Source organism: Leucoraja erinacea, chromosome 14, assembly GCF_028641065.1.
Source record: "Leucoraja erinacea ecotype New England chromosome 14, Leri_hhj_1, whole genome shotgun sequence".
NCBI lineage: Eukaryota > Metazoa > Chordata > Chondrichthyes > Rajiformes > Rajidae > Leucoraja > Leucoraja erinaceus.
In genome coordinates, this window is record NC_073390.1 from 45,987,168 (window position 1) to 46,131,346 (window position 144,179).

The window sequence follows — 144,179 nt, forward strand, 5'->3', positions numbered from 1 at the left end:
CTTATTTTTGTATTTAAGGCCAATTGCTGAAGAACTGATGGTGAATTTATGTTTTATTTCTCTGCAGTTTTTCACTTAGGCAATTCACGTTTCTTCACAGAGGGAGATGGGTGCCTGGAAGACACTGACAGGTGTTGTGGCGGAGGCAGATACAATAGTTCAATGCGCGGTAAAGCCAGTAAAGTCCGATCAAAAATAGTCCAAGGATCACCAATGAGGTAGATAGTAGTTCAGCACTGCTCTCTGGTTGTGGTAGGATGATTCAGTTGCATGATAACAGCTGGGAAGAAACTGTTCCTGAATCTGGAGATGTGCTTTTTCACTCTTCTATACATTTTGCCCGATGGGAGTGGGGAGACGAGGGAGTGGCCAAGGTGCGACTCATCCTTGATTATGCTGCTGGCCTTGCCGAGGCAGCGTGAGGTATAAATGGAGTCAATGGAAGGGAGGTTGGTTTGTGGGATGGTCTGGGCTGGGTCCACTATTCGCTGCAATTTCTTGTGGTCTTGGATGGAGCTGTTCCCAAACCAAGCTGTGATGCATCCCGATAGAATGCTTTCCACAGCGCATCTGTAGATGTTGATGAGAGTTGTTGCGTATATACTGAACCTCTAAAGAAGTAGAGGAGTTGGTGTGCTTTCTTGGCCATTTGCTTCAATATGAGTGATCCAGAAGAAGTTGTTGGTGATATTGACTCCTAGGAATTTCAAATTGAAGTTGAAGTCCTCAAAAATAGAGACTAGTTTGATTCCGGTAACTATAGATACATTTCCATGCAGATTCCCCCAGGGAAAGTCAAACATCTCCTCCCCAAAGGCCAATGACGCCACTTTCAGTTTGAGTGCAGATCCTTCCACTGGGTTACGATGAACCCCGAGAAGCCGGTGAAAACCCATGTGGTCACAGGGGGAACTTATTGAAATTGTTCAATTTCAGAACAAAAAAACTAGGCAGGATCTCGGCCCCGCACTCGCTGCCATTGTGCAGCAAGGAGGCTGTGGCAGCGAAGTGTTAAAGAAGACAGTTCCATCCTGAATTTACTGCCAGGTCTACACACCCTCCCCCTCCTCTCCTCCTCCTCCTCCACACCCCTACCCCCCCCCCCCCCCCCCCCCCCCCCCCCCCCCCCCCCAGTCCCATCCCGACCCCTTGGGAAACTGAAGGGAGCGACAATGAACTGCCGCGGATACAAATAACATCATACACAAGAAAGGGCAGATGCTGTTTGACAAAAAGTGAACACACAGTGCTGGAGTAACACAAAGACGCAGCAGAATTTTGAAAACGTCATCCGTCACCCATTCCTTCTCTCCAGAGATGCTGCCTGTCCCGCTGAGTTAAAGAGTGCCCATGGTTACACTCACGAGTCACTACGGTAAACTCACGGGCCACTTACAACGAGTTTAAATGTTTCAAATTTTAACTTCAAGAGTAAATTTGACTCGTGTAAATCTTTAAACATGTTTAAAGTTTTTCAAGAGTTAACAAGTTTCCCGGGTACCTGCCGTTAGCACCACGAGTCGCTAAGTTGCGTCCATGAGTTCCGATGTTTCCGCTACATTAATTGGACGTGATTACCACGAGTTTAATTTGTTTTAAACTCAGGGTTACTCGTGGGTCGACTCGCACCGTGAGACAGGAGTTTAAGATAGACACAAAAAGCTACAGTAACTCAGTGGTCACCCGTTCCTTCTCTCCAGAGATGCTGCCGGTCCCGCAGAGTTACTCTAGCATTTTGTGACTATCTTCGGTTTAAACCAGTTCCGTCCCAATCCTTAATCGACATCAGTCTTCTACTGCAGCTTTCAAACGCTTTAATTTTATTTAATAATCTTCTATTGCAAACCTTTTGGAAATCCCAGTACACTTCATTCCACTGGTATCATACAGTATCGATACTGCTAGTTAGATGCCAAATAATAGCTTTGCTAAGCCAGAATCACTCCTTACAAATCCATGTTGACTCTACTTGTCCTGATATTAAATTTTGAAATAGAATTTTTATCGCTTCCTTAATCATAGATTACAGGTTTTTTCCCCCTACTGCTGAATATGCACTTTTCTGATACCTCACTTCCTTTTCTTCACAATTGTAATAAAACTCTATTAATCCAGTTTTTTTTTTCTAGTTCAGAACTGAACATGTGCTTGCAGCAGGCTCATCGAGTTTGGTTTCCCGCACACTCTTGAAAGACACTGAGGTCCTGTTCTTAACAATGAATTTATGTCCCTGGCATGGAGTCATGGAGTCATACAGTGTGGAAGCAGGCCTTTAGGCCCAACTTGCTCATGCCTACCAACAGGAGGTGGCTGATCTAGCACTCTGGTGCCAGGAGAACAGCCTCCTCTTGAACATCAAAAAAACAAAGGAGCTGATCATGGACTTTAGGAGGGCACATCATCCGAGGACGTACACTCCATTGAGTATAAATGGGGATCCTGTGGATAGGGTGAACTGTTTTAAATATCTGGGAGTCCACATCTCTGAGGATATGACATGGTCATCACACGCCTCAGCACTGGTGAGTAAGGCAAGGCAGCGCCTTTACCACCTCAGGCAATTGAGGAAATTCAGAGTGTCTCCGAGGATCCTCCAGTGCTTCTACGCAGCGGCGGTGGAAAGCATCTTGTCCGGGAACATCGCCATCTGGTTAGGGAATTGCTCTGCCAAGGACAAGAAGGCTCTGCAGCTAGTAGTGCGTTCGGCCGAACGCGCTATGGGAACTTCACTCACCCCCCTGCAGGAACTATACAACAGGAGGTGCAACTCCAGAGCAAACAAAATCATGAGAGACCTCTTCCACCCCTGCAACGAACTGTTTCAGCCGCTACGGTCAGGCAAACGCCTCCGTTGCCATGCAGTGAGAACGGAGAGGTTGAGAAGGAGTTTCTTCCCAGAGGCAATTCGGACTGTAAACGCCTTTCTCACCAGGGACTAACTGTACAGAACGTTTTTCCTTCTATTATTTATTATGTAAAATAATATGTGTGTTATGATTGTGTTTATAATTTGTTTGGTTGTTTTGTTGTTCCGCGAGCATTGCCACTTTCATTTCACTGCACATCTCGTATGTGTATGTGACAAATAAACTTGACTTGACTTGACTTGACTTGACATGCCCCATCCACACTAGTCCCACCTGCCTGCCTTTGTCCCAATTTCCTCTAAACCTGCCCTATCCATACACCTGTCTAAATGTTTCTTAAATGTTCCAATAGAACCTGCCTCAACTACCTCCTCTGGTAGCTTGTTACATACACCTACCGGCCTAAGTTGCTCCTCAGGTTCCTATTAAAAACCCCCCCCCCCCCCCCCCCCCCCCCCCCCCCCCCCCCCCCCCCCCCCACCTTAAACCTATGCCCTCTGGTTCTCCAATCCCCGACTGGGCAAGAGACTCTACGTTTAACAATTGATCATCAATTTTTAATAATAGCCAGTTCCCGAAAGACACTGCGTCTTTGGTTCCCACACTCACTGAGACACTTCAGGGCCCTGGTTCCTCGGCTCCATGTAAATTCATCCATTCTACTTTCTGCACTCCTGTTATACTTGATAACTTTTACTTCTGGTGATCTCTTTAATGTCACCAGAGCCCTGTTTCTCACGCTCACTTTAAACTCAGCCAGTTTACAAGAATTCTATCATCCTGCTGAGTAACATATGTAAAACATTGAATTAATAGAGTGGATGTGGAGAGGATGTTTCCAGTAGTGGGAGAATACAGGACCAGAGGGCACAGCCTCAGAATAAAAGAACGTGCCTTTAAAATGGAGATAAGGAGGAATTTATTTAGCCATGGTGCGGTGAATCTGTGGAATTCATTGCCATAAGCAATGAAGAGTTGTCAAAAGTGGAAGACAAGTCAATGGATATTTTTTAAAGTGGAAATTGCTAGGGTCTTGATTAGTGGGGGCATCAAAGCTTATGGGGAGTAGACAGGAGAATGGGGTTGAGAGGGAAAGATAGATCAGCTTTGATCGAATGGCAGGACAGACTTGATGGGTGGAATGGCCTAATTCTGCTCCAATGCCTTATGAACTAATGCACATAAATTTGAGAGAATTAATAGGAATAATACCGCAGTTTGGGAAATTTGTCATTCAGGAACCATCAAATTCCCAAGCATGTCAGATTATGGATATTTAACTTAACAAAGACAACGTTATATTTGCTACTTTCTAATAGTCATAGAGTGATACAGGGTGGAAACAGGCCCTTTGGTCCAACTCGCCCTCGCCGACCAACATGTCCCATCTACACTAATCCCACCTGCCCGCGTTTGGCCCATATCCCCATAAACCTGTCCTATCCATGTACCTGTCAAATGTTTCTTAAACATTGCGATATTCTCTGCCTCAACTACCTCCTCTGGCAGCTCGTTCCATATACCCACCACCCTTTGTGTGAAAAAGTTATCCCTGAGATTCCTATTAAATCTTTCCCCCTTCACCTTAATCTGTGGGGATTTTTCAAGAATCTATGAAATTTTAGAACATGACTGATGGTGAGTGGATGGAATGAACTGCTAGAGGCGGTAGTTGAGGCAGGTACTCTAACAGACAATTGAAAGACACCTCGACACGTTCAATTCAGTTCAATTTAGTTTATTGTCACGGGTACCGAGGTACAGTGAAATGCTTTTGTTGCGTTACTCAATCAATTTGAGGAAGGACATCCTTGCTATTGAGGCAGTGCAGCGTATGTTCACGAGGTTAATGCCCGGGATGGCGGGACTGTGATACGAGGAAAGACTGGAAAGAATGGGCTCGTATTCACTGGAATTTAGAAGGATGAGATGGGATCTTATAGAAAAGTATAACATTTTAAAAGGACTGGACAAGCTAGATGCAGGAATAATGTTCCCAATGTTGGTGGAGTCCAGAACCCGGGGCCACAGTCGAAGAACTTTTCCACCCAAAGAGTTGTGAATTTGTGGAATTTTCTGCCACCGAAGGCAGTGGAGGCCGATTCACTAGATGAATTTAAGAGTTAGATAGAGCTCTAGGGGCAAGCGGAATCAAAGGATATGGGGAGAAGGCAGGCACGGGTTACTGATTGTGGATGATCACAATGAATGGTGGTGCCATTAAGGCCTCCTCCTGCACCTATTTTCTATGTTTCTATACTATCCAGACAGCAGAAAGACAAAACATGATTATATTCGATCCACTTACAGTGTGATGTGGCTGATTTTTTGACTTTCAGTTTTTTTCTATTTCTCGTGATCTATTTTTTAAATCATGACAACTTTCAGCTCCTCATTCATTCATAACCTGCATTTTTCATTATTTTATATTATAAAAATTTAATCCCGTTTCCAGACTGTATCTTTCAATCAATCAATATGTAGAAACAAGGAATTGCAGATGATGGGATCCAGTCCAAATAAGGGTCCTGACCCAAAATATCATCTACCCTTTCTCCAGAGATGCTGCCAATCAATCAATCAATCAATCAATCAATGGATCACCCGATCAATCGATCCACTGATCCAACGATCAACCGATCAATCAACCAATCGATCAATTGATCCGCCGATCAACCGATCAATCAATCAATCGATCAATCGATCAATCGGTGCCGACCAGCAATCGCACTGTACACTATCATTATCCTACACACTAGGGATAATGATACAATTTACCAAAGCCAATTAACCTACAAGCCTGTACGTCTTTGGAGTGTGGGAGGAAACCGGAGCACCCAGAGAAAACCCACACGGGTCACGGGGAGAACGTACAAACTCCATACAGACAGCACCTGTAGACATAATTGAACCCGGGTCTCTGGTGCTGTAAGGCAGCAACTCTACCCCTGCGCCACCGTGCCGCCCTTTATTTGTATACGCTTACTTCAATTGTTACTGTAAAATGACACTTAGGAGTACAATGAGAAATTATCTTACTAAGGTGCAGGAGATGAATAGCATCTGGCCTATTATTACAGATTATTTTTTTCTTCGTTTGTTCATCTAGATCTTGGTGACCATTACCTCTATATTCCCATCGCTGTTCGAATTGTGAAAACGTTTATTAATTCATCCAAGAAAACTGTCGATGGCAGAATGTTTCCATCATCCCATGAAGAGCGTTCAAGGAACCACACCACTTAATCAGATCACATGCTTTTTAAATGTTATTTGCTTGTCTGTGTTTGATAGCAGTGTAGCAATTTCAGTTACAACAAGCTTCATTGCTGTTGCAAATGCACAATTCTCTGCTTCTACATTGGCATAGCTATCTGCGGCTAATCAAATAGCAAGGTTAGTTTATCCACACTTGTTTGCTCCGCCATGCCTTTGCATCGATTCTGGAATTAGGAGCTTCAACGAATCAAAAGTCAAATGCAATTTGTGACCTCCCGTATTTGCATAATTCACATAAACCTGTAGATGCAAATTGGTATCCCGTCCAATAACACAATTTTAAAAATTGGACCACGTACAACGAAGCACTCAGTATCAATTTCAATTACATTTTGCTTTGTTAGGTTGCTGCGCTATGGGGCGGCACGGTGGCACAGCGGTAGAGTTGCTGCCTTACAGCGCCAGAGACCCGGGTTCGATCCTGACCACAAGTGCCGTCTGTATAGAGTTTGTACGTTCTCCCCATGACCGCTCTGGGTGCTCTGGTTTTCTCCCACGCTCCAAAGGTGCACAGGTTTGTAGGTTAATTCGTTTTGGTTCAAATAAATGGTAAAGAAATTGTCCCTAGTGTGTGGGATAGTGTTCATAAATTCATTGGTCCAAGGACCAGAATTAGGCCATTCAGCCCATCCAATCTACTCCGCCATACAATCATGGCTGATTTATCTTTCCCTCTCAAGCCCATTCTCCTGCCTTCCCCCCATAACCCCTGACACCCGTACTAATCACGCTTGCTGGTGTTAGTGTATGGGGTGATCGCTGGTCAGCATGGTCTCGGTGGGCTGGAGAGCCCGGTTCCGTGCTGTGTTTCCAAATTGTATAGTCTAAATGTCTACATTGAGGAATAATGACTGCATAGGGCTCTGTGTTATGTAAACCTGAATATTAAAATAAGAGCAATTTTAAAATATTATTAAAATACAACCGGGTAAAGTGATGTCTTTACATTATATGTTTTGTATTCTTAATTCTTCAGCAATAATTGTAAAATTTTGTTGGTTTCTTTATTGTCATGTGCTCCAGGTACAGTGAAATACATTACTTTGCATACAGCTCAGCAAGTCTATCTCCATAGATAAGCACCATCACCCCAGTTAGTACTGTACGCATAGAGCAGCCCACTGAGTCCATAAGCAAGAGGCACCATTCTGTTGCCATATTTCAGTCCCAGCTGCAGATGGCCATAAAGGCCGGTTGCAGCCGTCGTCTCCATTCTGGTCGCCCCGCGACCCAGGTGTCCCTCTCCACGTCATGGCCCTCTCAGCGCTTAACGTGACCAGTTTGGGATCATCACAAAAGACAGGCCCATATTGAAAACAAATAGTGTGCATTACGATACGATACGATACGATAGAACTGTAGAGGTCCACGCGTTGTGTACAAATTAACCAATACAGCCCTGTCGCTCACGTGCGCCTAGACTGTGGAACAGCATACCTCTTCTCATCAGAACCGCCCCTCCATCGACTCTTGTAAGTCTAGACTTAAAACTTATTTCTACTCACAAGCATTTCTTGAGATCCTCTGCGGGAGCGCTGTATGTATGTATTTATGTATATATTGTTCGATCTATGTACCAATCTATGTACCACGTTAGTACCTGCACTGATGTAAAGCACTTTGGTCAACGAGAGTTGTTTTTAAATGTGCTATAGAAATAACATTGACTTGACTTGACTTGACAGCCCTGTCGCTCACGCGCGCATCATGCTAACTATTTATCCGTTACCGTGCCGTCGCTCCTGAGCGCACACACCAGTTAAACTCCAACCACCAAATCCTTTGTTCTGTATTGTCCAAGACGCTCCGCAGTTTGAGCAGCATCATCCTCTCCAGAACCATCTCCAGTAAATCCAACTTCACCCCCAGGACGGAGCCAGTCTTCCCGATGAGCTTGTTGATTCTGTTGGCGTCCGCGGCCTTCGCCCTGCTGCCCCAGCACACGACAGCGACATTAAGCAGTTGGAAAAAATGCAACCGAACTAATGTACAAGGGTCAATTTCTCGACCAATATCCTGCTACAAGTTCCAGGATGTCTGAACTTCTGTCCCTCCACTGATGCTGATGAGTGAGACTTTGTATTGATCAAATCCTACTTTGTATAATTGAAAGGCTATTAAGAGGCAGCAGTGCAAGAAGAACAATAATCACCGTCTTACTGCAGCAGAGCTGAGCTGTAAACACCACCTTCATCAGCATCCATCACATCCCAAACAAGAAACGTTCCCAGACTCTAGTGCTGAACATGACAATAACATACCAACTTGTTGTATTGAAAGACATCAGAAAAAACTGACAATAACAAATTTATGTAGTACAGCTGCTCCTCGACCTACAATGGGGTTATGTTCCGATAAAGCCATCGCAAATCGAAAATATCGTAATTAGAAAACAATAGACAATAGACAATAGGTGCAGGAGTAGGCCATTCAGCCCTTCGAGCCAGTACAGCCATTCAATGTGATCATGGCCAATCATCCACAATCAGTACCCCGCACCTGCCTTCTCTACATATCCCCTGACTCTACAGACACACAGAGAGTTGTGAGTTTGTGGAATTCTCTGCCTCAGAAGGTGGTGGAGGCCGGTTTTCTGGATACTTTCAAGAGAGAGGTAGAAAGGGCTCTTAAAGATAGCGGAGTCAGGGGATATGGGGAGAAGGCAGGAACGGGGTACTGATTGGGGATGATCAGCCATGATCACATTGAATGGCAGTACTGGCTCGAAGGGCCAAATGGCCTACTCCTGCACCTATTGTCTATTGTCTCCCTTATCCCTAACCTGTCTGAAGAAGGGTCTCAACCCGAAACGTCACCCATTCCTTCTCTCCAGAGATGCCGCCTGTCCCGCTGAGTTACTCCAACTTTTTGTGTCTATCTTCGATTTAAACCAGCATCTGCAGTTCCTTACTACACATCTCTAGAAATCTTTCCCGGTTCTGATGAAGAATCTTTGACCTGAAATATTAACTCAGCGTCTCACAACACAGAAACTGTTTGATCCATTTAAAATAATTTCAGGTGAGGGTGTGCACGGTGGCGCAGTGGTAGAGTTGCTGCCTTAGACCCGGGTTTGATCCTGACCACGGGTGCCGTCTCTACGGAGGTTGTTGACGTATTCACTATGACCCGCGTGGGTTTTCCCTGTGATCTCACTCTCTTCCTCTCACTCTCCAAAGACGTACAGGTTGATAAGCTAAATGTCTTGGTATAATTTTCAATTGTCCCCAGTGTGTGTGTAGGATAGTGCTAGTGATGGTGATCGATGGTCAGCATGGACCCGGTGGGAAAAAGGGCCTGAATCATCCTACCACAACCAGAGAGCAGTCCTGAACTACTATCTAACTCATTGGTGACCCTTGGACTATCCTTGATCGGACTCTGCTGGCTTTACCTTGCATTAAACATTATTCCCTTATCATGTCAAGTCAAGTCAAGTCACATTTATTTATATAGCACATTTAAAAAACAACTCTCGTTGGCCAAAGTGCTTTACATTTGTTATAAGAATAGCACAACAAAACAAACTACATACATATATACATGTAGCCCTCACTCAGAGAACGTCAGGAAAGGCTTGGGAGTATAGATAAGTCCTTAGTCTTGACTTAAAAGAGTCGATGCAGGGGGCAGTTCTGATGGGAAATCATGCATCTACACACTGTAAATGGCTCGATTGAAATCATGTATTGTCTTTCCGCTGACTGGATAGTACGCAACAAAATCTTTCCAATGTACACGTGAGAATAAACTAAACTGAACTGTTTCAGCTCCGTATGTCTAGACAAAACAAAACTAAGAAAATATCTAGCATTTCTAGCTTCTCGAATGTCAAAAAGCAGAGACGTTCTGCATAGCCTCCAAACTAATTTCAATTCTGTCTGAATCTATCCCTAGAATACCATCCATTATCCTCATCAGCATCGACTTGTTAACCTCGCTGACAGGGGCACAATAGTGATCGATGTTTGAACTTGAAACAGGAGCCCAATTGAGTAAGAGTGTCATCCACATTAAGGATTAATGATTTATGGCGGAGGCCGAGCTTCATGTTCTATGCGAGAGGCACTGCCAATTCTGCAGAGAGAGCTGAGAATTTCTCCCGCAATGCCGACAACCCTCAAGTTAATGAATAACAGAAATACCCACAGTCTTGTAAAGGTCATGGCACATACAATGTAGGATGCAAGATTATTTCATTCGTGCAAAGGGGTGTATGGAACGAGGTAGTTGAGGCAGGGACTATCGCAACGTTTAAGAAGCAATTACACAGCGACATGGATAGGACAGCTTTAATGCGATACGGGCCAAACGCAGGCAAGTGGGACCAGTGTAGATGGGACATGTTGGTCGGAGTGGGCAAGTTGGGCCAAAGGGCCTGTTTCCACGCTGTATCACTCTATGTCTCTATGACTTGGTTAGCACTCAACAAAAGCTCTTCACTGTATCTCGGAACACGTCACATTAAACTAAACTAAACTAAGTCACTTAAATGCGAAAATACAGATGATTAAACCTTTGCTTTTACTGTATGTCTCCAAAGATCTGTCCTGACAAATACATTTGTTAAGACTTGTTCATTGCTGAAACTATAGTTTTAGCATTTAGCTTTATTCTTTTTAATAATTCTGCGTGTATTTTCTATTGACATTGTAGGAGTTTTTATCACATGTGACATGTTACAGTGAAATTCTTTGTTTTGCAAACCATACACAAGGTATACAAAGAGTCGCCACAGATAGGGCACCGACAGGTTACAAAGCGCTCATTATGGTCTCCAACTGTCCCTCGTTAATGAGGAAATTATAATCTGGATCTAATCTTTAGATCCAGGTTAAACATATATGAGATTAGGTGAGAAATCTGTAATTGAGCAAATGTAGCGATTAACCTTTTATTTTTCAAAATCAAGGTTGATTACAAACAATTTATTGGAAGGCCATTGCCTTTCAATCTTAATAGGTGTACTTTAATATATCAGAGAACAAAATTGCTGGAGGCTGCCACTCTCTCCATTAATCCATTGTGTTTCTTTCTTGAAGTGCCTGTAATTAATTTATAACAATTCCATTCACACAACCTTCGGTGGGGATATTAACATTGAATAAATTGCCGACCAACATTTGTCCTTATGTTCCAGACCGCAGAGCATCTGTAACTTTCATATTATAATGTTTTAGATTTGCCTTAGGCTGACCTCACAGGGTTAAATGTTGTTCAATCCCAAAATGATTTCGAGACTAGTTTGTCAGTGAGCTATTGAGCAGGGACTAGACTAAAGGGCCTGTCTCACGAGCATGCGACTCCATGCGGCAAGCGCGACCTAAAGGGCCAGTCCCACCAGCATGCGATCTGCATGCGGCAAGCGCAACCTAACGTGGTCGCTTGAGCCGTACGGCATGAGGCAGGCGTGACCAAACCAGAAATGGGAACCGTGCAGAGGTCGAGTGAGTGACACGGCATCGAGGCGGCTATGGGCTGGCAGGCCGTTGCCACGTGGAATTTTTAAACACGGTCAGTTTTTCGGAGCCCCGCGCGGTTGGGACCAGCTCCGCACAACTCCATACGGCTTCGGCGATCAAAGTGGGACCGGCCCCGCGAGGCCGTTTGGTTCAAGCGCCCACGTTAGGTTGCGCTTGCCGCATGCAGGTCGCATATTGGTGGGACCGGCCCTTTAGGTCGCGCTTGCCGCATGGAGTCGCATGCTCGTGGGACAGGCCCTTTAGTCTAGTCCCAGCTCAATAGCTCACTGACAAATTAGTCTCCAAATCATTTTGGGATTGAACAACGTTTAACCCTGTGAGGTCAGCCTAAGGCAAATCTAAAACATTATTATATGAAAGTTACAGATGCTCTGCGGTCTGGAACATAAGGACAAATGTTGGTCGGCAATTTATTCAATGTTAATATCCCCACCGAAGGTTGAATGAATGGAATTGTTATAAATTAATTACAGGCACTTCAAGAAAGAAACACAATGGATTAATGGAGAGAGTGGCAGCCTCCAGCAATTTTGTTCTCTGATATATTAAAGTACACCTATTAAGATTGAAAGGCAATAGCCTTCCAATAAACTGTTTGTAATCAACCTTGATTTTGAAAAATAAAAGGTTAAACGCTACATTTGCTCAATTACAGATTTCTCACCTAATCTCATATATGTTTAACCTGGATCTAAAGATTAGATCCAGATTATAATTTCCTCATTAACGAGGGACAGTTGGAGACCATAATGAGCACTTTGTAACCTGTCAGGTGCCCTATCTGTGGCGACTCTTTGTATACCTTGTTTATGGTTTGCAAAACAAAGAATTTCACTGTGACATGTCACATGTGATAATAAAGTATCGATCATAGAGTCGTAGAGTCATAGAGTCAATGTGGAAACAGGCCCTACGGCCCAACTTCCCCACATCAACCAACATGTCCCACCTGCCCGCGTTTGGTCCATATCCCTCCAAACCCATCCTATCCATGTACCTGTCAAACTGTTTCTTAAATGTTGGCATAGTCCCTGCCTCAACTACCTCCTCTGGAAGCTTGTTACATACACCCACCACCCTTTGTTTAAAAAAGTTATCCCTTATATTCCTATTAAATCTTTTCCCCTTCACCTTAAACCTGTGTCCTCTGGTCCTCGATTCACCTACTCTGGACAAGAGACTCTGTGCATCTCTGTGCATCTAACCGATCTATTCCTCTCATCATTTTATACACCACAATAAGGTCACACTCCACCCCCACCCCCTCCCTTAATCCTCCTGCGCTCCAAGGAATAGAGACCCAGCCTACTCAACCTCTCCCTGTAGCTCAGAGCCGCCAGTCCTGGCAACATCCTCGTAAATCAATCAATCAATCAATCAATCAATCAATAACTTAAAATGAGATGTGGAACAATCTATAACATTATAAATAAAAGCAAAACTTTAAGCAATAATGGTTCATCTTCTGATGGTGTAAATGGGAAACGGAATAGTTCACAGAGCTATTGGAGGGTGGCACGGTGGCGCAGCGGTAGAGTTGCTGCCTTAGAGCGCATATAGTACCAGAGATCCGGCTTCGATCCCGACTATGGGTGCTGTCTGTACGGAGTTTGTACGTTCTCCCTGTGACCTGCACGGGGTTTCTACAAGATCTTCGGTTTCCTCCCACACTCTAAAGACATACAGGTTTGTGGGTTAATTGGCTTGGTATAAATGTAACACAAATTGTCCCTAGTGTGTGCGGGATTGCGCTAATGTGCGGAGATTGTGGTCGGTGCGGACTCGTTGGGTCGAAGGGCCTGTTTCCGGACTGCAGTAGTAGTAGGCCCCCCTCGGTCATGACTGACCATGGGTGATGCATCCTAGTTGTTGGCTGCTTGCTCCAAACCTCGGCTAGAGCAGCGTCGCTTGTGGCTGACGAGACCAATGCGGGAGTGACAGTCTCTGTCAAAGGTCACATTTGTGTGTGTGGCCTCTGGTTTGTTGAAGTTGCTGCGCTCCTCTCTGCGTGCCCGCTTGTCTGCCGCTGCGTTCAACAGTTTCTCTTCCCCCGGTTTGAGATGTTGGTTCAGGGTACCTCTCCACCTCGTGCGTTCAGCTGCAAGACTCTCCCAGGACTCCACATCGATGTCATATCTCTCTTGCAGACGTCCTTGTAACGTAGCTGGGGGCGGCCGATGGTTCTCCTCCCAGATGTCAACACTCCATAGACGATGTCTTTTGGAATCCGGCCATCCTCCATGCGGTGGACATGGCCCAGCCACCGCTGTCTGCGCTTCCGGACTGTATCTCTAAATATACTAAAAAAAAACTAAATCCCACGTGTGTTTGGAACTTAAACTTAGACCTCCTTTTAGTTTGTAGATACAATATGCCATTTGCTTTGTCATGAATAGCTGTTTCACTGCAGAGTATTAGGGATGTAACAAGGGTTTATATTTGTTGTGGAGCAGAATAGATTCATATAAACTGTAACTACAGTACATTGTAGACTCTAACTAACATTGCCCATTCTGATTGTTTTCTTTGATCTTTAGCCTTTTATAACAATGGGTTAGTTGTAATAGAACGTGGTTCACTGGTTCACAGCGAGCAAGGTAGAAAATAACAGGGAAATCATGAAATAAAAAATCATGTACAGAGTACAATATAAATATATTTATTTGTTTTACTAGTTACTAGACCAAGTGCAGACCCGTTGGGTCTGTTTTCCCAACGCCGTTTGTGGGGGGTGGGGGAGGGGGGCTGCGGCATTACACTCACACTAACCACCCCCCAAACACACAGGTGGGTGGAGGGGGGGAGAGGGAGACGGGGTGATTTGGGAGGGAAAGTAGAGTGGGGTAGGGGTACTACCTTCTGTGGCAGAGAATTCCACAGATTCACCACTCTCTGTGTGAAAAATGTTTTTCTCATCTCGGTCCTAAAAGATTTCCCCCTTTATCCTTAAACTGTGACCCCTTGTTCTGGACTTCCCCAACATCTGGAACAATCTTCCTGCATCTAGCCTGACCAACCCCTTAAGAATTTTGTAAGTTTCTATAAAATCCCCCCTCAATCTTCTAAAATCTAGCGAGTACAAACCGAGTCTATCCAGTCTTTCTTTATATGAAAGTCCTGACATCCCAGGAATCAGTCTGGTGAACCTTTTCTGTACTCCCTCTATGGCAAGAATGTCTTTGAGCATTGGGCATTGTGACATCACACAATGGAAAGTTCACCAGGGGCTGGGGCTCCTGCAAAGGCATATGTAAATTAATCCATTCCGATTGGACATATGTGAGCATTGGGCATTGTGACATCACACGATGGAACGAATCAAAAGGAAGAAAGGCAGGCAGCCGGACGGATGCCGGACAGACGCCGGATAGCGGCAGGCACAGAGTTTTATATAATAACTAGACCAAGTACAGACTTGGTCTAGTTATTATAGTTCCCCAACGGCGCTTGCGGGGGGGGGGGCTGTGGCATCACACTCACATTAACCACCCCCCAAACACACAGGTGGGGGGACGCGGGGGTGAGAAGAGGGGAGGGAAGAGGAGGAGGAGGAAACGGGACAGATTTGGGAGGGAAAGGAGAGCGGGGTGGGGGGAGAGGGGGCAGGGGAGAGAGATGTGGGGGAGGGGGGGTGGGGGGAGGGGGGGAGGGAGGGAGGGAGGGAGGGGGGAGAGGGGGAGGGGAGGGGGGGGGGGGGAGAGAGGGGTTTGGGGGGGGGGAGGGGAGGGGGAAGGGGGGGGGGGGAAGGGGGGGGGATGGGTAGGGGGAGTGGTGGAAGAGGGACAGAGGGATAGGGGGAAGGGGGGGGGAGAGAGAGGGAAGGGGGTGGGGTAGAGAGTGAAGGGGGAGAAAGGGATGGGTGGGAGAGGGAGAGGGGTGAGGAGAGGGAAACATAGAAACATAAGATTCTATAAGATCCCCCCTCAATCTTGTAAATTCTAACGAGTACAAACCGAGTCTATCCAGTCTTTCTTCATATGAAAGTCCTGACATCCCAGGAATCAGTCTGGTTAACCTTCTCTGTATTCCCTCTATGGCAAGAATGTCTTTGGGCATTGGGCATTGTGACATCACACGATGGAACGTTCACCAGGGGCTGGGGCTGGTGCAAAGGCATATGTAAATGATCCATTCCAATTGGACATCTGCGAGCATTGGGCATTGTGACATCACAAGATGGAACGAATCGAAAGGCAGAAAGGCAGCCGGACGGACGGCGGACGGCATGCGGCAGCCACAGAGTTTTAAATATAGACTAAATGGTAATAATAGATAGATAATGTCACTGGCTTTAAGCAACAAGATTTGGTGTATTTAAATTCTAGCTGCACTTCCTTTGTATTGATTGTAATCACACACACACACACACACACACACACACACACACACACACATATATATATACATGCACATATACACACATCACACACACAGAAACACATACATATACAATAGGTGCAGGAGGAGGCCATTTGGCCCTTCGTGCCAGCACGACCATTCATTTGTGATCATGGCTGATCATCCACAATCAATAGCCCGTGTGTGACTTCTCCCCTTTCCCATGATTCCGCTAGCCCCCAGAGCTCTATCTAACTATGTTTTAAATTCATGCAGTGAATTGGCCTCTACTGCCTTGTGGCAGAGAATTCCACAAATTCACAACTCTCCGGGTGAATACACACACACACATACATATATATACACACACACACACACACACACACATACATATACACACACACACACATATACACACACACACACACACACACACACACCACACACACACACACACACACACACATATACACACACACACAAAAACACACACACACACACAAACATACACACACACGTACATACATATACCCACATACATTCACACATTTATACACACATACATACACAAACATATACACACATAGCCACAGACACGCGCACCAACACACACACACACACACACACACACACACACATGCATAGCCATACAGCCACACACATACAGGATTGACATAGACACTCCCACACTGCCACACATGCACGCTGACACACTCAGCCACAGGTGGGGAGAGATAGAGAGAGAGACACACTCACGCACACACACACACACACACTCTCACGCACACATGCACACACACCTTATATATGAGTGATGGGTGAATGTGCGTGGGGGGGGGGTGAAATCATGGTGTTCTGCCTTTTAACCTGTTGAAATGCGGAGGAGGTGTGCAGTGTGCAAGTGAACAGCTGTTTGTGCAGACCTTACATTGCGGCAATTCAATCCAAAAGCTCATTTAGTGCATCCCAGTGAGCTGCGAGCTTGCCAATGTCAATGTAGCAGTGACGGTAACCAGCTGCAAACCTGCTTCACTGCCAGAGACGTGGGACACAGCAGAGTACTGACATCTGAAAATAGCTTGCTGAATAAAATTACATTTAACCCCGACACTTACTTTTATTCCCTCCCACTCTTTCGGTATTTTTTCTCATTGATTACATTATTAAAAGTGTATAATTTTTTTGTATATTCTGAAGATAGACACAAAAAGCTGGAGTAACTCAGCGGGACAGGCAGCAACTCTGGGGAGAAGGAATGGGTGATGTTTCAGGTCGAGACCCTTCTTCATACTTTTAACGACTTTCCGAGCTCCCCCACCCCCAATTGTTTACTACCACAGGCCATAATCTCACAGACTATTTCTGATTTTATAGTTTCTGCCTTCCACAGCCTCCAACTTTATTGTTCCCCAGCCCCGCACGGCCCTGCTTTACCTTCTCCCCAAAATCCATAACACAACTGCCCTGGCAGACCCCATTGTTTCTACCCGCTTCTGTCCCACGGAAATGATTTCCACGTACGTCAACTCCACCCTATCCCCCCTGGTCTCTTCACATCTCTCCCGACCTATGTTCAAGAAACCTCACATGCCCTTCATCTCTTTAATGACTTCCGCTCTCCGCGCACCCGCCCCCTTACCTTTACTATGCTCCCTGAATCCACATTGATGCAGTTCCACCACCAGCAACTGCTGGTCCAGACCCTGCTTTAATCCAGACAGAATTCCGGGAATGCACTTTAAATCCCCCCCCCCCCCCCCCCCGGGAAGTTGCCCTGAGTAGGAGGTGCCAGGAACATGATGCCAGGGGTGCATGTGGAGGCAGTACAAGATCGGCGAGTGAAAGTGCAACCTATGGAAGGATGTGGATCACATGCAGGCAGAGGAGATAGGTTTAAATTAGCATCATGTTCGGCATGGACAATGAGGACCCGAAACATCACCCGTTCCTTCTCTCCAGAGATGTTGCCTGTCCCTCTGAATCACCCCAGAATGGTGTGTCTAACCGCATCTGTCAAAACCCCTTTTAGAAACCCACACTTTAAATTGTGCCTAAAGGAACAAAAAGAGGTTGAAACTGGTTTGATAAGTTCAAGAGCGGTTTTAGTTGCTAGCCACGGGTTTTAAAATGTAGTTGCGATAGGCTACAGACCTCTCGTCGTTATTATTATGGCATTTGGTTTGTGCATTGAGAATTTCCCTAATGTGAAGAGAGGCCATTATCTAAAAAGGCTATAAAAAGCAACTTTAATTCTACTCTCTGCGGACCACCCGTTGATAGCAAGCAATCAAATTCACTAATGGCCAAAGCAAATGAGAGATTCACATCAACCCATTATTAAGGTTATCTAGAATAAAATAGAACACAGTACAGGAACAGGCCCTTCGGCCCTCAATGACGGTGCTGAACATGATGTTTCGTTAAACTGATCTCCTCATAACCCAACCTCCCTTGTATTGACTTTGTTTATACAGGTGCACAACCTTTTATCCGACGATCCAAATAACGAAAACATCCGAATAGCGGCCATTTTTTTTCGGTCCTTGAAGAAAGGTCCTTGAAAACGTTCACCGAGGGCGGCCCGCAGAGGTGACAGCGGAACCTCCGGTCGGTCCTCGAAGAAAGGGGAACTAAATCCCCATTCATAAAAGAGAAGGTGAGGGTATATTGCGCGGGAGGGTTAATAATTGACAATATGCTGCTGCCTGCCCGCTGAGTTAAAAAATTCCCACGGTAGACACGATACACAGTGTATCGTGAGTCTTGCGTGGAAACCTTTTAACTCAGCGTGCAGGCAGCAGCAGATTGTCGCTCCCTTCAGTTTCACCCCACCTACACCCCTCTGCTCCCCGGCCATGTGTGTGACCCCATCCCTCCCCTCTCCAACCGCCCATTGCACCGGCGCGGGGGCTTTGTACTGTCTTCACGTCGGCGAAGGCAGCCAGCACGCAGTGCAGTCACCGGAGACGTCAGGACCAATTGGACGTCGACCACCAGGCCCACCGCAAGCACGGAGAACCCAGAGACCCACAGCCAACAGCAGCCCAGCCCAGCCCCGCTCCAACTACAGGGGAACCTGGGTTGCGGATGACGGGGCGCAGCTCGGGGCGTCGTAGGGGCCCATCGGGGAGCGGGTTCCTGTTGGTCCTGACGTCTCCGGCCACCTGCTATCCTCCGGGAACTGTACCGCCCTTGCAGGAGAGTGGGGTTGTTTGCAGTTGCAGAGGGAGGGGGCAAGGGCGGTACAGTTCCCAGTCTCAGCTCCAGTCCAGCGGGGTGGCCGGAGACGTCAGGACCTGCGGGACAGCGACCCCCAGACGCACTGCAAGCACGGAGATCCCAGAGACCCACAGCCAGCAGCAACTCCAGCCCAGCCCCGCTCCAACTCCAGAGGAACACGTAGGGGCAGAAGCTGATGGTGTGCAAGGTGTTCTTGGGGTGGCGCAGCTCGGGCTGTGGGCGAACTGCCACTTGTCGCCGTAGCGGCCCATCGGGGAGAGGATTCCTCTGGAGTTGGAGGGGAAGGGGGGTATTGTGCTGTTTGATCACCCCCTGCTATCCCAGGGACAGGGAGACACAGCGGCTTTTTAGACTGGTGGGCAATCACTTCCAAAGTTCTGCCCACACAGTCAGTACACCTCTCCTACACTGCATTTCATACAGACATTTATTCTGCAAGAAAAAACGGCATTGAAGACTCAAACTCGCGACCGAGGAACTGCCGGGATCAAGGCGCAAATTCGCGACCTTGTGGATATGAGCCGAGCACTCTACCACTGAGCCAGCCATTAAAATCTACGCAAAAATAAATCCATTCCGAAGACCGACAAATTCTGAATTACGAAAAGTGTCTGGTCCCAAGGCTGTCGGATAAAAGGTTGTGCACCTGTACCTCACGCTGCCTCGGCAAGGCCAGCAGCATAATCAAAGACCAGTCACACCCTGGCCACCTCCAGATTCAGGTTCAGTTTTTTACCAGTTGTTAACAGGCAGCAGAATCATCCTCCCACAACCGGAGAGCATCTACCTCATTGGTGACCCTCGGACTGTTTTTGATTGGACTTTTACTGCCTTTACCTCGCATTAAACCATATTCCCCTATTATGTATCTACACACTGTAAATGGCTCGATTGTAATCAGGTATTGACTTTCCGCTGACTGGTGAGCACACATCAAAAGCTGTTTACTGTACCTCGGTACACGTGACAATAAACTAAACTGATACCCCTCCATTCCCTGCATGTCCATGTGCCTATCCACATGTCTCTTATTTGTCACTATTGTATCTGCCTCCACCACCACTCGTGTCAGTGTGTTCCACGCACCCACCACCCTCTGTGAAGAAACGTGAATTGTCTATGTAAATAATGCAGAGAAATAAAGCATAAATTCACCATCAGTTCTTTGGCAATTAGCCTTAAAAACAAAAATAAGATCTTAAGTTCATAAGTTAACTGTACACTCTGAATGGCTCGAACGTAATCACGCATTGTCTTTCCGCTGACTGGTTAGATTCACAGTGAGTCATAGAGTGATACAGTATGGAAACAGGCACTTCGTCCCAACTTGCCCATATCGGCCACATGCCGCAGCTACACTAGTCCCACCTGCCCTCACGTAACAAAAGTTTTTCATTGTACCTCGGTACGTGTGACAATAAACTAAACTCAAACGCAAACTCAAACTCAGGAGTGGAATTACGCTATTCAGCTCATCAAGTCTACTCTGCCTTTCAAGCAAGTCTGGTGTATATCTCTCCGTCCTAACCGCATTCCCCTACCTTCTCCCCATAACCTCTGACAGCCGCACTAATCAAGAATCTGTCAATTTCCGCCTTAAAAATATCCATTGACTTGGCCTCCACAGCCTTCTGTGGCAATGAATTCCATAATATCATAATACAGAAGGTACATATAACTCACTTTTTAAAAAGGGGGAATATAATCTTCACAAATGTAATGTTATGTGATACTGTCCTTAATAGAAGTTGTAAGCTTTTCAGGATTTATGTCAAGAGTCAAGAGTGTGTTATTATCATATGTCCCAGATCGGACAATGAAATTCTTGCTTGCTGCAGCACAACAGAATATGTAAACATAGTACGGGAGAAGAAAAAAAAGTTCAGGGTGTGTATATACACATGCACACATTCTCAATAAATAACAGATATAGTGCAATAATAGTGATAGTCTGTTGCAGTTCAGAACTTATTTGTTGTTGTGATTAATAGCCTGATGGTTGTAAGGAAGAAGCTGTTCCTGAACCTGGACATTACAGTTTTCAGGATCCTGTACCTTCTTCCCGGTGGCAATTGTGAAAAGAGTGTGTGGCCAGGATGGTGTGGGTCTTTGATGATGTTGGCAGCCCTTTCGACGCAGCGACTTCCATAGATCCCTTCGATGGTGGTGCGGTCAATGCCGGTGATGGACTGGGCAGTGGTCACAACTTTTTGCAGTCTTTTCCGCTCCTGGACGTTCAAGTTGCCGAACCAGGCCACGATGCAACCAGTCAGTAGGCTCTCTACTGTGCACCTGTAGAGGTTCAGGAGAATCCTCTTTGACATACCGACTCTCCGTAATCTTCTCAGGAAGTAGAGTCGCTGATGAGCCTTCGTTATAATTGCATCGGTGTGCTGGCTCCAGGAAAGTTCCTCGGAAATATGCACGCCCAGGAATTTGAAGTTTTTCACCCTCTCCACCATCATCCCATTGATGTAAAGAGGATTGTGGGGTCCTCATCCTTCCCCTACCAAAGTCCACAATCAGTTCCTTGGTTTGACTGATTTTGAGAGCCAGGTTGTTGTGTTGGCACATTTGGTCATTCCTGATTACACACCATAAATGGCCTGTCCCACCAGCATGTGATTGCATGCATCTAGCGCGCCTAAACGTGGTGGCTTGAGCCATACGGCCTCGCGGGGCCGGTCCCGCTTCCAACCGCGGAGCCGTCTGGAGTTGTGCGGGGCTGGTCCCGACATCATACTCACCAATCAGTTGGGCAGGAGGCGGGCCGACTGAATTTAGACGTCGCACGGCGTCGGGCGGTTACGTCATCGCGCAACGGCACGCCGGGCGATGACATCATCGCACAATGCCACGCGCTAGGCGTACGCTGTCAAGACGCTGCATACGGCGTCAAGACGGTGCGTACTGCGTCGAGGTGACTGCGGGCCGATAGGCCGTTGCCGCGTGGAATTTTTGGACCGTGGCAGTTTTTCGGAGCCCCGCGCGATGTCGGGACCAGCCCCGCACAACTCCATACGGCTCCGGCGATCGAAGTGGGACCGGCCCCGCGAGGCCGTACGGCTCAAGCGACCACGTTAGGTCGCGCTAGCCGCATGCAGTCGCATGCTGGTGGGACAGGCCCTTAACTAATTGGCACTTTAACTCCTCCCCGTAGAGACCTTTGCCAACATATTTAAACAACTGCATCCAATGTCCGACACAACTAATAAATGGACAGAGTGAGTTTGCTGAATTAATGACACGGTAAATGCCACAACCACTCAGCTTATTGGTGAATGGTGCAGGAGACCGCTAAATTAGGAAACAATCAGCGGCTGCCTGGTAGCCATCTTGTATTGGTTCGTTTCAGCAAAGATTAAACCTCCATTCAGTAACAAAGTAAAACATTTTGGCAGCCACACAGAATAATATTTCCATGTATCTCGTCGGTCCAGCTCTGAAACTAAACGTCAATGGTTTTGTTGAACGCCTTTGGCCTACGTGATATCTTGGTTGGCCAAACATTTTAACTCTACTTACCATTCACACACTGACCTTTCTGTCCCCAGGACTCCTCCACTGTCAGTGTGAGGCCCAGCACAAATTGAAGGAACAGTACCTCATATTTTGTTTAAGAAGCTTGCAAGCCAGCGGTGTAAATGTTGATTTCTCTAACTTCAACCTCTCTAACTTTTCTTACTCTAACTACTTTTTTTTGCCCCCCGCCCCTCTTTCTGCCCACCCACCCCCACCTGAGTTGTCCTGCTAGTTGCACTGTTCATATCCTTGCGTTCCTGTTGTTAGCACATTTCCGCCAGCCATCAATGGGCCATTATAGACTTCACCATACCTGAGGTCATCTGTTGCCGGCCCTGCTTTGTTCTGACCAGAAACATCACAACATAGAAACATAGAAACATAGAAATTAGGTGCAGGAGTAGGCCATTCGGCCCTTCGAGCCTGCACCGCCATTCAATATGATCATGGCTGATCATCCAACTCAGTATCCCGTACCTGCCTTCTCTCCATACCCCCTGATCCCCTTAGCCACAATGACCACATCTAACTCCCTCTTAAATATAGCCAATGAACTGTGGCCTCAACTACCCTCTGTGGCAGAGAATTCCAGAGATTCACCACTCTCTGTGTGAAAAAAGTTCTTCTCATCTCGGTTTTAAAGGATTTCCCCTTTATCCTTAAGCTGTGACCCCTGGTCCTGGACTTCCCCAACATCGGGAACAATCTTCCTGCATCTAGCCTGTCCAACCTCTTAAGAATTTTGTAAGTTTCTATAAGATCCCCTCTCAATCTTCTAAATTCTAGAGAGTATAAACCAAGTCTATCCAGTCTTTCTTCATAAGACAGTCCTGACATCCCAGGAATCAGTCTGGTGAACCGTCTCTGCACTCCCTCTATGGCAATAATGTCACCCATCCCTTCTCTCCAGAGATGCTGCCTAAGTTACTCCAGCATTTTGTGTGTACCTTCAGTTTAAAACAGCATCTGCAGTTCCTTCCTAGACACCTTCTTAACGCCTCTCTCTACATATCCAATGTATTCCCTGTGGCGTGCATGCAAAATGAATTGACATAAGAAGCATTTGATTTCCACAACTAAGAAGGACAAAGATGCAGATGATATGGAACATCACCACCTGCTGGGAACCCTCCATGTCATGTACAAGCCTTGCTTGGGAATATATCATCAGAACCTCAATACAGTCTTGTGCAAATCCTGGCACTGTTTCCCTGCAGCTCTCAGAGAAAACCTTTCCTTTAATTTACTTTTGAGCTTACTTTAGACTTTGGTGATAGTGCAGAAACAAGCCCTTCGGCCCACCGAGTCCGTGCCAACCAGCGATCACCCCATACACTGGCACTATCCTACACACTAGGGAAAATGTACAATTTTACCAAAGCCATTTAACCTATAAACCTGCATGTCTTTGAAGTGTGGGAGGAAACCGGAGCACCCGGAGGTCCCAAATGAAAATGTCCACCAACGCACATTTATTCCAGCTATCTACACCCCCACACCCCTCCTCTACTACAATTGGGCTAAAGAAGGGTCTCTTTCCAAATCATTGCCTATCGATTCTGAAGACAGGTCTAGTGGGAACGCACAGTGAAGCAGCGGTAGAGTTGCTGCCTTACAGCGCAAGAGACCTAGGTTCGATCCTGACGACGGCTGCTGTCTGTATGGTGTTTGCACATTCTCCCCGTTACTGCGTGGGATTTCTCCGGGTGCTCCGGTTTCCTCCCACATTCCAAAGGCATGCAGGTTTGTGGGCTAATTGGCTTCTGTCAATTATCCCCGATCTGTGGGATAGAACTAATGTGCGGGGTGATCGCCGATCGGCATGAACTCGTTGGGCCGAAGGGCCTGTTTCCGCGCTGTATCTCTAAACCAAGTCCAAAATGTCTCCTATCCATTCCTTCCACGGATGCTGCCTGACCAGCAGCTTGTGTTTTAATGCCAGAAATGTTAGATCTCTGATTCCAAAATATATAGGCTCATTGACTTAGAAAACCCAAGGGAAATGTCGCAATTGTGGCGTCACCTGATGGTCAGACCATTTACTGTCGAACCCTCATCAGTGGCTTCGAGGACTGTCTCGTGAGGTCATGGGTTAAGGGGAGTGTCCTGCTACATCAGCAGATCTTACCTAGAGATCACCAGTCAACAGGTAGCGGAGCTCGAGTCAACACCCTGACTAAGCAGCAGCAGCAGCAATGACTCAATATGTTAGAAAGTCCCAAACGCACATGGATGTCAAACTTACCTCACCGAATAAATTAATCGTTTGAGCACAAAGTTTGGACTCGCTACACAATCGATGAAGTGCATTACGTGCCACCTTCTGGATTTGGGAAAACGGTTCAAATTTCAGCACCTTCAGCAGTTAACTGCCCCTGACCTTGTGATCACTGCCACTGCCACTGTGATCGCCCTGAGTCAGCTGTAATATAGTGTCACATGAACGCTCAAAGATGCTCCTAGCTTCACAGTTAACGTCGATACAGCAGCTTTCAAGGAAACATGACTGAAGGTTAGCAAGAAACGGCTGGTGATTTTAGTAAACATACTAGACTGAGTTTATACTAGTCTCGGCACTGCCGCCTTATAGGAGCACGATAGTTTGCCCTTACTCTGCAACTTCTCTATCTGGTTATTTCCTCCTTCCCACTCCCATACAATAGCAGTGACATTTTGTGTCAAGACTGCCAACTGGAAAGCAGGCTTTGCTGATTCACTTTCATTACAGTAATCGTATTTTCTGCAGTACAGGTATTAACCAAAGTGCATCGTTACCAGTCTGAAGAAGGGTCTCGACCCGAAACGTCACCCACTCCTTCTCTCCAGAGATGCTGCCTGTCCCGCTGAGTTACTCCAGCATGTTGTGTCCAGCATCTGGGGAATAAATGGACAGATCACACTTCAGGTCGAGAACTGAATTTGATGCATTTTGATTCATCCTGCAGAAAAATGATTATTGTAATAAATGAGAATCAGAAAGGACTGGTACACAAAACAATGAATCAGGGGCATTTACTGGCAAATTGGCCTGGGACCAGCAGCTTCACAGTGCAATAAGAAACTCACAATTTGCTACTTGCCAACTGTTGTCCTCACGTCTGTAACGATAAAGTAAACTTTTGGAATCTCCTCAAACGACTGCAATTAACAGATACTCACAAAAGGTAACTAACTCTATTTGGGAAATGGCCAGATTTGTGAGCTAGCTTCCCTACTTGAATAACGTTTTCTTAAAACTGTTGCAAATGATCAAAGACATCCAATTTATGCTGAACTAATTTCCTGCTTAAAATTCTTTGTTTTCTTTTTACTGCATTTAAGGTTTAGTTGACTTTAGTTTTGTGTAGTTTAGAGATACAGCATGGAAACAGGTCCTTAGACCAGCGATCCTTGTACACTAGCTCTCTACGCACCAGGGGCAATTTACAGAAGCCAATTAACCTACAAACCTGCGTGTCTTTGGGAAGCGGGAGGAATCCGGAGCAGCCGGAGAAAACCCACACGGTCCCAGGGAGAACGTACATACTCCATAAAGGCAGCACCCTTGGTCAGGATCGAACCTGGATCTCTGGCGCTGTGAGACTAATCTCTACTGCTGTGTCACTCTGCTGCCTGCAGTCGTCGCTTTATAAAGAGAAAGGTTGAAACAAGACATTGAATCCAGTTTCATCATGACCGACTAACTAATGTGTTTTAGCAATAACTTGGCAGATTAAATATTCTCCTTTTATTTATTTCTTGTGAGTTTCCCATCAGAAATGGAATACCAGATATCACACTAAAACAAGCAGCAGTACCAATGGGTTACAGTATAGTACATAGCGTTCATGTATTGACAAGTGTTTAAGTATGCAGCCTGCCAGGGAAGCAAAGGAATTTAAGTTCAGTTAATAATTTAGAATTATTTTGAACATCCTGTCAGTGGTGAAGAGAACACAACATTACCGTATTGCCTTCAAAATCCCATCAAGTGCATTAATGTCCTTCAGAGTAAATAATCTTCTCCCGTTCCTGTTCTAGACCCTTTGTTTAGTTTTAGGTCATAAGTGATAGGAGCAGAATTAAGCCATTCAGCCCATCAAGTCTACTCCGCCATTCAATCATGGCTGATTGAATCAACTCTCCCTCCTAACTCCATTCTCCTGCCTTCTTCCCATAGGTTCACCGAACACCACAGCCCTATCTAGCTCAGACCTGCCCCGCAAAGAGTGGCTCGCCCTGAACCGGCTCCGTGCAGGGGTCGGCCGGTTCAACGCCAACATGCATCGCTGGGGCTGCGTCCATCAGCGGCCTGCGTGTGTGGAGCAGGCCAGCAAACAGCACAGCACGCCATTTTCGACTGCGCTGTCCTCCGCCCCCCCCTGGTGGAGGGGTAGATCTCACTGCCCTCAACAACAGCACGTTGAACTGGCTACAGTGCCTGGTGGGAGTGACATAACCTCTGCTGCCTCAAACGCAAGAAGAAGATGGTTTAAGGTTTATTATTGTCATGTGCAGTGAAAAGCTTTGTTTTGCATGCTAACCAAACAGTTCAGATAATACTGTACATAAATATAATCAAGTCAAACTCAATGTCAATAGATAGAGGAAAGATGAAGATACAGGGTGCAGAATATAGCTCTCAGCGTTGTAGCACATCAGTTCGATAGACAGAGTCCAATGCCCACATGTGGTCATATGTCACAAGTGATAGGCTTAGAATTAGGCCATTCGGTCCATCAAGTCTACGCCATTCTATCATGGCTGATCTATCTCTCCCTCCCAACTCCATTCTCCTGCCTTTTCCCCATAACCTCTGACACCTGTATTAATCAAGAATCAATATATCTCTGCCTTAAAAATATCCACTGATGGCCTCCACTGCCTTCTGGGGCAAAGAATTCCACAGATTCACCACCCTCTGACTAAAGACATTTCACCTCATCTCCTTCCTAAAAGAACATCCTTAAATTCGGAGGCTATGACCTCTAGTCCTAGACTCTCCCACAAGTGGAAACATCCTCTCTACATCCACTCTATCCAAGCCTTTCACTATTCTGTATGTTTCAATGAGCCCCCCCCCCCTCATTCTAAACTCCAGAGAGTACAAGCCCAGTACTGACAAAAGTTCATCATAGGTTAACCTACTCATTCCTGTGGTGGAAGTGAATCGGACATTCACAGATTTTCAAGTGATCGTTAAAGGTCTAATAACAGAGGGTGAGAAGGTGGTTGTCTTTGAAATGGCAGAGCATGCAATCAGATCAAGGACGACCAGAAATGAGCTGTAAATGCTGGACGTTGATAATGCCCAAATTCAGAAAAATCGATAGTTTAGTTCAGTTTAGAGATATTGAATGGAAACAGACCTCACCAACCAGCGATCACCCCTTACCCTAGTTCTATCCTACACACTAGGGACAATTTACAGAAGCTAATTAACCTACAAACCTGTGTACGAAAGAACTGCAGATGCTGGTTTAAATCAAAGGTAGACACAAAATGCTGGAGTAACTCAACGGGATTGGCAGCATCTCTGGAGAGAAGGAATGGGTGATGTTTTCGGGTCGAGACCCCCCATTTCTTCAGACCTACAAACCTGTACGTCTTTGGAATGTGGGAGGGAACCAGAGCACGCAGAGAAAACCCATGTGGTCATGGGGTGAATGTACAAACTCTGTACAGACAGCAAGTGTGGTCAGGCTCGAACCTGGGTCTCTGGCGCTGTAAGGCAGCAACTCTACCGCTGTGCCACCGTGCCGCCTTTGAGTTATAACGCCCTTTCATTAAAAGCAAAATTGTACTATCCATTGGTCAATATGGTCTTGACCATCGGCATGTCAGTTACTGTGTATTAATTTTAGTAGCATTTTGGTAAATGATACAATTAACTTGAATTTCAGGCAGTTGCTTTTGTGTCGTCACGTCCTCAGGAAGTTGGGTTTTATTCTACGCTCAGTAGAGACCTTGCTCAGTTCTTTGCTTCTTCCACCTAGTGATGTTCAGGCTGATTATAGCAGCATGCCAGAACACCTGCTTTTCACTAAAAATATAACTGTAGGAAATTGTTTCAGCGGTAGCTCATGAGTGCAACACGTTTGTGTAAAAATACATTAACATCAATAGGTTGTGGGTTTGCTTGTATCATCGTGAACACAGGAGGTTCTTCATCTCCGCTGGGCCACAGTAGGAGGTGTAAGGTGTAAGGAAGCTAAAAATGTCACAGGAAAGGCAGTTCTCATAAGATAACTGACAAACCATTTACTCTGCCCCATTTCGAAACACAATATGGACGCTCCAGCATGTCTGCTGTCTCAGATGGGAAAATCTAGAAAGGGATAGAATTACTACTTGAGAAAAAATGAAGTTTTGTAACCTCAGGGTCATCATGCTGTAGATAAATTGATCGCCATGCTTTATGGCCTCTAAAGTACCCCCGCAAATATTCAATAGAGTCATCGAGTCATACAGCTTGGACAATAGACGATATGTGCAGGAGTAGGCCGTTTGGCCCTTCGAGTCTAACTTGATTCGATGTGATCATGGAAACAGGCCCTTCAGTCTAACCTGCCCACGCCAACCAACATGCCCCATCTACACTAGTCATCGAGTCATACAGCGTGGAAATAGGCCTTTCAGCCCAACATGCCCCATCCACACAAGTCCCACTTGGCCCTTAACCTATCCTCTCCATGCACCAGTCCAAATATCTATTGAATATTATGAGAGTACCTGCCTCAACAACCACTTCTGGCAGCACGCTCCATGCACCTATCGCCCTTTGTGTAAAAAGGTTGAACATTTTAACACTAATGTGGTGTAGTGCATTTCTACAATCAAATCATGTCGTCTTTGACTTGTGTTTATTGAATCCCCCAATGAAGTCATGATCCAGAATGAATGGAGTCATTGAAATAACTACTGCAGGAACTGAAAGCTGTCACATTGAACCCGGGTCTCTGGCGCTGTGAGGCAGCAGCTCTACCACGGTACTCTACAATAAAGTACCATTGAACCATTGACCATTGAAGACAGCATCATGCAGAGGGGAACACGGTTCAGGCTAATGTGCCAGCGTCAGAACTGGTAATAGAGATAGAAATGGTGTTATGGTGCGGAGAAAATGGTGATAGGTAGGTGTGGTTTGTTGGAGGGAGGGAGAGAGAGAAGGAAATATGTCAGCTGGGAGTGAAAGGGAGAAGAGATCAAGTGAAGTGCCAATACATGCTAAGAAATCTCTTGAGAAAGTATGGGCAGCACAGTGGCTTAGCGGTAGAGTTGCTGCTTTACAGCACCAGAGACCTGGGTTCGATCCTGACCTCGGGTGCTGTCTACAAGGAGTTTGTACGTTCTCCACATGACCGCGTGAGTTTTCTCTGAGATCTTCGGTTTTCTCCCACACTCCAAAGATGTACAGATTTGTACATTAATAGGCTTGGTGTATGTGTAAATTGTCCCTAGTGTGTTTAGGATAGTCTTAATGTGCGGTGATCGCTAGTCAGTACGGACTCAATGGGCCGAAGGGCCTGCTATCGTGCTGTAACTAAAAAAACGTAAACCTAAAATCTCCTTATAGCCAATACCCTCTAATCGAGCATTGGTGGGAACCTCTTCTGCACCCAATCTGCACACAATACACAAATGTGGCCTAACTAAAGTGTTATAAAGCTGCAACATGACGTTGTGACTTTTATACTCATTGCCTCAACTAATGAAGGCAAGCAGACCATTCTGTCTACTTGTGTCACCACTTTAAGGGAGCTACGGTTATATTCGGCTTCAGTAGAGATCTCCATAATGTGAGTTTATCACCGAACAATGTTTCACATCTCCTCGTACCTTCTAATATCAGATTTCTAACATTCACTTTTAATTCCCTTTGAAATCTTAAAAAAATATTATCCATGTGTGCCTTTAGACTTTAGACTTTACTTTACACTTTAGAGGTGCAGCGTGGAAACAGCCCCATCGAGTCCATGCTAGCCAGCGATCACCCCGTCCGTACACTAGAGTGTATTAATGGCCCGTACACTGAGGCAACTCGTTAGGCGAGCCAGGGACTAATTTTAATGGAATTCATCTATGACAACTGGCGATAACCTACAACAGGACCTACGACAACCTACAACAGTAAAAATTGTTGCTACTGTCACCGAACATGTTGAAAATAGGGACAATTTACAACTTTTCTACCAAAGACAATTAACCTACAAACCTGCACGTCTTTGAAGTGTGGGAGGAAACTGGAGCACCTGGAGAAAACACACACGGTCACAGGGAGAACGTACAAACTCCGTATAGACAGCACCCCTAGTTGGGATCGAACCCGGGTCTCCGGTGCTGCAAGTGCTGTCAGGCAACAATTCTACTGCTGCGCCACCGTGCCGTGCTCGAGTCACTCAGCGGGACAGCATCTCTGGAGAGAAGGAATGGGTAACGTTTCGGGTCTGAAGAAGAGTCACTAGTGGTTGGTGGGGGTTCTGCGATACGGCTGCCCTGCCAGCAGCGTGTTTGTTATTTCGACTTTTTTTGTTTTTTTAGTGCGTCCAAATGTTTGTTTTAGTGTCTCTTGGTATGTCTTATGTGGGGGGTGGTGGGGAGGGGAGAGGGCGAAACCGTTTTTGGCCGCCTCCTCGACAGAGAGGCGACTTTTTACATGTCGCCTCCCTTGGGGCCTAACAGCATGGATTGGAGCGGCCTTTCCCGGAGTCGAGCCCAGAGCTTCAGCAGCGGGTGCAGCGTGGACTTTCCATCGCGGAGCGGGTGAGCCCTCGCCGGGAGTCGCCAGAGTGGAGTGCTCCGATCGCTGGCCCCGCGGACTGTTACATCCTGCGGAGTTTCTAGCCACAGGCGCGGCGTGGCTTTACCATCCGGAGCCTGGGATCCCTCGCCGGGGATCCCTGGAGAAGAGCTCCGACCGCCGGCCTGTGGCCTATTACATCCTGAAGCCGCGGTCTCCGGTAAGATAGTGCCAATTCGGGCATTCCAAGCTGCGGAGTGTGTTCGACCGTCCTGACGAGAGGGCCTGTACATCGGGCTGTCCGTAGCAGCGACTACGGAGGGTTCATGGCCCCGACCACGGGTGAACAAGGAGGAGGCCTGACTGAACTTTGTTGCCTTCCACCACAGTGAAGAATGCTGTGGTGGATGTTTGTGTTAAATCTTATTGTGTATTGTGTGTTCTTTTTAAGTGTATCGCTGCTGGCAAATTCATTTCACTGCACCTTCGGGTGTATGTGGAATAGAATTGACTGACTTTGACTTCTTCAGACTGAGAGTCAGGGGAGAGGGAGACGTAGAGTTATGGAAGGGTAAAGTGTGAAAACGCGAGATCAAAGGTGATGAATATAAGGAGAGGTTGGGCAAACTTTTATCGCAATGTCTGCAGCGTCAGAGGTTGAGAGGAGAGGTCTATCGGAAGTTTATAAAATTACGAGAGGCATAGATACGGTAGACGGTCGTAATCTTTCTCCCACGGTAGAAATGTCAAATACTGGAAGAAATAGTTTTAATGAGAGAGGAGCAAAGATTAAAATAAATGGGCGGGGTGTGTTTATTTGAATAGGGGGAGGTGGGTGCCTGGAAACCACTGCCAGTAGTGATGGTGGAAAAGCAGATACTATAATGGTGTTTGAGAGGCTTTTAGATGAGCACATGGATATGCAGAGAATGGAGGAATATGGATCATGTGTGGGTGAAATAAATTTGGCATCAAGTTCGGGACAGGCGTTATGGGCCAATGGACCTGTTCCTTTGCTCTACTGTTTTGCTTTATGCTAACCAAGGCTTCAATAAGCCTAACATAAAAGAAGCAAGCACACAAAAATGCCTCAGGTATTTTGAATTGGATTAATGTGCATAACCCATAATAAGAAATAATAGAGGCTCGAGCATTATCCACAATAGTGCGTTGTCACCTACAGGAATGAAAAATGCATTAGCGACCCCATTAAATATCGATACGTTAATTTGATTGTGAAATAAAGTTTATAGAGTGTGTATTACATAAACAACTGTCATCAAACTAGGGGCTAAAACAGCAAAAGCTATTGCATGACAGATCATCATACACAATTAGTTCAATGCAATTCCTGATGTGATTTGAATTGCTGTAATGGGCAGAAGATCACGGGCTATGAAGGTTTGCACATTATATGACTTGGATTCTTATTTGGGACCAACAGGGGCACTTGGAATTTTTACCACTATCCATTGGTTAGTCTGGAACTTCAGAACTGGTTTGGGAGGGAATCCAGAAATCAGAGGAACAAGGGGACTTGGTGCAGGATTCCCAAAAAGGTTAATCTGTAGTAAGTGAATCGGTGGTAAAGAAAGCAAACTCAATGCTCGCATTTATTTCAAGAGGGCTTGAATACACAAACAGGGATGCAATGCTGAGGCTCTATAAAGCGGTGGTAAGGCCGCATTTTGAATATTGTGACCAATTTTGGGCACCGTATCTGGGGAAGGATGTGCTGGCTCTGGAGAGGGTCCAGAGGGGGTTTTCAAGAATGATCCCTGGAATGAGTAGGTTAACCTCTGATGAGCATTTGTCAGCACTGGGCCTGCACTCGCTGGAGTTTAGAAGAATGAGGGGGGACCTCATTGAAACCTACAGAATAGTGAAAGGCTTGTATAGAGTGGATGTGGAGAGGATGTTTCCGCTAGTGAACGAGAAGTCATAGCATCAGAATTAAAGAACATTATTTTAGGAAGGAGATGAGGAGACATTTCTTTTGTCAGAGGGTGGTGAATCTGTGGAATTCTCTGCCGCAGAAGGCTGCAGAGGCCAAGTCAATGGATATTTTTAAGGCAGAGATAGATAGATTTTTGATTAGTACGGGTCTCAGAGGTTATGGGGAGAAGGCAGGAGAATGAGGTTCAGAGGGAGAGATAGATCTGTCATGATTGGATGGCGGAATAGACTTGATGGGCCAAATGGCCTAATTCTACTCCTATCATTTATGACCTTATGACCTTCAAGGTGTTGTTCTGCTGATTCTAAATCAGAAGGTCAGATGGACGGTTTCTGGTCCTTGGAATCAAGATGCAGTAGATTCCAATCAAGCAACCAGCCGATTGTAGTCAACATAAATGACATGATTATTAACCTCCATGATTTCCCCACCATTTCTTGCTGATTTAACAAGCAGACTGATGAGAGAATGTTATAACCGTAGGAAAAACATACAGAAACAAACTAACACCGTGTTTATTTCAATCACTGCGTGGAAACTGGGCCAGAAGACTTAAAACTCTGGGCTACACGGTGGCGCTGTGGTAGAGTTGCTACCTTACAGCATTTGCAGTGCTGGAAACCCAAGTTCGGTGCTGTCTGTACGGAGTTTGTACGTTCTCCCCGGGACCGCATGGCTTTTCTCCAAGATCTTCGGTTTCCTCCCACACTCCAAAGACGTGCAGGTTTGTAGGTTAGTTGGTTCGGTACAAGTGTAAATTGTCCCTAGTGTGTGGAGGGCAGTGTTAATATTTGAAGCAATCATGTGGTGATATTACTAAATGGTGGCGAGTGACGTACTGTCTGTTGCTGCTGTTATAGATGCCTTGCTTTAACATGCCTTGGGGTTACTGTACTGCATGGAGAATTGGGTGGCACGGTGGCACAGCTGGTAGAGTTGCTGCCTCTCAGAGACCCGGGTTAACTAGTCCTCTGTAAATAGCCACTAGTGTGTAGGGAGTGGACACAAACATGGAACCGAGGGGAATGGGTGATAGGTGGATGGCGTAGACCCGGAGGGCCGAAGTTTCCATGCAGTATCTCTAAACCAAACCATACTAATCAGGCAAAGTCCATTTGAGTTCAAGGGTATATGTGAGGACTTGTTGGGAATTTTTGCACTGTACTTCAGGCAAAAATGGAATCCACCAGGCAAAAGGTATAGAGGTGTGAAAGCGCACAGCTCCTGATTCAGGGACAGTTTCTTTCCAACTGTTATCAGGCAATTGACTCATCCTACATCAACCAGACAACAGTCCTGATTACTATCTACCTCGTCGGTGACCCTCGGACTATCCATGATCGGACTTTGCTGGCTTTACCTTGCACTAAACGTGATTCCCTTATCTTGTATCTATACACTGTAAATGGCTCGATTGTAAACATGTGGTGTCTTTCCACAGACTGTGGACGCACACAACAAAAGCTTTTCACTGTACCTCGGTACGCGTGACAATAAACTAAACTAAACTAAACTTGAATCGGGCGTTATCTTGCTCTAACGTTACTCCCTTAATCTTGGATCCTGTACATCTGTGGTCGGCCTGATTGTAAACATGTACAGTCTTTCCACTGACTGGATAGCACGCAACAAAAACGCCTTTCACTGTAGACTTGGTAGACATGTCGATAAATTAAACTAAAGCTAAACCACAGCTGAACTTTACGATACGTTTATGGGAATGATGTGAAAGTCCAAGGTGCCTCGTCTGTCACAGCTTGTGGAATTCACAGAAGGCAGTGGAGGCCAATTAACTGGATGTTTTTAAGAGAGAGTTGGATACAGCTCTTAGGGCTAAACAAAATCAAGGGATATGGGGAGAAAAGCAGGAATGGGTTACTGATTGTGGATGATCAGCCATGATCGTATTGAATGGCGGTGCTGGCTCGAAGGGCCGAATGGCCTACTCCTGCACCTATTGTCTATGTTTCTATTTTTCTATGTTTCCAACGCTTCTGAACATCTCACGGTGAACGAAACAACATTGAAAAGACAATTGGAACATTAAACAAATGTAACTACTTCATTCTTTCCCACAGACCGACAATCCCTTTACAAAAAGATTAAGTTTACTGATTTTGTACAAATTAGCAGATGCATTCATACACCGGGGCTTCAAATTAGGCTGCTTTAGTTTAGTTTTTGTTTGGTTTGGAGATAAGGCATAGGATCAGGCCCTTCGGCCCACCAAGTCCACGCCGACCACTGATCACCCATCGACACAAGGGTGGTGGGTGTATGGAACAAGCTGCCAGAGGAGGTGGTTGAGGCTGGGACTATCCCATCATTCAAGAAACAGTTAGACAGGTACATGGATAGGACAGGTTTGGAGTGATGTGGACCAAGTGCAGGCAGGTGTAACTAGTGTAACTGGGACATGTTGGCCGGTGTGGGCAAGTTGGACCGAAGGGCCTGTCTCCACATTGTATCACTCTACGACTCTATGAAATGTGTTGGAAGGAACTGCAGATGCCGGTTTAAACCGTAGATAGACACAACATTTATTGCCAACCCGCAGGTCTTTTGGGATGTGGGAGGAAGCAGACGGAGCACTCGGAGGAAAGCCGGGCTGTCACAGGGAGAGAATGCAAACTCCACACAGACAGTACCCGAGGTCAGCTTGGAACCTGGGCCTCTGGCGCTGTGATGTAGCAGCTCTACCCGCCGCACCACTGTGCTGCCTATTGTGAGGCTCCAGCGAGTCTGCAAACTGCGGTCATTCCTCGCCAGGCAAATGAACCCTATTCCATCATGAGCATCTTCACTGACTAATAGGGAGGCACAGTGGTGCTGTGGCAGAGACACAGCACCATTGACCCGAGTTCGATCCTGGCCACGGGTGCTGTCTGTACAGAGTTTATACGTTTTCCACGTGACCGCGTGGATTTATTCCCGATGCTCCGGTTTCCTCCCACACTCCAAAGACGTGCAGGATTGTAGGTTAATTTGGCTTTGCTAAGAATTGTAAATTGTCCCTGGTGCGTAGGATAGTGTCGGCGGACATAATCCCCCAAAGGGCCTGTTTCCGCGCTGTATCTCGAAACTAAAGCTAATTGGAAAGGAATTGTCAGTGCTGTATTTGGCACAGTGGGGTGAATGTAGACTTCCTGCAGGCTCCAGATCCCAACGACATATCTCATCTACTGCTGGGAGATAATACTGCTGAATTCCTGATTGTAATCTTCTGCAGACCAAGCTTGAATTTCGCTCTGCTCATCCTGGAGGCAGTAACAAATGAAGAACAGCGTCCTGGCTGTACATTCACATGACATTTCGAATGAGGGTTCTGTCGGAAACGGTAGAGAGAAGAGAGAGTTTTATGTTCACATTTGTGAGATCTGTCCTGCTGACAACTTACTCAAGTTGCCGAAAATTCAGGCCATATTTTTTGAATTGCATCCCTTCTGATTTTTAGAAACTTACACCGATGAGTTCACGAGGGGAATAGATCGGGCAGACGTATAGAGTTCCTGTCCCAGAGTAGGGGAATCAAGAACCAGAGGGCATAGTTTTAAGGTGAGGGGGAAAAGATTTAACAGGAACCTGAGAAGTAACCTTTTTGTACATAGGGTGGTGGGTGTATGGAATGAGCTGCTGGAGGAGGTAGTTGAGGGGAGGACGAACTGTACACTGCAAGGGCCAGGAAGCGAGCGGGTAAGATCATCTGTGACCTCTCTCACCCTGGCCACAAACTCTTTGAATCACTTCCCTCTGGAAGGCGACTTTGGATTGTCAAAGCTGCCAGAGCCAGACATAAAAACAGCTTTTTTCCACGAGTAGTGTCTCTACTCATTAACCAAAAATCTGTAGCCTCCTTTTGCTCTGGTATTTTATTTCATTCACATGTTTAATCAATAATGTTTTGTTGTTAATGTGTAATGTTTTATGTGTCACTCCTAACTGTCACTGTATATCATGTTGTCACTTGTGGGCGGAGCACCAAGGCAAATTCCTTGTATGTGAACACTTGGCCAATAAACTTATTAATTCATTCATTCATTTATACTATCGCAACGTTTAAGAAACATTTGGGCAGGTACAAGGATAGGACAGTTTTCGAGGGATATGAGCCAAACGCAGGCACGTGGGAATTGTGTAGATGGGACATGTTGGCCAGTGTGGGCCTGTTTTCAAACTGTATGACTCTATGAATCTATAATCATAATTATCTTACCACAGTTAGAAGTACAAATTCCTAATATATTAGTGCCCACAAATGTTGACCTTTTCCTCCTTGCTGTAGAACAAGCTGACAGAGGTGGCAGTTGAGGCACGTGCTATAATAGCATTTAAAAGACACTTTAAGAAGTACATGGAAAGGAAAGGTTTAGAGGGATATGGGGCAAATGCGGCCAACTGGGACTAGCTTTACAAAGGGCATCTTGGTTGACATGGATGAGTTGGGCCGAAGGGCCTATTTCTGTGCTATATGACTTTATCACGCTACAGGACTCTATTTCTCAATTTTGCATAAACAAGAAAGGTACAACATGCTGGAGTAACTCAGCAGGTCAGGCTGAACATGAATAGGTGATGTTTCGGGTCGGGACCCTTCTTCAGACAGACCCAAAACATCACTTATTCATATTCTCCAGGGATGCTGTCTGATTTGCTCAGTTACTCCAGCATTTTGTGTCTTTCCTTGGTAAAGCAGCATCTGCAGTTCCTTGATTCCACATTCCATAAACAGAATAGGAAATTCTTGTTCACAAAACAAGCTACTGTGGCACGGTGGCGCAATGGTAGAGTTGCTGCCTTACAGCGCTTGCAGCGCCGGAGACCCAGGTTCGATCCCGACTACGGGTGCTGTCTGTACAGAATTTGTACGTTGCCCCCGTGACCTGCGTGGGTTTTCCCCAAGATCTTCGGTTTCCTCCCACACTCCAAGGACGTATGTCGGTTAATTGGCTTGGTGTAAGTGTCATGTAAATTGTTCCTGGTGAGTGTAGGATATGTGAGTGTGTGGGGATCGCTGGTCGGCATGGACACGGTGGGTCGAAGGGCCTGTTTCCGCGCTGTATCTCTAAACTAAACTAAACTAAAAACAGGAAACTCTGGAACAAGGACATATGGTACTGCGAATACTGTACATTTTGATAAAGCACAGAGAGAATGGACAGGTGACTTTTTGATTTGGGACCCTTCTTCAAACTTAAGTCATCTTTGCCCGGAGATGCTGCCTGACCTGCTGAGTTATTCCGGTACTTTGTTCACAAGTTCACAAGTTATAAGAGTAGAATTAGGCCTTTCAGCCCATCGAGTCTACTCCGCCATTCACTCATGGCTGATCTCTGCTTCCTAATCCCATTTTCCTGCATTCTCCCCATGACTCTTGACACCCATTCCAATCAAAAATGTGTCTATCTCTGCCTTAAACATATCCACTGACTTGGCCTCCGCAGCCATCTGTGGCAATGGGTTGCACAGATTCACCACCCTCTGACTAAAGAAGTTCCTCTTCACCTCCTTTCTAAAAGAGCGCTCTTTAATTCTGAGGCTATGACCTCTGGTCCTAAATGCTCCCACCAGTGGAAACATCCTTTCCATATCCACTCTATCTATGCCTTTCATTATTCTGAAAAGATGGGTGGAGGTCCCCCCTCAACCTTCTAAACTCCAGCGAGTAGAGGCCCAGTGCTGTCAAATGCTCGTCATATGCCAACCCACATCATATGCTAACAACAGGGTCTTTAGCCCGCCGAGTCCACGCCAACCAGCGATCCCCGCACTTTGTCTTTTGACATAGAAACATAGAAACATAGAAAATAGGTGCAGGAGTAGGCCATTCGGCCCTTCGAGCCTGCACCGCCATTCAATATGATCATGGCTGATCATCCAACTCAGTATCCTGTACCTGCCTTTCTCTCCATACCCCCAGATCCCTTTAGCCACAAGGGCCACATCTAAATATAGCCAATGAACTGGCCTCAACTACCTTCTGTGGCAGAGAATTCCAGAGATTCACCACTCTCTGTGTGAAAAATGTTTTCCTCATCTCAGTCCTAAAAGATTTCCCCCTTATCCTTAAACTGTGACCCCTTGTTCTGGACTTCCCCAACATCGGGAACAATCTTCCTGCATCTAGCCTGTCCAACCCTTTAAGAATTTTGTAAGTTTCTATAAGATCCCCCCTCAATCTTCTAAATTCTTGACGAAGGAAACAGACCATGTTAAGATGGATGTGATGAGCAACAGAGGAAATTACAATTGTCATTACATTTATCTTAAATAAGCACGCCAGCTGTCATAACTGTCAATCTTAAACAACCCAAACTTCATCCTTAACCAAAGAGCTAATCCACTATTGTGAGCTGGGTATAGACAAGGTCTAAAGAAAGATTGGAAAATCAAAGGAACGCTGTTATATGAAGATGCGTTAAGCACTGGCATTTTGGTGCGTTTCGCAATTTATGCTGAATAAACCTCAATTGACATGCATCGTCACACATTAATGGCTTGGAGATTATTTGCAAATGAACTGATTTAAAAAAAAAAAAATTGGCCTATTTTAATTCTACGGCACTCTAGATTAAAAACTACAAATCATTTCAGACTTGTGTTTGTAACTGTTGCAAGCATAAGGTGCCAATTGAAAAGTGCCTGACATGAATACAGTGCCCAGAGTGAGACAAAACGTCCTATTGATTATATTCTGATGCGGTCTAACATTAAAACAGGGGCTGCAGTACTAGCTGGTAACTGTGTATAGAATGTGTAAGAAGGAACTGCAGTTCAGTTTAGTTTATCGTCACATGTATGGTGAAAGGCTTCAATAAAAATAAAGAATAAATGGGACGCAGCTTTGGAAAGAAGATGGGGAAGAATTGTGTTGGAAGGAACTGCAGATGCTGGTTTAAACCGAAGATAGACACAAAAAGCTGGAGTAACTCAGCGGGACAGGCAGCATCACTGGAGAGAAGGAATGGGTGACGTTTCAGGTCGAGGTCCTTCTTCAGACCCTTCTTCGATGGAAGAATTTCTTTAGTCAGAGGTTGGTGCTGAATCTGTGGAATTCATTGCCACAGAAGGCCAAGACATTGGATATTTTTAAGGCGGAGAGTGACAGATTCTGAAAAAGGGTCTCGGCCCGAAACGTCATCCATTCCATCTATCCAGAGAAGCTAGGTTACTCCAGCATTTTGTGTTTATCTTCACCTGTGCATTGGAATGTGGCATCAAGCTGATTATTTGCATCAATCTTCGACCTTTTTTAATTGAAACTTTCAGGCTACGATGGAACGAACAGGAAACCATCAAGTTACTCTATTCCCCGTAGATAGACACAAAAAAGCCTGGAGTGACTCAGCGGGACAGGCAGCATCTCTGGAGAGAAGGTGCGGGTGACGTTTTGGGTCGAGACCCTTCTTCAGACTGATGTAGGAAGAAACTGCAGATGCTGGTTTAAACCAAAGATAGATCTTCTTTCCAGAGATGCTGCCTGTCCCGCTGAGTTACTCCAGCTTTTTGTGTTTATCTTTGGTTTAAACCAGCATCTGCAGTTCCTTCCTACTGTATACCCCGTGGCCTGTTCTGCAACTGCAAGTAAGAATTTAATTGTCTATTGTCGGTATACGTGATAGCCAAGCACTGTTGACTCTTAAATGCTATCAGCCCTTCAGAGTACAATTTTGAGCCAGAAAATCAAGTTATTGTATACACAGTGTCCTCCAAAAACCATAGCCTGCAATTCAAAGTATTAAGCATTTGAAGAAATCAGCTCAGGGTAGGACATATACGGCAAGTGGCAGGTCGCAAAGAAATGATGATGGATAGAGTGATCTTTCAAGTCCACGGTGGAGCAGTGGTAGAGTTGTTGCCTCACAGCTCCATAGGTCCGGGTTCGATCCTGACGACGGATGCTTGTCTGTATGGAGTTTGTACGTTCTCCCCGTGACCTGCGTGGGTTTTCCCCGGGTGCTCCGGCAAATACGTGCAGGTTTTGTAGGTTAATTCGCCGTCAGTAAAAATTGTAAATTGTCCCTAGTGTGTAGTATAGTGATAGTGACTCGGTGGGCCAAAGAGTCTGTTTTCGCCATGTATCTCAAACTAAACTAAACTAAATTCCATAAAAGCTGGGATGAAACTGTCCCTGAATCTGGAGGTGTGCGTTTTCAAACTTGTGTGCCTCTTGCCTGGTGGGAGAGGGGAGAAGAGGGAGTGACCGGGGGTGAGACTCCTCCTTAACTAAGCTGCTGGCATTGTCAAGTCAGCGTGAAATGTCGATGGAGTCAATGGAAAGAAGGTTGGGGTATGTGACGATCTGGGCTGCACCACAATTCTCTTTTGTGAATAAGGATTCCGATATTTTTCGTACCAATGATGTTAAGCTAATTGTTCAATACAGCCTGGAGTTTGTTACAGTATAACACTCCTTTAAAAGTTTGAGATAATATGACTCATCTATTATTCTTCTGACACCACTTCTTTTCACTCATCCGTGCTTCGGCTCTTTTCGTACCTTACTTTTGTTATGCATAGATATAATTCCCCAGACTGAGATTTTATCTACTCTCGATTTAATTAAGCGATGATCCTTCTTTCATTGTTAAGTGTCCCTATATATTTTGTACTCCAGTGTTTCACCTACTTCATTTGATGCCTCTGATGACAGTGTGCATTTTTGGTCTCCAAATTTGAGGAAGGACATTCTTGCTATTGAGGGAATGCAGCGTAGGTTCACCAGGTTAATTCCCGGGATGGCGGGACTGTCGTATGTTGATAGAATGGAGCGGCTGGGCTTGTTTGCTCTGGAATTTAGAAGGATGAGAGGATATCTTATTGAAACATATAATATTATTAAGGGATTGGACATGCTACAGGCAGGAAACATGTTCCTAATGTTGGGGGAGTCCAGAACTAGGGGCCACAGTTTAAGAATAAGGCTATTTAGAACGGAGATAAGGAAAAATGTTTTTACCCAGAGAGTTGTGAATCTGTGGAATTCTCTGCCTCAGAAGGCAATGGAGGCCAATTCTCTGAATGCTTTCAAGAGAGAGTTAGATAGAGCTCTTAAAGATAGTGGAGTCAGGGGATATGGTGAGAAGGCAGGAACGGGGTACTGAATGTGGATGATCAGCCATGATCACAGTGAATGGTGGTGCTGGCTCGAGGGCCAAATGGCCTACTCCTGCACCTATTGTCTATTGTCTATTGACAATATAAAAATGCAGGTGTTGACGATAATGAGTCATAGAAACATAGAAACATAGCAGGAAAATAGGTGCACGAGAAGGCCATTCGGCCATTCGACCCAGCACCGCCAATCAATTTGATCATCCAGAATCAGTATCCCATTCCTGTTTTCTCTCTATATCCTGTGATACCCTTACTCCTAAGAGCTACATCCAATTCTCTCTTGAATACATTCAGTAAATTAGCCTCCACTGCCTTCTGTGGCAGAGAATTCCACAGCTCCACAACTCTCTGGGTGAAAACATTTTTCCTCATCTCAGTTCTGAATGGCCTACCCCTTATTCTTAAACTGTGACCCCTGGTTCTGGACTCCCCCAACATTTTTCCTGCATCTAGCCTGTCCAATCCCTTAATCGTTTTATATGTCTCTGTAAGATATCCTCTCATCCTTCTAAATTCCAGTGAATATAAGCCCAGTCGAGTCGTAGTGTAGAGAAATGTTTTGATCTGCTGGTAAAATTGAGAGAACTAATAATGGATGGAATTAACCCAGCATCGGGAGGACGGCCATGATGGAGGTGGGGGGGGTGGAACAGTGGGGGGGGGGGGGGGGGGGGGGGGGGGGGGGGAGAGAGACAAAATCCATAGAGGAAGTGCAGAGAAGGATTTTCTTGTACTCGCTAGTACTCGCTAGAATTTAGCAGATTGAGGAGGGATCTTATAGAAACATAGAAACATAGAAATTAGGTGCAGGAGTAGGCCATTCAGCCCTTCGAACCTGCACCGCTATTCAATATGATCATGGCTGATCATCCAACTCAGTATCCCGTACCTGCCTTCTCTCCATACCCTCTGATCCCCTTAGCCACAAGGGCAACATCTAACTCCCTCTTAAATATAGCCAATGAACTGGCCTCAACTACCCTCCGTGGCAGAGAGATCCAGAGATTCACCACTCTCTGTGTGAAAAAAGTTCTTCTCATCTCGGTTTTAAAGAATTTCCCCCTTATCCTTAAGCTGTGACCCCCTTGTCCTGGACTTCCCCAACATCGGGAACAATCTTCCTGCATCTAGCCTGTCCAACCCCTGAAGAATTTTGTAAGTTTCTATAAGATCCCCTCTCAATCTTCTAAATTCTAGCGAGTATAAGCCAAGTCTATCCAGTCTTTCTTCATAAGACAGTCCTGACATCCCAGGAGTCAGTCTGGTGAACCTTCTCTGCACACCCTCTATGGCAATAATGTCCTTCCTCAGATTTGGAGACCAAAACTGTACGCAATATTCCAGGTGTGGTCTCACCAAGACCCTGTACAACTGCAGTAGAACCTCCCTGTTCCTATACTCAAATCCTTTTGCTATGAAAGCTAACATACCATTCGCTTTCTTCATGCCTGCTGCACCTGCATGCCTACTTTCAATGACTGGTGTACCATGACACCCAGGTCTCGCTGCATCTCCCCTTTTCCTAATTGGCCACCATTTAGATAATAGTCTGCTTTCCTGTTTTTTCCCACCAAAATGGATAACCTCACATTTATCCTCATTATACAGCATCTGCCAAACATTTGCCCACTCACCTAGCCTATTCAAGTCACCTTGCAGTCTCCTAGCATCCTCCTCACAGCTAACACTGCCCCCCAGCTTAGTGTCATCCGCAAACTTGGAGATATTGCCTTCAATTCCCTCATCCAGATCATTAATATATATTGTAAATAGCTGGGGTCCCAGCACTGAGCCTTGCGGTACCCCACTAGTCACTGCCCGCCATTGTGAAAAGGACCCGTTTACTCCTACTCTTTGCTTCCTGTTTACCAGCCAGTTCTCTATCCACATCAATACTGAACCCCCAATGCCGTGTGCTTTAAGTTACAAAGTACAAAATTCTTAAGGGGTTGGACAGGCTAGATGTAGGAAGATTGTTCCTGATGTTGGGGAAGTCCAGGACAAGGGGTCACAGCTTAAAGATAGAGGGGAAATCCTTTAGGACCGAGATGAGAAAAACATTTTTCACACAGAGAGTGGTGAGAGATCCCTGGAACTCTCTGCCACAGAAGGTAGTTGAGGCCAGTTCATTGTGGCTAAAGGGATCAGAGGCTGGAGAGCTGTTGTCCACATATCCAGGCTCAGGAGTGACCTGACTGGAGGTTTACCAGGTTATGAAGGGAAAAGAAAGGGTGGGTAAGAGCAATGTAGCCAGAGGGCATAGGTTTAAGATAAAGATGAAGAAGTTGATAGGGGATGTAGAGGAAAGGAAGATTTTTTTTACACCAGAGGTTTGGTTGGAATCTGGAACGCACTGCTTGAGAGGCAGTGTCTCCCACAACATTCAGGAAGGGTCTACAAACAATTAAATCTCCAAGGCTTCGTGGACTGCAGACCAAGTCAGTATGACCAGGTTGGACCAAAGGATCTATATCTGTTCTGTAGGACTCTGTGAACTGTGACATCAGTTTCCCCAATAAATACTGTACCTTAACAATACCCCCTACACAGTAAATGGTAGTGCCCTGGAGAGTTGCAGATGAGGCAGCATGGTGGCGCAGCGGTAGAGTTGCGGCCTTGCAGCGCCAGGGACCCGGGTTCGATCCTGACCACGGATGCTGTCTGCACGGAGTTTTACTTTCTTGTGACCGTGTGGGCTTTCTCCGGGTGCTCTGGTTTCCTCACACATTCCAAAGACGTGCAGGTTTGTAGATTAATTGGCTTCTGTAAATTGTCCCTAGTGTGTGGAATAGAACTAGGATATGGGTGATCGTTGGTCGGAGTGGACTTGATGGGCCAAAGGGTCTGTTCCCACGCTGTACCTCTGAGCCAAACTAAAAAACATCATTGCAATTTTTAACTAATCCTATCCTCTGTGCAAACAGCGTAAGATAGTGTTTTTCTTTTGTTTTCAGTTCCAAATCTGATGTTTTAGGATCTTTTTATATTCCATAAAGTTTTTAACGCGGCAGTGAAATCATGTTGATGATACACAGCAGATGTTATAGTCACTTAAATCATTTTGACAGGATCAGTATACAATATTGAAGAGTACATTTTTGGGCAATCCCACATTTAATGAACTGCAGTGAATTTAGGCTTAATGGCCTGAAATGCTCTCCCCGCCTCAATATGTCTGTGTAAATTGTGTTGTGTCTTGGGTCTTTTTTTCTTGTGTGTATGACTGTAGAAACAACAATTCATTTGAGCCTCTATGAGGTTCAAGTGACAAATAAATTGTATTGTATTGTATTGTATTGTATTGTATTGTATATGTATCCATTTCTCCCACGATCCCTCCCGCGCTCCCTCACCCTCCGCTCACCTCTTCCCTTCCACCATGACTTTACATGCTGTTCTTCTTCACCTCTTATCTGAAACCCTTTTATCTCCTTTTCATTTCACGGCCTTGTCACTTACCCGGGTTCGACCCTGACTACGGGTGCCGTCTGTACCGAATTTGTACGTTCTTCCCGTGACCTGCGTGGGTTTTCTCCGGGTGCTCCGGGTTCCCCACACACTCCAAAGATGTACAGGTTGGTAAGTCAATCGGCTTCGGTAAAAATTGTAAATAGTCCCTAGTGTGTGAAGGATAGAGCTCGTGTACGGGGGTCACTGATCGGCGCGGACTCGGTGGGCCGAAGGGCCTGATTCCTGACTGTATCTCGCAGCTAAACTAAACTAAACTAAACTAATCTGCTAACCATCAATTTGCCAATCGAACCCTACTCATCTGTATCCACCTATCACATGCCAGACTTTATCCTGTCCCCACCTCTCTTTTCCAACCTTCTCAGCCCTAAAACAATCAGACGGAAGAAGGGTCCCAACTCGAAAAAACATCGGCTATCAATTCTGAGGAAAGTTGCAAACCCAAAAACATCTCCTTTCCATCCCCTCCCCTCCCCTGACCTGCTGAGTTCCTCCAGCACTTTGTATTTTGCTCAAGATTCCAGGATCTCCAAAGGTATAGAAGTGTGAAGACGCACGCCTCCAGATTCAGGGACAGTTTCTTCCCAGCTGAACCACCTTACCACAACTAGCGAGCAGTCCTGAATTACTATCGATCTCGTTGGAGATCCTCGGACTATCTTTGAACGGACTTCACGAGCTTTATCTTGCACTAAACTTTATCATGTATCTGCACACTGTGGATGGCTTGATTGTGCTAATCATCCATTGTTTTTCCACTGACTAGGTAGCACGCACCCAAAGCTTTTCGCTGTACTTCGGTACGCGTGACAATGTACTAAACTGGAACTGAACTCAACTCAGTTCCTCCAGCACTTTGTGTTTTCCTCAGAATTCCAGCATCTGCAGTTCCTCGTACCCCCATATCCTGGAATGTATTGTTTCACCACTCTACATAACTCAATAAAATAATGTTTAATTGTTGACAACATTGAAAGATGTGGCAGTGGATTTTGTAACGCTTTAGCATGCAAAGAAATGCAAACATTCCAATCTCCTAAATTGATGAAGCATAGGCAGCCCGATGGCGCAGTGGTACAGTTGTTGCCTCACAGTCGGGTTCAATCCTGACTATGGGTGCTGTCTGTACGGAGTTTGTACGTTCTCCCCGTGACCTGCATGGGTTTTCTCCAAAATATTCGGTTTCCTCACACACTCCAAAGATGTACAGGTTGGAGGTTAATTGTCTTGATGTCTATATAATTAAAAGTCTCATCTTGACCACTTCCTGTCTGCTCTGTTTATTAATTTTAGAAAACTCACTCCCATATATCGCTGTGATTTTTGGCCATCTTACTCACTGTCCTCCTCTGCTGAGCAGGCCCTGAGAATCTTTCCCATAGATGTAAAATAACAAAGTTATGAGTGTTTAAAAGAACCTTGAGATCCTCTCGCCTGTCAATCACCACGATTAAGGTAACGCCCCTTCCGGGGGCGTGGGGGGGCAGGACTATCAAACCCCGGATGCCTGGACGTGACTCGGTCACTCCGCAAGATCGCGAGGGAGAGGACATGACTATCATTCTAAGCTGTGAATCAACTGAACTGTGAGTCTGCAATGTACTTACAATAAATGATTTGTTTGCCCTTAATGACAATTCCATGAGTTGTTTGGCCTGCTGCCCTGCCTGTGCTTGAAACTGCAATGCTTTATAAGGTCCGACTGTGTTTGGAAGGATAAAATGTTTTATTAGGTCCGACTGTGTTTGGTTCAAAGGTCCCGCTCATTTTGTGACGTGTGTGTGTGTGTGTGTGTGTGTGTGTGTGTGTGTGTGTGTGTGTGTGTGTGTGTGTGTGTGTGTGTGTGTGTGTGTGTGTGTGTGTGTGTGTGTGTGTGTGACAATGTTAATGTGCGGGGATCACTGGTCGCCACAGACTCGATGGGCCAAAGGGCCTGTTTCCATGTTGTTTCTCTAAACTAAACCAAACTAAACATACATTTGCTTTGTTGTCCGAAAACTTCTTGCCTGGCTAAAGCGAGCAGCAATTCTAATGGACCTGTCCCACTTCAGCAATTTTTTTCAGCGACTGTCACAGTCGTAGCAGGTGCCGAAAAACCAGCAACTGGACCCCCCCACAACAATGTCTACGACAAACTACGACAACCTACCACCTAGTCGTCGTCAAGCTACAGCCTGCTACTGACAACCGGCGACCCATTAGGATGTCCACCTACGACCACACCTACGACAACCTAAGACCACACAGGCGACAACCAAAGTCAACCCACCCTGAGTGACCATGTGGAGACAGGCTAGCCAACGAAAAAATTGCCTGTGGGACAGGGCCTTTAATAATCATTTGTTTTGTGTCAAAAAGGAACTAAAGTCATGTGCTTGATTTAGCAATGAATGACCTTCAAATCAATCCAATGACGCATTAGTGATACAATAAAAAAAAGACAAGTAATAAGCCATCAATTCATAAAGGACTGTAATGCAGTACAATTCACATCATTAGGAATGCTTGAAGATATGGCACAGTGCTGCAACATTTCACCATTTCTGCCTAATTTCCATGAGGTTTTAACTTGCATAATAATCGTCAGTAAATCTGCAGCAGCAATTAAAAATAATAAATTATTAGATATGGTGATTGTGTAAGAATTTGTTTGAACTTTATAGAAACATGTCACAGGCATAATGATAAGGTTCAGGAGAAGAAAAAAATTTGCTTTTTACGGGCACTTTACATGAAGTGAAGAAGAACTAAAGGGATTTATAGACAAATAAAAATGTTTGATGTGCATTAACAGTTGTGTTGCAGGGTACATTACTCTGCATGAATTATGCAATGTTTTCTTGATCTTTCTTTCATCGTTTAGTTATGAATCTCGATGCAGGAACTGCAGATGCTGGTTAATAGAGAAATGGACGCAAAGTGCTGGAGTAACTCCGCGGGCCAGGCGGCATCTCTGGAGAACATGGATCGGTGACATTTCAGGTCACAAGATCTTAAGATCAGAAGATCTTAAGTGATAGTAGCAGAATTAGGCTATTTGGCCCAACGTCTACTCCGCCATTCAATCATGGCTGATCTATCGCTTCCTCTTAACCCCATTCTCCTGCCTTCTCCCCATAACCTCTGCCATTCGCACTGATCAGGAGATGCTTTCTCATCTGCTGAGTGTTTTCAGAATTTCCTGGTTTTATTTCAGAATTCCAGCATTCATAGATACACAGATGCCGCCAGCACCGCCATTCAATGTGATCATGGCTGATCATCCCCAATCAGTACCTCGTTCCTGCCTTCTCCCCATATCCCTTGATTCCGCTAGCCCCAAGAGCTCCATCCAACTCTCTTTTGAATGCATCCAGTGAATCGGCCTCCACTGCCTTCTGCGGCAGAGAATATCACAAATTCACAACTCTCTGTGTGAAAAAGTTTTTCCTCATCTCAGTTCTAAATGGCCGACCCCTTATTCTTAAACTGTGGCCCCTGGTTCTGGACTCCCCCAACATCGGGAACATGTTTCCTGCATCTAGCGTGTCCAATCCCTTAATAATTTTATATTCAATTTTTTTTTTCCCACTCTATTGTAAAACTTTGTTCATAAGGTCATAAGTGATAGGATCAGAATTGGGGCATTCGGTCCATCAAGTCTACTCCACCATTCAAAAGGAACAGACCTGTAAACAGATGCTGGAGAGACACAAAGAACTGCAGATGATGGAATATTGAGTAACACATGAAGTGATGGAGTGACTTAGCACAGGCTAGGCAGAATATCTATAGGGCATGGATGGACATAGATGGTGTCCCCCTGCGAACAGACAGTAACAGTATGTAGACTATGAACAGTATAAAGTCTGAAGGAGGGTCTCGACACAAAACGTCACCCATTCTTTCTCTCCAGAGACGATGCCTGTCCAGTAACAGTATCATTTATTGTCAAGTTGTCACTTGGCACAGTTTCATAAAAGACTATCCTTCATATGTGGCAGGGACTGACAACCGTTCTGCTTTCTTCCCACCAGTTCCACGCTTCCAGTTGAAGTGCACTCTTTAGAGCCTGATATCAATTGTGAGGTCTGGTTCTAGGCTAAACCAATCGGCCTGTAAATCATGTGCAGGAAGGAACTGCAGATGCCGGTTTACATTGAAGCCAGGCACAAAATGCTGGAGTAACTCAGCGGAACAGGCAGCATCTGTGGATAGAAGGGTGTCGAGCCGAAACGTCACCTATTCCTTTCCTCCAGAGATGCTGCTTGACCCGCTGAGTTACCCCAGCATTTTGTGTCTATCTTCAGACTATAAATCATGCTGAGTGTGCCAATGATTTTGTGGAATGGAAATTAAAAATTCCATTACATAAAATCCATTGGTAAATGTAATGGGCAATTCCATGTGAACTTGGCTCATTTCCATTTGTCACAGTGGCAGTTCTTCTGGCCACTGGAAAGGTACAACTGGGCCTATGCAAAGATATCATTAAGATTTAATTCCAAACAAGATTACACTTCCTCCAGTCGAGCCCCGAACCAAGCATTAGTTAAAGACACATTGATGACCTGGCCTTATGCCTGGAAGTGTAGCAATGTAAAAGCAACATAGACTTGAGTGATTTAAATATACAGCATGGAAACAGGCCCTTTGGCCCACCGAGGGGTCGGTCAACTGGTCTTGCATTCACTTGAATTTTGAGGGATGAGAGGGAATCTTATAGAAACATACAAAATTCTTAACCAATTCGACAGGCTAAATGCAGGAAAAATGTTCCCGATGTTGGGGGAGTCCAGAAACAGGGGTCACAGTTTAAGAATAAGGGGTAGGCCAGTTAGGACTGAGATGAGGGAAAACTTTTTCACCCAGAGAGCTGTGAATCTGTGGAATTCTCTGCCACAAAAGGCAGTGGAGGCCAATTCACTGGATGTTTTCAAGAGAGAGTCAGATTTAAATCTTAGGGCAAACGGAATCAAGGGATGTGTGGAAAAAGCAGAAACTGGGTACTGATTTTAGATGACCAGCCATGATCATATTGAATGGTGGTGCTGGCTCGAAGGGCCAAATGGCCTACTCCTGCACCTGTTTTCTATGTTTCTATGTTTCTATGAGATGTGGGAGTAACATTGTTCTTTTTGGATGATTCCAAAGTTCAGATTCAGATTCAATTTTAATGATTCCAAAGTTGTTCTTGTACAAAACTTTAGACTTTGGACTTTACTTTAGTCATTAGAGATGCAGTGTTGAATAGACAACGGACAATAGACAATAGGTGCAGGAGTAGGCCATTCGGCCCTTCGAACCAGCACTGCCATTCAAAATTATCATGGCTGATCATCCACAATCAGTCCCCCATTCCTGCCTTCTCCCCATATCCCCTGACTCCGCTGTCTTTAAGAGCACTATCTAGCTCTCTCTTGAAAGTATCCAGAGAAACGGCCTTCACTGCCCTCTGAAGCAGAGAATTCCATAGACTCACCACTGTGTGAATAAGTGTTTCCTCATCTCCGATCTAAATGGCTTACCCCTTATTCTTAAACTGTATGTCCCTGGTTCTGGACTCCACCAACATCGGGAACATGTTTCCTGCCTCTAGCATGTCCAAACCCTTAATAATCCTATATGTTTCAATATGATCCCCTCCCATCCTTCTAAGTTCCAGAGTGTACAAGCCCAGCCACTCCATTCTCTCAGCATATGACAGTCTCGCCATCCCGGGAATTAATCTTGTGAACCTACGCTGCACTCCCTCAATAGCAAGAGTATTGCCCTTCGGCCCACCGAGACCATGCCGACCAGTGATCACCTTTTACACTAGCACTGTCCTACACACTAGGGACTATTTTACAACTTACAGAAGCCAACTAATCTACAAACCTTTATGTCTATGGAATGTGGGAGGAAACCAGAGCACCCGGGGAAAACCTACGCACTCATGGGAAGAACATACAAAATCCGTATGGACAACACATCCGCAGTTGGGATCGAACCCGGGTCTCTAGAACTGTGAGGCAGCAACTGTACTGCTGCATCACCCTGCCACAAAATCTGCTAAGTATGTACATTAATCCAGTGATCCATTAATGGACAAATGCTTTACCAGATATCATTGAGATATTCATGTCATTATTTAAGAAAGTGACTGAATATTTTTTTCCTGAATAATTTACTTTCTTGGGGAGTAAATTGCAATCTCCGTGATTATTGGTGGCATGGTGGCGCGGGGGTGCAGCTACTGCCTCCCAGTCCCGGGTTCGATCCTGACTATGGGAGCTGTTTGTTCGGAGTTTGTACGTTCTCCCGGTGACCGTGTGGGATTTCTCCAGGTGCTTCGGTTTCCTCCCACACTCCAAAGACGTATGGGTTTGTAGGTTAATTGGCTTCGGTATAATGTTAAATCGTCCCTCGTGTGTGTAGGATAATGTTAGTGTGCGGAGATTGCTGGCTGGGGGCCGAAGAGCCTGTTTCCGCACTGTATCTCTAAACTAAACTAATACAAAAATTCACTGTGAACATACTCAGGCGAGTGTGATTATCCTGAGTAGCTGTTGTAACGCCCCATCACCAATCTAATCACATGCACGCTCCTTCTTTTGGACTGATTGATTGACAATAATTCACTTCTATTTGTTATTCAAACATGCTCGATATTTAAAAATTCATCCATTTCAGGGGCACCCTCATCAACACCAGGCTACCATTGATGATTGAAAATCATGAGAGGTGCCCGTACTTAGTAATCACGGAGAGGAAAAGCGTAATTATTCTGCAGTGACAAAATAGCATCACCACTTTAGTGTGTGGAAATTCTCCAGTGGTTAAACTTCTTCTCAAAGCAAAACAATATTCATCATTCCACAAATCGGGGGTTTGTTAATGAATAAATATATATGGCTCTTCTCATTATTACTGTCAGGGAGGGGGTGCAGAAGCCTGAAGTCCCACACCACCAAGTTCAGGAACAGCTACAGTTTTAGTTGATTGTCACGTGTACCGAGGTACAGTGTACAGCTTTTGTTGCGTGCTATCCAGTCAGCGGAAAGACAACATGTGATTACAATCGAGCCATTTACAGTGCATAGATACACGATAAGGGAATAACGTTTAGTGCGAGGTGAAGCCAGCAAAGTTCGATCAAAGGTAGTCCGAGGGTCACCAATGAGGTAGATGGTAGTTCAGCACTGCTCTCTGGTTGTGGAAGGATGATTCATTTGCCTGATAACAGCTGGGAAGAAACTGTTCCCGAATCTGGAGGTGTGCGTTTTCACACTTCTATACCTTTTGCCCGATGGGAGAGGGGAGAAGAAGGAGTGGCCGGGCCCACTTGCCTACAACCATCAGGTTCTTAAACCAACCAGCACATCCCCTAAACATTTTTCTAATGCGTTTGTGCAGAAATTTTTTTCTTTGGAGATACAGCGGGGACACAGGCCCTTCAGCCCACCACATCCACTCGGACCAGCAATCACCCGGACACTAGTTCTATCCTACACACTAGGGGCAATTTACAGAAGCTAAGTAAATCTACAAACCTGCACGTCTTGGAAATGTGGGAGGAAACCGGAGCACCCGGAGAAAACCCACGCGTTCACAGGGAGAGCGTGCAAACTCCGTACAGACAGCACCCGTAAGGCAGCAACTCTACCGCCGCGCCACCGTGCCGCCCAATCCGCTGCTTCACTGTGCCGCCATAGTTTTTTTTTGCAGTCTTGTTTTTCCTATGACAGTTTTGTAGGATTTGTATGTTTATAGGTATGATTTATGTTTTATGTATGTTTCTCGGGGTCTATGAGCCAGTGATGCTGCTACATTGTACCTGTTCCTCACCAGTACAAATGTGACGACTTGACATCTGACCATATTATTGTTATTTTATTATTATTGCTACCGCCAGCCGTCTTGACTCTGCCTTGCCACTGGATCCGGATAAGCCGGGACTAGAGAGTGAGGCTAATGATTTGCGCAACTCTCCCTCACTTTAATCCAAGTCAAGCGCAAGTCATGTCTTCAGGACCCGTACCGCCCAACTGGGTGAAGCAACAGTTTTACAACCTCCTCTCTAACTGCTCCCCCTCTGTGATTCCCCCTTCCCTTCAACTCTACGACCACATCCTAACCCAGACCCGATACCACAGCCACATTTGCTTCCTCGGGACATGCCTGCACCTCCATCTCGTACCTCATGGCTTGCAGCTCCAGTTCCCTTAATTCGCTCCATAGATGCTGCTGCACCCGCTGAGTTTAGTCAGCACTTTTGTCTACCTGGGCGAAACAAGATCACCACAGGAGCGCATGCAGTTGCGAAGAAGCGCACCGCAGAAGCTCAGGGGAAACGCGCCGTGCGTAAGGCTCGAGCCAACTTCAACTACTTCAGTACCCACCCAGCTGTGTCCCATATGCGGGCGAGCGTTTCGGGCCCGGTTTGGTCTCACTCGTCACCTCCGGACCCACAAACAAAAACACTGAAGTCATGGTCATCTACGCAGGACAGACAACAACAACAAAGTTGTTATTTTGGAAGGAAATGTGCTCACCCAATTTCTATGCGGCTCCAATCCGCCAACGCAGTCGACTCTCATCTGCTCTTTGAACCAACCTGAGGAGGAAATTTCTTCAGTCAGAGGATGGTGAATCTGTGGAATTTATTGCCACGGACAGCTGTGGGGGGCAAGTCAATGTTTTAAGACAGAGACTGACTGATTCTCGATTAGTACGTGTGTCAGGGGGATTACGGGGAGAAGGCAGGAGAATGGGGTTAGAAACTTAGAAACATAGAAAATAGGTGCAGGAGTAGGCCATTCGGCCCTTCGAGCCTGCACCGCCATTCGATATGATCATGGCTGATCATCCAACTCAGTATCCCATCCCAGCCTTCTCTCCATACCCTCTGATCCCTTTAGCCACAAGGGCCAAATCTAACTCCCTCTTAAATATAGCCAATGAACTGTGGCCTGAACTACCTTCTTGAGAGGGAAAGATAGATCAGCCGGGATTGAATAGCAGAGTAGACTTGATGGGCTGAATGGCCTAATTCTGCTCCTACAACTTATGAATTCATGAACTTATGACCCTGGTAGCAATCGATTATGGACATCCACTTTGCCAACAGCATTCACATCCTATGCTCAAAGGAAAAGATCATGAGCTCATGACCCAGAAATTATAACGTTGGCATCAATATCACCGGTTAATAGTTCTTTCATTTCTCAAGAATAGAAGCAATTCAAGTTTTAAGTGGGGCAATCCAGAACACAATTGTTGTTATTCCTGAACAGTTTCTGTTTTGGTCCAGGCACCTGGTAGAGAGCACATCTAAGGAATGATGTGGAGGACCGCATTGCTGGTAATTTACTGCTTTTGACAGGTCCGTAAAAACGAAAATGTTAAACAAAGTAAAAACATTTGTGTGAAAAGCTTTATAATTCACATAGATTCACTTAACATATGACAGTTATCTGAGAAATGGCTGGAAGTGATTGCAGGCATTAGAGCATCACTTTAGTAAGCTGACAGATGAAAGAAAAACACTTATTGAGAGTGATTCACGGTGATGTACATCAAAACATGTTCTTTATCTCTTAAGAAAATACAGAGGGATATAAGGGGCTCTGTTGTAATATTGTGGGGTTATGATGGTTACCTGACAGTAAAGTTATTAAACTTTACAACCACTGTACCTTGTGGTCTGAAGACGGCTCACGATTCGAAACGTCACCTATCCACGTTCTCCAGACATGCTGGACACAAAATGCTGGAGTAACTCAGCAGGACGGGCAGCACCTCTGGAGAGAAGGAATGGGTGACGTTTCGGGTCGAGGCTCTTCTGCAGTCAGAAGAAGGGTCTCGACCCGAAAAGTCACCCATTCCTTCTCTCCAGAGATGCTGCCCGTCCCGTTGAGTTACTCCAGCATTTTGTGTCTATCTTCGGTTTAAACCAGCATCTGCAGTTCCTTCCTACTCATTTCTCCGGAGATGCCCGCTGGCCCACTGAGTTCCTCCACCACTTTGTGTCTTTTTTCGCAGTTTCTAATCTGGCATTGCTGAACAGAAGATGGAAAGAACTCGCTGCAGTTCAACAGTCTAATAGTGATGGATAGGAAAGGTTTAGAGGAATACGGGTCAAACGTGGACTGGTGCTGTGAGGCAGCAACTATACCAGCTGCGCCACTGTATTCCTGCTCTGCTACGATTTCTCATCAGGATGGACCCTGATTGTCATAGTTGGAAACAAATACTGATAGAGGTACCCCGAAATGTCACCCATTCCAACTCTCCAGAGATGTTGCCTGTCTCGCTGAGTTACTCCAGTTATCTGACAGAGGTAAACACATTCGGGCACCATGTACAGCATGGATGACGCAGCTGTAGGCTTGCTGCCTTACAACGCCAGAGACCCGGGTTCAATTCTGACCATGATGTCTGTACGGAGTTTGTACATCCTCCCCATGACCGCCTGAGTTTCCTCCAGGTGCTCCGGTTTCCTTACCTCCCTCATTCTAAAGGCGTACAGGTTAATTGGCTTTGGTAAATTATAAATTGTCCCTAGTGTGTGTGTAGGATACCTGTGCTCGTATATGGGGTGATCGCTGGTCGGCGTGGAATCGGTGGACCAAAGGTTCAGTTCAGTTCAGTTTGGTTTATTGTCACGTGTGCCGAGGTGTACAGTGAAACGTTTTTTGGTGCTTGCTGACCAGTCCGAACCAGAATGGCCTGTTTCCACGCTGTGTCGCTAAAGTCTTAAGTCTATATGTAGTGGTCTTGAACATGTCCCAGTCCACCGATTCAAGATAGTCCTGAAACGGGCTCTCAGCTTCTTCAGTATATAACTCTACTGCACTTTTTATTGGCGCCTTGAATCTCAGTCTCTGTTTGTAGGCCGGCAGGAGGAACAGGGGCAGATGATCTGCCCGGCTGAAGCGAGGGTGAGGTTTGGAGCGATAGGTGTTCTTGGTAGTGGCGCATCTGAGTTGGCCCTTGTGTAGCATGGTAGACAAACTAGACACAAAATGCTGGAGTAACTCAGCGGTTGAGGCAGCATCTCTGGAGAGAAGGAATGGGCGACGTTTCGGGTCGAGACCCTTCTTCAGACTGATGTCAGGGGAGGGGGTTGGGGGGGGGACAAAGATAGAATGTAGTCGGAGACAGCGAGACTAGTGGGAGAACTGGGAAAGGGAAGGGGGTGAAGGGAGATAGCAAGGGTTATCTGAAGTTAGAGAAGTCAATATTCATACCGCTGGGGTGTAAACTACCCAAGCGAAATATGAGGTGCTGCTCCTCCAATTGGAGCTGGGCCTCACTCTGACAATGGAGGAGGCCCAGGACAGAAAGGTTAGTTTGGGTTTCTCTCCAGAGATGCTGCCTCACCCTCTGAGGTACACTAGCATTTTGTGTCTACCTTCGATTTAAATCAGCATCTGCAGTTCTTTCTTACACATGGTAGACCAGCCAATGGATTCAGTGTGGCACATACCTGAATTTGGTACTTGAAGTCCCAGGGGTGATGTTTGATGTCTCGATCAGAGTTTGATGTCTCGATTTAAGTGTAGTTTATAATTGATCCAGTTCCACCTGGCATTGGCTTGGGGTAGCATGAAGACCACGGGCACGATTATTTTATTGCTGTGGTGCAGGTTCAGGACTTAGAACCAGCTAATTATTAATAATTAACAGTACATGAGGCAAACCATTTCTTCCCTTTCCCCTACATCAAGCTGATGGTTCAATGTTGTTTCCACTATAGAAAGCTATTTTTAAAAACATGGACAGATTATCACCTTGATTTACAAATCCCCACCAAGAGACCAGTTTGATATGTTGGATAATCCTCTGCTTCAATACAACTTTAGTGTAAAGTGGGCGGCACAGTGGTGCAGCGGTAGAGTTCCTGCCTTACAGCGCCAGAGACCCGGGTTCGATCCTGACTCCGGGTGCTGTCTGCACGGAGTTTGGATATTCTGCCCGCGACCACGTAGGTTTTCTGTGGGTGCGTTGGATGCCTCCTACACGCCAAAGACATGCATGTTTATAAGTTTATATCTGTGAGAAAGATGGTAAATTGTACCTAGTGGGTAGGATAGCGCCAATTTATGGGGATCACTCGTGCGGACTCCGCGGACCAAAGATATTGTTTCTGCACTAAACTATCTCTAAACTAAACTAAAAAGGCAGTAGACAGAGTGGCCAGTTTTGGCACCAATTTTAAATTCCAAGGAAAGTTTGCCTTCAATTCTGGAGTTGCCTTCTGTGGTATCCCAACATTGCAGAGTGTTCTTTTTTAAATGATATAGCGTGAAGAGAGCAGTGTGTCTGCGTTCTGGTTTTGTTTCTGCCCGCGTGAATATTAAACAGACCATTATTTTCCTGCGCCTTTAAAACATTGTACCTGTCAGTAGACACAACATGCTGGAGTAACTCAGCGGGACAGGCAGCATCTCTGGAGTGAAGGAATGGGCGACGTTTCGGGTCGAGGCCCTTCTTCAGACTCCTGGCATGGATCACGACCAGAAATGTCTGTTCCACTTGTATATATTAGGTCGCGAAAATGATAATTAAAAAAATTACAATTACAAAAAGTTACAATTGTGTTGTGCAATCATTGGATTGTACACTGGGTTTTCCTGAATGATATTAAATTAGATTAGATTAGACTTTATTAATATACAATATGGGTACAGGATACTGAGTTGGATGATCAGCCATGATCATATTGAATGGCGGTGCAGGCTCGAAGGGCCGAATGGCCTACTCCTGCACCTATTTTCTATGTTTCTGTGTTATCCAAATTCTAAGCAACAGAACACAGAGCTGGAGAAACCTATAATTTTGGCACATGTTAGTTCCTTCTTCAAATTGTGCTTGAGGCTTAAACGGTGGGTGGGACGAGGTAAAAAGATTTGTTTGGTTTAGTAGACACAGTGCGGAAACGGGCCCTTCGGCCAATCGAACCCGCACTAACCTGCGATCCCCGCACATCATCACTGCCCTGCATACACTAGGGATGATTTACATTTGTGCCAAGCCAATTAACATGCACGTCTTTGGAGCGTGGGAGGAAGCCGAATATCTCAGAGAAAACCCACGCGGTCACCGGGAAAGCATACAAACCCCCGTAGTCGGGATCGAACCGGGGTCTCCGGTGCTGTAAGCGCTGTAAGGCAGCAACTCGACCGCTACGCCACCGTGACCGCCCTCATCGCCAAGACTTAACAGGATGGCCCTCCGTCAGACTGTGCTGCCTGTTCTAACGCAGGCAGGTGGGACTAGTGTACTGTGGCTGGGGCAAGTTGTCCGGTGTGTGCAAGTTGGGCCAAAGGGCCCGTTTCCACGCTCCATAACTCGATGACTCTGTGACTCCTCTCGAAGAACACCAAAGGTCACCATCGCTGTTAGCCTCCTGGCCTCAGCAGATCACTGCCATGTATCACAGTTAGACGCCTTACAGCAGCATTAAAGGGATCATCCATGGTCTTTACTCAAGGATGAATGATCTTGTGTACTATTTTCTCAGTGTGGAGCAGATAAGATTGAACACGCTTGCAGTTGGCAGCATTGTCAACTTCCCCAAGGTCCTGGCTGTCACTGAAAGCACTCGTCACCACAAGAGCTCCATTGAAAAATCTTTTAATTCTTCAACAGCAGAAACGGATTCTATTCCCACGATATCCAGATTGTTTTGATCAGCAAGGATGGTCTCATGATCATTGTTGTATGATGGTTCACATCCAATCTTAGATCTTTGTTATAAAGAGTAACAAGACAAAATTGATGCAAAATGTAATGAAGATATTCCTGTTAATCTGGTAGGAACTGATGTTATTATGCACTAATACAGTATCTTCCTTGCTGAATATGTAAACATAGAAACATAGAAAATAGGTGCTGGAGGAGGCCATTCGGCCTTTCGAGCCAGCACCGCCATTCATTGTGATCATGGCTGATCGTCCCCAGTCAATAACCCGTGCCTGCTTTCTCCCCATATCCCCTGATTCCATTAGCCCCTAGAGCTCCATCTAACCCTCCCTTAAATCCATCCAGTGATTTGGCCTCCACTGCCCTCTGTGGCAGGGAATTCCACAAATCCACAACTCTCTGGGTGAAAAGGTTTTTTCTCACCTCAGTCTTAAATAGCCTCCCCTTTATTCTAAGACTATGGTCCCCTGGTTCTGGTCTCGCCCAACATTGGGAACATTTTTCCTGTATCTAGCCTGTCCAGCCCTTTTATATTCGTCACAATTTTATAATAGTCACAATATATTCTCTGAAATAGTATAGACATTTGCTTTGTGGATCTTGTTTGTAAAACTCAGGTCATCTAAGCTAGTACTATCTGGTCACATTTGACATACACCTGGTCACTTTTGACTCATACACCTCTAATAAGATCCACCCATCAGCCTCCTGCAAAGAACAAAATGCTAGCCTGCCCAACCTCTCCCTATAGCTCATCCAGGTAAATCTTCTCTGCACTCTTTCCAGTCAGTGACATCTTTCTAAGAGCCGGGTGAACAAATCTGAACCAGCTAATTTTACCTGGTGGGTTGAATGCTGAGCAATCAAGCTGCACTTAAAATTGTTTAGCGTTCCAAAGCCCATATTGCGGGAGTGTTCTTTATTTGAATAAAATCCCATTCTAATTAAATTTCTAAATAATTTGCACGGAGATAAAACTATTTAAGGGATTTAAAGTGGAAAAGATGTACATAATATTGACGAGGGGGGACCTAATAGAAGCTTACTGAATAGTGAAAGGCCTGGATAGAGTGGGTGAGGAGAGGATGTTTCCACTAGTGGGAGAGTGCAGGATCAGAGGCCACAGCCTCAGATTAAAACAGAGATGAGGAGGAATTTATTTCATCAGTGGGTGGTGAATCTGTGCAAATCATTGCCTCAAAAGGCTGTGCCAAAGGGTATTTTTGAAGCACAGATTGCCAGTTTCTTGATTAGTACGGGTGTCAGGGGTTATGGGCAGAAGGCAGCAAATTAGGATTGATAGGGTGTGATAGATCAGCCATGATTGAACGGGGGAGCGGACTCGATGGGCCGAATGGCCTAATTCTGCTCCTACAACTTATGCACTTATGTACTTACGAATACCCACCCTACTTTTAATGTCTGAAATAGTACACACTTGAGTATGAAAATGCTTACGACAGCTGCTGCATTTTACTGGCAGATAGCCTAAGTATTAGGGATTTGAAAAGAAAATTGTTTACGGTGTTTCAGGGCCTTTAATCATCTGTCAGTAATTTGTTGGAAGGCAGCCTGCAAGAGCACAAAGGGAAGCTGAGAGTGCCCTCTTTGAGAACCAATTCTGGCTGCTTTCTGCTCTTTGTCATCGAGTCATTTTGAACTTAAACTACAAATTAGCGAGTCACTGTACCATAAAAACCTCTGTACATCTGGCAGCCTCATGATTGAACCTTGCGCTTAAAGACCACTAGCACACTGGTTCTTCCCCCATGTGCCAAAGATAAAACTGAAAGTGATTTTACATACTTACAGAAAGGTATGTACATTAATAATTAGCATCAGGCCGCACTTGTGTTGTTATTCAACTGGTGTAACCATTGACCCAGGATTTTCAGTCGTGAGGCTTCCACTATTATTATTTCCATCTTTTAATTCTCAACGCCCAGCAAGGCAGTATTCTCAGCCTCTCACTATGCTCCCTATGCATACACAAATGCGTGGCCAAATCAAATGCATACACAAATGCATGGTCCTACCCCTTTAGATCTAGTTGTGAATCTGTGGAATTCTCTGCCACCAAAGGCGGTGGAGGCCAATTCACTGGATGTTTTCAAGAGAGAGTTAGATATTGCTCTTTGGGCTAACGGAATCAAGGGATATGAGGAGAAAGCAGGAATGGGGTACTGATTTTGGATGATCAGCCATGATCATATTGAATATCGGTGCTAGACCGAAGGGCCGAATGGCCTACTCCTGCACCTATTTTTTAATGTTTCTATGTTTCTATGTTTAGAAGTTTACAGTTGACGCCACCTTCGTGGGCCAGATCTCGAAGAATAATGAGACGGAGTACAGGAAGGAGTGGGAGAGCTTGGTAATATGGTGTGAAGACAACAACCTCTCCCTCTTTGAATCTGACGAAGGGTCTCTTCCTCAAACGTCGCCTATTCCTTTTCTCCACAGATGCTGCCTGACCCGCTGAGTGCCTCCAGCATTTTGAGTTTTTGTTAGTCTTTCCCTCAATGTCTGCCAAATGAAGGATCTAGTCATGGACATGGGGAAGAGTGGTGGAGTATATGACCCCTTCTGCATCAATGGTGCTGAAGAGGAGATGTGCAAGAGCTTCCAGTTCCTAGGTACAAATATCATCAACAATTTGTCCTGGTGATCCACATTGATCAAGAAAGCACACCAATGCATCTAATTTAGATTGATTTAATTTAGAGATACAGCATGGAAACAGGCCCTTTGGCCCACCGGGTCCGTGCCGACCAGGGATCCCCGCACATTAACACTATCCTACACATACCAGGGACCAAAGCAAGAATTTCATTGTCCTATCAGGGACGCATGACAATATACTCACTTGAACTTGAACTTGAACTTGGACAATTTATTGTACACATATACACCAAGCCAATTAATCTACATACCACTACGTCTTCGGAGTGTGGGAGGAAACCAAAGATCTCGGAGAAAACCCACGCGGTCACGGGGAGAACGTACAAACTCCGTGCAGACAGCACCCGTAGTTGGGATCGAACCCGGGTCTCTGGTGCTGCAAGCGCTGTGAGGCAGCAACTCTACCGCTGCACCTCCGGGTCGCTCTAATTCCTCAGAAGGGTGGTGAATCTGCGGAATCCATTGCCACAGAAGGCTGCGGAGGCCAAGTCAATGGATATTTGTAAGGCAGAGAAAGCCACATTCTTGATTAGTACGAGTGCCAGGGTTATGGGGAGAAAGCAGGAGAATGGGGTTAGGAGAGAGAGAGATAGATCAGCCACGATTCAATGGCGGAATAGACTTGCTGGGCCGAATGGCCTAATTCTATCACTTATAGGAGGAGGACTGACTGAGCTTTGTTGCCTTCCACCACAGCGAAGAATGCTGTGGTGGATGTTTGATGTTAAATTTTATTGTGTATTGGGTGTTCTTTTTTTCAACTGTTTCGCTGCTGGCAAATTCATTTCACTGTCCCTTAGTTGGTGCACTTGACGAATAAATTTGACTTTTACTTTGACTTTGATGAACTTATGAGCTCCTGTCACCTCTCACTCCTATCACTTATGAACTTACGAACTTATTCAGCATGTCACCAATGACTCTCACCAATTTCTGCAAATGAACTTTTAGAATCCTTTCGGGGTGCATCACCACTTGTTTTCGGCAACTGCTCTACCCAAGGCGGCGAGAGACTGCAGATTCCAGTCCATCACGCAAAGCAGCCCCATCCATCGACCTACGCTGCACTGCCTCAATCACAAGGATGTCTTTCCTCAAATTAGGAGACCAAAACTGTACACAATACTCCAGATGTGGTCTCACCAGAGCCCTATACAACTGCAGAAGAACCTCTTTACTCCTATACTGAAATCCTCATGTTATGAAGGCCAACATTCCATTAGCTTTCTTCACTGCCTGCTGTACCTACACGCCAACTTTCGGTGACCGGTGTACAAGGACGCCCAGGTCTCGCTGTACCTCCCCTTTACCTAACTTAACCCCATTGAGATAATAATCTGCCCCCTTGTTTTTGCCACCAAAGTGGATAACCTCACATTTATCTATATAATATTCGGTGTTCGCTATTAAGTCCTGTTGCCAGGACTAGAGGGTCTGAGCTGTAGGTAGATGTTGAGTAGGCTGGGACTATATTCCTTGGAGCACAGGAGGATGAGGGTTGATCTTATAGAAGTGTATAAAATCTTGAGTGGAATAGATCAGGCAGATGCAGAGTCTCTGGGCAAGATCGGGTCTCATGCCCAGAGTAGGTGAATCGAAGACCAGAGGATATAGATTTAAGGTGAAGGGGAAAAGATTTAATAGGAATCTGTAGGGTATAGTTCTCACACAAAGAATGGTGGATGTATGGAACAAGTTGCCAGAGGAGGTAGTTGAGGCTGTGACTATCCAGGTACATGGATAGGCCAAGTTTGGAGGGATATGGACCAAACACTGACAGGTGGGACTAGTGTAGCTGGGACATGTTGGCTGGTGTGGGAAAGTTGGGCCGAAGGGCCTGTTTCTGCACTGTATCACTATGACTCTAAGAGCATCATGCATAGAGTGTACAAAGTGTAGAACTGAAGCAGTACGACACATGCGCACTATTGTAGTGTACCATTTGCCATGTTCAATGACAAGTTAGGTACAACATGAAGCACACGATTTTAAACAAGGATTCTAGCTTGCCTGAGTAATTATAATTTGTAGGTAAATTAGTAACTAAATTCTAACAACCTGCAATTACAAAGTGATTGTACAGATTCTGTAAGAGCGGGTTCCTCCGACTATAAATATATCCCAAAAGAAAACACTATATATAAATATCTGTATTTAATTTAGTCTTTTCATTACTGTTAATAGCATTTTAATTGCTTAAACATTTCTAATTTTGTTTCTGTTTCCAGTGTAACAAAACAATAGACAATAGACAATAGGTGCAGGAGTAGGGCATTCGTCCTTCGAGCCAGCACCGCCATTCAATGTGATCATGGCTGATCATCCACAATCAGTATCCCGTCCCTGCCTTCCCCCCATATCCCCTGACTCCGCTACGTTTAAAAGCCCTATCTAGCTCTCTCTTGAAAGTATCCAAAGAACTGACCTCCACTGCCCTCTGAGGTAGGGAATTCCACAGACTCACAACTCTCTGTGAGAAAAACTGTTTCCTCAACTCTGTTCTAAATGGCTTACCCCTTATTCTTAAACCATGGCCCCTGGTTCTGGACTCCTCCAACATGTTTCCTGCCTCTAGTGCCTCTAATAATCTTATATGTCTCAATAAGATCCCCTCTCATCCTTCTAAATTTCAGAGTATACAAGCCCAGCCGCTCTATTCTCTCCGCATATGACAGTCCCGCTATCCCGGGAATTAATCTTGTGAACCTACGCTGCACTCACTCAATAGCAAGAATGTTCTTCCTCACATTTGGAGGCCAAAACTGCACACAATAATCCAGTTGTGGTCTCATTAGGGTCCTATACAGCTGCAGAAGGACCTCTTTGCTCTGATACTCAACTCCTCTTGTTATGAAGGCCAACATGCCATTCACTTTCTTCACTGCCTACTGTACCTGCATGTTTACTCTCAAGCTTGGCATCAGTTGGCTGGCATCATTCCTTTTACGTGAGGTGATGGTGAGGATGGTACAGGGGCACAGCGGTAGAGTTGCTGCCTTACAGCACTTACAGTGCCAGAGACCCAGGTTTGATCCCGACTATGAGTGCTGTCTGTACGGAGTTTGTACGTTCTCCCCTTTGGCTGAGATCTTTGGTTTCCTCCCACACTTCAAAGACGTTTGTAGGTTAATTTCCCTAGTGTGTGTAGGGCAGTGCGGGGATCGCTGGTTAGTGCGGGCTTGATCAGCCAAAGGTCCTGTTTCCACGCTGTACATCTAAACTATAAAGTAATTCACAGCCATAAAACCTTAGAGGAGTTTCTTCAGGAACTTCATTTCTACTGTTGGTTAAATAAGCTGATGCTGGACTCATTGCCTCTTCTGAAGGTTCATAGAGTCGTAGACTCACACAGCATGGAAACAGGCTTTGAGGCCCAACTTGCCCACACCAACCATCTACATGTCCCACCTGGCCACGTTTGGCCCATAGCCCAATAAAACTGTCCTGAAATACATCAGTTCACTGGTTGTTAGGAGCAGAATTAAGACATTTGGCCCATCAAGTCTACTCTGCCATTCAAACATGGCTGATCTATCTTTCCCTCTCAACGCCATTCTCCTGCCTTCTCCATCATAACCCCTAACACCCGTACTAATCATGAACCTGTCAATCACTGCCTTAAAAATATTCTGCACTTTGTATATTTCCTCTCTGACATTTCCTGATGTACTCATGCCAGCTATGATTTATCTGGATACATGGAAAGCAAAGTACTGTGGATGGGTGAGTTCGACTTTATTTTAGACTTTTGACGTACAGATACAGCGTGGAAACAGGCCCTTCGGCCCACCAAGTCCATGCTGACCAGCGATCACCCGCACATTAGTTCTATCCTAGACGCTAGGGGCAATTTACAATTTACAGAAGATAATTAACCTACAAACCTATACGTCTTTGGAGTGTGGGAGGAAACCGAAGCATCAAGAGAAATCTCCGAACAGGCAGCATCCATAGACGGGATTTAACCTGAGCCTCTGGTGCAGCAACACTACTGTGCCATCCCCAATGTGTTTGACACAATTAATTCTCGTTCAAATAATTGCAGTACATTAACAAGGTGAGAAATACCCCTGTGAAATGAACCAACCAAATACATAAAATAACATTAGTACACTAAGCCTCCTGTAATTTTATAAATAAAATAGTTTTAAAACACAATTTAAGAATAGGTAAAGGTCACTGTTTAAAGAATAAGGAGTAGGCCATTTAGGACTGAAGCGTTATTTAGATGGTTACATTGAAATGTTTCTATGTTGTTTGAGACACTAGATTTCTCTCACTTTCTTCACCTTATCTATGCTGGGAAAACATTAAAAGGGACTGTTTACCATCAAAGCCATAGTCTGTGCTTTAATGATCTAATTAAACGTACAATATTCATGTGCATTGTACTGGATCTAGGATGCGCTGTCAGCCAGGGTGTCATAGCAACCACTGGGCTGGTTATATCTGCTTGCCTGTTTGAAAAAAATTAAATGGCTCATCGAAAGCATCTTCAAAAAATGCACCTTCTTAAAAATGTAATTCTGATTTATCTGCCACAAGTTGTAAAAACATGAATTAGACAACCTTACCTTTTAATTTAATACCTTCTTTTAATGTGCATTTTGCTTCATGCCTTTGGTTCAGTTGCTGCAACTTGAGACAAATCTGAATTAAAAATTGAATCAATAGACAATAGACATTAGGCGCAGGATTAAGCCATTCGGCCCTTTGAGCCAGCACCCCTATTCACTGTGATCAAGGCTGATCATCCACAATCAGTACCCCGTTCCTGCCTTCTCGCCATATCCCTTGACCCCGCTATCTTTAAGAGCTTTATCTAATTCTCTCATGAAAGCATCCTGAGAACCTGCCTCCACTGCCTTTTGATTCTGAGAATCCCACAAAATTCACAACCCTCTGGGTGAATATGTTTTTCCTCATCTCCGTTCTAAATGGCTTACCCCTTATTCTTAAACTGTGGCCCCTGGTCCTGGACTCCCCCAACATCGGAAACATGTTTCCTGCCTCTAGCGTGTCCAATCCCTTAATAATCTTATATGTTTCAATAAGATACACTCTCATCTTTCTAAATTCCAGTGTACACAAGCCCAGTCGCTCCATTTTTTCAACATGACAGTCCCGCCATTCTGGAAATTAACCTCATGAACCTACGCTGCACACCCTCAAAGAATGTCCTTCCTCAAATATGGAGACCAAAGCTGCACCCACACCTCCAGGTGTGGTCTCGCTAGGGCTCATTTATAGATGACACAGCATACATCATAATTATTTTAATTTTTTGAATGATATAGGCATATTTTATTAAAATCCTGTTGCCATTGGACTAGCAGCACCACTTAACTGGGTTACCATGCTTTCATCCAGCCACTAGGATTAAAACATACTTTTTTTGTCTGTTTCTACCACAAGCAGTAATTTACAAGTAGCCAAATGGGAGTAACGCAGATCCAAAAACTTCAAATAATCGAAATTCGTGCTAACATAATGAGAGTGGTGGACAGCTAGGAACATCTCGGGGTTATTTCGTTTAGATCCGGGGATCTCTGAGTACTGAAATGGACTGATTTTTCTAAAACTTCAATAGACACAAACCCTTACTCAGTGGGGTCCCCCCCATCTCTGGAGAAAAAGGAATGGCGACGTTGCGGGTTGAGACCCCCCCCCCCCCCCCCAGATTTGGAGGGATATGGACCAAACGTGGGACTAGTGTGGTTGTTCTGGGCAAGTTGCTTCAAAGGGCCTGTTTGTGCTTGTAACTCTAGTCTCATTGTTGTCTGATGAACTCAGGGTTTTCAATTGCAGATCCCACAGCTAACAATGAAGGCCTGCACCCTTTAGACCATTGTTCTCTATTTGGCCTGTCTTTCATTCTGTTTTGTTGTTCTAGCTTCTCTGTTTGAGTCTCATTGTCTACACTTGTTTTCACCGTCCATATCTCTCGTTTCTAATTCCCCTGATTCTCAGTCTGAAGACGGGTCTCGACCCGAAACGTCATCTATTCCATCTCTCCAGAGACGCTGTCTGACCAGCTGAGTTACTCCGGCCTTTTGTTCCTATCTTAAAGAAGGAAAGGATTTCAAAGCATAGTGTGATAAAGGCTGTAAGAACCTAGGTACAGCTGATAAAGGCTGGAGCTCTCGTACAGCAGACCCTTTAAGAAACCTCAGTAAGATTTGCGATGTAGGAAGCCAGGTATTCTTAAGCAAGTCACCACACACTGTTCATTGACGATGTATTAAACTCTTAGTGAAGCTGGTGTGTAGTTGTGGCCTTAGCTCAATAGGTGTGAAACAGAATATAACTTGCAAGGGCAACAATATCACAAGATTAATCACACCATTACAAAGACACATTTTCAGGTTTTATAGTTTGTCTTCATTGGAATCAATTTTTATCCCTGCTTTATCACGTGTTCGATACTTTTTCCTCTCATTGTAATTGAACTTGATTCAGTTTGTCAACATAAGCAACAATCTTCAGTAAACCTAACGACAAGGAACAAGTTTATACCAAAGAAAATGAACGCAGCGGGTCAGGCAGCATCTCTGGAGAACATGGATAGGCAATGTTTGGGGTTGGGACCCTTCTTTTATTTCCGCACATTTTTTCACACAGAGAGTGGTGAATCTCTGGAATTCTCTGCCACAGAAGGTAGTTGAGGCCAGTTCATTGGATCTATTTAAGAGGGAGTTAGATGTGGCCCTTGTGGCTAAAGGTATCAGGGGGTATGGAGAGAAGGCAGGTACAGGATACTGAGTTGGATGATCAGCCATGATCATATTGAATGGCGGTGCAGGCTCGAAGGGCCGAATGGCCTACTCCTGCACCTATTTTCTATGTTTCTATGTTTCTATGTTTCTTCGGTCTGAAGAAGGTTCCTGACCCAAAACGTCGCCTATCCATGTTCCCCTGAGATGCTGCCTGACCCATTGAGTTACTCCAGCACTCTGTGACTCCTCAGTAAATGTATTGGGAATTTATTATAAAAAGTTGACCGAACGTGCTAGACAAACAAGCATTCTAAATGTGATACGAGTGAATACCACGCAATGTATATGAGCAAAGTAAATGAAGGCAAGGTGGTGCAAGCGGGTAACACAGCTGTCCCAAGGTGTCAGAGACCCGGGTTCATTATTGACCTTGTGCTGTCTGTGTGGAGTATTCATGTTCTCCCTGTGGCGGTGTGGGTTACTCCGATTTCTCCCACATTCCCAAAGACATGCAGGTTTGTAGGTTAATTGTAAATTGCCCTTAGTGTGTAGAAGGTGGATAAGTAAGTCCTCAATGCCACTATCATATCTGCCTCCACTGCCAATCCCAGCAGCACTTTCGAGGAATCCACCTATGTAAAGAACTTACCCAGCACATCTCCTTTAAACTTTGCCTCTTTCACCTGAAAGCTCTACTCTGTACTATTTGACATTCCTATCCTTGAAAAAAGGTTCTGGCTGTCTACCCTATCTCTGCCTCACATGATGTTAGAGAGTCAGTTATTAAATGGGATAGCAGCACATTTGGAAAGTGGTGAAATCATTGGACAAAGTCAGCATGGATTTACGAAAGGTAAATCATGTCTGACGAATCTTATAGAATTTTTCGAGGATGTAACTAGTAGCGTGGATAGGGGAGAACCAGTGGATGTGGTGTATCTGGACTTCCAGAAGGCTTTCGACAAGGTCCCACATAAGAAATTAGTATACAAACTTAAAGCACAAGGCATTGGGGGTTCAGTATTGATGTGGATAGAGAACTGGCTGGCAAACACGAAGCAAAGAGTAGGAGTAAACGGGTCCTTTTCACAATGGCAGGCAGTGACTAGTGGGGTACCCCAAGGCTCAGTACTGGGACCCCAGCTATTTACAATATATATTAATGATCTGGATGAGGGAATTGAAGGCAATATCTCCAAGTTTGCGGATGACACTAAGCTGGGGGGCAGTGTTAGCTGTGAGGAGGATGCTAGGAGACTGCAGGGTGACTTGGATAGGCTGGGTGAGTGGGCAAATGTTTGGCAGATGCAGTATAATGTGGATAAATGTGAGGTTATCCATTTTGGTGGCAAAAACAGGAAAGCAGACTATTATCTAAATGGTGGCCGGTTGGGAAAGGGGGAGATGCAGCGAGACCTGGGTGTCATGGTACACCAGTCATTGAAGGTAGGCATGCAGGTGCAGCAGGCAGTAAAGAAAGCAAATGGTATGTTAGCTTTCATTGCAAAAGGATTTGAGTATAGGAGCAGAGAGGTTCTACTGCAGTTGTACAGGGTCTTGGTGAGACCACATCTGGAGTATTGCGTACAGTTTTGGTCTCCAAAACTGATGAAGGACATTATTGCCATAGAGGGAGTGCAGAGACGGTTCACCAGACTGATTCCTGGGATGTCAGGACTGTCTTATGAAGAAAGACTGGATAGACTTGGTTTATACTCTCTAGAATTTAGAAGATTGAGAGGGGATCTTATAGAAACTTACAAAATTCTTAAGGGGTTGGACAGGCTAGATGCAGGAAGATTGTTCCCAATGTTAGGGAAGTCCAGGACAAGGGGTCACAGCTTAAGGATAAAGGGGAAATCCTTTAAAACCGAGATGAGAAGAACGTTTTTCACACAGAGAGTGGTGAATCTCTGGAACTCTCTGCCACAGAGGGTAGTTGAGGCCACTTCATTGGCTATATTTAAGAGGGAGTTAGATGTGGCCCTTGTGGCTAAGGGGATCAGGGGGTATGGAGAGAAGGCAGGTACGGGATACTGAGTTGTATGATCAGCCATGATCATATTGAAAGGCGGTGCAGGCTCGAAGGGCCGAATGGCCTACTCCTGCACCTAATTTCTATGTTTCTATGATGTTATGTACTTCTATCAAGTCTCCCCTCAACCTCTGGCGTTCCAGAGGAAACAATCCAATCTGACCGGCCGGGGTGGCACGGTGGCGCAGGGGTAGAGTTGCTGCCTTACAGTGCTTGCAGTGCTGGAGATTCAGGTTCGATCCCAACCACGGGTTCTATCTGTACGGAGTTTGTACGTTCTCCCCGTGACCTGCGTGGGTTTCCTCCGAGATCTACGGTTTCCTCCCACACTCCAAAGACATACAGGTTTGTAGGTTAGGTTTTCCCTAGTGTGTGTAGGGGAGTGTTGGTGTGCGGGGATCGCTGGGCCGCGAGGACTCGGTAGGCAGCCCAGCAAACTGCCTGTTTCTACACTCTATCTCGAAACTAAACTGAACTAATCTCTCCCTGTAGTTAATGTACTCTAATCCAAGTATAATTTTGACATGGTCTCCAAGTCATTCCAAAGATTGATAGAACATCTTGATTAGTACAGGTGTCAGGGATTAGGGGAGAAGGCAGGAGAAAGTGGGTTGAGAGGAAAAGGTTGATCAGCCATGATGAATGATGGAGTAGACTTGATGGGCTGAATGGCCTGTCTGTTCCTATCGCTTACGACCCTTATGAACATCCTCCAAAGGCATCACGTGAAACAATACCTCACTGGTTTACGATATAACTGTTCAGACTCTTGTGTTTGTATGAATAACATTCAATAACACGTTGATCATTTGATTCTTAACAACAAAACCATCCCCGTAGCCATTCAAGTGGCTTTCACGGTCACTTTTAACATTATTAGTGTCTTTTAAGTCTCCATCTGATAAACTATTAGTGCGAATGCATTGGTATTTAGAAAACATTTGAGGTGACCTTTGTGTTGGTGTGAATATTAAATATGAAAATGGTCTTTAAAATTCCAATTGTAAGAGTGAACCAAGTAACATCCTTGTTGCGACAGATTTCTCTGATGTTTTTTGGTTTAATTAAGTGTGCAGATAAACACATCCATTTGCCTCATGTATAGACATAAAGGACTTTCTTTCATTAAAGTGCAGATGCTATTTTACAGACAAGCATGTGTGCCAACTGATCTGTTGTAATCTATGATCAGCTTGCCCTTGGACTTCTTTAGTAAACAGATGTTTCCTGAAAACTTGGTTACTAATGAATACATTAACATACAGTTTTTCCTCATCTCTGTTTACTTAAGTTTAGTTTAGTTTAGAGATACAGGTACAGGACCTTCGGCCCACCGAGTTTGCACCGACCAGCGACCCCTGCACATTAACACTATCCTACACACACTAGGGACAATTTGCAACTATACCAAGCGAATTAACCTACAAACCTGCATGTCTTTGGAGTGTGGGAGGAAACCGGAGCACCCGGACACGGGGAGAACGTACAAACTCCGTACAGTCAGTACCCATTGTCAGGATCGAACCCGGATCTCTGGCGCTGTAAAGCAGCAACTCTACCATTGCACCATCGTGCCGCCTCCAGTTCACCTGCAATATCTGTTGACCTCTGTTTGTGATTTAATCATCTTTGGACAACACCGTGTAAATGTCTTCACAATCTTTCATTTTAAATTGCTCCGTTTGCTGCCTTTGAAACGTCTTTCCACCAAGTGACATTTAACCCACAAAACCGTGCGCTTCCTTCAGAATTATATGGGCACTGCTGCTGAAGTTTAAAGCTGACTGCCTGTTAAAATGGGGAGGAGAATTTGTCAATTGAGGGGGTAAATATCCAATCGATATAAGCTGAGGTGATAGGGCTAAAGTTTAAAAGAGATGTAAGGGATAATTGACTCCGAGGAATGTGAAGCTTTCAAACGTCTCCACTTCGGTGCTGTCAATGTACAGTATCCCAGGGTAGACACAAAATGCTGGAGTAACTCAGCGGGACAGGCAGCATCTCTGGGGAGAAGGAAGGGGTGACGTTTTGGGTCGAGATCCTTTTTTGCATCTGATGAGTTTCGTTGAGTTCCTCTAGCACTTTGTGTTTTAGTCAGAGAGTCATAGGCCCCATGGCAGAAGCATCCACGTCGCGGGGCTGGAAACTGGAAGTATCCCGAGCTAATTCTGCTACCACCATCATCTATTGCAACAAGTGATGGCTCCCACTGATTGTCGCCGGAAGTTTGCATCCTTTTCAGGACGGACGATGACGGCGATGTCAACATTTGTAGCAAGATGGATAAGGAAGAAGAAGTGTCATACAATGTAGAAACAGGCCCTTTGGCCCAACTTGCCCACACTGACCAACATGTCCCATCTACACCAGTCCCACCTGCCTGTGTTTGGCCCTTATCCCTCGAAACCTATCCTATCCATGGTCTTCCTTTAATGTCTTAAGTTTACTTTCCAGGAAGTAGATGGAGACTGATATGCTTATGTATTCACATGAGCACATTTGTACCCACAGATCTCATATTGCAAAAAGATTTCTCAGGAATGCAAGCTGAAAAATCTATCAAATACATTTCAGACATGACATGCCCAATTGTTTTTTTTATTTAAAGTGGAATGCATTATCCTCTATTTAATTATAAGCATTGTACAGCTGGCACAGTGGTACAGCTGGTAGAGTCGCTGCCTCCCAGTGCCAGAGACCCAGGTTCAATCCTGACCTCACAAAGTGCTGAAGTAACTCATCGGGTCAGGCAGAATTCCTGGAGAACATGGGTATGTGACGTTTCAGATAAGGCATCCGGTTGTATCGTGGCTTGGTTCGGCAACTTGAGCGCCCAGGAGCGGAAAAGACTGCAAAAAGTTGTAAACACTGCCCAATCCATCATCGGCTTTGTCCTCCCTACCATCGAGGGGATCTACCAAAGTCGCTGCCTCAAAAAGGCTGGCAGCATCATCAAGGACACACACCATCCTGGCCACACACTCATCTCTCCACTGCCTTCATGTAGAAGGTACAGGAGCCTGAAATCTGCAACAACCAGGTTCAGGAATAGCTACTTCCCCACAGCCATCAGACTATTAAACTCAACTCAAACAAAATCTGAACTTTAATTAGCCTACTGCACTTTATATGTTTATTTATGTGTGTATATATATATATATATTCAATGGTATATGGACGCATTGATGTGCTGTATTATTTATGCCTGCAATATTCTGTTGTGCTGAAAGCAAAGAAATAATTTCATTGTCCTATCTGGGACACATGACAATAAACTCTCTTGAATCTTGAATCTCTAGAGATATGATTTAAGAGAGTCAAGAGTCAAGAGTGTTTTATTGTTATGTGTACCAGATAGAACAATGAAATTCTTACTTGCTGCAGCACTACAGAATATGAAAGCGTAGCATAGTGTAAATAATGCAATAAACAAGAGAGAGACTTAGATCATAGAATAATACATTACAGGAACGGGCCCTTCAGCCCACAATATCTGTACTGAACATCAAGTGAACATTTACCTGCTTGTGGTCCATTCTCTGCATATACATGATGTGCCTATCCAAAATCTTCTTAAATGCCTCTATCGTATCATCCTCTACCAACACCCAAGCAGCATGTCTAATGCACCCAAATGTGTAAAAATCTTTCCCCGTACACCTTCATAAAATTTGTTCCTTTCACCTGAAAGCTATGCCCTCTGACCTCTGACATTTTCACCCTGGGGAAAAATTCTGACAATCTACCCGATCTATGTTCATCTAATATCAAACTGATTTTAAAATTTCCAGCATCATCACAATTGCTTTCCTGCTTCAAAGCTGACTATTTGCTAGATCAAAATGAAAAATGTGGATGACTTTTCATCCTCCATAGTCCATTGATATTTGTTGTTGGACTATCTGCTATGGCAAGGTTAAATGGTACAGGAAATAGAAGTTTAGTTTAGAGATACAGCGTGGAAACAGGCACATCGACCCACTGAGTCTGCGCCGACCAGCGATCCCCGCACACGAGCACCATCCTACACACACTAGGGACAATTTACAATTACACCAAGCTAGTTAACCTACAAAGCTGTAGGTCTTTGGAGTGTGGGAGGAAACCGGAGATCCCGGATAAAACCCAGGCAAGTCATGGGGAGAACGTGCAAACTCCATACAGACAAGCACCCATAGACAGGATCGAACCCGTGTCCCTTGCGCTGTAAGGCAGCAACTCTACCGCTGCGCCACCGCATTCCCTGCATATCCATGTACCTATCTGAAGACCTTCTTAAATGCGAAGGAATGGGTGACGTTTCGGGTCAAGATCCTTCTTCAGTCTGAAGAAGAGTCCTGACCCGAATCATCACCCATTCCTTATCTCCAGAGATGCTGCCTGCCCCGCAGAATTACTCCAGCTTTTTGTGTGTATCTTCAGTTTAAACCAGCATCTGCAGTTCTTTCCTAGACACCTTCTTTGACACCTCCTTCTACATATCCTATTAATTCCATGTGGCGTGCAAGCAAAATGAATTGACATAAGAAGCCTTTGTTGACTCGTTGCCACATTGTAATCAAAATCTATCCGATGACATCTGATGCAATTTAGTGAGCAAGTCTCACTTTATATATGTTTTGAGAAATTCATATTTGCCTACTTGAACTTAAGATTTAGCTTCAAAATTATCAGCTCCGAACACCCTGAGCACTGCCTAACTGGGTCCATTGACTTTTCATTTGCAATGTGCAGCATGTTACTCTCAGCTCATCATCTCCTTCCCATGGTGTAGCAATCATATTTCGCTTTAAATGAAATCCACACAAGTGAGGCGATCGTATCTCATCTCTCATGCAGCAATATACGTTGAAATTAAATTTCTAACCTTGTGGCTTCTCTCCGTTTATCTTTATGTTATTCAAGTCCTTGGACATGTATAGCCTGTCACAGCACAACTACTCTCTCTTATTCTCCCCCCCTTCCCCCCCAAGGGCAGGCGCATCAAGCTGATTTTCCCATCCTGACAGATCATTTTGTAATATTTGCGGTATTGCCCGCTAAATTAAAGTGGCAGAACCGGAATGTGATTTACATAAAAGCAATTAACAGCATTGAATGTTATTAAGGTATTTTTCTTTTATGAAACCGATTAATTTTATGACTATTCGATAATACTTATTTTACTTTCTTCAGACTCACTTTATTTGACTTTACCTTAGAGATACAGCACAGGAACAGGACCTTCGGCACACCGAGTCCACGAAGACCAGCGATCACCCTGTACACCAACACTTTTTGTAATCTCTTACATCGACAGCGATGCAATTTTTTTCCGCATCGTATCTCCGACCGCACAGTGGTGTATCATCGAGGAGCTGGCAGCCTCTTCAGGAGCTCCAACCACGGGTGCCTGTGGGCTTTGATATCGTGGAGCTCGCAGTCGCAGACCGACTTCGGGAGCTCCAAGCCGCAGGAGCTTCGACAGCCCCGACACGGGGGCTTCGATCACCCCAACGACGGGGTTTCGATAGCCCAACGCGGGAGCTTCGATCGCCCCGACTGCGGATGGTTCGGCGGCCCCGACCGTGGGAGAATAAAGAGGAAGAAGATTAGACTTTATTGCCTTCCATCACAGTGAGGAATGTGGGGAATCCACTGTGGTGGATGTTTATGGGAACTTTTACGTAGTTGTGTGTCTTGTTGTTTTTTTTAGTATGGCTGTATGGTAATCGAGTTTCACTGTACCTTAATTGGTACACGTGACAATAAACTGACCTTTGAACCTTTGAGTTTTGTTACTAGCTACAACATGTAGCACTGTGTACGTTTGTGTTTTACCTTCTAAGCCGCCACTAAAGGTGTACAAGGATTAAATTATTTTTTTGTTTTGGAGATACAGCTCGGAAACAGGTCCTTCAGCCCACCGTGTCCGCCCCGACCAGCGATCCCCGCACGTTAACACTATCCTACACACACTAGGAACAATGTACATTTATACCAAACCAGTTAACCTCCAGACCTCCACATCTCTTTGGAGTGTGGGAGGAAACCCACGCTCGGGGAAATCCCACGCAGTCACGGGGAGAACGTACAAACTCCACACAGAGAGTACCAGATCATTCCAGAATCGCTGTAAGGCAGCAACTCTATTACTGCGCCACTGTTCCATTAAGCATAAGGAAATGCTCAGACACATAAGAAATCTAAACTCTTGCGTTGATACCATTGCAAGAATTGAGTAGCAGCTTTTGTCGGGTTGTTTTGTTCATTTATTTCCAACTGAAGCTGCCTGACTGGCATGGTCTTGGTGTCAATTGTCTGTTGTATAAATAATAAATGATTACTGGGGTAATTTGCTTAGGCAGCAGACTACAGGAGCCAATGCTTGAGTTCCAAGCAAGCTGTGTTTGTGATAGACTTGCCAATATTAACTTGATTCATGGATCAGATAGTCAAACCAACTGTCTTAGTGAGATACCTAACTCAGACAAATGGTGTCTAACATTATGCAAGTTTTACGTAGTGCATGTGGCAGTGTGTGCTATGCATTTTCTTGATGTTTTTGAAATGTGGATGTTTCTGCTGATATTTTTAAGCATAATTTCGTAAGTTCTAGGAGCAGAATAAGGCCATTGGGCTCATCAGATCTCTTCTGCCATTCAATCATGCTGATCTATCTTTCCCACTCAATCCCGTTCTCCTGCAATCTCCCCATAACCCCTGACACCCTTACTAATACTTTTAATACTTAAAAATACTCATTGACTTGCTCTCCACAGTTGTCCGTGGCAATGAATTCCACAGATTCACCACCCTCTGACTAAAGAAATTCCTCCTCATCTCCTTTCTAAAGCCATGTCCTTTTATTTTGCGATATTGGAAATATGGATGTAGGTATTGGAAACCGTTATCCAATATTAGAAAAAACTTGAAATAAATATCTGTAAGTGTGGTACATCACAATTTCCTTCATTAAAAATGCACTGGAATTAATAGTTAATATGCCACAAAATAGAAAGCAATCACGAGAGACAAGAGTGGAGTAACTCAGCGGGTCAGGCAGCATCTCTGTCGAAAAGGAATAGGCGACGTTTCAGGTCGAGACCCTTCTTCTGACCATAGATGGACACAAAATGCTGGTGTAACTCAGTGGGCCAGGCAGCATCTCTGGATAGAATGAATGGGTGATGTTTCGGGTCAAGACCCTTCAACAGCTGATTTACTCCAGCACTTTGTGACTATCTTCGGTGTAAAGCAACATTGGTATTTTCTTCCTACACACTTCTGTAGACCATGGTACTCTGTATAACCCAAGATTTAACAAGCAACAGAAAAAAGTTCAGTATAGATTTTAAAAACGACAAAGAATCTAGGGCCGACTTTAATGTCACCAATCAGTAATTGTGGGATCTTAATGGGTCTTGATTCTTTGATTCCAGCAAACACAGGAACCAAACTGCAATTTATTATCCATTTATCATCAATCTGAAGATAGAAATGTAATATTTTATTTAACTCTTGAAGCTTTCATTAGGATGGAAAGTGACATTGTTAAATCAGAAACAAGGGTCCTGAACTTAAAGAAAGGTAACTTTGAGGGTATGAGACGTGAATTGGCCAAGATAGACTGGCGATTGATTCTTAATGGGTTGACGGTGGATATGCAATGGAAGACATTTAAAGACTGCATGGATGAATTACAATAATTGTTCATCCCAGTTTGGCAAAAAAATAAATCAGGGAAGGTAGTGCATCCGTGGATAACAAGGGAAATCAGGGATAGGATCAAAACAAAAGATGAAGCGTACAAATTAGCCAGACAAAGCAGCCTACCAGAGGACTGGGAGAAATTCAGAGCATTGATCATGGGGAACAAGGACGTCACCATTGATCATGGGGAACAAGGACATGGCAGACCAATGAAATAACTACTTTGGTTCTGTCTTCACTAAGGAAGACATAAAAAATCTGCCGGAAATAGCAGGGGACCAGGGGTCAAATGAGATGGAGGAACTGAGTGAAATCCAGGTTAGCCGGGAAGTGGTGTTAGGTAAATTGAATGGATTAAAGGCCGATAAATCCCCAGGGCCAGATAGGCTGCATCCCAGAGTACTTAAGGAAGTAGCCCCAGAAATAGTGGATGCATAAGTGATAAATTTTCAAAACTCTTTAGATTCTGGAGTAGTTCCTGAGGATTGGAGGGTAGCTAATGTAACACCATTTTTTAAAAAGGGAGGGAGAGAGAAAATGGGGAATTACAGACGAGTTAGTCTAACGTCGGTAGTTTGGAAACTGCTAGAATCAGTTATTAAAGATGGGATAGCAGCACATTTGGAAAGTGGTGAAATCATTGGACAAAGTCAGCATGGATTTATGAAGGGTAAATCATGTTTGACGATTCTTATAGAATTTTTTCGAGGATGTAACTAGTAGAGTGGATAAGGGAGAACCAGTGGATGTGTTATATCTGGACTTTCAGAAGGCTTTCGACAAGGTCCCACATATGAGATTAGTATACAAACTTAAAGCACACGGTATTGGGGGTTCAGTATTGATGTGGATAGAGAACTGGCTGGCAGACAGGAAGCAAAGAGTAGGAGTAAACGGGTCCTTTTCACAATCGCAGGCAGTGACTAGTGGGGTACCGCAAGGCTCAGTTCTGGGACCCCAGCTATTTACGATATATATTAATGATTTGGACAAGGGAATTGAATGCAACATCTCCAGGTTTGCGGATGACACGAAGCTGGGGGGGCAGTGTTAGCTGTGAGGAGGATGCTAGGATGCTGCAAGGTTAGCCGGGAAGTGGTGTTGGGTAAATTGACAGATGCAGTATAAGGCCGATAATCCCCAGGTTATCCACTTTGGTGGCAAAAACAGAGAAAGTAAGAATTATTATCTGAATAGTGCCGATAGGAAAGTGGGGAGATGCAAAGACCTGGGTGTCATGGTAGTCAGTCATGAAAAGTAGGCATGCTAATGTAACAGGACTTTTGATAAAGGGGAATGGTATGTTAGCATTCATAGCAAAAGGATTTGAGTAGTGGAGCATTGCGTACAGTTTTGGTCTCCTAATCTGAGGAAAGACATTCTTGCCATAGAGGGAGTATAGAGAAGGTTCACCAGACTGATTCCTGGGATGTCAGGACTTTCATATGAAGAAAGACTGGATAGACTCGGTTTGTACTTGCTAGAATTTAGAAGATTGAGGGGGGATCTTATAGAAACTTACAAAATTCTTAAGGGGTTGGACAGGCTAGATGCAGGAAGATTGTTCCCGATGTTGGGGAAGTCCAGGACAAGGGGTCGCAGTTTAAGGATAAGGGGGAAATCTTTTAGGACCGAGATGAGGAAAACTTTTTTCACACAGAGAGTGGTGAATCTCTGGAATTCTCTGCCACAGAAGGTAGTTGAGGCCAGTTCATTGGCTATATTTAAGAGGGATTTAGATGTGGCCCTTGTGGCTAAAGGGATCAGAGGGTATGGAGAGAAGGCAGGTACAGAATACTGAGTTGGATGATCAGCCATGATCATATTGAATGGCGGTGCAGGCTCGAAGGGCCGAATGGCCTACTCCTGCACCTATTTTCTATGTTTCTATGTTTCAATGTTTTATTTCTGTGTGTTCCAATCTCTATTTCGTTCAGTTTGCCTCCATTCTTTTCAATTTTTAATTTTCTACCTTCTTCCAAAAAATAATAAAAATAATTTAGTTGATCAAGTAGAATTTCTTACTTGGTATTGATTTCACCAAAAATGAAACAAGTTGGATTTCAAGCACACATTTCTAATTCAAAAGACCTGAAAGTGACGACTACATAGAGATTGAAGGCAATAATGATGAAGTTCCAAGCTTCCATTTCTTGAGAACTGGCCCAAGAGATGAGAATTTGAAAGGGGAGGGAGAAGAAAATATTTGGCTGAACATCCGTTGTGAGCAATGTGTTGGAATTGAAGATTGAGATTTTCATAAAGGGAAATCATTTAATTATTTAAGGGCCTGTCCCACTGTACGAGGTAATTCAAGAGTTCTCCCGAGTTTCCCCTGATTCGAACTCGGAGAACTACGGTAATAGCCGCTCGGGGCTCTTGTGGACATTTTTCAACATGTTGAAAAAACTTCCCGAGCTTACCGTGGTTCCAGAGTACCTGCCGTTAGTGTTACAAGCCGCTAAGAGACGTCCTGAGCTCCGACGTACCCGCTACGTACATTCTACGTACTTACCACGAGTTTGATGGTTTTTTAACCTCGGGAGAGCTCTTGGGTAAACTCGTATAGTGGGACAAGCCCTTTAGTAGGATTGTCATGACTTCATGAAAGGGAATTTGTGTTTGACAAATCTAATAATTCTATTTTGCAAATGAGGCCTCAGGCAGATGACATTAAATAATGTTGACAGTGTTATCGGCATTATGGGCCGAAAGGTCTGTTTCTGTTCTGTCCTATTCTATGTTCTATATTTGTTCTATACCAGATAAGAGTCATAGTCTCACAGCATGGAAACAGGCCTTGTGACCCAACTAACCCACCTACCTTATCTACCTCATTGGTGACCCTCAGACTATCTTTGATCGGACTGTACTGGCTTTACCTTGCACTAAATGGTATTCCCTTAAATGGTTCGATTGTAATCATATATTGTCTTTCCGCTGACTGGTTAGCATGCAACAAAAGCTTTGCACTGTACCTCGGTACACGTGACTATAAACTAAACTAAACTAAACTAAACTAAACTAAACTAAACTAAACTAAACTAAACTAAACTAAACTAAACTAAACTAAACTGAACTAAGCTTGCCCACACCAGCCATATAATAGGGGACCAATGGATGTGGTATACCTGGACACTGAAAAAGTAACTGATCTCCGATATTGATCAACATCCACCCCTAAAACATCCGGAGGAAACACAAGCCAGATGACTCTCTGCGCGCGGGCCCCAGAAGCTAATCTGCAATCACTCATTACAATCAATCCACTCTCTTAAACCTCTACTCCAACAGCAGCATTTCTCAATTAAATATGCTCTTCTTAAGGGCCTGTCCCACTTAGGCAACTTTTTAGGCGCGTGCAGGAGACTCTGTGCTCGCCTCATGATCGCCCCACGGTCGCCACATGTTCGTTGGTGGTCTCTGGTGAGTCTCCTTCATGATCGTGAGGAGTTCCCGCCCTCTGGGAACTAGTCGCGGCCTCAGTACGGTCGCGTGTTTTCAACATGTTGAAACATTTTCTGAGACCAAAAACTGGCTGTGTAGTCGTTGGTAGTTTTAGTTAATCTCCTTTGCTGACCGGTCATTTCCATTGGATCATTGGGGGGAAAAAACGTAAGCACGAGTTTTCAGAACCAAGGAAAACCGACCGGTAATGTTAATGCCCGCTAAACATCACACCTATGTACCTCTGGCTTATTAAAAGTTGGTTGGCTTCTTAAAAGTGTCTCCACTCCTTCTGTCCCCCCCATCCCCCCCCCCCCTCTACCTCCACCCCCCTTCTCCCCCCACCCCCCCCCCCCCCGATCAGCTCTTTTAAACGTTTCGGCCCGTACACTGTGCTAGCCGTCGCTTAACCTGCTGTTCATCGCGAGTTTATGCCTTTTTGTGTAACCTTGGCTTTGCACTTGTGAATTTCAGACAGCGTACCCCCCCCCCCCCTGGCGCCACCTTTGCGACCCCCCCCCCCCCCACCACCGTTTGTTTGTGTGTGTGTGTGTGTGTGTGTGTGTGTGTGTGTGTGTGTGTGTGTGTGTGTGTGTGTGTGTGTGTGTGTGTGTGTGTGTGTGTGTGTGTGTGTGTGTGTGTGTGTGTGTGTGTGTGTGTGCATGTGTGTGTGTGTGCGTGTTTGTGTGTGTGTGTGTGTGTGTGTGTGTGTGTGTGTGTGTGTGTTTGTGCGTGTGTGTGTGTGTGTGTGCGTGTGTGCGTGTGTGTGTGTGCGTGCGTGCGTGTGTGTTCCACTCTTGACACTCGCTGGCAATCCGCTGAAAAATCGCCTAAGTGGGACGGGCCCTTTAATCTCCTGTATTTTGCACGAAACGTCATTCCCTTTATTCTGTATCTGTACACTGCGGACGGCTCAATTGTAATCATGTACCGTCTTTTCTTTGACTGGATAGCACGCAACTAAAAAGCTTTTTGCTGTAAACGTGACAATAATAAACTAAACTAAACTACTCAACTACTTGCTCCACTTTTCCCCTGCTCAACTCTGACTTTTTTAAGATTCAAGAGATTCAGGATGGGTTTATTGTCAAAGGTACGATAAGGTGCAGTGAAATTCGAGTTACCATACAGCCACGCCAAGTGAAAAGCAATAAGACACACATCCGCATCAAATAAAATTGAACATAAACATTCACCACAGCTCCCCACATTCTTACTGTGATGAAAGGCAATAAAGTCCAATCTCTCCCTCTTTCTCCTCCGTGGTCAGGGCTGTCGAATCATTGCGGTTGGGGCCATCAAAGCTCCCGCAGCCAGTGATCCAAGGCCTTCGCGTCAGGGTGATGAATCTCCCTTGTCGGGCCGGTTGAAACTCACCGCAGCTTGAAGCCCCGACTCAGTCCCTAACCAGGGACCGCAATGTTTTGACCGAGCTCCACAATGTTAAAGTCCAAGGGGCTACACGCGGTTGAAGCTCTCCACAAGTCGATCCCCGGCAAGGGATGGTAAGTCCGCGATGCGCCTACGTTGAAACGCCGGGTCGGTCTCCAGGAAAGGCCGCGCCGCTCCACGATGTTAGGTCGCAATGGGGGACGGAGATACGACATGGGAAAAAAATCGCATCTCCGTCGAGGTAAGAGATTGAAAACATAGAAACATAGAAACATAGAAACATAGAAATTAGGTGCAGGAGTAGGCCATTCGGCCCTTCGAGCCTGCACCGCCATTCAATATGATCATGGCTGATCATCCAACTCAGTATCCTGTACCTGCCTTCTCTCCATACCCCCTGATCCCTTTAGCCACAAGGGCCACATCTAACTCCCTCTTAAATATAACCAAAAAACAGTTTCCCACAAACCCCCCCCACCCCCCACACAAAACAAACCAGGAAACACTAAAACATACTTTTAACACATACTTAAAATACGAAAAAGAAAGAAAAGACAGACAGACCGTTGGCGAGGCAGCCATCTTTAGCATCCCCCTTCTGGCATTCAATGGGGAATTCATCGGCATACAGGATCAACTGGGTTGTGCAGCTACAAGCATCTATGGAAACAATTGGACACACTTGTAGAATCATAGACAGGAAAAATGAACTGTGGACAGCACGTTTGTAATCATGTATTGTCTTTCCGCTGACTGGATAGCACGCAACAAAAAATCCTTTCACTGTACCTCAGTTCACGTGACAATAAACTAAACTAAACTAATATTAACAGCAATAAGAAATATCTCCACATAGTGAACCTTAAAGATATCTCTGGATTTAGAAATTGATTTAATTTTTATAATATGCTATTTAATTATAGAAAAGATTTTAATCTTTCCTATGATATAGGTCACCTAACACTGCCCATCAAGGCAGATTAACAAAGCTATTAACCTTCATAGATATCACATTAAATATGGTACTTTTGCCAGTTCCTTTGACATTATTTCACCTTTTAATACAAAGAACATGAGCCCATTTTCCAAATTGTTCCTTTGATTCCCTTGTGTCCAAATATTGACTTTAATTAACCTTACAAATGCTCAGGACATGTACAGATTTGTCCGTGAGAGAATCCTAATGTCCATTTCAGTAATGAAAGTATCTTTAGTTTAGTTTAGTTCAGAGATACAGCACGGAAACAGGCCCTTCAGCCCACCGGGTCCACTCCGACCAGCGATCCCCACACACTGACACGATCCTACGCACACTAGGGACAATTTTAAATTTACACCAAGCCCATCAATCCACAAACCTGCACGTCTTTGTTGTGTGGGAGGAAACCGGAGCTTCCCGGAGAAGGCAGGTCATGGGGAGAATGTACAAATGCCATGCAGACAGCACCCGTAGTCGGGATCATACCCGGGTCTCTGGCACTGTAAGGCAGCAACTCTAACACTGCACCACTGTGCAGCCCGTTTTTTTTATCTTATGTTAAAGAGATGACCCCCTTATCTGAGTATTACTATTGACTTGACTGAAGAAGGGTCTCGACCCGAAACGTCGCCTATTTCCTTCGCTCCATGTATGCTGCCTCACCCGCTGAGTTTCTTCAGCATTTTTGTCTATCTTCATCACATTTTAAAGTTCTTTTGCACTGCTTTTGCTTGGTATTTTGGTGAACAATAACCCCAATACCACATTGATGTTATGAATCCTTGTCAGCACTGTGTGAGGATGTAATGAATGCTAACTGCAGTTGTTTACAGAGTTGACATGACAAGCATTTAATTTAGAGAGCATGATACAGGGTCTCTCACATGTATGAAATCATGAGGGGAATTTTTAGTTTCGAGATACAGCGCGGAAACAGGCCCTTCGGCCCACCGAGTCCGCACCAACCATTAGCACTATCCTACACACACTAGGGACAATTTACAGGTAGACAAAAATGCTGGAGAAACTCAGCGGGTGCAGCAGCATCTATGGAGCGAAGGAAATAGGCAACATTTCGGCCCAAAACCCTTCTTCAGGCTGATGTAAGGTGGGGGGGAGAGAAAGGAGAAAGGAAGAGGAGAAGCCCAAGGGCTGAGGGAGAGCTGAGAAAGGGAGGAGACAGCAAGGGCTACCGGAACTTGGAGAAGTCAATGTTTATGCCGCTAGGGTGCAAACTGCTCAAGCGGAATATGGGACAATTTACGTATACACCGAGCCAATTAACCTTCAAACCTGTACGTCTTTGTAGTGTGGGAGGAAACCGAAGATCTCGGAGAAAACCCATGCGGTCACGGGGAGAGCGTACAAACTCCATACAGACAGCGCCCGTAGTCAGGATTGAATCCTGGTCTCCAGCACTGCAAGTGCTGTAAGGCAGCAACTCTACCGCTGTGCCACTGTGGCTTAGAGACAGTAAATGCATCAGTCTAGGGGAATCACGAACCAGAGGTCACAGATTTATTGTGAGAGGGCAAAGAGGGCGAAGAACCTGAGGGGCAATGTTTTTAAAAGAGGGTGGTGGGTATGTGGAACGAGCTGCCAGAGGAGGTGGCAGCTCCGTGGCGGCACCTTTGGTGTGGCACGGTAGCGCAGCGGTAGAGTTGCTGCCTGAAAGCACCAGACACCTAGGTTCGATCCTGACTGCGTGTGTTGTCTGTGCAGTTTGTACGTTCTCCAAGTGACTGTGTGGGTTTTCCCTGGGTGCTCCGGTTTCCTCCCACACTCCAAAGATATACAGGTTTGTAGGTTTATTGGCTTCGGTAAAGATTGTAAATGGATCCCTGTGTGCAGGATAGGACTAGTGTACGGGGTGCTTGGTGGGCCGAAAAGCTCGTATCCATGCTGCATCTGTATCTCCTAAGCAAAAAGAAGTAGTTGAGGCAGGTACTATAAAGCCCTTGTCCCACTGTACAAGGTAATTCACGAGTTCTCCCGAGTTTACCCCTGATTCGAACTCGGAGAATGTCCGTAGCGGGTCCGTAGGAGTTCGTGGATGTCTCGTAGCGGCTTGTAATGGTCAACTACAAGTAAAAAGTAACCATTTTTTTCATCACAAGTATTTTTTTACTCGTGGACATTTTTTACAGGGATGAAAAAACATCACGAGTTTACCGGATTTCCCGAGTACCTACCGTTAGCATTAGAGCCGCTACGAGACATCCACGAACTCCTACGGACCCGCTACGGACATTCTCCGAGTTTGAATCAGGGGAAAACTCGGGAGAACTCGTGAATTACCTCGTACAGTGGGACAGGGGCTTAACAACATTTATCGACACTTGGCACCTTTGGTGTGTCACGGTAGCGCAGGTACATGAATAGACAAGGTTTAGTGGGATATGGACAAAATGCAGGCAAGTGGTTACTAGTGTAGATGGGGTACCTTGGTTGGCATGGGCAAGTTGGGCTGAAGTGCCTGTTCCGTGCTGTTGACTCTATGACTCTGTGCACCGCAGCATAGTATTATATTGAACACACTTGTGGGGTATAAGGAATAACAGCAATTGATATGAATTCTCTTAGGCCTCCCCTTTGGTCATGGCTGACCATGGATGTCTCCAGGGTTGGAGGACGCCTGTGCGTGACTTTGTTTAGCGTGGGGAGACTGGTGCACAGACAGCCACCACACGGTCCTTGACAGATCTGGGTCAGGATCCAGTGGCATGGAGTCCAAGACGACCGGAGACCCTTTTCTGCTGCAGCCTTCATCCGCCTTCCCAGCCGTTGTGACGCTCCACTAAGGTCAGCCATCATCCTCCGCCTGTTCCACCGTTGAGGTCTTGGTTAGATTGCTCGTTGTCAGAGACCTCCCCCTCGACCGTACCGCCATGGGTGACCCTACTGGGAGCATAGCTCCAGACGGCATCGCTCTCAGGATCTCAGGTCCACACAAGCTTCTCCACCATGGCAAGGTGACAATCCACAGAGAAGGATGGATACAAGAAATTAATACATTTTATATTTAGATGAAAATATGTTTTTTGCATTGTGCTGAAGAGATCAATTGGTTGTGACAACTGGAGTAGCTCGAGTTTTATCAAACTACAAGTCTTGCCAAAACTTATGATATTCAGTCCCGTGTAAGTCTGTATGGGAATCAGGCAACCTTTGCATACTTCAATGTCACAGAGAAACAGACTCTGGGATGAAATCTTTTCACCACAAACCTTTAGAATTGTTTGTGTTTCAAACATCAGGTCTAATAGCTGCACAGAGGATATTAAGCAAAATTGAATTTCAGTGTTAAATTATGGCGTTCACTTTATAGAACTGCATAAATAAATCAGAAACATCCGTGGAGATACTATCAGCTGTAAATTATTTCTCATCGCAAGTCAATCTTAGAAAGCCAACAAAACCAAACTTGAGTGTTTATGTTCAAATTCGTTGCGGCTGTGCATTTACTTTTTTTAAATATTTTCCTGAAGTGAATAATCTTGCACCTTGTCATTTGTAATAAGCCTTTTGGGAAAAGATCTGTGCCAAACAAATGCTCTGGTCAATTATAAAGTTTGATTCATAAGGATGCGCAAACACACACACATTAATATGTATATGTATAAATATATATAGGTCTGAAAAAGGGTCTCAACCCAAAACGTCACCTGTTCCTATTCCCCAAAGATGCTGCCTGAGCCATTGATTTACTTTTTGTGTCTATCCTATGAGTGTGTAAATATATATATACACGCTCAGTGGGACAGGCAGCATCTCTGGAGCGAAGGAATGGGTGACGTTTCAGATCAAGACCCTGTTCTTGTTGTTCAAGTCGTGCTGGTGCGAGTAAAAATTTCATTGTTCTGTCTTGGTCATATGACAATAAAACACCCTTGACTCTGGACCCTGATCCTACACAAACCATTAGGGGAGTGTCCAAGATGCCACTCTCTGTCACCAGTGCCAACAATAACATGAGGGAGAGAGGTCATAGAGTGACACAGCGTGGAAACAGGCCCTTCGGCCCAACTCACCCACCCCTGGCCAACACTAGTCCCACCTGACTGTGCTTGGTCCATATCTCTCCAAACCTGTCCCATCCAAGTGACGGATAAAATCCAGGAAGGAAAGCTGCTGAATGAAAGGCCGATGATATCGTTCTCTCCTGTTGGAATAGGTCTCTGATGAAATAGTAAAGATTTGCTGTACACTTTATGCTTTCATCTACAAGAGGGGCTTAACAGATCCAATTTGGTGTCCGTACTTCCTACTTCGTAGACCTTTAGAAACTTGAAACTTTAGAGATACAGCGCGGAAACAGGCAGATGGATTTGACTTCTGCAGGCAGGTTACATGCAAGCTAATAAGAGTTGGTCATGGCATTATATGTGGCACAGACCTTTTGGGCCAAAGAGCCTATACTTGTGCTGTACTTTAGACTTTAGACTTCAGAGATACAGCGCAGAAATGGTCCCATCAGCCCAGCGACTCCGCGCCGACCAAATGGACAATAGATACACTAGGGTCAATTTACAATTTACAATTTGTTTTAACCAAAGCCAATCAAACTACAAACCTGCGTGTCTTGAGAGTGCCTGAGTAACTCGAAGCACCTGGAGAAAATTCACGCCGTCACGGGGAGAACGTACAAACTCCGTACAGTCAGCATACATAGTCAGGAACTAAGCCGGGTCTCTGGCGCTGTGAGGCAGCAACTCTACCGCTGCACCACTGTGCTGCTTGTCTTGTATTGAAAGCTTTCCTGTTCCATTATCCATGGAATGGGCAACGATCGCACAACAGTGTGCACGTTTAATATCAACAAAATGACGAATGAGGAAAATATTCCAATCTGAATACAAAAGGGACACAGATTGCACCATCTGTGATCTTCTATGCACGAATGAATGAATGAACAAGTTTATTGGCCAAGTATTCACATACAAGGAATTTGCCTTGGTGCTCCGCCCGCAAGTGACAACATGACAACGTCAATCACCAGTTTGCCTTGTGACCATAGAGGTGGTTAGATGGGCTGCCGTGCCAAAGGTCAGAAACAGGGAAGATATAGGGAAGAAGTAGGGAAGATATCAGAAATTGGGATTATGTCCTGGACCAAGCCCACTTTCAGAGAGAGGCCTTACGCAAATTGGAGGAACTGCACCTCATATTTCACTTACAACCCAGCAGTGTGAATGTCGATTTCTCTAATTTCAGGTAAACTCTGCATTCCCCCTCTACCACACCCTGGACATCCTACTAGTTCCGCTGTTCGCATCTTTGCATCTCTTCGTTATCACCCTTCGTCCCCCAGCCAACAATGGGCCATAGATAGATACAAAATGCAGGAGTAACTCAGCGGGACAGGCAGCATCTCTGGCGAGAAGGAATGGGTGACGTTTCGGGGCGAGACCCATCTTCAGACTGGTTAGGGATAAGGGAAAGGAGAGATATAGACGCTGATGTGGAGAGATAAAGAACAATGAATAAAAGATATGCAAAAAAGTCACGATGATAAAGGAAACAGGCCATTGTGAGCTGTTTGTTGGGTGAAAATGAGAAACTGGTGCAACTTGGGTGGGGGAGGGATAGAGAGAGAGGGAATGCCGGGGCTACCTGAAGTGAGAGAATTTCAATATTAATACCACTGGGCTGTAAGCTGCCCAAGCGAAATATGAGAATGCTGTTCCTCCAATTTGCATTTAACCTCACTCTGACAATGGAGGAGGCCGTGGACTGAACGGTCTGTGTAGGAATGGGAAGGAGAATCAAAGTGTCCAGCAACCGGGAGATCAGGTTGGTTCACGCAGGCTGAGTGAAGGTGTTCCCCGAAACGATCACCCAGTCTGCGTTTGGTCTCGCCAATGTACAAGAGTCCTTTCCTTAGCCATCTGTTGCCAGCCCTGCTTTGTTCTGGCCTGTTCTTACCTGCAGTCACCTCCCCTCTACATTCAGACTGAAGAAGGGTCCCGATCCGAAATGTCACCCATCCTTTTTCTCCAGACATGCTGCCTGGCACCGCTGAGTTGCTCCAGCACTTTGTGTCTATCTTAGGGAAGTGAGAGTCAGAAAGAGAGATCAGGGAAGGGAACTCCATAGCTTTCATTCAGAGCTCAGAATTCTTTTGCAATAACAGAAAAAAATAATAAAAAATGCTTCTGTAAGTGAGGTCCCGACGTGAAACATCGCCCTTCCTCTCCTTCCACAGATGATGCCTGACCTCCTGTTGCTCCAGCACTTTGATGGCTCTGTAAGAGTCTTTTTTTTCCCAAATGTCTTTGTAAAAGCTATGGGACACCAGAGTACAAAGTTCTTTTCAGACATAGGAATAATTTCTTCAGCAGAGAACATAAAGCATTCAGAATGTATTAGCTGCCACTCCGTAAAGGCCGTCATAAATAGCAGCTGACTTTTACATCTTAATCAACTTCGGTTCTACCTTGAGAAAATGAAGAGATTGCACCTTGATGAGACCAAATAAGGAGAGTATTTCTAAACCTGGGCTGTTATTTTTATGAGGGAATAAATTATTGTGAAAGCAAAGCACAAAGTGTTGGAGGAACTCAGCAGGTCAGGCATCACTTATGGAGTCCATGGACAGGCAAAGTTTTGGATCATAAGGTCATAAGGAATAGGAGTAGAATTAGGCCATTCAGCCCATCAAGTCTACTCCACAATTCAATCATGGCTGATCTATCTCTCCCTCCTTCTCCTGCCTTCTCCCCGTAACCTCGGACACCCGTACTAATCGAGATGGGTCAGGACCATGCCACAGAGGCATGTTTGATTTTTTTTTAAGATTACAACACAATTCTCAGTTCTGAATGAAAACATGAAAAAATAAAATTGTCTTTTCTGAGCTATTTCTTCCTTCTGTTTAATTGAGCAAGAGACAAGGCACTTCTTAACGTGTATAGCACCTCTCTCTTCACCAATTTCTCACCTGGAGTCACAGAGTGATACAGTGTGGAAACAGGCCCTTCGGCCCAACTTGCCCATACCGGCCAACATGTTTCTTAAATGTTGGGATAGTCCATGCCTCAACTCCCTCCTCAGGCAGTTTGTTCCATACACCCACCACCCTTTGTGTGAAAAAGTTACCCCTCAGATTCCTATTAAATCTTTTCCACCTTCACCTTAAACCTATGTCTTCTGGTCCTCGACTCACCTACTCTGGGCAAGAGATTCTGTCCATCTACCCGATCTATTCCTCTCATGATTTTATACACCTCTATAAGATCAACCCTCATCCTCCTGCGCTCCAAGCAATATCCTATGACGGATACACAAGCTCAATGGTCAATGGTTTATTTATTGTCATCTGTACCAGTTACAGTGAAGCACATTTTCTACATATTGCTCAGCAAGACTATCCCCATACATAAACACAATCATCCCAGTTAGTGCAGTACACACCGATTAGGCCACCATGTCCATATGCTAGAAGCGCCATTTTAGAAACATAGAAACATAGAAAATAGGTGCAGGAGTAGGCCATTCGGCCCTTCGAGCCTGCACCGCCATTCAATATGATCATGGCTGATCATCCAAATCAATATCCCATACCCGTCTTCTCTCCATACCCCCTGATCCCTTTAGCCACAAGGGCCACATCTAACTCCCTCTTAAATATAGCCAATGAACCTACCTCAACTACCTTCTGTGGCAGAGAATTCCACAGATTCACCACTCTCTGTGTAAACTATTTGGTGCAATATTACAGTCCCCGCTGCAACCGGCCACAAAGGCCCGTTGTAGCCTTCGCCTCCTCTATTCCGCTCACCCTGTGAACCATCCTCCCTCTCCACGCCTATGTCCTCCCACTTCTGCATCCTGCACACGAGGGGGACATTTTACAGAAACCAATTAACCTGCAAAGTTGCACGTCTTTGGGAGTGTGGGAGGAAACCGGAGCACCCGGGGACTAACCCACATGGTCACAGGGAGAAAATGCAAACTCCGTACAGACAGCAACCGTAGTCAGGATCGAACCCAGGTCTCTGGCGCTGCGAGTTGGCAACTCTACCGCTGTGCTGCCCCTACCCCGTTTACAAGCAACTTGCCTCTGTGTTGTCTAACGCCACCTGCCACTAGTGATAGAACGCTCACCATTTTTTAATTTAATTACCTTTCCCACTTGTATGTGCCTTGAATTTAACACGTGTTTGTTTACTTAATCATTTATTGATCACACATGCATATATTAATTAATCCTGCTATTTCCATACACCAAGATGTTTACTATGCTGTAGCGATAATGGTCAGTAAAGTTCTTGACGGCTAAATCTATCAGTTGCCCTCTAGATTGGAATGGGACTCACAGTATTCATCAATTGATTACAATGCAGGCATCCAGCCAGCTTTACACTGTGTGCTAAGTTCTTAAACCTGGCCTGAGGAGCTCCAATTCAGACCAAAGGCATGGGTGACTAACCCCAGTTAAAACTAATCCATTATTCCTGAGAAGGAGATGTGCCATGGCAGGAGAAGACTTACTCCGTCTCTGGATCATTCAGGGACAACAACAGCCTCATTGAGATTTTAGTTTTTTAATTTCAGAGATACAGCGTGGAAACAGGCCCTTGGATTCACCATGTCCACGCTGACCAGCGATCGCCCGCACACTAGTTCTATGTTATCCCGCTGTTGCATCCTACACACTAGGGGCAATTTACCGAAGCTACAGGTTGACACGCAAACCCGCACGCCTTTGGAGCGTGGGAGGAAATCGCAGCGGCCATGGAAATTCCATGCAGTCACAGGGAGAACGTGCAAACTCCGCACGGACAGCACCCGTAGTCGGGTCTCTGGCACCGTGAGGAGGCAGCTCCACCATTGTGCCACTGTGTGTATAAAGATCATGAGGTGAATATATAGGGTGAATGCACAGTCTTTTACCTAGAGGAGTGGAATCAAGAACCAGAGCACATAGCTATAAGCTGTGAGGGGAAAGATGTAATGGGAACCTGAAAAGCAATTGTTTTTTCCACAGAGGGAGGTGGGTGTTTGGAAAGAACTGCCAGAGGAGGTAGTCGAGGCAGATACTATAACAACATTTAAAAGACATTTGGACAGATACATGAGGATAGGCACATAAAGCTGGAATAACTCAGCGGTTCAGAGAGCATCCTAATTCAGTGCCTGGCCGAGCATATCGCCAACGACCCCGACCTGCAACAGCTTGCAGCCGTCATCCAGCGGGGGTGGCCCAGCAGACGCACCTCGCTGCCTGCGGGTGCCCACCCTTTCTTTCTGGTCCGCGACGAGCTGGTCCTCTGGGACGTTATTATCATCAAAGGTTTAGAAACATAGAAATTAGGTGCAGGAGTAGGCCATTCGGCCCTTCAAGCCTGCACCGCCATTCAATATGATCATGGCTGATCATCCAACTCAGTATCCTGTACCTGCCTTCTCTCCATACCCCCTGATCCCCTTAGCCACAACTCCCTCTTAAATATAGCCAATGAACTGGCCTCAACTACCCTCTGTGGCAGAGAGTTCCAGAGATTCACCACTATCTGTGTGAAAAAAGTTCTTCTCATCTCGGTTTTAAAGGATTTCCCCCTTATCCTTAAGCTGTGACCCCTTGTCCTGGACTTCCCCAACATCGGCAACAATCTTCCTGCATCTAGCCTGTCCAACCCCTTAAGAATTTTGTAAGTTTCTATAAGATCCCCTCTCAATTTCCAAAATTCTAGAGAGTATAAACCAAGTCTATCCAGTCTTTCTTCATAAGACAGTCCTGACATCCCAGGAATCAGTCTGGTGAACCTTCTCTGCACTCCCTCTATGGCAATAATGTCCTTTCCTCAGATTTGGAGACCAAAACTGTACGCAATACTCCAGGTGTGGTCTCACCAAGACCCTGTACAACTGCAGTAGAACCTCCCTGCTCCTATACTCAAATCCTTTTGCTATGAAAGCCAACATACCATTTGCTTTCTTCACCGCCTGCTGCACCTGCATGCCTACCTTTAGAGGGACACGGTCCAAAAGTAGGCAGGTGGGACTAGTGTAGAAAGGACATCTTCCGCGGCATCTGTAAGTTGGGCCAAAGGGCCTGTTTCTATGCTGTGTGAGTCTGTGGCTAGAATAACACAGCACATGGTAGAGTGTGGGCTCCAAGATATTCTGGTGCAGCACAAAGGGACGTGTGTAAGCTTGGAAGACCCTCCAGAACGCCCCTTCGAAGGCAATGGAAGGGGTTTTAGTTTAGTTTAGTTTAGAGATGCAGCACGGAAAAAGGCCCATAGTCCCACCGATTCCGTGCCGACCAGCGATCCCCGCACATTAATAACACTATCCTACACCCACTGAGGACAATTTTTACATTTTACAAGCACTAAACCTTGAAACCTGTACGTCTTTGGAATGTGGGAGGAAACCAAAGATCTCGGAGACAACCCACGCAGGTCACGGGGAGAACATATAAACTCCGTACAGACAGCACCTGTAATCGGGATCGAACCCGGGTCTCCAGCACTGCATTCCCTTTAAGGCAGCAACTCTACCCTGCGCCACCGGGACTGCCCATTTGGATTTGATAAGCACAAAATGCAGCAGATGCTGGAATCCTGCGCAGAACACCAAGCTGGAGTAACTCAGCGGGTCAGGCAGCATCTCGAGAGAACAGAAGAACATGGATAGGTGCTGTTTCATCTCACGTAAGAGGTATGGGTGGGATAAAGCCTGGCAAGTGCTAGAAGATGGACACAAAGTGCTGGAGTAACTCAGCCGGTCAGGCCGCTTCTCTGGAGACAATGGATAGATGCGTTTCAGGTTGGGACTATACTTCCGACTGATCAAATTCTACTTAGATGGGTGGAGCAAGGCAAGAGATTAGTAGGAAACAAAAGAGCACCAAAAGGGAACTAAAGGTGATAAGCAGACTGATTCCACACCGACCAGCGATCCCCACACATTACCACAACCCTGCACACACTTCAAGCCAAATATTCTACAAACCTGTACGTCTTTGGAGTGTGGGATGAAAGCGAAAATCTCGGAGAAAACCCACGCGGTCACGGGGAGAATGTACAGACTCCGTACAGACAAGCACCCGTGGTCAGGATTGAACCCGGCACCTGTGGTCTACGCCACTGTGCCTCCACTCCAGGGATGAAATTTAAAGCCAGTGGGGGAGGTGGGGGGATGGGGGGGGGGGGGGGGGGGGGGGGGGGGGGGCATTTTGATTTGCTGCTTAGTTCAAGGAGTGAGTTAGTGAGAACGTGGATATCATGCAGTAAAATGATCAATTACCTGAGGTAATGGAATGATTATCAAAGATAATTGAGCTAATTACCTTTACAGTGGTTGAGTGCGTGATCAAGGACAAGAAGACCATTTCCAAATGTTCCTCTCTATGATCGTCAGATTAATAGTCTCTGACACTGCCCCTTCATTCAGCTGCCTACATGTTCTATCAGCTAAGATGCATGCTCTGCATCATCTTACTCTTGCCACAAACACATATTTACCATTACATGAAGATGGCCACAAAGTGCTGGAATAACACAGCGGGACAGGCAACATCTGTGGAGAGAAGGAATGGGTGACTTTTCATGACATGTCACCCGTTCCTTCTCTCCAGAGATGCTGCCTGTCCTGCTGAGTTACTCCAGCACTTTGTGTCTATCTTTGGTTTAAATCAGCATCTGCAGTTGCTTCCGACACTTTACACACATGAGGTGCACACTCCTTCCTTATAGTAGAAATGAGGAACTGCAGATGCTGTCCTACAGAAAAAGAAACAAAGTACTGGAGTAACTGTGAAGGTAGATGCAAAATGCTGGAGTAACTCAGCAGATCAGGCAGCATTTCTGGAGGACATGGATGGGTGGCATTGTGGGTTGCAACAAAGTAACAATAAGAGTCCCGACCAGAAATGTCACCCATCTATTTTCCCCAGAGATAGAAACGTAGACATAGAAACATAGAAAATAGGTGTAGGAGTAGGCCATTCGGCCTTTCGAGCCTGCACCGCCATTCAATATGATCATGGCTGATCATCCAACTCAGTATCCTGTACCTGCCTTCTCTCCATACCCCCTGATCCCTTTAGCCACAAGGGTCACATCTAACTCCCTTTTAAATATAGCCAATTAACTGGCCTCAACTACCTTCTGTGGCAGAGAATTCCAGAGATTCACCACTCTCTGTGTGAAAAATGTTTTTCTCATCTCGATCCTAAAAGATTTCCCCCTTATCTTTAAACTGTGACCCCTTGTTCTGGACTTCCCCAACGTCGGGAACAATCTTCCTGCATCTAGCCTGTCCAACCCCTTAAGAATTTTGTAAGTTTCTACAAGATCCCCCCTCAATCTTCTAAATTCTAGCGAGAAGATGCTGCCTAACCCGTTGAGTTACTCCAGCAATTTGTGTCCTATTGACGTAAGAACTAATTTGATCCAATCTTCGCAAGGCTATCTGGACATAGTAATTTAACAGGAACAACCTAATGGAGACAGAGTACTGTCTTAACAATCAATTGTGTAGTGTGGTGTTGAGTGGAATAGATATGGAACTAGCCTGACAGTTCAAAATCAACATCCACAAAGCACTGTGGATAATAAGGAACAATAAATTATATTGCATCAATATCCTTCTTGAAACTCTGGCACATAACACATTGTTTCTCACTGAGGTTCAGCTGGTGACAGCCCACTTAGTCCCTTTCCTTCCCTTCCCAGCAACATTGCATCCACATCCTCAGCAAGGCCACCAGTGTAATCACAAACCACTCACCCCGGTCATTCCCTCTTCTCCCCTCTCCCATTAGGCAAGAGGTATAGAAGTGAGAAAACGCACACCTCTAGATTCCGGGACAGTTTCTTCCCCGCTGTTATCAGGCAACTGAATCATCCCATCAACAACAAGAGTTCGTGACCTTCCATCTACTTCATTAGAGACCCGCAGACTATCTTTAATCAGAGTTTATTGGACTTTATCTTGCACTAAACATTATTCCCTTTATCCTGTATCTGTACACTATAGATGGCTATAGATGGTAATCATGTATAGTCTTTTCTATGTCTAGATCGTATGCAACAAAAAAAGCTTTTCACTGTAAATGTGCAATAATAAACCAAATTAAACTAAATTAAACTTAAGTAAAGTAACTGGTGGCGCAGCGGTAAAGTTGTTGCCTCACAGCGCTTGAGTCCCAGGTTCGATCCTGACTATGGGTGCAGTCTGTAAGGAGTTTGTACATTCTCCCCATGACCTGCTTGGATTTTCTCCAAGACCTTCGGTTTCCTCCCGCATTTCAAAGACATACAGGTTTGTAAGTTAATTGACTTGGTATGTGGAAATTGTCCCTAGTGTGTGTAGGATAGTGTTAATGTGCGGGGATCGGTGGTCGGTGCGGACTCTGTAGGACAAAGGCCCTGTTTCCACATTATATCTCTAATCCAAACCCAATCCAACCCAACCCGACCCAACCCGACCCAAACCCAACCCAACCCAACCCCCAAACCCGACCCGACCCGACCGACCCGACCCCAACCCGACCCGACCCGACCCGACCCGAACCCGACCCGACCCAACCCGACCCAACCCACCCAACCCGACCCGACCCGACCCAACCCGACCCAACCCGACCCAACCCGACCCAACCCAAACAAACAAACCAAACTAAACTAAACTACTTGCTCCACTATTCCCCCACTCACTCCCTACTCATGTAGCATTCAATGGGGATTCCATCGACACACAGGATTAACTGGGTTGTGCAGCTACAAGCATCTATGGAAACAATTGGACACACTTGTAGAATCATAGCAACAGTCAGGAAAAATGAACAAAACTGTAAGTGGCGATGGACCATTGAAATAACAGTGGCAGTGGAATGAGCGGCACGTTGTAATGAGGGAGATCTATCCAGCTGTTAAAGACATGCTCAACAAAGCAAGATTATTGTTTACAGAGTACTATGTTAACATATCTTTTGTTCTGTTTTGGGGCATATGACAATAAAAACCCTCTCGACTCTTCACTCTTGACTATAACCACAGTTTAACCGTAATCATAATCATAATTTTATTAGCCAGGCATGTTTTGCAACGTACCAAGAATTTGATTTTGCCATACAGTCATGACAAAAATAACAACATGACACACAGCTACATAAACATCCACCACAACGACTCCACTACATTACCCACTGTGATGGAAGGCAATAAAGTCTTATCTTCTTCCTCCTTTTCTCCCGCGGATGGGACAGTCGAACCATCCGCAGTCGCAGTGATCGAAGCTCCCATGTCGTGGCGATCAAATCTCCCGTGTTGGGGCGATCAAAGCTCCGCGTTGGAGCTCCCGAAGTAGATCCCTAACCAAGGGACCGCGAGTTCCACGATGTTAAGTCCGCAGGCTCCCGCAGGTAGAGCTCCCAAGGCCGATCCCTGGCAAAGAGACTGCAAGCTCCTCGATGTTGGGCCGCAGTGCGGACGGAGATATGATACGGAAAAAAATTGCTTCTCCGTCTGGGAAAGAGATTTTTAAAAAGTGCCATTCTGTTGATCGATGTCGCAAGCAAGAAGCAGGCACTAACATTTACAGTCTCTCACTGAGGAACATCTTTGCTAGGTATTGGATCATGACACATTTGGAGCGACTTAATGATTCCTGTTTGTTTATTATTTTTAAGAGTGAAGTTGTTGCTTGGACAAGCAAATATTGAAGATGATATTATTTGCTGTTTTTTCCATTTATTTTTGGTGTGCATGTTCTACATGGAAACCTCTGATGTTATTTTCTTTTCAATACGGCAATCATCTGAGAATTTTTATATCACTTCCAGAGATGACACTTCATGCCCCACAGGAGATCCAGGTGTTTTCAAATCCATCACATCCATAAATACCTGTGCATCCAGTAAATACTGCTTATATCGTAGTACCGGAGAAAAGCCACGTGGGTCACAGGGAGAACTTTATTACAAACTCTGTACAGACAGTACCTATAGTCAGGATCAAACCCGGATCTCTGGCGCTTTCAGGTAGCAATTCGACTGCTGCATCATCATGTCTCCCTCCCTACAATTCAGTCTGAAGAAGGTTCTCGGCCCGAAACGTCACCTATTCCTTTTCTGCAGAGATGCTGTCTGACCCGCTGAGTTATTCCAGCATTTTGTGTCCATCTTCGGTTTAAACCAGCATCTGCAGTTCCTTCCTACACGTTTCGACTGCTTCAGTTTTAAGAGATGACCAAATTCTTCATACACACGGGAAACACACTGTGATCGCCTGGGTTTTCTCCGGGAGCACCTGTTTCCACCCATATTCCAAAGACATGCAGGTTTGTAGGTTTATTGGCTTCAGTAAAATTGTAAATTATTCCCAGTGTAGGATAATGCTGGTGTACGGGGTGATCGCTGGTCGGCGTGGACTCAGTGGGCCAGAGAGGCTAAACCTCTTTCCAAGCTGTATCTCCAAGGTCTAATGTTTAAAGTCTAAAGAAGTTGACACAAGGAACTGCAGATGCTGGAATTTTGGGCAAAAAACACATGATGCTAGAGTAACTCAGCAGGTTAGGCAGCATCTTTGGAGGGCATGGAGCCCCCCTCTGCCCTCCCCTCCTCCCCCTTCACAAGTCAAGTCAAGTCAAGTTTATTTGTCACATACACATACGAGATGTGCAGTGAAATGAAAGTGGCAATGCTCGTGGACTTTTGTGCAAAAGACAAACAAAAAAACAACCAAACAAATTATAAACCTGTATCCATCTATCACTGCCTGGAACTCAGGTGAGGCAATGGCTCTTCTCCCCTCTCCCATCAGGTAAGAGGAACGCACACCTCCAGATTCAGGACAGTTTCTTCCCAGCTGTTATCAGGCAACTAAATCATCCTATGACCAACTAGAGAGCAGTCCTGAGCTACTATCTACCTCATTGGAGTCCATCGGACTGTCTTTAATCAGACCTTACTGGACTTTATCTTGAACTAAACATTATTCCCTTTATCCTGTATCTGTATACTGTGGGCAGCTTGATTGTGATTGTGTATAGTATTTTTTTTGACTGGATAGCATGCAACAGAAAAAGCTTTTCACTGTAAACATGACAATAATAAACTAAATAAAATGAACTAAACCAAACTAAACTACTTGCTCCACTATTCACCCACTCACTCCCTACTCATGTAGCATTCAATGGGGAATTCATCGGCATACAGGATCAACTGGGTTGTGCAGCTACAAGCATCTATGGAAACAATTGGACACACGTAGAATCATATCTTAATGTCATTCCCTTTATCTTGCATCTGTATGCTGTGGACCGCTCGATTGTAATCATGTGTTTGCATTCCACTGACTGGTTATGCCCCTGTCCAACTTAGGAAACCTGAACGGAAACCTCTGGAGACTTTGCGCCCCACCCAAGGTTTCCGTGCGGTTCCCAGAGGTTTTTGTCAGTCTCCCTACCTGCTTCCACTACCTGCAACCTCCGGCAACCACCTGCAACCTCCGGAAACCGCATGGAAACCTTGGGTGGGGTGCAAAGTCTCCAGAGGTTCCCTTTCAGGTTTCCTAAGTGGGACAGGGGCATTAGCACACAACAAAAGCTTTTCACTGTACCTCGGTACACGTGACAATAAACTAAACTAAAACTAAACTAAAGTAACCTAAACTAAACTAAACTAAACTAACTATACTAAACTAAGCTAACCAAACATAAACTACAATTAACCCTAACCCTAATGCAAACTAAAACTAAAGCTAACCTAACCTAACCTAACCTAACCTAACCTAAACTAAAACGAAAACTAAACCTTAAACTAACCAAACCTAAACTAAACTAAACTAACCTAAAGCTAACCTAAAGCTAACCTAAAGCTAACCTAACCTAACCTAACCTAACCTAACCTAACCTAACCTAACCTAACCTAACCTAACCTAACCTAACCTAACCTAACCTAACCTAAACTAATCTAAACTAAACTTACCTAACCTAACCTAAAACTAACCTGACCTAGCCTAACCTAATACTAACCTAACCTAACCTAAACTTTACTAAACCAAACATAAACTAAACTAAACCAAACATAAACTAAAACTAACCCTAACCCTAATTCAAACTAAAACTAAAGCTAACCTAAAACTATCTACCTAAAACATACCTAGCCTAACCTAAACTAACCTAACCTAACCTAACCTAACCTAACCTAACCTAAACTAACCTAAACTAAACTAAGCTAAGCTAAGCTAAACTAAACTAAAACTAAATTAAACTAAACTAAATCTAAATTAACTAAACTAAACTAACCAAACCTAACCTAAACTAATCAAAACTAAGTTAAACTAAACTAAACTAAACTAACCTAACAGTCTCCACCACCCACCAGTTGCTGTCTTCCAACTCGACCCCTCTCCGTCCCGTCTCCATTATCCACAATCCCCCTGCCATCCCCTGCCTCATCCCTCACCCCTCCCTCTCACCTCTTTCCTCTGACATGCTCTTCTCTTCACTCAATCCTGATGTAGGATCTTGGACTCCTGGCTGTATCAACAATCCCTTTACCTCCCCCAATTTACCTTGACTTGCTGAGTTGCTTTGACATTTCATCCATAAATTCCACCTCATAAAATCTGGTATGGATCTTTACCTCAAGTGCATCGATACTTTTATGCCTGGCATCATTTCTTTGCCTGTATTCTTTCACAACGCATGGAATGATCGGTTAGATTTGAAGGGAGCAAAGTCATCTCACTCATAAAAAAAGTGACTTTAGCAAAACAACCTTTGAATGTAAACAAGCAAACACTACTGCTGTCTTTAATCACAATCATTAATCTGTTCAAAACAACACACCCACCTCATAAATTACAATTAAAAGTGACAGGGTTGTTTATAGACACAAAACGCTGGACTAACTCAGCGGGACAGGCAGCTTCTCTGGAGAGAAGGAACGGGTGATGTTTCGGGTCAAGACCCTTCTTCAGACCAGCATCCACAGTTCCCTCCTGCACAAAAAAATGTTTACCTGCTGGTTCTTGCCAGATTGCTGTCAAAAAGAGTCTTTTATAAACCGTAAATACCACAGTATTCTGGTGATCTATCACTCACCATGATAGAGAATAGATACGTGTAGGAAGGGACTTCAGATGTTTAAGAAGAAACTGCAGATGCTGGTTTAATCCGAAAATAGACACAAAATACTGGAGTAACTCAGCGGAACAGGCAGCATCTCATGAGAAAAGGAATTGGAACAGCAGATGCTGGTTAAAGCTGAAGATAGACACAAAATGCTGGAGTAACTCAGCAGGACAGGCAGCATCTCTGGGGGGAAGGAATGGGTGACGTTTCGGGTCAAGGCACATCTTCCTCGATCACAGAACCAGCCAATTTCTCTCCGCCAACACTCTCTTCCGCCTAGCAGAGCTGGTCCTTACTCTTAACAACATCTTCTTCGACTCCTCCCACTTCCTCCAAATCCGAGGCGTAGCTGTGGCCAGTCGTATGGGCCCCAGCTATGCCTGCATCTTTGTAGGGCACGTCAAAACAATCCCTATCCCCGCACTACCTCGGCAAGAAGCTGTACACCTGCAACAGGGATTGTTCGATGTAACCTACAAACGTCACCATTCCTTCGCTCCAGAGATGCTGCCCGCTGAGTTACTCCACCATTTTGTGTCTATCTTCAGAGAATGGATACCATCAGTTGGTATGAGATTACCAAGCAATCTGATTAGGCTAATTTACACTTACACTGCCACCCAAATATCACATCATGGAATTATTATTCTGCTTCATTGATATTTGCCGATTATATTCTTTCTGCTAGTAATTTTGAGTAACGGTTATATGACTCTTTATTTTATCAGGGATGCAACTGATGTATTTCAGAACTAATTTTATTCTTTTTGATTTGTCAGAGCTTTGAGATGTTGTGATGGAGTTATAATTGAGCAGCCAACATTAGCATGTCATTCATTAGGTAAGTAGTCATCTGTTTTTTTTTAGCTTAGTTTAGTTTAGAGCTACAGCGTAGAAACAGGGCCCTTTGGCCCACCCAGTCTGGCCCGACCAGCGATCCCCGCACATTAACACTATCCTACACACACTAGGGACTAACTTACAATGCTTACCAAGTCAATTAACCAACAAACCAGCACCTCTTTGGAGTGTGGGAGGAAACCAGAACACCCAGAGAAAACCCACGCAGGTCACGGGAAGAGCGTACAAACTCTGTACAATTTACAAATTCAGATGTGGTGTCACCAGGGTTTATATATAATTGGAACAGTATATCCCTACTCATGCTCTCAAATTCAAGCTTATCTTAGAGACGGTACTAGTGTATAGAAATAGTACACTGAGACAGTATGCAAGAGTCGCTAGAAACTGTATGGCAGCATTTTCAAGCCTCAGTTTTTGGCCTGATGAGCATTTGACAGCACTGGGCCTGTACTTGCTGGAGATTGGAAGGATGAGGGGGACCTCATTGAACCTTACCAAATATTGAAAGGCCTGGATAGAGTGGATGTGGAGAGAATGTTTCCACTTATGGGAGAGCCTAGGGCTGGAGGTCATAGCGTCAGAATGAAAGGATGTTCCTTCAGAAAGGAGATGAGGAGGATTTATTTCGTCAGAGGGTGGTGAATCTGTGGAATTCTTTGCCACAGAAGGCTGTGGAGGCCGTCAATGGATTCTTCTTAAGGCAGAGATAGATAATGCCTTGATTAGTATGGGGGATATGGGGAGAAGGCAGGAGAATGGGGTTAGGAGGGAGAGATGATCAGCCAGAATCTCAGTCTGATGAAGGGTCCCTGCCCGGAACATCATCCATTTCTCCTCGCCAGAGTTGCTGCCTGATCCGCTGAGTTGCTCCAGCACTTGGTGTCCATCTTCACCACACAGAATTATTCTTTGGAGGTAGAGAGGAGGGGAGCTCAAGCTGAAAGAACATTAGATTGGAAGCAATTCCAGAAACAGGATTAAGTGAAGACATATATCTTTGACAAATTAAGATTTGGAAGTCGTTGCAATGGGAGTTTGTATCCAAGGAAACCTGTAGGTGGATGATAATATATAGACAATAGACAAAAGGTGATGGAGTAGGCCATTCGGCCCTTCGAGCCAGCACCGCCATTCACTGCATTCATCCACATTCAGTACTGCGTTCCTGCCTTCTCACCGTATCCCTTGAATCCGCTATCTTTAAGAGCTCCATTGTTGGCTGGGGAAGAGGTGATAACGAAGGGATATGAGGATGTGTGGACAGTGGAATTAGTAGGACTACTAGGGTGGAGGCGGGGAGAGGAGGGGTTGTTTGAAATGAGAGAAATCAATTTTCATACTGCTGGGTTTTAAGCTGACCAAGCCAAATATGAGGAGCTGTATCTCCAATTTGCACTCTGACAGTGGAGGAGGCACAGGACAGAAAGGTCAGTGTGGGAATGGGAAGTGGAGTTAAAAGTTGCCTTTAGGAATGTGGTGTTGCCTTTACTCTGAATAAATATATATCTGACATTGTCACACTCTAGACTCACGGCAGGTACAAATTCCATCGCAAACTTCCCTGTTTTAATTTAACAAACAAGTTACACGAATTTCAGCTTTCTTTGAAGCCACAGTTATTAAAGTGCATCTAATTGGACATTCGCTCCCAAGAAGATAATTCTTCATGGCATGCAAACACATTCAATAACAATTTTTGCCTCTTTTGTCTCTCATTTTCAGAGACAGAGCGTGCATTGTTTTCTGCCTGTCTGTGGATGAACTGAGTATTTTTAGTCGGCAACAGATGTCCTGTAGTGTTTTTCATGGCAAATCGGAAGACTAGGCTAAAATGCCACATCTGAAGTGTGACAACACATGCATGACAGGGAAGTCAGTGTAACACTTGAAAAGGAAGTCAACAAGGTTCAACTTCCTTTCAGAGCATTAAATGAGCAGAGCATTATAAGTTCATGTTCATAACTGATTGGAGCAGAATTAGGCCATTCGGCCCATCAAGTCTACTCCGCCATTCAACCATGGCTGATCTGTCTTTCCCTCTCAACTCCATTCTCCCGCCTTCTCCCCATAACCCCTGACACCCGAAGGTCGACACAAAATGCTGAAGTAACTCAGCGGGACAGGCAGTATCTCTGGAATGGGTGACGTTTCAGGTCGAGACCCTTGTTCGGACTGAAAGTCGTGGGAAAGGGCCAACGAGAGATACAGACGATGAGGTAGAGAGATATAAAGCAATGAGTGAAAGACATGCAAAAATGTGACGCTGATAAAGTAAACAGCCCATTGTTCACCGTGACACCCATACTAATCGAGAATCAATCTACCTCGGCCTTAAAAATATCAATTGACTTGGCTTCCACAGCCTCATGGAAACCTTGGGTCGCGGGCAAGGTCACCAGAGGTTTCCGTTCAGGTTTCCTAAGTGGGACAGGGGCATTATGCCCCTGTCCCACTTAGGAAACTTGAACGGAAACATCTGGAGACTTTGCCCCCCACCCAAGGTTTCCGTGCGGTTCCCGGAGGTTGCAGGTGGTTGCCGGAGGTTGCAGGTAGTGGAAGCAGGTAGGGAGACTGACAAAAACCTCCGGGAACCACACGGAAACCTTGGGTGGGGCACAAAGTCTCCAGAGGTTTCCGTTCAGGTTTCCTAAGTGGGACAGGGGCATTGGTGCTCACTTAGTAGGTTTCCAATGTACCAACAGCCATTTGCAAATAAAGAGATTCACATTTGCCTCTATTACTAATTGCATTTTATCCTGCAAAAGTTATTCAGCAAGCTAAAACAGCATTAAAAAAACAATGCTATAACGTCTAATAGGAAACTAAAGGAGCAATGTTTAAAGTTAGCAGCTACAATTGTAATAATATGTTCACACTGATTATCCATATGTATCTAATCATTTCTTACAGTTCAAATTACTACTTATAATTTTTTTTAAAAAACACAGTAATTACCAAGTCATGTCAGTAATTTTGCTGATTATAGTGTTTTCCAGCAAGTTCCTTTTAATTAAGTAAGTGAGATTGAGAACAATAAAATCTCCACTTTTAGAGGAGGGAGATTTTTCTGCACTGACAAAGAATTTGGAGTTGTTTTGATCCCAGATCAGATCAAATCAGTGGCGCAGCGGTAGAGTTGATATCGTACATGCAACATGATTCTTGACTCTTATACTCAATATCGCAGTGAAGAAAGCAAATGGCATGTTGGCCTTCATAACAAGTGGAGTAGAGTATAGGAGCAAAGAGGTCCTTCTCCAGTATACTGCCTTAGTGAGACCACACTTGGAGTATTGTGTGCAGTTTTGGTCCCCTAATTTGACGAAGGACATTCTTGCTATTGAGGGAGTGCAGCAGAGGTTTACAAGGTTAATTCCGGGGATGGCGGGACTGTCATATGCTGAGAGGATGGAGCGGCTGGGCTTGCATACTCTGGAGTTTAGAAGGATGATAGGGAATCTCATTGAAACATATAAGATTATTAAGGGTTTGGACACGCTAGAGGTAGGAAACATGTTCCTGATGTTGGGGGAGTCCAGAACCAGGGGCCACAGTTTAAGAATTAGAGGTAAGCCATTTAGAACGAAGACAATAAAACACTTTTTAACACAGAGAGTTGTGAGTCTGTGGAATTCTCTGCCTCAGATGGCGGTGGAGGCTGGTTCTATGGATACTTTCAAGAGAGAGATAGATAGGGCTCTTAAAGATAGTGGTGAGGGGATATGGGGAGAAGGCAGGAACGGGGTACTGATTTGGTATGATCAGCCATGATCACATCGAATGGTGGTGCTGGCTCGAAGGGCCGAATGGCCTACTCCTGCACCTGTTGTCTATTGTCTGTATCCTGACCGATGAAGGCATGGATACCGTACACATTCTCAACCACTGGAGTAACTCAGCAGGTCAGCCATCTTCTCTGGAGAAAAGGAATGGGTGACGTTTCGGGTCGAGACCCTTCTTCACCTATTGCTTTTCTTCAGAGATGCTGCCTGTCCCGCTGAGTTACTCCAGCTGTTGTTGTCTATCTTTGGTTTAAACCAGCATCTGCAGTTCCTTTCTACACATCTTTTTCAGGGACATATGGACATAGGCCCCAATGCCGTTTGCAATATTGTTGAAAGAAGGTATTAGAAGTTTTATGCGTGGTAAGGTAGGAAGTAAAAGAGGAGTATGCAGTGCAACATTGATTAAGCAATAACGAGGGCAGATATCATAGAAGGCTCTTCAAAGGAGGCCGTATGTTTAACTTAGTTTAGTTTAGAGATACAGCGAGGAAACAGGCCCTTCGGCCCACCGAGTCCGCTCTGACCAGCGATCCCCGCACATTAACACTATTCCACAAACACCAGGCATAATTTACATTTATACCAAGCCAATTAACCCGCAGACCTGGATTTCTTTGGAGTGTGGGAGGAAACCGAAGATATTGGAGAAAACCCACGCAGGTGGTGGGGGAGAACGTACAAACTCCCTGCAGACGGCACCCGTTGTCGGGATCAAACCTGTGTCTCTGGCGCTTTGAGGCAGCAACTCTACCGCTGCGCCATTGTGTGGGTCGAGGATTTGGAATTTTAAAGTCAATAGTCAATAGTCTATTTAATTGTCATTTGGACCCCTGGAGGTCCAAATGAAATGCCGTTTCTGCAGCCATACATTACACATAAATAGACCCCAGACACAACATAATTACATTTTACATAAACATCCATCACATAGCTGTGATGGAAGGCCAAAAAAGCTTATCTCTCCACTGCACTCTCCCCCCCCCCCCCCCGATGTCAGAGTCAAAGTCAAAGCCCCCGGCTGGCGATGGCGATTGTCCCCCGCGGCCATTAAAGCCACGCCAGGTGGTGCGAGGTCGCACACCGGGTCTTGGTGTTAAAGACCCCGGTGTGCGCTCGCAGAGTCCCGCGGCCATTCCAAGCCGCGCGGGGCAGTGATGTTAGGCCCCGCTCCAGGAGCTCTGTATACGCTGGAGTGCTTTTTGAATGAGTAAAAATGGGGGGGGGAGGGGGGGGGGGGGGAGTGGGGTGGTGATTGGTCCTAACCTAGTCCTGATGAAAATGGCTGGGCAAGATGTTGAAGTGTTTGTGGGTCAATATGTTTGGAATGGTGACTGTAACTCTGTGTGTTTCAAGATAGTTCTGGAGAGGGATAAGGGTGGTGCAGAGAGTTGGTGCGGTTGATGTATAATGTCTGGATGATTGGAATTTCCACTTGAAATACCATAAGCACTACAATCTCATGCCAGATTCTATCTGTGTTCTGCCTTCAACCAGCAGTAGTGGACAGAAAGCAAAACAACTTATATTCATGGTGGAAGCATGGTACAAACTAATGCTACTTCCATTCAGAGTCATAGCCCAACTTGCCCACCCTGGCCAACGTGTCCCTCTACACAAGTCCCATCTGCCTGCCTTTGGCCCATATCCTATCCATGTACTTGTAAATGTATCTTAAATCTTGCGATAGTCCCTGCTTCAACTACCTCCTCTGGCAGCCCTTTCCATATACCCGCCACGCTTTGTGCAAAAAAGTTACCCCTCAGGTTCTTGCTAACTCTTTCCCCCCGTCACCATTCCACGCTCCACTCCAGCACTTTGTCTTTTTTTTAATAAACTAACACCTGTAGACCCTCATGTCTACGTTAAACAGATAACCTGCAGTGGAGAAACTTTAGGAAGGAGATGAGGAGAAATGTCTTTAGTCAGAGGGTGGAGAATCTGTGGAATTACCAAAAAAGCTGTGAAGGCCAATTCAATGGATATATTTAAGGCAGAGATAGATGGATTCTTGATTAGTATGGGTGTCAACGGATATGGGGAGAAGGCAAGAGAATGGGGTTAGGAGGACGAGATAGATCAGCCATGATTGAATGGTGGTGTAGACTTGATGGGCCAAATGGCCTAATTCTGCTCCTATCACTTATAACCTTATGAACATCAAAAAATATTTGCAATCTTCAAATACATTGATGTTGTTAAAGTTGAATTTATGGTCATCTTAAATGCATCAGAAAATTCTTTACTTCAGCTCAGTAGCAGAACTTGGGCAAAAGCCTTCTGCACTGTCACCAGCTGCAGGGAAGGAAAGCAATGAAGCACATTTTTCACCCACAACTGTTTCTCATTTATTCAATAAAGTTTTACACAGGTCTTGAGTTGTAACAGCAGGAAAAATAAATGGAGCAATATTTCAACTCTGGCAAGCGTAACCTAAGCAATAGCTTGTTTAAAACTCATATCGTAAGGAACAAGAGCAAAGTTGGAATCAATATGATGGAAAAGCAATGCTCCCTCTACTCTAGTTCAACAATTGTGTCGGCTTATATACAAGCTTAAATGCCGGCACGTCCAGGATGAACATGGCCAGATTACTGACCTCTATTTGATGTAGTGTCTTTAGTTTAGTTCAGCTTAGGTTAGAGATACAGTGCGGAGACAGTCCCTTCGGCCCACCGAGTCCTCACCGACCAGCGATCACCCCACATTAACACTATCCTATACACACACTGGGGACAATTTTACATTTGTACCAAGCCAATTAACCTACGCCACTGTACCACCCTTTAAATATGCTTCACCTCTGGACTTTCCATGCAGTCGTACAGTGGAGTTTTAACTTGCTTAGATCCCTCAAAGCTTAAACTGGGATAATGCCTCTCATATACTGCAGAAGGTTAGAGATGGTGCAAGATTGCAACTTTCCAAACCCATTCATTCTAAAGTGAACTTTAGGCTACACAGAAGAAAGGTAAGGATATGCGAAGTTCAGAAACATCACCATCAGTTTAGTTCAGATTAGAAAATCAGTGCGGAAACAGGCCTTTTGGCCCACCGAGTCCACGCCAACCAGCGATCACCCCGTACACTAGGTCTATCCTACACACTTGGGGCAATTTACAGAAGCCAATTAACATGGAAATCTGCTTATCTTTGGGATGTGTGTGGAAACCGGAGCACCTGGAGAAAACCCACCCAAGAAGAATGTGCAAACTCCACACAGACAGCACCCAAAGTCAGGATTGAACCTGAAGGGCCTGTCCCACTTGGCCGTCATTTGCACCCCATTTACGCAATCTGGTAGCGTGTGGGTAGCATGTGGGTAACGCGGGACGGGCGCATGGAGTAGCGTGGAGGAGTGTCGAGTTGCGCGCGGTACCGCGCAGCGCTCCAGGATTTCGTTCTGGACGAAATCTTCGCGCGCCGCCGGCCTGTCGCGTAAATGACGGCCAAGTGGGAGTCCCTGGCGCGGCGCAACGTCTCACCTCCAACAGCAGCATAAGGAGGCAAGCGATCGCCGAGCTCGGCCTGGGGCTCACGGCCGTTGTGGATCCGAATCCGCCCCCACCTACTCCCCAAGACCGATAGACACAAAATGCAGGAGTAACTCAGCGGGACCAGCAGCATGGGTGGCGTCTCGACCCGAAACATCATCCATTCCTTCGCTCCAGAGATGCTGCCGGTCCCGCTGAGTTACTCCTGCATTTTGTGTCTATCTTCAAATGACGTCACGTGCTCCAGACGGCTGTGCGGATGCATGATGACGCACGTGTCCGTCGTGCAACTGTCGCGTAGATGACGGCCAAGTGGGACAGGCCCTTGAGTCTCTGGAGCCGTGAGGCAGTAGAAAGTAGGAGGTGGAGGGGCCACTGTGAGTTCCCCCAGCACTTTGTGTTCCACAAGGTGAACTTTGCAATATAATCACCACTGGCGTGTTTAAGACTGGCCTAACCTTTAAAAGCAGCGAGCTCACTGCACTCTGTGTTTTTGCTGGAGCTCACTGCTGCAAGCCTGTGCTGGAGTTCAATTTATTATGGTCTAAAAATAAATACATTTATATAAAATAACCGCTCAGTGCTCCTCTCTGACACAGTACACCCCTTGTCCTGCAGGAAGTCTTCCATTCATGAAATTACAAAGAAAAGCATGGCACTAGAATATCCTTGTGGGCTCCACGCGGGTGAGAATTTAATTGAAATTGGAAAGCTGTTCCACCCAATGATCATGTTTTCTATTAAAAATTAAAATTCTCGTATGCCTGGTAAACTCACAATTTATCAATTCTGTCACCTGTTTGTAACATAATCTGACTAACTCAGGATGTGGGGTGGCACCAGAGACCAGGGTTCGATCCTGACCATGTGTGCTGCCTGTGTGGAGTTTGCACGATTTTCCCGTGACGTGCGGGTTTGTAGGTTAATTGGCCTCTGTAACTTAGGAATTGTGTTGGAACTGGAACGTGAAAGTCGGATAACATAGAACTAGTGTAAACGGGTAGAAACAAAGAACTGCAGATGCTAGTTTATGCCAACAATAGACGCAAATTGCTGGAGTAACTCAGCGGGTCAGGCCACATCACCGGAGAATAAGGATGGGTTACGTTTCGAGTGTCGACAACCCGAAAATTCACCCATCTTCTTTTTCCAGAGATACTGCCTGACTCATTAAGTTGCTCCAGCACTTTGTGAAATATCTTTAGTGTGAACAGGTGATCGATGGTCAGTGTGGACTTAGTCAGGCATTGTGCCTTTTCCCTTGCTGTTTCCTTCAATTCAATTTCAATAAATCTGAATATATTTCTTTATCTTAAATCATGTGGTGATTTCACTAAGAATGGTTTTATCTTAGTCGAACACTGTAAAATGAAGCCGACAGACAAGAAGTCGAAGACAAAGAACCGAATGGAAACGAGGCCGAAACGCCACTAAACCGAAATAATCCAAAGACGAAACGCCTACTAACGGAAAGGATGGGACGCCTAAATGCAAATTAAGCGAAAGGCAGGCCGCCTAAAAGCCAACAAACCGAAAAACTGCGTCGCCTAAAAGCAAACTTACCGAATGGCCGCTCTGTCGAAACGCCACCTAACCAGAAAGGCGGCGTCGCCTACAGGCCAAAGGACAGAATGCCGCTCAACAGAAACGTCCAATAACGGACTTGACGTTGCCGGTGGGTGAGGGGGGCGGGACTCATCAGCGATTGGTCCAGACCCCCGTGTCCATCACATCACTGTGAAGGCATGAACATTGTCCCAAACCTCCGCTCCACCCGACCCACAGAGGGTGACCGTGGAAGCGTGGGGGCTGTCCCGAGGGATGCACACCTTTCGGCCACTTTCAACTTGGGTTCAGAATGCCCAGTCACCTATGGCTTGTGTGGGAAAATGAAACAGAGACATAATTCTTCAGTATAGTTTAGTTTAGTTTAATGTAGAGATACAGCGCAGAAACAGGCCTTTCTGCCCACCGAGTCTGTGCTGACCAGTGGGACTATTTACAATTTTACAGTATTGTATTTTGAATGTGTTATAATATTTCATGAATATAATAATTTACAATATTTCCATTAATTGTGAGCCAATTAGCCTAAAAAACCTGTACGTCTTTGAAGTGTGGGAGGACACCGGAGATCCCGGAAAACAAAACCACTTTGGTCATGGGGAGAACGTACAAACTCTGTATAGACAGCACCTGCAGTCTGGATCGAACTTGGGTCTCTGGCGCTGTGAGGCAGCAACTCTACCGCTGCACCACTGTGCTGCCCTAATATGTTTTAGAGAATGTTAGCAATGTCTTACTGCAAAGAATTAAGTCCTACTCAGGATAGATGTAGCAATAATGTCCTTCTTTCTTTATTGAACGATTACAACTAGTACAATCAACTTTTATTGTAAATTGTACAGGTTTTCCTCGTCAAATTAACAGAGGTTAAATATTCAGTGCAGTACGAGTGTATCCAGGGATTAAACAAGATACTGTTTATCAGAGTTTCATGTTATTGGACTATACAATACAGGGCTCTGTTGTTGCTATTTATAACTTTATACCTGTCCATTTTGTAATTAAATGTACAAATCCATATCTAACATAAAAACAATGGCACAGTGGAACAGCTGGTCGAGCTGCAGCAAGGAACTGCAGATGCTGGTTTTTACTAGACACAAAATGCTGGAGTAACTCAGTGGGACGGGCGGCATCTCTGGAGAAAAAGGATGGGTGACATTTTGGGCTGTGACATCTGAAGAAGGGTTCTGACCCGAAACGTCACCTATTCTTTTTCTCCAGAGGTGCTGCCTGACCCACTGAGTTACTCCAGCGTTTTGTGCCTGTCTTCGTTTAGACCCGGATTCGATCCTGACCTTGCCTGCTGTCTGTGTGGAGTTTGCATGATTTTCCCTCTGACCGTGTGGGTTTTCTCCGGGTACTTTGGTTTCCCACCTACATCCCAAAGACGTGCAGGCTTGTAAATTGCCCCCAGTGTGTAAGGGTTGAATGCGAATGTGGGGCAACATAGGCTTAGCATGAACAGGTGATCAACGGTAAGCATGGACTCGATGGGCCGAAGGGCTTGTCTCCCTGCTGTTTCTTTCAGTGCAATAAATCAGAATATATTTATTTATCTTAAATCCTGGGAGAACAATATTATCTAAATTAAACCATACAAATTGAGTCAGCAAATATTATCGTTGTCAAGTTAGGCACGATGGCGCAGCGGTAGAGTTTCTGCCTTGCAGCGCTGACAACACTAGAGACCGCAGTTTGATCCCAACTGCGGGTGCTGTCTGTACGGAGTTTGTTTGTTCTCCCCGTGACCGCGTGGGTTTTCTCCAAGATCTTCGGTTTCCTCCCACACTCCAAAGACGTACAGGTTTGTAGGCTATTTGGCTTGGTATAATGTAAAAAAATGTCCTTAGTGCAGGATAGTGTAAATGTGCAGGGAATACTGGTCAGTGTGAACTCATTGGGCTGAAGGGCCTGTCTCCACGCTGTGTCTTTAAACAAAATTGAATCATTAAATGTCATTGTAAATTGGCAGCATATAAGAAGTGCTGTAATTTGCATATTGTTGTTTTAAACGAACGGTTACTATTTTCATAGGAAAAGTTTGTTGACCATGAGCTTACAATTCTTTACAAACTTTTCCTGAAATATTGGCTGAATTCCTTATTCTTATCGCTAACTAATAACACATTACAGCACAGAATCGAGTCCTACAAAGGATAGATTTAACAGCAAAGCCCTCATCATCCTGCTTATTTTCTGTTTATTGAAAACATGTGACAGCCAGTTCAATTTTATAACAAATTCTATAAGCCTCCTGCAGGTCAGGTTTACAGAGGTCAAGTACAAACTGCAGCATCTGAGGAAATTTACTACTAAGCGAGATATCATGTATCAGAATTTAATATTATTAGATTATTCCACTACAGTTCTTTATTATTGCTCTTAATAACTTCACACTTATTTATTTTGTAAATAAATGCAGAAATCCGTACCTAACATAAAATCATAAAATTGTTTTACTGCTTTTTACTGTAAATAGGATTATTTTGGATTGTGTTTTTTTTAGAGAGTAAAAATTCAAAATCAGTAATTGCTCCAGAATTTGTAGCAAATGGTTTCCTTTTAGCTCCAGTTAGAGGTTTACAGCTTTGCAAGAGGTTTGAGTTTATTTCCAATGGGTCAATTCATTTAAAAGTCTTGATTGTTCTGTGCGTGGGGAGTTCACTGTGTTACTTGAGTAGTCACTTTGGGCGGCATGGTGGCGCAGCAGTAGAGCTACTTACTGTCTTACAGTGCCAGAGACCCAGGTTCGATTCCGACTACCGGTGCTGTCTGTACGGGCGTTTGTATGTTCTCCCCGCGACCTGCGTGGGTTTTCTCCGAGATCTTCAATTTCCTCTCCAAAGACGTATGGGTTTGTGGGTTAATTGGCTTGGTTTAGATATAAAATTATCCCTAGTGTGTGCAGATCAGTGCTAGTGTGCTGGGATTGATGGCCGGCGCGGACTCGGTGGGCCGAAGAGCCTTTCTCCGCGCTGTATCTCTAAACTAAACAAAACTAAACAAAACTAGTCACCACACAAATGCCTCAAATTTCAGATTTTTATTAAAAAATATTGCATGTCTTCCATATTTCAAAGCAAGTGGTGGATTCCTGTCCTTTGAATTTCTGCTCCTCTGTTTAGTCCAGGGCTTTAGTTTCACTTCTTTCTCTGAGTGTGTATTGACCTGTAGTAAAGTGAACCCCTTGAGTTTGTCAGTCACCTGCCCACGAAACGCTCCTCTCAATTTAAAGTGAGAAGCCTTCCGAACCAAGGTCCCACTTTCATTTACTCTACAACATGGCCTAATTGAGTGGAGCTTTTGACTGTCCAGAGGGGAACCACTCCACGGAAATGCATGTCTGCTCAAGGTCGATGAATGAAAACCAAATCAAACCGCAGGTGCCAAAAATCCAAACTAAAAACAGACCAAGCTGGAAGCACTCAGTGGCTTGGGCTGCACCTGTGGAAAGCGAAACAGTGTCAAGAATGTTTCATTGTCCATATGTCCCAGAGAAAACAATGACATTCTTGCATCACAAGTTCACAAGGTGTAGGGGTAGAATTAGGCCATTCAGCTCATCGAGTCTACTACGCCATTCAATCTTGGCTCTCTGCCTCCTAATCCCATTTTCCTGCCTTCTACCCATAACCCTTGACGCCCATTCTAATCAAGAATTTGCTACTTGTAGACGCACCACAGAATATGTAAACATAGAACACTGTAAACCATATAATAAACGAGAGAAAAAAAGTTAAGTGTGTGTATATATACACATACTCACAAATACACACATAAATATATAGATCCTATATATAGTACACACACACACACAAGTCCACACAAAAAAACAAACAACGATAGCATGATTTTACTGGATTGTACGCAAAATAAAGATTTTCACTGTGCATTAGGTACATGTGACAATAATGTCTCAACTTGAGTCAAAAGTGTTTTATCGTCATATGTCCCAGATAGAACAATGAAATTCTTAAGGGGCTGTCCCACTTGGGCGACTTAATCACGAATTCTGGCAAGTTTGCCCTTGACCACAGCCACCCAGCACGCAGACTGTTCTCCTTGTTGCCGTTAGGCAGACGATATAGGAGCATGGCTGTACGTACCACCAGACTTAAGGACAGTTTTTACCATCATGCCACCAGGCTTCTGAACTCATAAACGCATCATATATGTTGATTATTTTATTTATTATTGTCTTTTACCTACCAATGTCACTTTTATCTTTTTTTTTTTACGCTTAATTTTATCCTTGCAATATCATTGCAGAGGTGACTTGTCTAACACATTTCATTGTACTGTTGACCCTGTGTTAACCTACATATGACAAATTAAAACTGAACTGAACTGACTAATACTCGCAGCATGGTCTACACAAGGCCCTAGGAGGTCTTCGTAACTCTCCTTCATGCTCCAGAGTGGTCTCCGCGTACTCGTGGCCTCAGCTAGGTCGCGGCATTTTTTTCAATATGTTAAAAATGCCCGCCAGTAAAAAAAGGTTGCCATGGAAAAAAATCAATACTTTTTTATCGTAGGTTTAGTCGTAGTAGGTCGTAGGTATTCAAGGTTAGTCGAAGGTAATCAAAGGTAGTCAAAGGTAGTCATAGGTCGTAATAGACGAAGGGAAGTCAAAGGAGATCGAAGGAGGTCGTCTTCACTCTCCACTATTCGGTATCCAATTTTACCGAAGTTAGTCGTAGCTAGTTGAAGCTGGTCTTCAACATAGTTGAAGGAGGTCGAAGGAGGTCTTCAACGTCATTTTTTCCAACTCTCCTAAACTCTTCTAAACTCGCCAATTAGGTTACCCAAGTGGGACAGTCCCTTAACTTGCAGCAGCACAACAGAATATGTCGACATCGTACTCTTCTATGTCAATGTTAACAGTGACACAGTGGCACAGCGGTAGAGCTGTTACTTTGCCAGAGAAAGAGACCTTGTTAATATGTTTTATTTTATATTACATTAGGGTCTGCAGCATTTTATTTTCAAAGTGTATTTTAAAAATCTGAACTTTGTAGTGGCAGACTGCCTATTAGGTAAATATAGAAGAGAATTTATTTCTCAGCAATCTGGTGTTGTGGAACGAGTGACAACAAGTTTGCAAGTTGGAAACACAAGGAACTGCAGGTGGTATTTGCAAACTCCTTACTTACATCTGAGATTGGCTGTTCTCAGTCTTAGGGTTTAAAAAGAAATTGCACACACAGATATTATCATCCACCCACCTGTAGATTAATATGCATTCCATTACATCGCATTGAAAATATACCCCACTCTTCAAACCAAATGTAAGCAAATTTGCCGTGGTAGTCTGGCGCGCCGATCTCTACAAAGCTGAGGCCACGCGCCAACTATCGGACACCTCCTCCTACTTACCCCTGGACCATGACCCCACTGACGAGCACCAGGCCACCATCTCCAGCACCATCACCAACTTCATCCACTCCAATGCCCTACCCGACCGAGCCTCCAACCTCATCGTTCCCCAGCCCCGCACAGCCCGATTTTACCTTCTCCCTAAAATCCACAAACCTGACTGTCCCAGAAGACCCATTGTCTCCGCCTGTTCGTGCCCCACCGAACTCATTTCCAAATACCTTGACTCCATCCTATCACCCTTGGTTAAATCCCTCCCTACCTATGTTCAAGACACCTCAGACACTCTCCGTCGTCTCCGCGCATTCAACTCTCTAGGCCCTCACCCCCTCATCTTCACCATGGACGTCCAATCACTCTACACCTCCATCCCCCGCCACGATGGTCTCATACCCCTCCGGTTCTTCCTCGACCAGAGAAGCAACCTATACCCAGCCACTGACACTCTCCTCCGCCTAGCGGAGCTGGTCCTTACCCTCAATAACTTCACGTTCGACTCCTTCCATTTCCTCCAAATACAAGGCGTAGCTATGGGCACACGCATGGGCCCCAGCTATGCCTGCCTATTTGTAGGTTACGTCGAGCAATCCTTGTTCAATACATACCAGGACCCCATCCCCGACCTCTACCTCCGCTACATCGACGACTGCTTTGGTGCCACCTCCTGCACCCGCACACAACTGACTGACTTCATCCACTTCACCACTAACTTCCATCCGGCACTCAAATACACCTGGACCATTTCCGACACTTCCCCACCATTCCTTGACCTCACTATCTCCATTGCAGGTGATAGACTTCTGACCGACTTACACTATAAACCTACTGACTCCCATGGCTATCTGGACTACACTTCTTCCCACCCTACTTTCTGTAAGGACCCCATTCCCTACTCCCAATTCCTCCGTCTACGCCGCATCTGCTCCACGGATGAGGCGTTCCACACCAGGACATCTGAAATGTCCTCACTATTCAGGGAACGGGGGTTCCCCTCCTCCACCATAAATGAGGCTCGCACCAGGGTCTCTTCCATACCCCGCAACACTGGTCTCTCTCCCCCTCCCCGCACTCGCAACAAGGGCCGAGTCCCCCTAGTCCTCACCTTTCACCCCACCAGCCGTCACATACACTTTCACCCCACCAGCCGTCACATAAAAAAGTAATCCTCCGTCAGTTTCGCCACCTCCTCAACGTGACCCCACCACTCGCCACATCTTCCCATCTCCCCCCATATCTGCCTTCCGTAAAGACCGCTCCCTCCATAATTCCCTTGTCAGGGAAGTCCCTTCCCTCTCGGAGGTCCCCCTCCCCGGGCACTATTCCCTTGCAACCGCAAGAGATGCAACACTTGTCCCTTTTACTCCCCCCTCGACTCCGTTCAAGGACGCAAGCAATCGTTCCAGGTGCGACAGAGGTTTACCTGCAGGTCTTCCAACCTCATCTATTGCGTCCGCTGCTCTAGATGTCAGCAGATCTATATCGGTGAGACCAAGCGGAGGTTGGGCGATCGTTTTGCCCAAACACCTCCGCTCGGTCCGCAATAACCAAGCTGACCTCCCGGTGGCTCAGCACTTCAACTCCCCCTCGTACTCCGTCTCCGACCTCTCTGTCCTGGGTCTCCTCCATGGCCACAGCGAGCAGCACCGGAAATTGGAGGAACAGCACCTCATATTCCGTTTGGGGAGTCTGCATCCCGGGGGCATGAACATCGAATTCTCCCAATTTTGTTAGTCCTTGCTGTCTCCTCCCCTTCCTCAGCCCCCCTGCTGTCTCCTCCCATCCCCCAGCCTTCGGGCTACTCCTCCTTTTCCCTTTCTTGTCCCCACCCACCTCCGCCCCCGATAGGGTCTGAAGAAGGGTTTCGGCCCGAAACGTTGCCTATTTCCTTTGCTCCATAGATGCTGCTGCACCCGCTGAGTTTCTCCAGCTTTTTTGTGTAACCTTCGATTCTCCAGCATCTGCAGTTCCCTCTTAAACACTGTGTAAGCAAATTTGGTTGGGTCATTGTAGATCTTTGGTGACCCTCGGACTATCCTTGATTGTAATTTGCTGCCTTTTCCTTATACTAAACGCCATTCCCTTATCATGTATCTGTACACTGTGGATGGCTCAATTGTAATCTTGTATGGTCTTTCTGCTGACTGGATAGCAAGCAACAAAAGCTTTTCACTGCACCTCGAAACACGTGACAATTAGCTAAACTGAAACTGAAATTTTCTAAGTTTATGTATTTTTTTCAACAGAAATTAGATAATCCAACCATTAGTTCTCTGGTTGTCTTCTGGCTTTTATTTTGAGATACAATGTGGAAGGAGGCTCTTCGGCCCACCGAGTCCATGCTGACCAACAATCACCTGTATGCCAGTTCTATCATACACACCAGGGACATTTTACAGAAGCCAATTAACCTACAAACCTGTACGTCTTTGTGGTTGTCCTGCACTGTATCTTTTCCTTCACTCTACCTATTGTATTTGATTAGGAATTTTGTGTCTATCTTTGATTAAATTGGAGGAACGTGCAAACTCCGTACAGACAGCACCAGTGGTATTCAGGATCGGACCCTGGTCTCTGGTGCTGTAAGGCAGCATGTGTAGGAAGGAACAGCAGATGCTGGTTTACACTGAAGACAGACACAAAATGCTGGAGTAACCCAGCGGGTCAGGCAGCATCTTCAGTTCTCTGCAGGTCTCGACCCGAAACATCACCAATCTTATTTTCCCCAGAGATGTTGCCTGACCCGCTGAGTTACTCCAGCATTTTGTGTCTATCTCATGAACAGCAAACGATATGATACGATATGATCGAACATTATTTATCCCAGGAGGGAAATTGATCTGCCAACGGTCATAAAAAACAAAAAATACATGACATATGAAATTAAAGTGACGAGTGCAGAGTCCTGGAGGATGTGCAAAGATTGATGAGGTGGGAGGAGGGAAGTCAGTCTCAGTCTCAGTCTCAGTCTCAGTCTCAGTCTCAGTCTCAGTCTCAGTCTACCCCATGGCCGAAGTGGGAAGAGTTGTACAGTTTATTAGCCACAGGGAAGAAGGATCTCCTGTGGTGTTCTGTGCTGAATCTTGGTGGAACCAGTCTGTTGCTGATGGTGCTCCTCAGGTTGACCAGTGTGTCACGGAGGGAGTGAGCTGTATTGTCCAGGATGCTCCGCAGTTTGAGAAGCACCCTCCCCTCCAAGACAAACCTCCCATGAATCCACCTCTATGTTGGGGGTCAAGGAAAGAGCGTTCACGTCACGGTCCTGTTTTCACCAATTCTCCCACCACCACCACAAGAAGCACAAGGAGTTATAAGACAAACACCATTGTATGCAGATGCCGAGAAGTGTGTTCAGCTTTGGCTGAACAACTTCTAATCTTGTGTGTGGAGTCAATAAGAAGAAGTCCTCTATGTTTATCTCGAAGGCATTTTATTCTGGATGGATTAACATGTGTGCGGATTCAAGTAAATGCTTTTATTTAATATATGAAATATTCTCCAGCCTGCAGTGCTTTGGCAAACCAGTTGTTTTGCCTCCATTTCCCCTGCAACGTTGCTTCATAGAAATATTTTATTCCAGTTGATTAACTCTGACAAACAATGTACATTTCCCTAACAACTTGAAAAAACAATTGCTTCGGGCAATGACGTTCATGTATTTTTAAAGGCAATTAGAGTTGAGGCAAATAATACCAAACATTTGCAGCTTTAACAGCGAAAATTATATAATTGAATAGCAATTAACAAGACTAATCAGCCTTGAAGATGTGCTTGGGAACTTTAAAGATACATTTTAATGTCTAATGTGTCTGGGTTCTGATTTTTGGAGGAAAAAACACGTTTTACTATACTGCTAAATAAATCATTAACGACTAATACATTTATAGCTTAATATTTCCGCGGAAACCGGCCCTTCGGCCCACCGAGTGTGGAAACCAGTAATAACTAATAAATAAAAATGAATAACTAATATAAATAATGTAATAGCATATAAATAATGGCGAGGATGCATGAGAAGTATTCTAGCTCAATTGTAAACAAAACTGTAATTGGAAAAAGTGATTAATTTCATTAAAAAACATATTTTTTTAATATTATAACTGTAGCCAAGAATAATAGATGAGATATAAATGTGTTACAGAAAAAAGTGTTATATGTAGTGCTGTATTGAATACTATGACACATTACGGAATGCTTAATGATTTGGGTGGTAAGTTTGGCAATGCCTTTAAAGACGGCTTTTTCTTCAGACGTTTAAGCTTAGTTTTGTCTCTTTGTCTGATTGCAAGGGTTAGAAGTACATTGTGATTTATATGAGCGATTCATTTAATGCAGGAACTGACGCAACCATCCGATGTAATTCTCACTGGATTTACCCAAACGTATAACCTTCACCTCGTTCCATTACTCATCCAATTGCTTCTCCTTGGTGGTATCATTTGAGGATGCAACGTCATGCTTAATGTTTCAATGATGATTCAATGATATTTTGTTGCACACAGGTCTGTACAAAGGTACAGTGAAATTCTTTGTTTTTGCATGCAATTTGGGTGAAGGGGAAACCTAGAAACATAGAGACATAGAAAATAGGTGCAGGAGTAGGCCATTCGGCCCTTCGAGCCTGAACCGCCATTCAATATGATCATGGCTGATCATCCAACTCAGTATCCTGTACCTGCCTTCTCTCCATACCCCCTGATCCCTTTAGCCACAAGGGCCACATCTAACTCCCTCTTAAATATAGCCAATGAACTGGCCTCAACTGCCTTCTGTGGCAGAGAATTCCAGAGATTCACCACTCTCCGTGTGAAAAGATTTTATAGAAAGCTGAGGGGTACCTATACGCGCAAAAGGCGGTGGGTGTTTGGAACGAGCTGCTGGAGGGGGTAGTTGTCATAAGGTCATTAGGTCATAAGTGATAGGAGTAGAATTAAGCCAATAAGCCTACTCCGCCATTCAATCATGGCTGATCTATCTCTTCCTCTTAGCACCATTCTCCTTCCTCCTCCCCATAACCTCTGACATCAGTTGAGGCAGGGACTGTCGCAATGTTTAAGAAGCAATTAGTACATGGATAGGACAGGTTTAGAAGGATATGGGCCAAACAGAGGCAAGTGGGACTAGAGTGGATGGGACATGTTGGTCGGTGAGGGCAAGTTGGGCTGAAGAGCCTTTAGGACTCTACGATAGCCCAGTAAAATCATGCTATGGATAAGCATAATCAGAGCCAAGTACAAAAGGGCAAGGTGTGTCGTGCAATAGTAGACTTCCCCGAGACAGTGAGCGTGTTTCTGTCACTAGGGTTGCCAAATGTCCCGTATTAGCCGGGACATCCTGTATATTGCGATGTTGGTTTGTCCCGTACGGGACCGCCCGTGTCCAGTAGTTGACTGCTACTACCCTGTAATCACCAGACAGCACACTTATAAACAGATCCTAGATCTGATACAACAGCGTGCGTGCATGTTGCATGTTCTGTTGACGCGAGTGATTCATCCATCATCCAAACACAGGCCCCCTTATACGCATCGATTGTATGCGATATTTTGCCCGTCTCTGTAACCCCCTCAATGTCCCCTCCCCTCCCCTCCCTACCCCCTCTCCCCCATCTGAAACATCCTCCCCCTTCTGACCCCATCCCCTCTCCCTCAATGTCCCGTCCCATCACCTCCCCCTCCCCTCCCTGTCCCCCCTCTCACTCCTTCCCCTCCGTCCACTACGCTATCGGCTGATGACCTTCACCAGCGCCTCGTTAGATCGCACGTCGGTCTCAGATTAGTTACTTTTTTTTGTCTGGTACAGTGTGGAAACAGGCCCATCGACCCACCGAGCCCGCAGTGACCAGCGATCCCAGCACACTAACACTATTGCACACATACTAGGGACAATTCTTACATTTACCCCAAGCCAATTAACCTACAAACCTGTACGTCTTTGGAGCGTGGGAGGAAACCAAAACGCTCCCTGTCCCCATTCTGATCCCCAAGAAGCTGAAACTGAACTAGGCCATACACTAACTTGCAGATGATAGGTGTTAGGAGAATCGAGACGTAGGTTTAAGGTGAGGGGGGAAAGATGTAATATGAACCTAAGGGGGGCATTTTTTTTACACAAATGGTGGTGGGTATATGGAAAGAGCTTACAGAGAAGGTGGTTGTGGCATGTATTATTGTTATGTTTAAAAGCCACTTGGACAGGTACAGTACATGTACAGATAGGTTTAGAGGGTTATGGATCAAGCACAGGCAAATGGGACTAGTGTAGATTGGGCATGAATAGGCAGCGTGGGTTCGATCCTGACTACGGGTACGGAGTTTGTACATTCTCCCTGTGACCTCGGATCCTCGGATTCCTCCCACACTCCAAAACCATACAGGTTTCTGGGTTAATTGGCTTTGGGAAAAATATGCACGTTGTCCCTAGTGTGTTAGATAGTACTAGTGTACGGGTCGATCTCTGTTCGGCACGGACCCGGTGGGCCAAAGAGCCTGTTTCCACGCTGCATCTCTAAAGACTAAAAAATCTGTCTGCACAAAATGACAAAGTTCATCCTGTCGGCAAAATATTTTGCAATCTGCTGCCACTTCAGTTACTCCAAGCTGCTTAATGAAAGGTGTGCGCCGGATTTCTCTCAATAACTTCATAAATGTAGATTTCTGAAAATAAATCCATCTGGATGCTGCATAATACGTGTCAATATTTTCATTCATTGAGATGATTCATTCTTTAAATCCCCTGATCAAATAGGGATGGGAAAAGATATTTGGCATATAGTCTTCCCATGTGTGACCTTCCGAAATGACTTCTCAATCAGTAAGCAAACAATGAAAGAATCAGCTCAAGAGAAATGGGCTTGGTGAAATACTCATTATTTATTATATTACTGGGAAATTCAATACAGAACTGGAGCATGAGGTTTACCAGAACGTCACCTGCATTAGGGGGTGTTAGTTACAGGTCAAGGTTAGACAGAATTAGATTGTTTTCTCCGGAACGCCGGAGGTTTAGAGGAGACCTGGTGGAAGTATGTAAAATTATGAAAGGCACAGATAGGGTAGACAGTCAGAAGCTTTTTCCCAGGGTGGACAAATCACCTACCAGAGGGCGTAGCTTTAAGGTGAGAGGGGCAAAGCTTAAAGGAGATGTACGGGGCAACTTCTTTACACAGACTGGTGTTGAGTTCCTGGAATCCACTGCTGGAGTTGGTGGTCGAGGCAGATACCAGATCCGAAGCAGATTCCTACCACAACCAGAGAGCAGCGCGGAACTTCTATCTATCTCATTGATGTCCCTCGGACTATCCTTGACCGGACTTTGCACTAAACGTTATTCCCTTATCATGTAAATATACGCTGTAAATGGCTCGATTGTAGCCATGTATTGTTTTTCTGCCGACTGATTCGCACTCAACAAACAGCTTTTCACTGCACCTCGGTACACGTGACAATAAGCAAAACTGAACTGAATTGAGATACAATGGCTTTTAAGAGGCTTTTTGATAGGATACGTAAGGGGATGGAGGGATATAGATTATGCACAGGTAAATAAGAGATGGTTGGCATCTTATTTGGCACAGACATTGTGAGCTGAAGGGCCTGTTCTTGTGCTGCTCTGCTCCCTGTTCTAAGGTCTTTGTTCGCTGGCATTCTGACATAAAGGTTTGGACTCCTGCACTATTATAATAAACACGTTGTTCTCACAAGGTGGAACAAGGTGAGGGACCTTGCTTCCACAGCCTTCTGTGGAGGCCAAGTCTATGGATATTTTTAAGGCAGAGATAGATAGATTCTCGATTAGTACGGGTGCCAGGGGTTATGGGGAGATGGCAGGAGAATGGGGTTGGGAGGGAAAGATAGATCAGCCTTGGTGGAATGGAATAGACTTGATGGGCCGAATGGCCTAATTCTGCTCCTATCACTTGTGAACACCAGAGTCACCCGAAGAGCTTTCCCAACCTCTGTGACTTCCACCCAATAAACAGTAATCGTTAATAATATAAACTGAGGGAGGACGTTATGCCTTATGTTGTTTTGTTTTATTTTTCCCTTTGTGACTTCGACAAGGAATGTCAGGAAAGTTAAATGTTAAGGTTGATCGAGATTAATCCCTGGGATGGCGGGACTGTCATATGAGGAAAGATTGAAAAGACTAGGCTTGAATTCATTGGAGTTTAGAAGGATGAGGGGGATCTTATGGAAACATATAAAATTATAGAAGGACTGGACAAGCTGGATGCAGGAAAAAATGTTCCCAATGTTGGGCGAGTCCAGAACCAGGGGCCACAGTCTTAGAATAAAGGGGAGGCCATTTAAGACTGAGGTGAGAAAAAACTTTTTTACCCCGAGAGTTGTGAATTTATGGAATTCCCTGCCACAGAGGCCAGTGAAGGCCAAGTCACTGAATGGGTTTAAGAGAGAGTTAGATAGAGCTCTAGGGGCTAGTGGAGTCAAGGGATATGGGGAGAAGGCAGGCACGGATTATTGATAGGGGACGATCAGCCATGATCACAATGAATGGCGGTGCTGGTTCGAAGGGCTGATTGGCATCCTCCTGCACCTATTTTCTATGTTTCTGTTTCTAAGGTTGTATTTTGAGTTTTGTTAATCAGTTGCTAGCAAGGCAGGCTCCCTAAATTGTTCCTTCATGACGTGCATGTTTAGAGATGGTCTGAATTGTGTGTAATTCACTGCACCTCACCAATCACACAGTTCAGAGAGCCCTTTATATCGCACCTTGCCCTTCCATATCTCTAGTCTCCCTCTCCCTTGACTCTCAGTCTGAAGAAGGGTCTCATACGTTCACAAGTGATAGGAGTAGAATTAGGCCATTTGGCCCATCAAGCTGATGGGAGATGCCAGAGAGTAATGGCTGAATGGGAGATGCCAGAGATGCCAACAGTGGCTGAATGGGAGATGCCAGAGAGTAATGGTGGATGGTTGTTTGTCAGGTTAGAGGCCAGTGACGAGTGGGGTGCCACAGGGATCTGTGTTGGGTCCACTGTTGTTTGTCATGTACATCAATGATCTGGATGATGGTGTGGTAAATTGGATTAGTAAGTATGCAGATGATACTAAGATAGGTGGGGTTGCGGGTAATGAAGTAGAGTTTCAAAGTCTACAGAGAGATTTATGCCAGTTGGAAGAGTGGGCTGAAAGATGGCAGATGGAGTTTAATGCTGATAAGTGTGAGGTGCTACATCTTGGCAGGACAAATCAAAATAGGACGTACATGGTAAATGGTAGGGAATTGAAGAATGTAGGTGAACAGAGGGATCTGGGAATAACTGTGCACAGTTCCCTGAAAGTGGAATCTCATGTAGATAGGGTGGTAAAGAAAGCTTTTGGTGTGCTGGCCTTTATAAATCAGAGCATTGAGTATAGAAGTTGGGATGTAATGTTAAAATTGTACAAGGCATTGGTGAGGCCAATTCTGGAGTATGGTATACAATTTTGGTCGCCTAATTATAGGAAGGATGTCAACAAAATAGAGAGAGTACAGAGGAGATTTATTAGAATGTTGCCTGGGTTTCAGCAACTAAGTTACAGAGAAAGGTTGAACAAGTTAGGGCTTTATTCTTTGGAGCGCAGAAGGTTAAGGGGGGACTTGATAGAGGTTTTTAAAATGATGAGAGGGATAGACAGAGTTGACGTGGAAAAGCTTTTCCCACTGAGAGTAGGGAAGATTCAAACAAGGGGACATGACATGAGAATTAAGGGACTGAAGTTTAGGGGTAACATGAAGGGGAACTTCTTTACTCAGAGAGTGGTAGCTGTGTGGAATGAGCTTCCAGTGAAGGTGGTGGAGGCAGGTTTGTTTTTATCATTTAAAAAATAAATTGGATAGTTATATGGATGGGAAGGGAATGGAGGGTTATGGTCTGAGCGTAGGTATATGGGACTAGGGGAGATTATGTGTTCGGCACGGACTAGAAGGGTCGAGATGGCCTGTTTCCGTGCTGTAATTGTTATATGGTTATATTATATGGTAAGCTTACTCTGACATTCAATCATGGCTGATCAATCTCGCCCACCTTACCCCATTCTCCTGCCCTCTCCCCATAACCTCTGACACCCACTGGTCAAGAATCTATCTATCTCTGCCTTAAACATATCCACTGACTTTGCCTCCATGGGCCTTCTGTGGCAAGGAATTCCACAGATTCAACACCCACCGACTAAATAAATTTCTCATCTCCTTCTTAAAAGAACATCCTTTAATTCTGAGGCTATGAACCAAAACGTCACCCATTCATTCTCTCCACAGATGCTGCCTGTTCCACTGAGTTACTCCAGCATTTTGTGTCGACCTTCAGTGTAAACCAACATCTGCAGTTCCTTCCTATACACTTTATATCTCACTACATTAATAAACAGGCACATCTTCCTTGCCTCCCCAGATGCAGTTCAACAGAATCCACTGGTATTGTTGTATGCAGAAACAGAAGTGTATAATTTGATGGATGTTCCACTAATTTTTCCGGTAGACACTAATGTTCAGACTTCACAGCTTTTAAAGTGTTTGACAAAAACTTGGAGTGCATACGACCATGATTTAGGGCTGCTTCTTAATGTGAAGATGATATCGCTAAACGGCAGGATTTCAGTGTGGTCTTGTACAATCTTGTATGTTGAATCACCTTTCCCAAGGGAGAGAGTTATAGTTTAGTTTAGCTAGTAGAGATACAGCTTGGAAACAGGCCATTCGGCCCACCACTGATCGCCCACACACTAGTTCTATCCCACACACTAGAGACAATTTACAGAAGCCTATAAACCTACACACCTGCATGTCTTTGGAATGTGGGTGGAAAGCTGAGCACCCAGAGAAAACCCACGCAGTCACAGGGAGAACGTACAAACTGTTATCAGGCAACGGAACCATCCTACCACAACCTGAGAGCAGTCCTGAACATCGGGGACCCTAGGACTATATTTGATCGGACTTTACTGGCTTTACCTTGCACTAAACGTTATACCCTTATCCTGTATCTGTACACTACGGATAGCTGGATTGTAATCATGTATTACAATCAGGTCATTAAACACTACAACCTCATCAGCTCTGAACTATAATAGACTATTATTATTATTGCACTGTTCTTGTTTGTTTTTTTGAGTATGTATGCATGTGTATGTGTATGTGTATATATATATATACAAAAACATATGTGAATATGTGTGTATATAAACACACTGACCTTTTTTTTCTCTCCCTTCTTTACCATGTTAATTATTATGTTTACATATTCTGTTGTGTTGCAGCAAGTAAGAATTTCATTGTTCTATCTGGGACACATGACAATAAAACACTCTTGGCTATTGTCTTTCCGCTGACTGACTTAGCAGACAACAAAAGCTTTTCGCTGTACCTCGGTACACGTGACAATAAACTAAACTCAACTCCACACAGATAGCGCCCGTAGTCAGGATTGAACCGGGGTCTCTGGCGCTGTAAGGCAGCAACTCTACCGCTGCGCCATTGTGCTGACCCCATGACAAAGCTGCCATCCACAGGTCCGGTGTGGATTTTAAAAACCTGCTTTCCGTTCATAATGTGCCAAGGGAGGAGTCAGCAGATGGATCCATAAAAATATGACGTTCAGAGTACTTAAGATGTTATTAGTTTTGAAAATCTTACTTAATAATCATCATTTGATCATTATTAAGATTTGTGATGTTATTGACCATAGAGGGATCTTAGACACCACCCTAATCATAGTCAAAGTCAGCGTGAAAACAGGCCCTTCGGCTCAACTTGCCCAGGCCAACCAACATGCCCCCTCTAAACTAGTCCCACTTGCCTGCATTTGGCCCATATCCCTCTAAAACTGTCCTAACCATGTACCTGTCTAAATGTACATACACCCATCACCTTTGGTGTGAAAACGTTACCCCTCAGGTTCCTATTAAATCTTTAGTGACCCCTTATCTTAAACCTAAAATCTTAAAATCTTATCTTAAACCTTAAATCTGGTTCTCGTTGCCCCCGAATTGATAACAAAGTTGTACGATAGAAATTATTGATTAGTGCGGGTGTCCGGGGTTATGGGGCGAAGGCAGGAGAATGGGGGTGAGAGGGAGAGATAGATCAGCCACGATTGAATGAGGGAGCAGACTTGATGGGCCGAATGGCCTGATTCAGCTCCAAGAACTTCTGAACTTCGTGATTTAGTTTGTTGACTTAAATTGGCGCTGTAATCGTTCTGAACCTGGACCATATTAGTACAGAAATTACGTGGGAGAAAATGTTGCTTTAAAAAAATAGTGGTGCCAAGTCCATGATGGTCGACAATTCAATGAAAGGAATGGGCTGAGGCAGTAGGTAGTTAAGAAAATAACGAGATTCCTTTGATGTTCCTTCCTCGATGGCTGCAAACGCAGGGCAATTTATCAGCTTGTCTCAGGAAGTGATAAGCGCCCAGTGCCTGTCTATTCTGCTGGAGGATTTTTTTGATCTATTTCTAGGTGTGAACAGCGAGAAAATAAAACAGGAACGTTGACACTGATAATGAACGCTGACACAGGTTGTTTAACTCTGAGAAACAGGCTGTGCACAGGAAATCAGATTACAAAAGGGCTGCAAGAAAGAAATGTGGTAAAGGGAAAGATAACATTAGTTTTACCTCAAACATGATGACCCACTGTGAGGAGTATAATATGATCCTTATTTTTTGTATCATTATATGAAAACCTGTGACATAGATTTCTGAACAAGTCCTTTCATAACTGCGGGCTTGCTTGATGTAAAACTCAACTTTTAAATGGTTCATTATATCCTGTGTCCAAACATTTCACAAGCTGTGAGCTTAGTTTAGTTTAGTTTAGAGATACAACGCGGAAACAGGGAAACAGGCCCCTCGGCCCATCGAGTCCGCGCTGACCAGCGATCCCCGCACACATAAACACTGTCTTGCACACACTAGGTACAATTTGCATTTATACCAAGCCGATTAACCTACAAACCTGTATCAAACCTGTGTGGGAGGAAACTGAAGATCCCCGAGAAGACCTACGCAGGTCACGTGGAGATCATACAAACTCCGTACAGACAAGCGCCCATAATCAGGATCGAACCCGAGTCTCCGACGCTGTAAGCGCTTCTTCTTCTTGTCGAGTCCACACACAAGATTAGATGTTGTTCAGCCAGAGGTGACACACGTCTAGGCATCTGCACAATGGTGTCTGTCTTGTGCTTCTTGTGTGTGGTGGTGGAAAGATTAGTGGAAACAGGGCCGCGAAGTGAACGCTCTTTCCTTGACCCCGCTGTAAGCGCTGTAAGGCAGCAACTCTACCGCTGTGCCACCGTGCTGCCCTGAGCTGATGGCCATAAAAATATAATGCTTTGAGGCAATGAGTTATGTCATTGAGCAGAGTAGGTTCGCAGGTACCACCAAGCTCATAACAAGGCTCCATGATAGGAATTTACATGGGTTTTGCCAGTTCTTGAGGCCCCAAGTTTGATTTAGCACGGAAACAGGCCCTTCCGTCCACCGATTCCACGCCGACCAGCGATCTAACAATTTTACATTGTACCAAGCCAATTAGTATACAAACCCTGTACCTCTTTGGATTGTGGGCGGAAACGGAAGATCATGGAGAAAACCCACGCAGGTCACGGGAAGAACGCACAAACTCCGTACAGACACAAAAACCATAGTCGGGATCAAACCCGGGTCTCTGGCTCTGTAAGATAGTAGCTCTACGGCCACGCCACCGTGCCGCCCATAAGCTATAGTGGGAGATTGGGGTTTTAATCTTCAGAGTGCAGATCACCAATATCCCTCCATTCTCTGCATATCCATGTGCCTATCCAAAGGTCTCTTAAATGCCACAATTGTATCTGCATCCACCACCAACGTCCCAGGCACCCGCCACCCTCGGTATGTCAGAACCTTACTCAGGACGGTAAAATCAAATACTCGAGAGCAAAGCTCGAAGGTGAGAGGAACAAAGTTTAAAGGAGATGCTTGGGGCAAGTTTTTTTTTACATGGAGGGTGGTGAGTGCCTGGAATGTGTTGTGGTGGTGCTGGTGGAGTTGAAGGCGATAGTGGCATTTAAGAGACTCTTGGAGAGGCAGATGGATATGCCTTATTATGCAGGCACGTTATTTGTAGACAGATAAGACAGATAAGGCATAATTGCAGGTATTATGTTCGGCACAGACATTATGAGACAAAGAGCCTATTCTTCTGCTGTACTTTAGACATTAGAATTTAGAGATACAGTGCAGAGAAAGGCCCTTCGGCCCGTCGTGTCCATGCCGACCAGCGATCAGCCCTCTACACTAACCTACACACACTCGGGACAATTTTATCCCTTTTCAAAGGTTCAAAGGTTTCTTTATTAGTCACATACACCTAGGTGTAGTAAAATTCTTGTTGCCAATGCAGCACATACAAAAAAGAATACAAACATGACAATAATAAAGAACTTTAACATAAAAAACATCGCCCCACAATGGTTTCCAATATGAGGGAGGCACTAAGTCCAGTCCCATCCCCATGTCCACCCATAGTCAGGCCTATTGAGGCCTCCGCAGTCGCCGGCCTACCAAAGCCAATTAACGTACAGACCTGTAAGTCCTTGGAGTGCGGGAGGAAACAGGAGCACCTGGAGAAAACCCAGGCGCTCACGTGGAGAACGTACAAACTCCGTGCAGACAGCACCCGTAGTCAGGATCGAACCCAGGTCTCTGGCGTGGTAAGGACGCAACTCTACTGTTGCGCCACCGTGCCGTCCTAGAAGTGTACTGTTCTACGTTCCACCATTATCCTGAAGGGTGATTACTCCGAAGTTCACGTGACTGTTCCATAAAACTACCCGTAACGATATCCGTGCAGGCCAGATCGTCTTGGAGCCTTAGTCATTTTTATAATTACTGAAAGCCAATGATTACACATACAGTGGGGGGTTTACTGTGCTGAGAAATATTCCCCCACTAATGCCATCAATCACTCCAGCCCTCCTGTCACTTTCCACGCAGTCGAAGAAATATAATGTTCAATGTCTCAGGCAGTAAATTAATCTAGCTTGAAGATAAATGTGACCATGCCAAAGAAATACAGAAAAGGAAATGACAAGCAATTATATTTTTAAATATAAATTATATATTTACTTTTTAAAACATTGTGTTGATAAAAACTACAAACCTTGCTTTATGGTGTATGGCAATTTAGTAACATACTGCAATATTTAAAATGCATTTGTTTCAGTGAGATAGACTAAAGATCACTGAACTTGTATATATTGATTAATTATCAGCCCTGTTTAGTGGAAACAGTAAAATAATTCATGTTATTTTCTCATGAATTATAGTTTTATTATTCAAATGATAAATATGTTGTACATAGAGCATGAAACATTACAGCACAGGAACAGGCCCTTCAGCCCACACTGTCTGTGTCGATCATTTGCCAAGTTAAACCAATCTCATCATCATACGTTGGGTGTACAGTGGCACGGTGGCGCAACGGTAGAGTTGCTGCCTTACAGCGCCAGAGACCCGGGTTTGATCCTGACTATGGGTGCTGTCTGTATGGAGAGTGTATGTTCTCCCCATGACCGAGTGGGTTTTCTCCTGGTGCTCCAGTTTCCTCCCACACTCCACAGACGTACAGGTTTGTAGGCTAGTTGTCTTTGGTAAAATTGTAAATTGTCCCTAGTGCGTGTAGGATAAAAGTAGTGTACAGGATGATCGCTGGTCAGGTTGGACCGAAGGGCCGGTTTCCACGCTGTGTCTCTAATCTAAATTAAAATAAACTAAACTGCATTTGCGTGGATTGTCACCTTGTCGTGGTGGAGAAACTTGTGCGGTTCTGAGATCCTGAGAGCGATGCCCTATAGCTATGCTCCTGGTAGGGCCACCCATAGCGGTAAGGTCGAGGGGGAGGTCTCTGACAAAGAGCAATCCGACCAAAACCTCAACAGTGGAACAGGGGGAGGATGATGGCTGACTTTAGTGGAGCATCACAACGGCTGGGAAGGCGGATGAAGGCTGCAGCAGAAAAGGGTCTCTGGTCATCTTGGACTCCATGCCACTGGATCCTGACCCAGATCTGTCAAGGACCATGTGGTGGCTGTCTGTGCACCAGTCTCCCCACGTTAAACAAAGTCATGCACTGGCGTCCTCCTTGACAGGACAGTCATACTCGTTTCGAGTGACCGCCGATGATGATGATGATTGAAAATCAAATCCTTTGGCTTGTGCAATGTAAAGAATGTAGGATGTGGTTAAACAGAAACAAATCTAATGGCCTGACACATGCAGCAACTTGTCTCTAGTGCACTAACATGAAGATCGTTTTATATTGAGTTTTAGTTTTTAGTTTTAAAGATACAGCGTAGTACCTGCCCCGTCAGTCCACCATCGACCAGCGATCCCCGTACACTAGCACTATCCTACACACTAGGGATAATTTACAATCTTTACCGAAAACAATTAGCCTACAGACCTTTACGTCTTTGGAATGTGGGAGGAAACTGGCGCACATGGGGAAACCCCACACAGGTCACGGGGAGGATGTATTAACTCCATACAGACTGCAACTATTGTCAGGAGCGAACCCGGATCTCTGGCGCCGTAAGGCAGCAACTCTACCTTTGTGCCACTATGCCGCCCCTTAAATACAAAAGAATGAAAGCATGTGCCTCTTTATTAAAGAATTCTATGCCACAGAAGGCATTGGAGGCCAAGACATTGGATATTTTTATGGCGGAGATTGAATGGGGTTGATAGATCAGCCATGATTCAATGGCGGAGTAGACTTGATGGGCCGAATGGCCTAATTCTGCTCCTATCACTAATGAACTTGAGCTTACATCAGAGAGATCAACAATGCCGTCTTCACTTCCTTCTGTTAATGTTTATAAATACAAAAGCTGGGGACCATGTGCCCCCATATTGAAGAACAACATCATCCCTGCTGTTATCAGGCCCATGAACCGTCTGGAGAGGAAGTGCAAGCATCCCTGAGCCCTGCCACGTTTCATAACTAAAACCATACGCTAAAATACATTTCCATTTATATGTCGTAGGTTCCTGCATTCACCTTGTCACTCTGCATATGTGTTGCCATATCCATTCTCCCACCTGCTGCTTTCCTGTGTCTTTGATCGCAGCACATCACAGCACATTGGTCCCACCAACGCCAGCAGAAAGGGGCATTGTGGAAGTATGTTCAATTTTGAAGATCAATTTGAGCGTTAAAAAAAAATGCTGTTAATTTTAAATCGACAAGTCCTTCACAAATGGAAAATGATTGATATATGTTAGCGTGCTGTTTCCTGCCAGAAGCGATTTTTAAACATGGTTAAAAGATCACTTTGTTACTGCATGGAATTAGCGCCGTGCCGACTGTTTCCAGTACGTTCTGTGATAGCACAGGATGCTGCTGTTCATGGCTAAACGTCATTGGCAAGACTCTGGGGTGCTAACTGTCCCCCTCTGGACCATTCGTGGAGCAGGGGAGAAGTTTAGTTTAGTTTGGAGATACAGCGTGGAAACGGACTCTTCGGCCCACCGAGTCGGCACCGACCAGCGATCCCTGCATATTAACACTACCCAACACACACTAGGGACAAGTTACATTCATACCAAGACAATTAGCCTACAAACATGTACGTCTTTGGAGTGTGGGAGGAAACCGAAGATCTCGGAGAAAACCCACACGATCACGGGGAGAACGTACAAACTTCATACAGACAGCACCTGTAGTCAGGATCGAACCCGGGTCTCTGGCGCTGCGAGCGCTGTAAGGCAGCAACTCTACCGCCGCGCCACCGTGCCGGCCGTGTTCTTCAATGTGTTCTTCAATACGGGGCTGCATACTGTCAAGCTTTTGTATTCATCAACATTAACAGAAGGATCTGAAGACGACATAAATGATCTCTCCAATATGTTCAAATTCATAAGTGACACGAGCAGAATTAGGCCATTCGGCCCATCAAGTTTATTCTGTCATTCAATCATGGCCGATCTATCTTTCCCTGTCAACTCCATTCTCCCGCCTTCTCCCTGCAACCTCTGACACACTTACTAATCAAGAATCTGTGTAGCAAGGAATTGCAGATGCTGGTTTACCCCGAAGATAGACACAAAATGCTGGAGTACCTCAGCGGGACAGGCAGCATCTGTGGAGAAAAGGAATGGGTGACGATGTGGGTCGAGACCCTTCTTCATAATCTGTCAATCTCCGCCTTAAAAATATCCAATATCACAGACTTCTGTGGCAATGAATTCCAGAGATTCACCTTGCTCTGATTAAAGAAATTCCTCCTCATCTCCTTTTATTCTTTATTATTATTAAAACTATTTTCTGTATCTCGGTACACATGATTATAAACTAAACGAAACTATTCTGAGACTGCGCCCTCTGGTCCTAGACTCTCCCACCAGTGGAAACATCCTTTTCACATTCACTCTATCCAGACCTTTCATTATTCAGTAAGTTTCAATGAGATCTCCCTCATCCTTCCAAACTGCAGCGAGTACAGGCCCAGTGCCGCCAAGCGCTCATCCATTAACCCACTCATTCCTGGGATCATTCTCATAAACTGCCTCTGGACCCTTGTTTATGTTGGCTGCTCTCATGAGACAGCGTGAAGTATAGATAGGGTTGACCGGGGGAGGGAGAAGGCTGGTTCATGTGATGAACTGGGCTGCATCCCCTCTCCCATCGGGCAAATGGTACAGCAGTGTGAAAACACACACCTCCAGATTCAGGGACAGTTTCTTCCCAGCTGTTATCAGGCAACTGAATCATCCTACCACAACCTGAGAGCAAGGTTGAACTACTATCTACCGCATTGGTGACACACGGACTATCCTTGACCCTAGGCTTGGCTGGCTTTACTTTGCACTAAACGTTATACCCATATCATGTATCGATACAATGTAAATGGGTCGATTGTAATCATGTATTGTCTTTCTGCTGACTGGATAGCACGCAACAAAAGCTTTTCGCTGTGCCTTGGTATGCATGACAATAAACTAAACTGAACTAAACTGAGCTCACTCCAACTTCTGAGTAGGAAGGAACTGCAGATGCTGTTCTAACTGAAGATACATTCAGACAAGCTGGAAGTCTATTCCTATCGATAGACACAAAATGCTGGAGTAACTCAGCAGGACATGCAGCATCTCTGGAGAGAAGGAATGGGTGACATGTCAGGTCGAGATCCTCCCTCAGACTTGAGTCCGCAGAAGTGTTTTGATCCAGAAATTCACCCATTCCTTCTCTCCGGAGATGCTGCTTGTCCCGCTGAGTTACTCCAGCATTTTTGTGTCTATCTTCAGTGCCACTGCTTGCAATTACATCATTTTGTTTTTAACTCTCTATATCAGAGAGCGGTTTTAAAAATAATTAATCAGGATGCAAGAAAGATAAAAAAAAATTTAAACAGAATTTCAGCTACAAAATGATGAGTTAAAGTAAGTACTTTGTATACAATGTCTACACACTTGATCAAGCCAGAAATACACTTTCACTGCCAAATAACTTCAAAATCCTGACCCAGATTTGTATAAATTAATGAACTATTCAGAATTTGGGAAGTCAACACACCTGTTTATGTGAATTGTGATGCAAATGACACATCTTTTACAAAATATCCCTGCAAAGTATGTAATTACCCCGAGGCTACACGAGACATCAGGCGTGCAATGCTCGAGATAAGGCAAAAAAGCTATTTGTATTTACTGCCACATTGTGCGAATGTCACTCCAATCCTTTGCAAGTTGATGAAAGTCATGAGAAGATAAATGAGAAGCAACAAACAGAATTATTTTTTATCGCAGTTTGGTAACGTTGCATTTTACGAATAATGGGGAGAAATTGGAAATAAACTCAAGCATGCACTGGCATTGTGAAGCACAATTAACCCATAGACTTTCTGATCCAGTCATTGGTTGGTACCCATGTAACAAAAAATACATATTACTTGCTACATTTCATCCTCAGCCTGAAGTTGTCCAGGTGCAGTAGGATTAGGTTTATTATTGTCAGTTGTACCGAGGTACAGTTAATAGCTTTGTTTTACCTGCTATCCAAACAAATCAGGTAAATTGTGGTGGTACGGTGGCTCAGCGGTGGAGTTGCTGCCTCACAGCGCCAGAGGCCCGGGTTCGATCCTGACTACGGGTACTGTCTGTACCGAGTTTGGACATTCTCCTCGTGATCTTATTGGGTTTTCTCCGGGATCTCCGGTTTCCTCCCACACTACAAAGACAAACAGGTTTGTAGGTCAATTGGCTTGGTATAATTGTAAATTGTCCCTGGTGTGTGTGTGTGGGATAGTGCTAGTTACGGAGATCGCTGGTCACCGCATAGTCGGTGGGCCGAAGGACTCGTTTCCGCTCTGTATCTCTACACTAAAACATAAAAAGCTCTCCCCACAACCTCCGACATTCCAGAGAAAACAATCTAAATCTCCCTGCAGCTAACACACAGTTCTCCTTGTGACTGCGTGGGTTTTCTCCGGGTGCTCCAGTTTCCTCCCGCATTCCAAAGACGTACAGGTTTTGTAGGTTTGTTGGCTTGGTAAAAATATATTACTTGTTACATATCATCCTGATTATGAAAATTGTCCAGGTGTAGGTGTAGGTTTATTATTGTCACATATACCGAGGTGCAGTGAATAGTTTTGTTTTGCATGTTATTTAATCAGATCAGATGATACTAGGCATAAATACAATCAAGTCAAATTCAAATACAATAGGTAGAGCAAAGGGCAAGATACAAAATGCAGAATATGGTTCTCAACATTGTAGTGCATCAGTTCCATAGACAACGATTAAGGTATAAGTCCATTATTGTCACATGTACTGAGGTACAGTGAATCGCTCTGTTTTGTATGTTGCAGTGAGCCTCAAAGTGAGAGGGGAACATTTTAAGATGTGCAGAGCAAGTTTTTTTACGCATAGTATGGTAAGTAGGTATGTTGCAAAACGTACCTGAAGCGTCGTTGAAAATCTGTCCCAGCCCGTGTGCGCGATTTAAGCACCGTTTAGAGGGGGGCGGGTTTAAAACGCGATTTCCCCTAGGCTGTTCAAATCGAGGTTTTTCAGCCTAGTTAATTATTAACGAAAAATCGCTGGAAGATTCCCTCGCTTGAGCTATTATTAGTTTTAAGGGCTTTATTTAATTGTTATAGTAGGTTAAAAATTAACCTCTAAACCCCCGACCGCCGACAACGGGCCAGATCTCATACAGGGGGAAACGGAAGGTAGGCTGTTTATTTTTACGTTAAAAAGGGCTTCTTAAGATCCCTTTATACAAAGTTTAATGTTGCGAGTAGCTAATTTTGGGCCCATTATATCCCGCAGTATTTTTCTGGGCATTTGAGGGTACAAATCTACCGCAATGTGAACGTTCTAAACCAGCGCGTTCACAGGATCCCACTAGAAAGCTGATTTAAATGGACTTTAATTTACAGCAATTAAACACTAAATTCCTTCCATTTGGCCTATAAATTAATGTAAATGAGATTTAAAAATCATGTTTTATTGTGAATTGTTTGTGAATATTATTTGGACACTTAAGCTATTTAAAAATGTTAATCATTTATTAAGAAATGGATAGATGTTTAGATCTAGTAATTGAAGTTTGGAATTAGCTACAATTAGGTAACTAAATAATTATATGCTTTAATTTCAGGTCCTCCAAGTAACATTGTTTTATATTTGTTTCAGAATGCTTCAATCTATGATAACTGAAAATTTCATTCAGTTCTCTTAATTTTTAAGAAAGTTATGGGCTTTGGACTGTCCACGATCACAGCTTTTTTGTTATGTCCATAGAAAATCAATAGGGAACAAGATGCTAATTTCCGAGTATGAAATGGCCCTAACCTTTTAAATACTTGAGATATGAAAGTGAATTAGGTGTCAAATTAAACTTATTTTTATGCTTTATCTGATGGGATAAATTGCAGGCTTGAATTTTAAAATCTCAAAATTTTGTAACATTGCTATGGTAAGTGCCTGCAACACACTGCCGGGGGTGTTAGTTGAGGCTGCTACGATAGTGGCGTTGAGGAGACTTTTGGATTGGCACATGGATATACTGGGAATGGAGTGATATGGACTTTATGCAGGCAGATAAGAGTTGGTCTCAGTATTATGTGCCACACACAAATTGTGGGCTGAAGGACCTGTTCACGTACTGAACTGTTCTGTATTTTGTGTTCCAAAAATAACTAGGAAACAAAAAATGAAATTGTGTAGCAATAGTTTTTGAGGTGGTGTAGATACTTGTTTGTTTCTAATGCGGGTCATGAATTGAAATTCAACTAGACTAAACTAAACTTGCAACAGAGGCCAATTGATATTTTTAAGGCAGAGAGAGATCGATTCTGGATCGGTACGGGTGTCAGGGGATATGGGGAGAAGTCAGGAGAATAGGGTTGAGAGGTGAAGATAGGTCAACCATGATTGAATGGCGGGGTAGAATTGATGGTCTAATTCTGCTCCTATCACTTATGAACTTATGAACATAAACTATACTGGAAGTCCACTCCTTCAGTACAACTTGTGTTGCTGGGCAAAGTGGTGTGTACATCATTCACACGCGCGGGAAATGTGTATTAAAGCCAGCTGGTGGGATCAATTGTCACCCAATATTGCTCGACACCAATGCTGCCAATTTAAAGTCTGGACAACCCAACAGGAACAACATATTAATCACATTGGGTGAACCTGACATTTAGGTGCAGGAAAAACTCCTTCATTTGTTGCGGATCAATTGCAGCTGGAGGAGCTGGGTCCAAGATCTCCGCATTTTAACTCCCCTTCCCATTCCCACACTGACCTTTCTGTCCTGGGCCTCCTCCATTGCCAGGGTGAGACCAACTGGTGGAACAGCACCTCACATGTCACTTGAGTAGCTTAAAACCCAACCATATAGACAATGATGTTTCCAATTTTAAGTTATTACATAACCCTCCCCCTTCTCCCTTCTTCTCCCATTCTTCTACCCCCCCACCACCTACCTCCCCTGTGCTCCACCTTGACACACCCATATCTCTCCACCCCCACTCCTCCCTTTCCACCTACATTCCTTCTTCTAGCTTCATAATTTGCAAGTCTTCAATATCCCTCCCATATCCTTCCAAACCTATCATATGCATTTCTAAATGTGATCATGCCTGCCTCAACTTCTTCCCCTGGCAGTTCATGTGTCCTCTGGTTCTTGATTCCCCTATTCTCAGCAAAAGGCTCAGTGCATTTAATCTATCTGTAATGGCAAATTTCCAACTTTTCGAGTGTCCTCTGTTCCAGACAGTTGCTATTACAACACAGGTAAGTAGGAATGATCTTACGCAGACCTAACAGAACAGGTCATCCAGTTGTCATTTCCAGTTGTCTATTGAAGTAGTTGTACAAACAAAGAGATGAACATACCTGGTATTCCTTATACTGCATGCAAGTTGTAGCTGGCTGTTCTATCCCTGGTCTGGTGAGATCTAAATGCTCTCCCTCTCTGTGTCTACCACTTCCGGTCCCCTATGCCCTTATATATACGTGCCACTCTGTGCATCTAATGACCGCCCTCAAGTATCCAAAATAATACTGCGATATATCTAGCCAAAATGATATAATATGCCAACAATAGCTAGCTGAAACATAAATGGCTCCTACACCATCTATTCCCCTTATACACTCTTATACACTCCCATAAGATCATCCTAAAAAAGGTTTATAATGAATATAATAAAGTGTCACAGGCATTGTGTGTGGTAGAGACCCTGTTATTAGGGTGTGAATTGACTTCTAAAAATATAGTGACCTTCAGCGAGGCAAAAAGCATGAAGATCGAGATCACTCCAGGCATTCTACACATATCTGGATGAAGTAAAGGAAATACCAAGAGACATAATAGAATTTATTTCTTGATGGGCAATCTATCATTGCGAACACTTAAAAATTGCTACCATCATACTGCATTCCTTTCACAGCGATTTTAATATATCGGGTTAACACCTCAAGGTCAGGCACTAACACAATGCCCAACTCAAACTGGTGCCGTGACATAAATTCTTGTAGGCTTTCCTCCAGAATTTCAGCTGCTCATTGTACGGTGATGAATGAGTGGCAGCAGTTTCAGGTCTCCATGGCTCCCTCCGTGTTAAAAGTGATCAGGTTTCCTCCCACATCCAAGTGATGTGTGGGACCTAACGTGGTCGCTTGAGCTGTACGGCCTCGCGGGGCTGGTCCCACCGATTGCCGGAGCCGTATGGAGTTGTGCGGAGCTGGTCCCGACATCGTGCAGGGCTCCAAAAAACTGACAGTTCAAAAATTCCGCGTGGCAACGGCCTGCAGGCCCGCAGCCGCATTGAGGCCGTACGCACCGCCTCGACGCCGTACGCAGCATCTTGACGGTGTACGCCTAGCGCAAACTTCCCGCAAACTTCGCTCGAACTTCACGTCAACTCGTATGGGATCACTCAACCTCCGCGTGGCCCCCGCTTCCAGTTTGGTCGCGCTTGCCGCATGCTGCTGGTGGGATAGGCCCTATATGCTCCTTGACACATTTTGCCAAGGGATAATTAGATAGGTAAACATATAGGGCAGGTTTAGACCAAATGGGACTAGTCAAAATAGGACATGTTGGTCCACGAAAATGCTGGAGAAACTCAGCGTGTGCAGCATCATCTATGGAGCGAAGGAAATAGGCAACGTTTCAGGCCAAAAACCCTTCTTCAGATCAGTCTGAAGAAGGGTTTTGGCCCGAAACGTTGCCTATTTCCTTCTCTCCATTGGTGCTGCTGCACCCACTGAGCTTCTCCAGCATTTTTTCAGTGATCTGAAGAAGGGTTTCGGCCTGAAACGTTGCCTATTTCCTTCGCTCCATAGATGCTGCTGCACCCGCTGAGTTTCTCCAGCACTTCGATTTTCCAGCATCTGCAGTTCCTTCTTAAGCACACAGGATATGTTGGTCGATGTGGACAAACTGAGCCAAAAGGGCCTGTTTCCAAACTGTTGTCCAAAAATATTTTTTTAATTTTTAATCATTTGTCTACAGGCATGCCTCTGAGAATCTGACAACCCAGTCTACATCATTGGATAGGGAATTAGGGGAGGGCACCAGCAAATGGGGAATTAGGGGAGGGCACCAGTAAATGTCCAATTAGGGGAGGGCACCAGTAAATGTCCGATTAGAGGAGGGCACCAGTTAATGGGGAATTAGGGGAGGGCACCTGTAGACTAAACGGTGGTTGTAAATGGGGAATTTACAATGAGTCACAATGATTTTAACACTATCATTTTAACCACCCACCTTTCCTCTCCAACTTTTTCCACCCCCCAAACCAAGCAGTCTGAAGAAGGGTTCTGACCTAGGGTCTTAGAATATTGGGGAGGTCATTTAAGACTGAGGTGAGAAAAAACTTTTTTGCCCAGATAGTTGTGAATTTATGGAATTCCCTGCCACAGAGGGCTGTGGAGGCCAAGTCACTGGATGGATTTAAGAGCAAGTTAGAGCTCTAGGGTCTAGTGGAGTCGAGGAATATGGGGAGAAGGCAGACACAGGTTATTGATAGGGGACGATCAGCCATGATCACAATAAATGGCGGTGCTGGCTCGAAGGGCCGAATGTCCTCCTCCAGAATAGAATAGAATAGTTTCTTTATTGTCATTGTAACATGAACCATGTACAACGAAATTTAAAAATGTCAGCCCGTCAGTGCATCATTCAAACATTTCTAAAAGCTAACGATACATACAAGATAAAATATTAAAAGATAAACAACTAAAATAAATATCATGAAAATAGCACGCATAAACACCCAACCCTCCATCCTTCTGTCGATTCCACAGTGTACCACAGTCCCTTAGTATGTATCGCCCCTGCGTTCCTTGGCGGCTACATTTAGTGCTTTTATAGCAGTGGGGTAAAAACTGTTTTTTAGTCTGTTCGTCCTTGTCCTTGTAGATCTGTACCGTCTGCCTGACGGCAACAGTTCAAACAGGGAGTGTCCGGGGTGGGAAATGTCCTTTATAATACTCTGGGATTTTTTGATGCAGCGGGAACTGTGTAAGTCCTCCAAGGTAACGAGAGGGCAGCCGACAATCCTCTGGGCGTTGTCAATGGCCCTCTGGAGCGCTTTCCTCTGAGCCGCTGTGCAGCTGGTGTACCACACGCATACACAGTATGTTAGTATGCTCTCAATGGAGCACCGATAAAAGGACAGCAGCAGTCTCTGAGTGATGTTATTCTTCCTGAGCACCCTCAGGAAGTGCAGTCTCTGCTGGACCTTTTTCAGCAGCGCAGTGGTGTTCACGCTCCACGTCAGGTCCTCCTTAATATGGATTCCCAGGAAGCAGAAATCCGCCACCCTCTCTACACAGTCCCCTCTGATAATCAATGGTACCATGTCCGTTTTATTCTTCCTAAAGTCTATTATTAA

The 144,179-nt window shown here is 44.9% G+C and overlaps 1 protein-coding gene across 1 annotated transcript; it reads left to right on the top strand.

Annotated features, from left to right (window-relative positions):
• Positions 1–117,730: 117,730 nt before the first annotated feature.
• On the top strand, positions 117,731–119,390 carry LOC129703804 (uncharacterized). The gene is made up of 2 exons (XM_055646509.1): positions 117,731–118,801; positions 119,206–119,390. The coding sequence occupies exons 1-2, from the start codon at positions 118,121–118,123 to the stop codon at positions 119,239–119,241; spliced, it is 717 nt and encodes a 238-aa protein (XP_055502484.1). The 5' UTR covers positions 117,731–118,120; the 3' UTR covers positions 119,242–119,390.
• Positions 119,391–144,179: the final 24,789 nt, after the last annotated feature.

Excerpts from the sequence above, each read along its gene's own strand:
- LOC129703804 (XM_055646509.1), top strand. The coding sequence starts at position 118,121 with ATGGACGTCCAATCACTCTACACCTCCATCCCCCGCCACGATGGTCTC. Across the intron at positions 118,802-119,205 it reads TAAATGAGGCTCGCACCAGG|GTCTTCCAACCTCATCTATT; the intron begins GTCTCTTCCATA and ends GTTTACCTGCAG.